This window comes from Aquarana catesbeiana, linkage group LG03, assembly GCF_042186555.1.
Source record: "Aquarana catesbeiana isolate 2022-GZ linkage group LG03, ASM4218655v1, whole genome shotgun sequence".
Lineage (NCBI taxonomy): Eukaryota > Metazoa > Chordata > Amphibia > Anura > Ranidae > Aquarana > Aquarana catesbeiana.
The window spans coordinates 274404894-274549072 of NC_133326.1; the positions used below are offsets into that span (position 1 = coordinate 274404894).

The 144179-nt window shown below is 42.2% G+C and overlaps 1 protein-coding gene across 1 annotated transcript; it reads right to left on the reverse strand.

Annotated features, from left to right (window-relative positions):
- Positions 1–10004: 10004 nt before the first annotated feature.
- Positions 10005–114202, reverse strand: LOC141134520 (uncharacterized). The gene is made up of 6 exons (XM_073624031.1): positions 114092–114202; positions 110446–110653; positions 71793–71925; positions 71176–71348; positions 51611–51729; positions 10005–10195 (listed from the first exon to the last, which is right to left on the reverse strand). Exons 2-6 carry the CDS (start codon positions 110625–110627, stop codon positions 10182–10184), a joined length of 621 nt encoding a protein of 206 aa, XP_073480132.1. The 5' UTR covers positions 110628–110653; positions 114092–114202; the 3' UTR covers positions 10005–10181.
- Between the last annotated feature and the right edge of the window lie 29977 nt (positions 114203–144179).

The window sequence follows — 144179 nt, forward strand, 5'->3', positions numbered from 1 at the left end:
ACAAATTCCCCCCTACTCTTCACAAATTCCCCTATTCGCAAATTTCTCCCCACACACACACATTCTTCACAGCTCTCACCTCTCTTCACAAATCCCCCCCCCCACTCTTCACAAATTCTCCTATTCGCAAATCCATACACACACACACACACACACACACACACTTTACAGCTCTCACCTCTCTGCACAAATTCCCCCCTACTCTTCAAAAATTCCCCTATTTGCAACCCCCCACACACACACACACACACTTCACAGCTCTCACCTCTCTTCACAAATTCCCCCCTACTCTTCACAAATTCCCCTATTTGCAAATCCCCCCACAAACACACATTCTGCACAGCTCTCACCTCTCTTCACAAATCCCCCCCCCCCCCACTCTTCACAAATTCCCCTATTTGCAAATCACCCCCCCACACACACACACACACACACTCTTCACAGCTCTCACCTCTCTTCACAAATTCCCCCCTACTCTTCACAAATTCCCCTATTTGCAAATCACCCCCCCCCCACACACACACACACACACACACACTCTTCACAGCTCTCACCTCTCTTCATAAATTCCCCCCTACTCTTCACAAATTCCCCTATTTGCAAATCCCCACACACACACACACACACACACACTCTCACTTCTCTTCACAAATTCCCCCCCCACTCTTCACAAATTCCCCTATTCGCAAATCACCCCCCCACACACACACACACACTTCCAGCTCTCACCTCTCTTCACAAATCCCTCCCCACTCTTCACAAATTCCCCTATTTGCAAATCACCCCCCCCACACACACACAAACACTCTTCACAGCTCTCACCTCTCTTCACAAATTCCCCCCCCCCACTCTTCACAAATTCCCCTATTTGCAACCCACCCCCCCACACACACACACATTCTTCACAGCTCTCACCTTTTCACAAATTCCCCCCTACTCTTCACAAATTCCCCTATTCGCAAATTTCTCCCCACACACACACACACACACATTCTTCACAGCTCTCACCTCTCTTCACAAATCCCCCCCCCACTCTTCACAAATTCTCCTATTCGCAAATCCATACACACACACACACACACTTTACAGCTCTCACCTCTCTGCACAAATTCCCCCCTACTCTTCAAAAATTCCCCTATTTGCAACCCCCCCCCCCCCACACACACACACACACACACACACACACACACTTCACAGCTCTCACCTCTCTTCACACATTCCCCCCCTACTCTTCACAAATTCCCCTATTTGCAAATCCCCCCACAAACACACATTCTTCACAGCTCTCACCTCTCTTCACAAATCCCCCCCCCCCCCACTCTTCACAAATTCCCCTATTTGCAAATCACCCCCCCCCCCCACACACACACACACACTCTTCACAGCTCTCACCTCTCTTCACAAATTCCCCCCTACTCTTCACAAATTCCCCTATTTGCAAATCACCCCCCCCCCCACACACACACACACACACACTCTTCACAGCTCTCACCTCTCTTCATAAATTCCCCCCTACTCTTCACAAATTCCCATATTTGCAAATCCCCACACACACACACACACACACACTCTCACCTCTCTTCACAAATCCCCCCCCCACTCTTCACAAATTCCCCTATTCGCAAATCACCCCCCCACACACACACACACACTTCCAGCTCTCACCTCTCTTCACAAATCCCTCCCCACTCTTCACAAATTCCCCTATTTGCAAATCACCCCCCCACACACACACACACAAACACTCTTCACAGCTCTCACCTCTCTTCACAAATTCCCCCCCCCCACTCTTCACAAATTCCCCTATGCTCCATAGGCATGCGCAGGTGGTGTGCCGGGTGTGCCTGGGCACACCCTAATCACCCCATGTGGCGCAGCTTTCCCCTGCTGATAGTTCACCAAAAGCCCCTAAACAGGGCTCCTAAAAAGAATTGTAAAAAAAATATATAAGAAAATAAAAACCTACTGAAACCAACCTCTGCCCTACTGACAAGTCCCCTGCTCTACTAACACTGTCCATGTTTTATTACATTTGAGGTGCACACCCTAATGCAATAGGCTGCGCACACCTATGCTATGCGCAAATTCCCCCCCCCCACACACACACACACACAATCTTCACAGCTCTCCCCTCTTTCACAAATCCCCCCCCCCCCCACTCTTTACAAATTCCCCTATTCGCAAATCCCCCCCACACACACACTTCACAGCTCTCACCTCTCTTCACAAATTCCCCTATTTGCAAATCCCCCCCACACACACACACACACGCACGCACACTCTCTTCACAGCTCTCACCTCTCTTCACAAATTCCCGTATTCGAAAATCTCCCCGCCCCTACACACACACACACACACACACTCTTCACAGCTCTCACCTCTTCACAAATTCCCCTATATGCAAATCTCCCCCCCCCCCCACCCCACATACACTCTTCACAGCTCTCACCTCTCTTCACAAATCCCCCCCACTCTTCACAAATTTCCCTATTTGCAAATTCCCCCCCCCCCACACACACACACACACACACACACACACACATTCTTCACAGCTCTCACCTCTCTTCACAAATCCCCCCCCCCCCCACTCTTCACAAATTCCAATATTCGCAAATCCACACACACACTTTACAGCTCTCACCTCTCTTCGCAAATTCCCCCCTACTCTTCACAAATTCCCCTATTTGCAAATCCCCCCCCGCACACACACACACTCTTCACAGCTCTCACCTCTCTTCACAAATTCACCCCCCCCACTCTTCACAAATTCCCCTATTTGCAAATCCCCCCCCACACACACACACACACTCTTCACAGCTCTCACCTCTCTTCACAAATTCACTCCCACCCACTCTTCACAAACTCCCCTATTTGCAAATCCCCCCACACACACAAATTCTTCACAGCTCTCACCTCTCTTCACAAATTCCCTCCCCCCCCACTCTTCACAAATTCCCCTATTCGCAAATCCACACACGCACTTTACAGCTCTCACCTCTCTTCACAAATTCCCCCCTACTCTTCACAAATTCCCCTGTTCGCAAATCCCCCCCTACGCACACACACACACTCTTCACAGCTCTCACCTCTCTTCACAAATTTCCCTATTCACAACCCCCCCCCCACACTCTTCACAGCTCTTGCCTCTTCACACACCCCCCCCCCCCACTCTTCACAAATCTCCCCCTCCCTTCACAAATTCCCCCCTCTTCACAACTCTCACCTTTTCACCCCCCACTCTTCACATGCTTGTGTGTATAATTTATGTTGATTTAAAAAAAATAGAATAAAATACTGTGGGATAATTGCACTACGCTGGTACACCCTCTTTTGTTTGTTTTTCCTATACAGTGAATGAGGAAAAGTATCACGCTACAAGCCATTGATGGGTAGCACTGATGGGCACTGAAAAGCCAGCACTGATGGGCACTGAAAAGCCAGCGCTGACTGGCATCACTAATGGCCACTGATTGCTGGCTATGGTGGGCACTGATTGTTGGCACTGGTGGGCACTAATTGCTGGCACTGGTGGCACTCTAATGTAATCAGGGCACTGATCATCAGTGCCCTGATTACATCTCTCACTGTCTCCTGTGAGGAGATGCCACTGATCGGCTCTCCTCACCACATACTTTGTCAGTGTGAGGCGAGGAGCGCCAATTACTGGCACTTCCTTGTTTACATGTGACCGGCTGTGATTGGACACAGCGATCACATGACTAAAGAGCCGCATAAGCGGCTCTTTACAGAGATTGGGGGATTCTGTCCTAGCCAAACGACGTGACCGCCACTCGCCCCTGCGGGCGTGCGGAAGCGCCCCTTCGGGGGCGCCGTCATATGACGTCCACCCAGAATGAGAGCCACAACGCCCCTCTGTCATTTGACGGTGGGCGGGTGGCAAGTGGTTAATTGAGATATTTGTTCCCATTTATTAAAGTGGTATTAAACCTTAAACCAAACACGTACTGTACTATATTGCAGCTTACCAATCATTAGATGTGGTGGCTGCATTAGTTTAATTTTTTTAGGCTTTTTCCCCCTCTGTTTTCTGCTGGTGATCTGGCCAGTAACACACTTCCTGTATTAAAGTGTCCCCACTCTGGATAAATGAGCACAGGGGGCACAGCAGAGGACAATTTAAGTCTGGGGGGAGGGGAGTGTTAAATGTATTAGCAGATTTAAATACACTAACAAAAACATCAGTTACAGCAAACATTTTTTTTTTCTTTTTAGGATAAAGGTTTTACATAAAAGCTTATCACTGTAAGCACCCCTGTCAGTAGTAAATGGTTTGTCTCATCCTTGTAAACTGATACATCTGGAGGAGAGCTTGTTCTTTTGAAAAACAGACTACTGCCTGGATATCCAGATGAAAATAGAGGAAAGAAAGCCTTATAATGAATGCAGTCATCACACAGGTGCGGATCCAGAGTCTAGTCTCGGGAGGGGCACTGCCAGAAAATATATATATTTTTTTTGTGGGCAATTTATCAGGGAAATAGCTGGTGTTAACACTTCAATCATCCCGGCACCATGGTTGTTATGGTGTCAGGATGATTGAAGCACATTATTTCTATTATCACATTGTTATATAAAATGAAATGGTTCAACTCACCATAATGAAGAATCAGTGGGAGCCCTGAGTGTGTCACTTGCCACCGTCACTTGCCACCAGATACAGATTGTCACTTTCCACGCCACCTGCCACACGTTGCGGATTGTCACTTGCCACGCCACACGTTGCGGATTGTCATTTGCCACTGTTGCCTGCCACCAGATGCAGATTGTCACTTGGCTTGCCACCGTCGCCTGCCACCAGATGCGGATTGTCACTTGCCATATCACTTGCCACACGTTGTGGATTGTCACTTGCCTGCCACACGTTGCGGACTGTCATTTGCCAGGTCACCTGCCACATGTTGCGGACTGTCACTTGCCACGTCACCTGCCACAAGTTGCGAACTGTCACTTGCCACGTCACCTTGCCACAAGTTGCGGACTGTCACTTGCCATGTCACCTGCCACAAGTTGCAGATTGTCACTTGCCACAAGTTGCGGATTGTCACTTGCCACGTCACCTGCCACTCGTTGCGGACTGTCACTTGCCACACATTGCGGATTGTCCCTTGCCACGTCACCTGTCACTCCTTGCGGATTGTCACTTGCTGTGTCACTTTCCTGCTAAGGTGGGGATTGTTTCTTGCTGTGTCCCAGAGTCAGGCAGCAAAAAGGGATGCAGGGCAGGTGGTGAGAGATGATGTCATCTCTCTGCTTCCCCGCCTGCCGGCTCGCTGATTGGCCAGCCGCCCTCTCACCCATCTAGCTGCCCAGCCCGCCTGCTCTCTCACCCGCCCAGCCGATTGTGGAGCCTCCAGCTCTCTCACCCACCCGCCCAGCTGCTCGGCCCACCTGCTCTCTCACTCGCCCGCAGAGCGGCCCACGCCCTGACTCCCGCTCACTCTCACCCGCCTGCTCAGCTGAGCAACGGCTCTCTCAGCCGCCCGCTCTCCCTCACCCGCCCACTAACTCACCCGCATCTAATTTCTCGGGGGAGGGGGGCAATTGCCCCATTGCCCCCCCCCCCCTGGATCCGCCTCTGTCATCACATCTAAGAGTTTATAAGCTGTAATATAGTGATTGTCTGCATTTGGATTTAATTCTGCTTTAAATTAGTTTGATTAACCTTTTCTTTTGTCTTTTCATCACATCTGATTAACTGACAATAGTATTGCTCTTATTATAGCAAGTGTTCTTCAGCTGCAAATCAGTGTCGTGTTGCTTCACAAGAAAAAATGGTGTTCAGCTTTCATTAGTTAAATGCAAAAAAACCATGGAACAATCCCCCTAGCAGTCAATCAGATTGCAATTGTAAACAGGGTTTTATGTTTCTTCAAGAAGAAAATAGCACAACATCCCTTTGGTCAAAAGCTGACTATAATAAGTCTTTTTATGCTATCACTGAAGTATCCACAAAACCTTTTGCTTCCAGACCGGCAACAAATCGTTGAGTACAAAACTACATAAAACTTGTCACTGCTAATTACCTGTGACTTCTGGTACTTGTGCTGAATAATGTCTAGGCAAAATCGGCTAGGTTGTATAACCATGCTTAGAATTCTAGATAATATTGCAAGAACAGTACTTTCGCCTGCAGAGAAAGCCATCAGCAGGGTTTTCTGATTTTGTTTTTTGCCTCTCTCTGAAATAAAGGAAAAGTATATACTCACCGGACACTTTATTAGGTACACCTTGCTAGTAACGGGTCGGACCAGCTTTTGCTTTCAGAACTGCCTTAAAGCGGGGGGTCCACCTATCTATCGTTTTTTTTTTTTTGAGTTCATTCACAAACTTTTCTTCTCAGCATTACATACTCACATATTGTGTGTAATATGTCCGCCTGTGTCAGATTTGGTCGGAAAGAATAACTTATATTATTCACTGCAGGCGGTTTCCATCTTCATTGTGGGCATTTGAAGCCCACAAGCATTTATTTCCTGGATGTGGTGAATGCTGTGCTCCCAGTATTCACCGCTCGTTCCCGCACATGCTCAGTGGCATCCTGGGAAGCCTGAGACTAGCTCCCAGGAGTCTGGGAGAGGCTAGAAACACGCCTACTCCCATGGGAGGAGAACCAGGAAGTGCAAAGAAGAATAGAAAAATGAAAGGTAATTACGGCGATTTAAATTTTTTTAAACGGCATGTCAGCATCTAGGCAAGGAAGAGAATACATACAGATATTGTTCAAAATTTGGGTGGAACCCCGTTTTAATTCTTTGTGGCATAGATTCAACAAGGTGTTGGAAACATTCCTCAGAGATTTTGGTCTATATTGACATGATGGCATCACCCAGTTGCTGCAGATTTGTCAGCTGCACATCCATGATGCAAATCTCCCGTTCTACCACATCCCAAAGGTTCTCTATTTGATAGAGACTGTGGAGACCATTGGAGTACATGGACCTCATTGTCATGTTCAAGAAACCAGTGGTGAGATGATTTGAGCTTTGTGACATGGTAAATTATCCTACTAGAAGTAGCCATCAGAAGATGGGTTCACTGTAGTCATAAAGGGATGGACATGGTCAGCAACAATACTCAGGTAGGCCGTGGCATTTAAACAATGCTCAATTGGTACTAAGGGGCCCAAAGTGTGCCAAGACAATATCCCCCACACCATTACACCACCAACACCAGCCTGATCCATTGCTACAAGACAGGATGGAACCAGGCAACGTTTTTCCAATCTTATATTGTCCAATTTTGACGAGGCTGTGCGAATTGTAGCTTCAGTTTCCTGTTCTTAGCTGACAGGAGAGGCACCTGGTGTGGTTTTCTGCTGCTGTAGCCCATCTACTTCAAGGTTTGATGTGTTGTGCATTCAGAGATAGTATTCTGTATACCTGGTTCTAACAAGTGATTATTTGAGTTACTGTTGCCTTTCTATAATCTCGAACCAGTCTGCCCATTCTCCTCTGACCTCTGACATCAACAAGACATTTTCGTCCACACAACTTCCGTTCACTGGATATTTTCTCTTTTTTTTGGCCATTTTCTGTAAACCCTAGAGATTGTTGTGCATGAAAATCACAGCAGATCAGCAGTTTTTGAAATGCTCAGACCAACCCGTCTGGCACCAACAACCATACCACGTTCAAAGTCACTTAAATCCCCTTTCTTCCCCATTCTGATGTTCCGTTTGAACTTCAGTAAGTCATCTTTGCCACGTCTAGATACCTAAATGCATTGAGTTGCTGCCATGTGATTGGCCGATTATCAATTTGTGATACCAGACAATTGAACAGGTGTACCTAATAAAGTGGCCGGTGAGTGTATATTTCATGATCAAGTGTTTGTTCTTTGTGCTGCATTAGATAGGGAAGTACCTATTTAGCCCTGTAATATACTCATGGTAACACTTTTCCAGCTGTTGGATTCCCATGTTTTGTAAATTCCTAATCATTGCTATAGATTAATAGACAAATAGGATTGATCCTGGTAAGATCTATGGATCCCAGAGGCCAAATTACATAAATATTTGGTTTAATTACCCAAGCTAGAGGTTTTTTTTATCACCCTTCAGATATGGATATGCTATCAGTTTGGTGGACCTTTATTGGCATTATTATATTGTCATATTATCTTGTCTTCAATCTTTGATTTAAAATTCAACTTCACATCCAAGGTGTCTCCTATCTCTTGGGTGTTGTTCTAGAGTTTGATTATGTGGGCAGGTCTCTATTTGAGACCATCTCTGGATTGGCTATCAAAACCTGAAGTCCCTATATATACCCATGATCAAACTTTAATCATTCAGCTATGAATAAGCGCCATGATGGGGCGTGAAACATGTTACCTTTTTTTCCTGTTCCTCCCTGTACATGAGGTGACTGCATTTGGATCTTATTTCTTCATATCAATAAAGATGCCTTCTATGGTGTGAGGCCGTCCAGGATCTTTTTCTTTCCTCAAGCTTGTGCAGAGCCAGCACCTGTGAGTTCTATTAGGGCGGGTGTCTGCATACGGATTTGAGAGATTGGAGCGGCAATCTTTTGCTTATGGATATGTTATCAAATGTTTTGTAGATGTTGCCAATCTTTCCTCCCAAAATATTTTTTACTCAATTGTGTTCATAGACATCTAAATTTGCATGGGACCTAAGTAACTTGGATTTAAACACCTATACTGATTTAAGGAAGGGACTTATTCTACCAAAAACGATATAAGGAACATGTCTTTTGGAAGGAGAGTTCACATTTTAACGGGATGGTTATAGTGATCTATATACCTGTAACTAAGAGATGAAGTTGGGAAATTCTTTGCAGTGGAGGTCTGGCAAAAGTCATTTGTACCTTCACCTAAACGAATCATTTTCTGTTATGCACTTCAAAGGCTTTTAAAGGTGGTACTTATGCCCTCTTCCCCTGTGGAAAACATTCAAAGAGGTCCTTGTGTTGGTGGTATAGGTATTCAATGGAAATATCTAGCATTTCTAAGAAAAAGTATTTCCACTTTTGCAGTCAAATTTGAGAAAATACAACCATATGTTTGTTATATGTTCCAATTCTCACAGTATTCCTATAAATATATATTTTTAAATCTTTCCTACCTTTTAGATGTTTCTTTGTAGTAGGCTTTTGGGCAGAGTGCAAGCTACTCTAAACAATATCAAAGCATATCTGTCCCCAGAAAAACACTGGGGACACACTGAGTTCCACCTGATTAACATACAATGCAGAAGACAAGCTTCTTGAGCCTTTTTTAACGCAGACATTGTCTAAATCTGTTTTGGAGCCCTCGAGAATCTCACTTCTCCTAAGCTCTATCTTCCACTGTGAGCACATCGGATGTCGGTCTATGAAGTCTGTTCTCAACCCTCGCAAGCACCATGAGTTAAACAAAGGCCACACATCAACATAATTTTCTCCAAAGATTATTCCACTATATCTGAGTCTCTGCCTTATGTACCTGCTCCTCTAATGCATTTCACCTTGTTGGGTTTGGTGTTCAACTGATACTGCAATCTGCCAGCACAGTACACACTGGGTAAATTATAGTAAGCATAATGCCCAAGCCCTCTCCTTAACATTGCATAGCAGAGGAAAAGTTTTAGTTTTGGAGTTTTCAGAAAAGAGCAAGTAAATTGTAAGCAGCAATTTTTAAATATATTTTTTAAAATTATGCTATGTGAATGAGAAATACCAAGTACGTTTTATCCCAATTTGGCTGCAAACGTGGAAATACACATTAATATAACACTGCTATCTATGATTCCAGACTCTAGAAATACTTCCTTAGGCACCAGCTAAGTGTAGCCAATGTAGTTATTCCCCATTAGAAAATATCAATCTTTTTACCACTGGGGCAGTCTTTGAAGGCAGTTAACTCCATGAAACTCTAAGGTGTTTATTAACACTTGATTTATTTCAGCAACATTTGAAAGTTATCTAAATTGCATTCATTTATCATCAACACATAGGACCTCTCTGTTACATTTTACTCCTCTAGCTATCCAAAATATTCTCTAAGGTACAATAACAGCCATCTACCAAAGACAGTTTGGGCATTATGCGTTTTACTTATATGTATTTTCCTTGATTTTATTATGAGGCTGATGAAATCTAGCATAATAATTTTATTCAGTCTTTTTCTTCACTTTCTCCTATCTCCTTTTTCTTTCTTTATCAAATCTTCTTACCTGTTAGGAAAAATATACAAATATACAAAATAGGGTTATTACAGTTAAATAGCATAGTCATGGTATTGTGCTACCTTTTCATCATTTGTAACTTGGTTGTCATTTTAACCTTAATGCAACCTGGACCTGTCTATGTAGAAAAGCCTCAATAATTGTCTATTATTTTTATGAAATTGGATAGGCTGATATGCTACTGTATCTTTCTGTTGCTGTGCTGCAATTCCATTTAACCAAATTTATTTATTTTTGGGGTGGGGCATGGGCGACTAGACTGGTTAAATGCAGGTAATCTAGTTTGCACATGTTGACCACCTTTAAAAAATTCACTCTGCCCACTACTGATTATATTAAATTCAAATGCTTTTATTCATTATACAAAAAATATTCATACCCCTTGAAATTTTCCACATTTTGTCATGTTGCAACCAAAAAGGTAAATGTATTTTATTGGGATTTCAAATAAATATCTGAAAAGTGTAGCCACAGAGGTCTGGACTTTAACTGGGCCATTTTAACACATGAATATGCTTTGATCTAAACCCTTCCATTGTAGCTCTGGCTGTATGTTTAGGGTCTATGTCCTGCTGGAAGGTGAACCTCTGTCCCAGTCTCAAGTCTTTTGCAGGCTCTTATGCCACGTACACACGGCCAGACTTGCCAATGGGCTAAACTCTGTCGGCATTTCCGACGGAAAGATTTAGAACATGTTCTATATCTGAGTCCGTCAGGAATGCCGACAGAAAAAGTCCAATGGGGTATACACACAGTCGGAATGTCCGACCGAAAGCTCCCATCAGACTTTTTCTGTCGGGAAGTCCGGCCGTGTGTACGCGGCATAACAGGTTTTCTTCTAAGATTGCCCTGTATTTGGCTGTATCCATCTTCCCATCAACTCTGACCAGCTTCCCTGTCCCTGCTGAAGAAAAGCATCCCCACAACATGATACTGCCACCACCATGTTTCACGGTGGGGATGGTGTGTTCAGAGTGATGTGCAGTGTTAGTTTTCCGTCAAACATAGCATTTTGCTTTTAGGCCAAAAAGTTAAATTTTGTTCTCATCTGACCAGAGCACCTTCTTCCCCATGTTTGCTGTGTCTCCCACATGGCTTCTCGCAAACTGCAAATGGAAATTCTTATTACTTTCTTTCAGCAATGGCTTTCTTCTTGCCACTCTTCTATAAAGGCCAGATTTGTGTTGTGTACGACTAATAGTTCTAATCTGAATAGATTTTCCCACCTGAGTTGTGGATCTCCTCAGCTCCTCCAGAGTTACCATGGGCCTCTTGGCTGCTTCTCTGATTAATGCTCTCCTTGCCTGGCCTGTCAGTTTAGGTGGAAAGCCATGTCTTGGTAGGTTTGCAGTTGTACCATACTCTTTCCATTTTCGGATGATGGATTTAACAGTGCTCCGTGAGATGTTCAAAGATTGGGATATTTTTTCTATAAACTAACCCTGCTTTAAACTTCTCCACAATTATATCCCTGACCTGTCTGGTGAGTTCCTTGGCTTTCATGATGCTGTTTGTTCACTAAGGTTCTCTAACAAACCTCTGAGGGCATTTTACAGAACAGCTGTATTTATACTGAGATCACATTACACACAGGTGGACACTATTTACTAATTAGGTGAATTCTGAAGGCAATTGCTTCCACTAGCGTCACCCTTTTTACATATTTATTTGTATAAAATGTTGAAACCATTCATCAACATTTTCCTTCAACTTCACAATTATGTGCCACTTTTTCTTTGGTCTATCACATGAAATCCCATTAAAATACATTTAAGTTTTTGGTTGTAACATGACAAATGTGGAAAATTTCAAGGGGTGGGAATACTTTTTCAAGGCACTGTAAGCTATCTCATACCACTGAAATTCATTTTAGATTAAAGGATAAGTGCACCCTAACACTAAAATCTCTACATCTACAGACATCCACGGTCTAACACTAACCTATCTAATCCTGTAAAGAAGAAATCAGTATCCATACCTTTTTTGAAGCCAATCTGACCCGATCACACGCTGAGCTGTCAGCTGCGACTTTGCTGGGGAGGTGGGTGCAGAGGACACATCGGACAACGGAAACCCCATATTAAGTCTATGGATGATGGCACTCCACATTCATTTCACAGCCGTTGTCGGCTGTGTCATCTGCATAGCTTTGGCCGCTGGAGACTGGACTGGATTGGCTTCAAACAAGGTATGTATACTGATTTCTTCTTTATAGGGCTAGATAGGTTAGGCTTATATCGTGGATGTCTGTAGATGTAGCGATTTTAGTGTTAGGGTGGACCTATTCTTTAATATATTCTCAAACATGTTATTGCTCCAATCAATCCAACATCATATCAATTATAACTCGTGTATATTAAAAAAAATCAGTTATCAGGACAGCTGGCCTATCATTAAGGCCCCCTTCATATCTGCATGTTTTAAGTGTGGTGCTTTTTATGCACATTTTACATTATGCATTACAATTGAACCCTATATAATGCATGTGTAGCTGGAAAATGCATCAAAGATGCAGCAAGCAAATTTTATATATGTATGTTAACCTGCCCTGTTTTATTTTTAAAGGGGTTTTTGCTTTTTATTGCTTGCTTGTTCTGTTGAAGTAACCACTTAACATAAGCGTATTATGACATTTGTACATTGTAGTAAGGACACTACAGCAGGCCAAGTTCTTGGTTTATGTATCTTACAGAAGGTAGAAGAGTTGCACTTGCATATGATGCACCAATAAATTTTAGAGATATTTACAAGTAATTGCATAATATATATTTTTTTAAATAGAATTTTGGGCTATTCCAACTTCGATTGATCAGTATATATAAGCTGTAGACAAACTTGACATGCTTTAGACCCCCATCTTCACATACTTTGGGCCTTTATCACATCTGGACAGTGGAGTGGCGGCTGGTGCTCCATCGGTCGGGCGGGGTTGGTAGTAGACAGACCTGACCACAGACATCACCCCTGTCATGCTGTGGGGGTGTTTTTCAGCTGCAGGGACAGGACTACTGGTTGCAATTGAGGGAAAGATGAATGCGGCCAAGTACAGGGATATCCTGGACGAAAACCTTCTCCAGAGTGCTCAGAACCTCAGACTGGGCCAAAGGTTTACCTTCCAACAAGACAATGACCCTAAGCACACAGCTAAAATAAGGCAGGAGTGGCTTCACAACAACTCCATGACTGTTCTTGAATGGCCCAGCCAGAGCCCTGACATAAACCCAATTGAGCATCTCTGGAGAGACCTAAAAATGGCTGTCCACCAATGTTTACCATCCAACCTGACAGAACTGGAGAGGATCTGCAAGAAGAATTGACAGAGGATCCCCAAATCCAGGTGTGAAAAACTTGTTGCATATTTCCCAAAAAGACTCATGGCTGTATTAGATCAAAAGGGTGCTTCTACTAAATACTGAGCAAAGGGTCTGAATACTTAGGACCATGTGATATTTCAGTTTTTCTTTTTCAATAAATCTGCAAAAATGTCAACAAGTCTGTGTTTTTCTGTCAATATGGGGTGCTGTGTGTACATTAATGAGGAAAAAAATGAACTTAAATGATTTTAGCAAATGGATGCAGTATAACAAAGAGTGAAAAATTTAAGGGGGTCTGAATACTTTCCACCCCACTGTATAAATATAAATATATATCTACATATATAGATATATATAGATATATATGAAAAGCTTCAGATTTTATGGAGAATCCTGATTTTTCTCACTCATTTGTTTCAGCAAATTGTTTCTGGATGAGAAACCGAAACACAGAAAGTTTACTTTTACTGCAATTGGCCCTCATCCTTTGACATTTACATTTTTTATCTTTCAATATGTTTACTGAGTTTTGAAAGAAGAACAAAAACATATGCAAATGGTCATTTCATTGGCCCACATGGCCTGCGACTCCTATGGGTATGTCAATTCTCTGCCTGGCCAAAGATATAAGGACCCCAAACTGAAGGGAGGCTCAGGGGAGACAGACATCTGCCCCGAGAGAGACCCAGCACACCACCCCTATGGGATCTAACTGTGTATGCGCCTTGCCCCTTGCGGGTCCCAAATCCGCCGACCCCAGCTTCCCCGACCCCAACCCTGTGGTGGACTGACTGCAGTTCAGTGCAGGGCCACCACAGCAATGAATAGTTTAGGGGGTTTAATCTGGTATAATAGTACAAAAACTGTAGTTCTTATATACTCTTAACAAATTAGTCAACTTGGTGAGTCTTCTGCTTCCCATGGGAGGGGTGTAAGTGACCCCCCCCCCCACAGAAGTAAACTTTTCGAGTAGGTAGAGCATAGAGAAAGGAATAGGAGCAGGGAGTCCCTGTGAGAGAGAGAGTAAGGGGAGAGTAATGCCCTGTACACACGGTCGGACTTTGTTTGGACATTCCGACAACAAAATCCTAGGATTTTTTCCAACGGATGTTGGCTCAAACTTGTCTTGCATACACACGGTCACACAAAGTTGTCGGAAAATCCGATCGTTCTAAACGCGGTGACGTAAAACACGTACGTCAGGACTATAAACGGGGCAGCGGCCAATAGCTTTCATCTCTTTATTTATTCTGAGCATGCGTAGCACTTTGTCCGTCGGATTTGTGTACACACAATCGGAATTTCCGACAACGGATTTTGTTGTCGGAAAATTTTATATCCTGTTCTCAAACTTTGTGTGTCGGAAAATCCGATGGAAAATGTGTGATGGAGCCTACACACGGTTGGAATTTCCGACAACAAGGTCCTATCACACATTTTCCGTCGGAAAATCCGACCATGTGTACGGGGCATAAGAAGGAAGGAGAGAGTAGAAGACCAGGAGTGTCCTATCCTCTATTTGTGATGCCCGGGCAGAGGAAGATATTGCAGTAAGATGCCCAGGGTTCCCATATAGCTTCAAATTTTTCTAGTTTGTCCTGTAGTTTTGCAACTATGTGCACTTGCGACATGATCCAGGATATTTTCCTCCTGGCTGCCCTAAAAGATATGGTGATAAATGATATGGTGGTCCAAGCCCCTGCAAGCGTAATCTTAGCTCCCAGGAGGATGAAAAAGACAGCGCTTACATGTGTTTTGAGACCATCGGGATTTTGTGATTTAAGAGGGCTATGGTGGGATCTCTTGGGAGATTGTAATGCTTGTTAACTTCCTCAGTGTATAAAAGACCTTGTTCCAGTAAGACCTAATTCGGGGACAGGTCCACCAAATATGGAACATTGTGCCCTCCATCTTGCATCCTCTAAAACATAGGGAGGAAGCCTCTGGGTAGATCATTGCCAATCTGGAGGGGACATAGTACCACCTAGTTAATAGCTTAACATTAGTTTCCTTGTCAAAAGAAGTTTATTGAGTATACAATATTATAAAGATACATAAAGTAAGTTTACAAGGATCTATAAAGTAAGCTCATTGTTTTACAGTAGGGTTTATATAGGTAAATATCATGAAATTTCAAATATTAAGCATTGGGTTCACGTAAACCTAAATTAAAGATATATATCATTTCCTTAGTTACTTTTGTAGGTATTTAAATGATTTATACCTACTATACATATTGTTTACAAGTAGAGTGTATATAGGTCAAATAAATTCTGATAATGAGCTTTAATCGTAAGGTGGAGAAAAGGAAAGAGAAAGAAGAAAAAGGGTTGAAAGGTAGAGGTATGGTCCACAAGGTTGTCCCGCTCGTCAGTTTATTATTCTTTTTAGTTCTCTTTGAAGCCTTAGAATGGGTGTCTCTGTAAGTCATTTAATCTGTTACCATGGCAACAGGACAGAGTCAATGAAGTTTGACAGGAACTGTTGTTTTATCCAAGGATGCCAAAGTTTTTCAAATTTTGGAATTTGATTTTGATCGATGGCTACCATCTTAGCATGGGACATTGTATTATTCATTCTGTGAATTGTTTCTGCTAGTACCAATGTAGGAGATTTCCATGCCTTGGCCACTGTTTGTTTTGCAGCCGTTATTAGTTGGATCATAAGTTTGAATTGAGAGAGTGTTAACCATTCCAGTTTTAGATTAAGTAAAGTTAAATATGGATCTGGTTGTATTATTTTTTTAAATATTTTAGATGCAACCACGAAGACTTCCTTCCAGAAGGTTTGGATTACTGGGCACCTCCACCATATGTGTAAATATGTGCCTATTTCTGGGCATCCTCGAAAACAAAGAGCTGAGGTATTAGGTGAATATTTTGCCACTCTAGCGGGTACAAGGTAACAGCGAGTTAGGACTTTATAATTTGTCTCCAGTGCTAAGATGTTGGGTGAAGATGACTTAGATGTGAGCCATATGTTAGACCAGTCCGTGTCTTCTAAAGTTCGTCCCAGGTCCTCCTCCCACCTCTGAACGTAAGAGGGTCTATTAAGATTTGGTACTCCATATAATTGATTATAAAGTGATGAAATTGTACCTTTAGCAAATGGATCTTTTGTACAGATTGATTCAAAAATGGATAATTGGGATAATGGTGTATCCCCCTTTAGGAATGGTGTATAGAAATTTTTGATTTGGAGATATCTAAATATCTCAGAGTTTGGTAGATCATATTTTTCTCTAAGCGATGGGAATGAAAGGAATGATTTAGATGCTATGAAGTCATTTAGTGTCTGAATGCCTGATGTTGTCCAAGCTTTAAAAGAATTTGGGTAGATCCATGCCGGATAAAAGGCCGGATTTCTGATAAAAGAAAGGAGAGGATTGTGTGGAGATTGTAACTGATATTTGGTTTTTAGTTTATCCCAGAGAGATAAGAAGTGTTTAGTTATGGGATTATGAATTTTAAAGCGGTCTTTAGGATCAAGCCATAATAAATTTGATATTAATAGAGGGTCATTTTCTGAAGCCTCTATAAGTACCCATAATGGGATTTCCTGTTTTGCATGGTATTTGGACAGACTGGCCAAATGTGCTGCTCTGTAGTAGTTAGTAAAATTAGGGTATCCCAGGCCTCCTTTATTTTTGGGAAGATGTAGTGTGTGTATAGGTATACGTGGTTTAGAAGAGCCCCATATAAACGAAGTTGCTCTTTTTTGTACTATTCTCAAAAAATAGGAAGGAATTGGAATAGGGAGGACTCTGAATAGATAAAGCAATTTGGGTAGAATAGTCATTTTGATTGCATCAATCTTCCCTATCCAGGATAAAGGAAGTTGCGACCATTGTTTTATTAGATTTGTGATCTGTCTTAATACAGGAGGATAATTGGTTGATAATTAGTCAGAATGAGATGCTGTTAAATGAATTCCAAGATATGGGATTGATTTTTCTGCCCATGTGAATGGGAGTGCAGCCCTAGCCGGGATCAATTCCATGTTTGTGAGTGAAATATTAAGCACTAGGCATTTCTTAGGATTAATCATAAGGCCGGATAGGGCTGCAAATCCATCAAGAGCTGGTATTAAATTAGGACCAGAGACCTGTGGTGATGATAGAAAAAGTAATATATCGTCTGCAAATATACATAATTTGTGTGTAATACCTTCTACTTCAATGCCAGTTATAGTTTGGTTTGTTCTGATGTATTGGGCCATGGGTTCGAGTATAAGGGCAAATAATAAGGGAGATAATGGGCAACCCTGTCGGGTACCTCTTTCGATATTAAAGGCATCAGATTTGTATCCAGCATATTTTATATAGGCTTTGGGTTTATTATATAATGCTTTGATCCATGTTAAAAAGTGGGGTCCAAAACCCCATTTTTGTAATGAATATTGCATATATTGCCAGGATACTGTGTCAAATGCCCTCTTAATATCGAGAGATAGAAAACATAAAGGGATTTTCCGTTTTTTAGCAATATGTGCCAATAACACTGCCCTGCGTATATTATCGCCTGCCTGTCTATTTGGCATGAAGCCTACTTGATCTCTATGTATTAATTTTCCTATAATGCTATTGAGGCGTTTTGCTATTATTTTTGCTAATAATTTAATATCAAGGTTTAACAGAGAGATAGGCCGATAATTCACACAGGAAGTATCATCAGAAAGGGGTTTTGGGATCATACAAACAATTGCCATTAGTGTTTCTTGCCGAAAAGAATGTCCATCTAGAAGTTTGTTAAAAGTTTCAGTGAGAATGGGAGAGAGTATTTCTGAGAATGTTTTATAGTATAAAGCCGAGTAGCCGTCTGGGCCTGGTCTTTTGTTAAGTTTTAGGTCTTTTATGGCGTTAGCAACTTCATCTATAGTTATAGGCTCATCCAAACTGCTTTTTTGATTCTGAGATAACTCAGGTAAGGTTATTTTTGAGAAGAAGGATTCAGCCTCTGTAGGATTAAATTCATTGTTTGTCTTGTATAAAGTTGCGAGATGTGAGTGAAATTTATGGACTATTTTAACTGGATTACAAGTGTAAACATTTTTTGATGATTTCAAACGTATTGGTTTGAAAGATTTGTTAGTTGAATTTAATGCCCGAGCCAAATATGTACCTGGTTTGTTTGTATTCATGTAGAAATTGTGTTTGGAGCGTTTGAGGGATTTATCAACTGACTCAGTGAGAAATAGATCGTATTCCAATCTAGATTTTTCCAGATGAGATTTTGTACTCTGAGATGGATTATCTTGAAATGATATGTAGGCTGCATTAAAATTGAGTTCTAGTTTTTTTGCTAGATTTTTACGTTCCCGTTTAAATAGTGCCATTTGTCTTTGTATTGTACCACGCAAGACAGGCTTATGAGCTTCCCACAGTGTTATTGGGGAGATGTCTGTTGTATTATTAATTGATATGTATTCCTTTAAAGCTTGTTCAATGGCCATCTGATGTAGTGGGTGTTTGAGCATTATGTCCGGTAAGTACCACGTTGGGTCATGCGCTTTTGGTATGGCTGAGGCTATAGTAGTGTATACTGCATTATGGTCAGACCACGGAATTGGAATTATATCTGATGCAATAATTTCTGGTATCATTCCTATTGTTAGAAAAATATGATCTATTCTGGTGAAGGTTTGATGAGGGTGCGAGAAATAAGTGAATTTCTTTTTCATTGGGTTACTTTCTCTCCACGAATCTACCAGATTGTATTTGGAAAGAAGTTGAGAAAAAGGTAATCTAGAGGTTATTTTGGATGGTGTAAAAGGTGATTTATCTAGAAATGGGAGGAGGACCTGGTTCGAATCCCCACACATTATCACAGTTCCTATTTTGTGTGTATTAATCACTTGTAATACATGTAAGAGGAATGGTGTAGGTTGTTTGTTAGGAGCGTAGTAGGAAATCACCGTGATTGCTGTATCCATTATATAACCCATGAGTATCAGGTATCTACATTCTGGGTCTTTAATTTCTGATGATAAGGTGAAGGGTGTGGATCGGTGAAATGCAATTAGAGTTCCCCTTTGCTTGGTACAGGCAGAAGCCGTGTAAATTTGTTGATAAAAAGGAGAAATATATTTTGGAGTAGAATCTTTGGTGAAGTGTGTTTCTTGGAGGCATACTATGTGAGCCTTCTTGTTATGAAAAGTACGGAAGGCTTTGGTCCTTTTTTGAGGGACATTTATTCCCTGAACATTCAGGGAAAGTATATTCAGTGGTGCCATGGCAACAGATCAAATAGTTTTGACTTACTTTTTGTTATGCAGAGCTGACTACGCAGATCAACCTGTGGGGACTGAAGAGATGAATAGATAGAAAAGAAACCAGTGAATTCTGGAGTAAAGAGTAAACAAAAAACATATGAGATTAGATGATACATTGTATAAATTATTTTTTGCAAGTAATCACAATTTACCCGTGAAAGAGAGTAAATATCTCTCTCAGGGGAATAAGTGCCTTCGTCACACTCCCACATAATATGGTTGGGAGAATGAGGAGGGCTAATGGGGGTACACGGATCTTCCGCTTACAGGAGAGAAGTGCTATGTCAAAAGACATCAAAATGATGTTTCATTAATTGGAGTGCAGAATATAGTTTTTGTTGAAATTATTTATTCCAGGGTGGTTGTATATGGTTAGTCTTGCCCTAGGCTAAATAATTCAGTTAGAAAGGTACTGTTAATAACTTTGGTATTGATGAAGATAGTTTGAATTATTTTGGGATTTTAACCCTTTTAGAGTAAACAATTACATATTTTATTCATATGTAACTGTTTAGATATGTTAACTCATAAAATTGAGGTTGTATTGCTTCAGATTAGAATAAACAAAAACATAATTCTAGGAACTAGTTAGGTAATAATATATTTGTTTTAAGAAAATAAAGAAAAAGCTTCCATTACTTCTGGATTATTGAACATATTTGTCCTAAAAAGTAATAAATCTATTGTTATTACCTGATAATATATAACTGAACAAGAATTTCCTTATTTCACTTATATATTCTAAGGCTAGATGAATCAGAAGTAATAAGAAATATAACTGGAGTGTAACATGATCCCACACAGTGTGTGACTATCAGAATGCAGTTACATTCAGTTATAAATTTAGGTTTTTTATAGAGAACCATCTCTTAGTATAATAAATGAAGAGATATCAGGAATTAGGATGTCAGTCCATTGAATCTTCTTGGTCCATGGATGATGTGGCATAACGGCCTCTTTTGTGAGAATGATGATTCCCATTTTGTTCTGAAATTTTCTGGGTGCTGCCTGAAGGTGAAGATGATGCCATTCTTCTGCGTGTGGGAGTGTTGCTGCTTGTGGGTTCTGTCAGATTTAATTTTAAAAGGGTTTGTTGTAGTTCATCTGCTGATCTGCTTCTGTAAATTGTACCTTGGTAGTTAAATCTGACTGAAAAGGGGAAGCCCCATTGATACATAATGTTGTGGTGTTGCAGTTCCATTAGTTGGGGTTTCATGGATCGTCTTTTAGTAATAGTAAGTTGGGATAGGTCAGCATAAATTTGATAATTGTGTCCTTGAAAATTAAGTTCCTTTTTTTCTCTTGCAGCAATTAGTATTTGTTCTTTCGTTCTGTAATAATGAAATTTTGTGATTATATCACGTGGGGGTCCATCTTTCTTTTTGGCTGTGAGGGCTCTGTGTACTCTGTCCAGTTCTAAACGTTCAATAGGGATATCTGGCTTTAGTTCTTGTAATAGAGCAGTAATAGTAGATTGCAGGTCTGTCACAGTTTCAGGTATTCCCCTTATGCGCAAGTTTGAACGTCTGGCTCTATTTTCGTAATCTTCGAGCTTAGTTTGAAGTATTAAATTCTCTTCTTTTAATTGTTCCAATTCTGTTATATTTACTTGGGTTGTAATTTCAATTTCATCCATTTTTATTTCTAAGGCTGCGGTGCGGTTTCCCAGCTCTCTTATTTCTTTGGTTAGGCTTTTTGTTATTTGGTCTGAGGTTTGTTTTAAAGCCTTATGAAGCATCTTTTCAAATTGTAATAATATTACTGGGGATGTTGAGGAGGCTTGTGGAGAAGTTTGTGAGAGGATTTGTTCTATATCTGACTCAAATGGAGAGTCTTGCTGTGACATTTTCTGTCTGTGAGAGCGCCCTGATGCTGTATCTTGTGAGGTGACTGGAGCTGCTTTAGTTGCAGTGAGTGCCTGTGAGCTCTTTGTGAGGTGATTTTTATTTCTGCCACGGTTTCCTCCCAGTACCATATTTCCTGCCCAAACTTTCACAGTTTGTTCCCTGGGGCAAAAAGGTTCAAATGGATACCTTTTGAGCCTGCAGGCTCCGCTTTGTCCTTCTCTTCTCTCCTCAGCGGTGCGGAGCTCTAACAATGCATGTCTGCTCCGCTAGGCTCCGCCCATCTCCCCCGCTTAACATTAGTTTCAATCAGGGAGATATTCAAGATACCTTTTATAGGAACGTTGGAAGGCTTGAGACCATACATTTTGGTCCCACGAATGCCCTGTGTCCATCTCCCAGGCCCGGATGGGGGGGGGTGTTTTCCTTACATGCCAAGGAGGAGTAGATCAACGAGATACCTCCCCCCTAATCCATAATATTGGAGCACCATTGTTCGTATGGCTTTGGGGGGTTTGTTCCTATCTGTCCAGATAGAGTTGAGAAAGTGCATAATTTGAGAGAATCAGAATATCTCTGAGTTGGGCATTTCTAGTTTATTCGTGCAGTATCCCAGCTTAATGGGGCCTGTCAGGGTGAAGAAATGTCCTATGCGGAATAAGCTTTTGTTTATCCACCAGCAGAATGCTGGTGGAAGGATGGATTGTGGAAGATGTGCAAGAGTGGACGCATGGAAGATATCAGTGAATGTTGTTTATGAAGTGTGTTGCACAGTGCTACTGAGTGAGAAAGAGTAGGGGACATAATGGGCGGTCTGGATTTTGTGTCACTCCACAGGAGGTAGTCCAGTGTGTTAAAGGGGACTGCTTGCCTCTCCATGGAAACCGAGTCTGGTTTAGGTCCCCTAGAGTAAACTATTGAGATTTGGGTTAGTTGGGCCACCTGGTAGTACCACCACAGGTTAGGAAGGCCTAGACCCTCCTGTGATTTTACCCAGTAAAGAATCTCTTTGGCACACCTATAGCCTTTTTTCCCCCAGATGAAGAGTATTATTTGTATTGAAGTCCTAGGAGAAGTTGTTTCTTGATAGGTATCGGGAGGGACCTGAACAAAGATAACATTCGCGGTAGGAGGGTCATTTTTACCGCATTAATTCTGCCCAGCCAGGATAGACCACACTCTGACCCTCCCGCTAAGTCCTCGCCACATTTACAAATCATAGGAGGGTAATTGGCCTGGAAGTGCTTGCTTGTGTTATGTGTAAGTCTAATGCCCAGGTATGGTATTGAGTCAGTGGCCCAAATGAATGCAAAGTTGTGTTTTAGTTGGGCAACCACTTCTGGGAGGACTGACACATTTAGGGCTAGAGATTTGGATAAGTTAACTTTCAGACCCGAGACTAAGCCAAACTCCCAGAGTACTTTGTAGATGTTAGGGGTGGACGTTAAGGGGAGGTAAGAAATTGAAGGAGATCATCCGCAGAGAACTCCTTTTGATATCAGTGTTAGTTCTTATCGTGATAGCCAGAGTTTCGATGGCTATCGAGAACGTCAAAGGGTAAAGTGGGCACCCTTGTCTGGTCCCTTTGCTGATAACAAAGGTCTCAGAGTATCTGCCTAGTAAGCGCACCTGGGCACTAGGTGATGAATAAAGAAAATGGATGATACCTAGAAAGTTTGGTCCGAATCCCTATTTCTCCAAAATTTCATAGATATATTGGCAAGATACTGAGTTAAATGCTTTGTGCAAGTCTATTGAGAGGAGGAAACCCCTCTGGGGAGGGCCGCCATACCATTGGGAGTTGAGCAATGACATAATGTTAACCGCTCTCCTGATCTGGTCCGGGCCCTGTCTCCCGGGAAGGAAGCCCACCTGGTCTTTGTGGATGTATGTAGCGATGAAACTCGCTAGTCTGTTTGCTAGAACTTCTGTCATAAACTTTAGATCGTTATGGATAAGCGAGATCAAACGATAGTTGCTGACTTCACTCGCGTCCTTCCTGGGTTTGGGGATGACAAAGATATATGCAGAATTGAGAGAGGGCTCCATCCCTGAGAGAGTTGAAGAACTGTGTTAGATAGGGTGCTAGATAAGCACCAAACTTTTTGTAGTATCCAGTTGAGAATCTGTCGGACCCTGGGGATGAGCCTAATTTGAGGGACTTAATTGTTTCTAAGACCTCCCCAGAGGAGAAGGGGCCCTCTAGAAGGTCTTTGTGGCATTGGGCTATCGAAGGGATAGGAAGGTCAGTAAAGAAAGCGTTCCTGACTATAGGAGAGGGCAGAGGATCAGCTTTGTTAAGGTTTGAGTAAAACTTTAGGAAGGCGTCCATTATTTTAGTTGAGTTCTGAGTAAGGTCACCTGCTGGGGTTCAAATTTTCGGGAAAGCTAAAGTGCAATTGTTGGGGCCTCAGTTTCATGGCCAGTTTGGAGCCAATTCTATTTTTTTGGGAATAGAATCTAGCTCCAGTCCATCTGAGATGTTTCTCTGCAGCTGTTATGAGGGTTAGATTAAGGTTAGTTTGGGCTATATCAAGCTGGGCTAAGGTTTTAGGGTTTCATTTTTTGGGCCTTGGCTAGGGAGCAAAGTTCCTCTGGGCACCTCTGCAGGTCCGCTTTAGCTTGGAGGAGAACTAAATAAGCTTACCTCTCATAACTGTTTTGTGAGCAGCCCACAGAGTTGAGGGGGAAACTGAGTTATTGTCATTTTCATGAAAGTAGTCCTTCAAGGTTCTAAGATTGTACATTGTATCAGGTCGCTGAGCAATGCTTTGTTGAGTCGCCATTGGGTAACTAATGTTACAATAGAGTGGTCTGAAAGGGGAGTATCTTTAATTTTGGACGTTAGGGTCAGCGGGATGGATGTGGATTGTGTAAATATGTGCTGTATTATGGCATAAGTATTGTGGGGCGCTGAAAAGTGGGTATAATCCTTCGTGTGGGGGTTGAGTTCCCTCCAGATATCTATCAGTCCTCCCTAGTGCAGCAGGTGTGCAATTTTCAAACTCTGTTTAGTGGGGCATTTGGATCTTGACGTCTGTTTAGCTGTTTTGCTCAGGGAGAGGTCAAAGGCCACATTGGAGTCACCCCCAATAATTACCGCGCCCTTGAAGTGTTGTCGCAGGGAGCGTATTAGTGATTCAAAGAACTTTGCTTGGCCCTTGTTTGGGGTGTAGTAAGAGATGAAGGTGTAGGTCTTACCTTCTATAGTGCCTAAGATGTAGTGACCTAGGGGATCTATGATTACCGCCGTCTGAGAAAAGTTTGTGTTTGGAGAAGCATGTGGCTACTCCTTTTTTTGTTTTGTCCGCGTTTGCGAGGAGGAATTGTGGGTAGCGTTGGTTTGGGAAGGTAGGCCTAAATGTAGCAGGAAAGTGCGTCTCTTTTAGGAGTAAGATATCAGAACTTATGGTATGGTACAGTTGGAATAACATCCGACATTTGATTGGCGAGTTGAGTCCCTGTGCGTTATGAGAAATTATTTTTAAGGTGGGTGTTGGGAGTTTTGAGTTAGCCATGGATCAGAGGGCAGGGTATCTCGATGACATTGTATAGCTCACCCATCACAGAGGTGAATCTGGATGGTGTGGCCATTCAGCAATACAATCCATCGCCCGGACCTTGGAGCAGAGAGTATGGAGACTCCTAGGGAACCTAAAGAGAGTCAAAGTAAAAGCAGAAAAGGAGAAAGAGAAGAGAGGAATAAGTAAGAGTAAGCGTATACAAGCAAACATCTGTTGGGGCTGGCCATAAACCCATAGCCCCACCCATGATAGGAATGGACCTGCCAATTCCCACCCCATAACCGGAGAGATCTGAAGCACTTTGTATTATCTCTGGGAGGTGAACACGTTTACCTCAGAGACTTGAGGAGGCGCACTGCGTCCACTTCGGTCCTCCCGCTGGGAAGAAACATTACCAGTGTAAACTAAACAGAACACCCAACAGATAATTCGTTTGGAACTAGAAAACCCATACCGAGACACCCAGTCGGAACTGACTTCCCTTGCCAGGGGTCTCAGAGGCTTACTGAAATCCCCTGAGAGAAGTCAGTCCCGCCAAGGAGACTCCTCCCAAATCTAACAGCAGTGGAGAGCTAAACTATATACGTTTCGGCCACAGGGCGTTTATCACCTAAACATGCGGCTGGGCTCGAGGGCTCCTGAAGTAAGAATAGCAGTTCAACACATAATGGTCGTTTATAGACTCCGTATTGGAGAGTTTATGGCATAATTCAGTAAGAGCGCAGCGGGAGAAAAACAAAGCGGTTAAAGGGTTAGCAACCAGTGGAAAACAGTGAAAAACAATTGGGCTTTGTTCCAAGACCCTTCTCCCTAGCTCACCCCCCAGGAATAAGCCCAACAGATCCACCTCCCCATAACGGTAAAGAAAGAGGAACTTTCACTGTTAGGTCGGGGACCCTGGGGAGATACTACTGGGAGAAAAAACAGGTGAAAAAAATTCAAACCAGGACTCTGACATGAGCAGTCTATTCATGGTGGTAGTGACTCCTTAGACCTCTTGGAGTGTTGAGTCAGCTAGGCGGGTTGTAGAGGGCTTGCTGGAGGTGGATGTTTTGATGATGAGGAGGGTCCCTTGTTGGGTGAAGGTGGTTGAAGCTCTTGCGATATCAGACCCAGGTGAAGATTATGAGCTCCCCCTCCATGAAAAACAAGAATCCAAAACCCTTATTGCAGTAGGAAAAGTTCAGGTGGCGTGGGATATCTCTTTGTGTTGCAGGACTTGGAGGAGCGGTTTACGTGATCTTCGCTTCTGCACTGTATAGGGTGAGGGGTCGGCAAAGACCTGGACTGTATGTCACTTTGTAGTGAGGGTATCAGCTGCTCTAGATCTTCTCATCACTTCCTCTTTGACAGAGTAAAAATTAGGCTTGACTATAATGTCCCTGGGGACATGGACTTCTTTGTCTACACTTTACAGGGCTTCTTCTTTCCTGACCCCAGTGTGTCCTGAGACTCTCCCTACCCCCTTTCTCAGGCCATCCCTCCCTCTGTGGAGGAGGGGGACTTTTGGGTTGGTGGTGAGGTCTCTCCTAGGTTTGACATCTATGAACCTCTACACACATGTGCAACTGTGGGTCTCCAGAGTGTGAACTTAAAGGAACCTGTACCCTCGCATGTTTTTAAGATACAACTATTGTAATGTTGACTACACTGTTATAATATTTGTGTTTCTTTTTTTCTGACAAAAAAACGTTATACACCATATAATGTTATTTATTATTTGTTTATTCATTCATTACTCTATTTTACAAATATGTTTTTTCCTCGCACATACCCTTGAAGAAGGAGGCAACTTAGCACTCTGAAACGCATTGGGCGCGAGAGATTATAAACTGTATTGTATATATATTTTTATATGTATAACAGTGTACAAATCTACAGATATGCTCAAACATTCCCTGTTTTTATACATGAATATTGTTTTTCGTTTATATATTTGCTAAATTTTTGAAACTATCAATACATATTCACTAAAATCCTTTAAAATAGTATAGTGCCTTAAAAGTCCACCACATAGGGGATTTTTTCTTGTTTCTAAATCTTCTCATCACTTCCTCTTTGACAGAGTAAAAATGAGGCTTGACTATAATGTCCCTGGGGAGGCCGTCTAAACGAGGGGGTTGCAAGGCTCCATGGGCCCTGTCAAGTTTCAGGTGGTGTTCGGAAATTTCCGGAATGAGACCTTTGATGAGGGCCCGAATTGCCGGTTGAACATCTTTCACTGATTTAGGGAGTCCCCTTATCCTGAACTTATATCGTCTGGATTTTTTTTCCAGGTCATCAATTTTCTATAATACCCTTTCTATAATACCCTTTCTAGTTGGTCCTGGATATCTTGAATTCTGAGTTTTGATTGATTTTGACTACAGATTGGTCAGCCTTTTTCTCAATGATTTCAATCCTCATGCCCAGTTGCTGCAGGTCCTTGTGAATAGAATACCCTTTCTATAATACCCTTTCTAGTTGGTCCTGGATATCTTGAATTCTGAGTTTTGATTGATTTTGGCTACAGATTGGTCAGCCTTTTTCTCAATGATTTCAATCCTCATGCCCAGTTGCTGCAGGTCCTTGTGAATGGAAGAAGTGATTTGGGCAGCGTTTAGCACCAAACTTCTGGACAGCATCTGGGAGAAGGCTGCCATCATAGAGGGAAGGTCAGTGGGTACAAGAGAGGTGGTGTAGGCCTCCCCCTCACAAGTGTTCAGGCCTGCTACGGGATCATTCATAGGTGTCATAGGGATCCCATCTATCAACCTCCCTATCAGCGATTCTGTGGATCTGGGGGAGGGTGCCACCATGTGTGGGAGACTCACTGTGCTCAGCAGGGATGGAGGAGCTGTGTCCTGGTCAGCTATGGACTCTTCTGCCTCAGTGTCTTTCCCTCGTGGAGCAGCGGCCGCCATCTTGGCATAGCTGAGCAGGCCAGCGGCGGAGTTCAGCTGCAAGAGAGATCCTTCCTGACCAAGCCGGTGGTTATCGGAGAACTCCCGGTATGTTCCCCTCGCGATGAGATGTGGAGCGGGTCTCGGGCGAGTGTCCTGAAGGCTGCAGCGGGTGTTAATGGCCTGGAGCGGCGCTGAGCTTTAGAAGGTCGCGGCCATCTTGGGTGTTGAGCGGGCATGCGCCTAGACATTTTACATTTTTCTTAAGAAAAAATGATTTCCCCTGTTAAGGTATGTGATCTCTCAGATTCCTAAACACTGCATTCCAACTGTTATTCGGATAATGATCAGCTAGACCTCAGTACCACTTTGATAATTATACTTGAGACAAACTACATATATGAAGTAGCTATAATCTTAGATCCACCCTAATTCCAACTTACAAAATTTTGATCAAGTGGTAAAAAAAGAAAACACTCTGTGCCTGGGGGTTCTTCTTAATGCTGACATCACGCTGCTGCATTGATTATATGTGCCCCCAAAGTTAGCTCTGATTTGTGAGCATTTACCCAACATAGTTGCAGTACTTACCTCTTTCCTTTGGATGGTGGTGTCAAAGTCACAGTCTGTGCTGCAGCCAGTGAGGTATCATCTGAAAGGGACCGTGACTGGAGTGGAGCCTTACATGGGATGCAATAAAAGCGTTTCTGCTGCTATCGTCTATGCAGCCATATTAGCTGGTAAGTGCGGAGTGTTGGGGCAGTACTCGCATGGTGAATATCACAAAATGATTTGCTGGTCTGTATACTAGTGGTGAAAAGTTGACACACTTTTTAATCTCTATCCTAATTTTTTTAATTAGCTTTTTTATGATTATTTATGCACAGTGGAATAGACTTTATTTTGTTTTAATTGAGGATTGGGGCTTATTTTTGTAGATTTGTTCATTTTAGTTATCCAAGAGATGGGTTGCACGATGTATTAATTCACTGTACACTTTTTAGTTTATTTATTTTTGAGGTGCTGCACTTTATTCGCTTTCATTTAAACTGAATGGGTTGTTTTACAAACTGAGGGTTCACTTATATTTTAATACTAGTAATTACTTTATCATTTGTAATATACACCAGAGGGCAGTGTCTGCATACTCCTATTTGCTAAGCTTTACCCTAATGCCAATACTGCAAGAGCAATAACATTATTTATATCTTATTTTCTGCTACAATGAGAAAATGAATAATTATGTATTTGAAATATTATTATTAGTAAAATATTAAAAAACACATTAACAAAACAAGGAGAAAACAAGATTATGCCATGTTTCAGCAACTTTTGAAATACCAACAATATTTTGAAAGGTGTTGTTAAATATTTAATACATTTTTAAAAATACAGCGCTGTCTCAAAAATATTTCCAGAAGAGACAAGGTTATAATCACCTGTCTGTTCTAGAAGATATAAGTACTGGGTCTTGCTGCAGTTTAAAATGTGAGATACGCACAATTAGCAAAATGTTAAACGAAGAAACTGCGCTATATGAGATCAAATCTAGGATATAATTTCACGATTGGTGCTACATAACTAAAATAAAAGAATACAATTATCTAAATAAAATCACTATACTTCACAGTATTCTCTCTCTACAATGTTGCAAATAGTCGCATCATAAAAAGAAATCACATCTTGAAGTATTATAGGTACATGTGGGAGTTGTTATTTTCAAAGAGAAGTGAGCTGGTATTGCTGTTGATCGATCACTGGTCATAATATAAGAAAGTCTCTCCTTCATATAAAATAGTGACATCAAACTTGAAAAACACCATAGGAAATAGTGATGTGAAATAGGAAAGTCCTTCCACCTGGGAAATCACAGCCTCTTACCATCTGCCCAGATCTCTTATCAGGAGATCAATTCCGCTTTTTGGCTTATGACCCAGCCACAATCTCTTAATAAACCGATTAGATACCACTTCTCCTTCTCTCCAGTCTTTCTCAAGTATATCTGTTCCTTGAAGTGACTTTTTGAGGACAGCCACAACTTCTTCTTGGTAGGCAACTTCATCCACACATTTAGGTTGGTTGCTCCTCTGCTTCTCTGTCAGACTTCCGCGCCTACAACCAGCGCGCCAAAACCTCTACACAAATCGCTTCCGGGTCGCCCCACACGACGCTGGCTGCACGTGACCGGAGCTGGGACACTGGCACTACACCATGTGACTCAGTATACAGAAGGCGTCGCACGGAGGTGATAGATCGAGCGGAGACATGGCTCGCACACACAGTGGGGAGACATAGCAGGATCCTGGGGAAAAGGTAAGTAACTTTGCCTGGATCCTGCGATGCGATCCCGAGTGTGGCTCGGGGTTACCGCATTTGGTACTGAAAAATCACCCCAAAGCCACACTCGGGAATACCGCCAGGGAGGTTAATTATAGCCTTTAGTCTGTTGGGATATGTGAGCTGTATTGGATTTCCGCCAGACATATCGTTTGGTGTTGAAGCCAAAAAATTCAATTTTAGTATCATCTGACATAACACATTATCGCATGTGACCTCAGAATCTTCAAGGTGCTTTTAAGGTGGTTAGATGAGGCTAAAATGTAACTATTTGGCCTCAACACCAAACGATATGTCTGGTGGAAATCCAATACAGCTCACCATTCAAATAACACCATTCATACAGTAAAGCACAGGAGTGTTTCTCTGCAGCAAGGACTGGAGCTCTTGTCAGAATAAAAGAAAAATGGATGGGGCAAAATACCATCAAATTCTTGAGGAAAATTTGCTGCCCTCTGCCAGACAGTCGTCAATGGGAAAAAGGTTTACCTGTCAAGATGACAATGAACCAAAGCACAGAGCAAAAATGACCACAGTGGTTGAAGGTGAATGTGCTTGCATGGCTTAGTCAGAACCCATTGAAAATCTGTGGAATGACTTGAAGACTGCAGTCCACAAAGGGCCACCATCAAATTTAACTGATCTTGAGCAGTTCTGTAAAGAAGAGTGGGAAAATATTGCAAAGTCTAGATGTGCAAAGTTAGTAGAGACATATCCTAACAGACAAAAGCAAAAGGTGATCTAACAAAATACTGACATAAGGGGGTGATCCTTTTTCCAACTCAGTGATTCTATTTTTTTTTTTTTTTTCTAACATGTTGGTGTTATATCTTTCACTTGGATATTATAAGTTGCACTAGTAAATATAGCTGGATAAAACAAAAATGGTCTGTCTTCATTTCAGGCTGCAAAGCAACAAAATGTGTCTATTTAGAGGGGGGGTGGGAGAGGTTGATTCTTTTCTGTACCCACTGTACAAATGTTATTGATGCACAATTAAAATAATAAAACTTGGTTAATATACTAAACAAAGTAGCATCTTGCACCCTTGTGTGAATTAGAATGGTAGCCCCAAACAAAAATCAAAGTATCCTTATTAGAGGCAAACAATCATAATCCAGTAAAATATACAGTAGATAGCAGGGGGTACCACCACCCATTCACATAAAGCTTGACATGTTTTGCGCCCATCCACTTTTCCAGGAGCAGAAGGTGCAAAGATATAAATAGAAATGCTACAAACAGCGTAAAATATATGAGATATCCCAGCGGCGGAACATCACAAGAAGAGTAGTGAATGAACATAAAGCCTCACATAATATCAGACATTGGGCAGAAATATTATTGGGTCCAATCATTTATAGGTCCCCCTTAATAGACTCTATTTGGTCCACTCCAACTTGCCATCAACAGTATAATACAACCAGCACTCCAAAAGTTATTTATATATATATATATATATATATATATATATATATATATATTAGCCAAACAAGCTCACATCAATTTACAACTGCTTATCCCAATATAAGGGTCAGCCAAAAAAGGTTTGGTATCACGTCGCCTGGGTTATTTAAAACCAATTTTGACACATGGTGGACTCGGGTGGGGTACGCCAGATATAGTGGCGGAGGCATACAGATCTCTATGGATGAAGTGGCTTTGGTGGTTTTTATGTGAGGATATCTTTTTTTGTACTCCCACTAGAATATTCTCTCTAGCCAATGCTGTTTGTAGCATTTCTACCTTTGCACCCTCTGCTGCTGGAGAAGCGGAACAACGCAAAACATGTTGAGTTTTATGGAAATGTGTGGTGGCATACCCTACTATCTATATTGTACAGTATTATGATTGTTTGTCTCTAATAAGGATACTGTGATTTTTGTTCAGGGCTACCATCCTAATCAACATAAGTGTGCAAGATGTTACATTGTTTTGTATTTTAGCCAAGTTTTATCATTTTAATTGTACATTAGTAAAGTTTGTATTTTTATCTACAAGAGATTTTTGTGTTGCCCATAAAGTCCATGGAGTGTAGTGCAATAAACTTTATTTGCATCCCATAAGCAGAAGTCGCCTTTAGTCAAAATCATGTCAACATCATCGGTGGATCCCGATATATAGGTGTGGGTCCTGTACAAATTGTAACTTGAAATTAACATTTGCCCCACCTTATTCAATTACTGAACTTTATTATAGTATCAGTTGTAAAATATTTGACAATAGTAATACACATGGCACATTAAATCACATTAAATTTACAATAGAGGTTATTATGGAAAGTTGCATTATCCATATCTGACAATTCAGGAAGCCTTGGTTTAGTAAACTTTTATACAGATCGGGGGGGACACATAAACTGTCTAGAGATAAAAATCGCAGTGATTCCATTTATCATAACCGTTTTAATTCTCACATGGAAAATAAATATTCAATTACACAATTAATGCCACATTGTGATAATTAGGTATCTTTAGGGGGTCTAAGAGCTGTAGATAATTTTATCAACAAATACAGCAAACCATTAATCAGTCTGGAAAACAACCCAAGTGTTTAAACAAAGTCACTTCTCACAATAATCAGAATGGGTGAACAAATATTTTACTGCAGTGTTTCATTTAGCAATCTTAATTCTAAGTGTTTAAAAGAGCCTCATGAAACTCATTATCTAAAAAATCTATAAACTAATTATCTGCTACCATGCATGAAGTAATACAAATATCAAAGAGAGATTTAGCACAGCAGATTCTAAAGTAATGGTACACTCATAATATATACAAAATGTATGCATGCTTTCTACTATTCTCTGAACAGTTAAGAAAAAAAATCAAAGCTCCAGCCACGATGCCTATTATTCTGACTGTGAAAAACTACAGGGGTTGGACAATATAACAAGAGTATTAAAGTGCATGTAAGGGGATTTTTTTTTAGTTTTGGAGAGAGTAGGAAAGGATTAGACCTTCAAGTTCTTTATTGCTGTCTGCATCCCCACTGGGGAGATTCACTGCTCCATTTGTTCTAGTGACCACTGAAAGCGAGAGAAGGTGAGGTGAAATGCTAAAATTTTGAGAAATCATCAAAGCAAGCAGTGAGGCAAAGTACTGAAAACAAATACACATATTTATGTGACTGCTCTCTAAGATTGTTCCTTTTGGAGAAATCTCTTCTCTTTTATTTCTGCATTCGCAGAGCATGAAGTGAAGGGAAATCTCCTGAGCAAGACACTTTAAGGATCCAATAAACAGGGCCATCCTCAACTTTTGCACCAGTTTCATACCTCCTTGAAATGCTGTCATACAAATTCTGAGTAGAATGGGATATTTATCAAGCAGATAAGCTTCCAGTTTTGTAAGAGATGGAGAAAGTAGACATAGAAATCACCCTTTGGATTCTAACACACTGCTTCGAATGACACAGAGCTCTGCCTTTTTATTTAATACACGCTTGCCACATTTTTTTCACAAATTGGCACTTTGCTTGGATGCCTATTATCCATTAGCTGAATCCGAGCCCTATAAACCAGGAATGTCACACAGTGAAAAATACTTTTTTGTGGAGTCTCTAGCAAAAATTAGCCCATTCCTTAGACCAGTGATTCTCAACTCCTGTCCTCAGGATCCACCAACAGGTCAGGTTTGCAAGATAACCAAAACACATCACAGGTGACATAATTTGCTGCTCAGTGATTGCAGTATTCTGGTCTACATCACCGCAAGGCAATACTTAAAATCTGGCCTGTTAGTGGGTCCTGAGGACAGGAGTTGAGAACCACTGCCTTAGACTCTCGCACCTATATGTGGCACGGAGAATGCAGTCAAATCAGTGATAGTTTTACTTCATCCTGGGATTCATAAGACCATTCTAAATTGTTTTTAACAATTTAGATGAGGCCATTGTCCTCAAATATGGATTCATCATAAATCATGAGTCAACATGAGAGTGTTTAAACAATTTGAGTTATGTTGTTCAGAAAAAGAACATATTTCTTGGCTTCTATGAGTTGACTGTCTTTTGTTGGATGGATCATCCAGCATGTTTAGTAGCTGGGAACAAAGTTGGAGCTTGAAGGCATCCTTTTCTCCAAATGTAAATTCATTCAGATGTATTAAATAGGGTAAAAGATAATGCATCAGCTCATACTACTTAAAGCGGAGTTCCACCCATTTAAAAGTCAGCAGCTACAAAAAGTGTAGCTTCTGACCTTTAATAAACACACTCACCTGTCCAGCGATGCAGCCGCCCGAAGCTTTGCTTCTCTCCCCCTTCTCTCTATGGCGCCGGCATTGCAAGTGTGGGCATCCGGCTGTGGCTTCACAGCCAGGCGCGAGCCGAGCTGCCCATTATGAATGGTCGGGCAATCTTCTGGGACCTGTGATGTGTCCCAGAAGATTGCAGGGAGGGAGGGGGGAGAGGTGAACTTCCTTCCGGCGCCAGGAGAGGAAGTGGGAGCTGGGTACCTGTGAAAACTAGGTACCCGCTCCCCCCCCAAAAAAATGACATGCCAAATGTGGCATGTCAGGGATTCACGAGTACAGCGGAAGTTCCATTTTTGGGTGGAACTCCGCTATAATTACATTGCTCAGAAGCACATGTTTTGTGTCCCTTACAACATATTTTGTGCCTTTGGTCTTGCATACAAGCACTTTCCAAATGGAAGCTCTGCCATAAAATCAAAGTCACAAGTTTTGATTTAGTACCGCAGTAACCTTGGATGTTGGATTTTTTTTCTTCATTTAACAACTAATCAAGTAAAAATCAGTCTGTTCAGTAAGCTTTGACTTGCACTTATTGTTTCTTTTTGCTGATACAAATTATCTATGTCTGCCATGGCATTATTATCGACACTTTCACTTAATATTGTACATTATATAAATTAACATTTTTAATGATGTACCTGCAATTTGGACTCTAATTATTTTGCCTCTTTAAAGTTCTATTATGTGCCTCATGCTGCTTTGAAGGATCAAATATAAGATTTATAATTGACACGCATCTCTAGCAGAAGCACCATGTTAATTGGTAGCTACATTGCTCACCTATGCATCTCTGCTTGTAATTGTAATTTAGTTACTTCAAAGTTAAACTCCTTTTTATGTTTCATTATTTTGTCCACCCATTGTATAGAAACGTCTCCAATTCTGATTCTTTTAAAAGTAATAATTGAAGTTATATGAACATTGGAATATGTTCTCATGTCTGCTCTAAACCAGAACATAGTTACTGGGGGGTTTGTTTACTAAAGGTCAATCCACTTTGCACTACAAGTGCACTGCAAGTGCACTTGGAAGTAAAGTTGTTGTAGATCTTGAAGGGGACATGCAATGAAAATAAAAAAATGCATGTTTGTACATGATTGGATGATAAAATCAGAAGAGCTTCCCCTCATTTTAGATCTTCCCCTTAGATCTAAAGCGACTGCACCTACAGTGCACTTGTAGTGTAAAGTGGTTTTGCCCTTAGTAAATAACCCCCATAGTTACATTGTAGGTGAGGTTGAAAAAAGACACAAGTCCATCAAGTCCAACCTATGTGTGTGATTATATGTCAGTATTACATTGTATATCCCTGTATGTTGCGGTTGTTCAGGTGCTTATCTAATAGTTTCTTGAAACTATCTATGCCCCCCGCTGAAACCACCGCCTGTGGAAGGGAATTCCACATCCTTGCCACTCTTACAGTAAAGAACTCTCTACGCAGTTTAAGGATAAACTTCTTTTCTTCTAATTTTAATGAGTGGCCATGTGTCATATTAAAATCCCTTCCGCAAAAAAGTTTTATCCCTATTGTGGGGTCACCGGTATGGTATTTTTAAATTGAAATCATATCCCCTCTCAAGCGTCTCTTCTTCAATGAGAATAAGTTCAGTGCTTGCAACCTTTCCTCATAACTAATATCCTCTAGACCCTTTATTAGAGTTGTTGCCCTACTCTGTACTAGCTCCATTTCCAGTACATCCTTCCTGAGGACTGGACCAGAGTCTTGTAGAGTGGGAGAATTATCGCTTTATCTCTGGAGTTAATCCCCTTTTTAATGCATGCCAATATTCTGCTTGCTTTGTTAGCAGCAGCTTGGCATTGCATGCCATTGCTGAGCCTATCTACAAGGACCCCCAGGTCCTTTTCCATTCTTGATTCCCCCAGTGGTTCTCCCCCTAGTGAGTAGATTGCATTCATATTTTTGCCACCCAAATGCATTATTTTACATTAAACCTCATTTGCCATGTAGTTGCCCACTCCATTAATTTGTTCAGATCTTCTACATCCTGCGGAGTTGTTATTGCCCTGCTTAGCATCGTCCGCAAATACAGAGCTTGAACTGTTTACCCCATCCTCCAGGTCATTTATGAACAAATTAATTGGTCCCAGCACTGAACCCCGGGGTACCCCACTTCCCACCCCTGACCATTCCCAGTACTCTCCATTTATCACCACCCTCTGAACTTGCCCCTTGTAGCCAGTTTTCAATCCATGTACTCACCCTATGGTCCACACCAATGGACCTTACTTTGTACAGTAAACGTTTATGGGGAACTGTGTCAAATTCTTTTGCAAAATCCAGATACACCACATCTATGGGCCTTCCTTTAACTAGATGGCAGCTCACCTCCTCACAGAAGGTTAATAGATTGCTTTGGCAAGAACGATTCTTCATGAATCGATGCTGATTACTGCTAATGATACCATTTTCATTACTAAAATCCTGTATATAGTCCCTTATCATCCCCTCCAAGAGCTTGCTTACTATTGATGTATAGCTAACTGGTCTGTAATTCCCAGGGATGTATTTTGGCCCTTTTTTAAATATTGGTGCTACATTGGCTTTTATCCAATCAGCTGGTACCATTCCAGTCAGTAGACTGTCAGAAAAAATTAGGAACAATGGTCTGGCAATTACTTGATCGAGTTCCCCAAGTACCCTCAGGTGCAAGCCTTCTGGTCCTGGTGATTTATTAATGTTAAGTTTCCCAAGTATATTCCTAATTCTGTCCTCTGTTAGCCATGAGGGTGCATCCTGTGATGTGTCATCAGGATAAATACTGCAGTTTTGGTTACTGAAGCCCCCCGATTCCCTCATGAGGACTGAGGAGAAGAATAAATTCAATACCTTTGCCATCTCCCCATCCTTTGTAACGAGATATCCTCCCTCATTCTTTATGGGGCCAATATGATCTGCCCTCCCTTTTTTACCGTTTATATACTTAAAGAATTTCTTGGGATTTTTTTTGCTCTCCTCCGCTATGTGTCTTTCGTGTTCTTAGCTGCACTAATTGCACCCTAACATTTCTTGTTGCATTCTTTGTAAAGTCTGAATGCTGATGGTGATCCCTCAGCCTTGTATTTTTTGAAGACCTTCTCCTTTTGCTTTTATATGCATTTTTACATTTGAGTTTAGCCATCCAGGACTTTTGTTCGCTCTTTTAAATGTATTTCCCAATGGGATGCACTGGCTAATGCCCTTATTTATTATGCTCTTAAAGCAAATCCATCTCTCCTCCGTGTTCTTTGTTCCTAAGATTGTATCCCAATTTAAATCTTCTAGCAAGGTTTGTAGTTTAGGAAAGTTGGCTCTTTTGAAATTCAGAGTCTTTGTATTCCCCTTATGTTTCCTATTTGTGCGATTTATACTGAAGCCAATTGACCTGTGATCGCTGTTTCCTAAATTGCCCCGTATTTCCACATCCGTGATCAGGTCTGTATTGTTGGTCTGTAGATCTAGTAATGCTTCTTTTTCTAGTTGGTGCATCTGCCATCTGACCCATGACATTGTCCTGCAAGACATTAAGGAACTGGCGAGCCTTAGGCGAATGCGTGGTGCCCTCCGTCCAGTCTATGTCTGGTTAATTAAAATCCCCCATTATAACACTTCCCATCCTTGCTGCTAATCCAAAATTGTGATATCGCTAATCCAAAATTGTGAATTGTGATTGTCTCCCTCTCCTCCCTCAGGTTAGGGGGCCTATAGTATACTCCCAGTATTATTTTCCCCTCAGCTTCATCCCTTTGGAGCTCTACCCATAAGGACTCCACCTCCTCCCTAGCTCCCTTATTGATGTCATCTCTCTCATTATTATTATTATTATTATTTAAGGTACTTACATAGCGCTGTCAATTTACGCAGTGCTTTACATATACATTGTATATTCACATCGGTCCCTACCCTCAAGGAATTTAGAATCTAAGGTCCCTAACTCACATTCATATACTAGGGCCAATTTAGACAGAAACCAATTAACCTCTCATTCACTTGTACATTATTCCTGATATATAGGCATACCCCTCCCCGTTTTTTACCCCCTCTATCCCTGCAATAAGGGGAATAACCTTGAATGGTTGCCAGCCAATAATGAGAGCTGTTGAACCAGGTCTCTGAAATTCCAACAAAATCGAAATCCTCCTCGTACAACAAGTTCACCCATCTTGTCCACCAGGCTCCTGGCATTGGTGAACATGCCGCGTAGTTTAGACCGATCGCATACTGTCCTCCTATCGGGTGTTTTCCGAGATTGCAAATAGGACTTGTTACTATACTTACCTCGGGCTATTGTGCTTTAGTCAACCTACCACTAGTGCCCCCAATAATACCCTCTGGAATATGTTCCACGCTGACTATCTCTACCTCTGGACCCTACCTCCGTCGCATAGTTTAAAAACCCCTCTAACTTTTCAGCCATCTTCACTCCCAGCACTTCTGCACCCTACTCATTCTCAACATCTCAAGGTAATTTGCAACTTCAAGCAGTAACCCTACATTCAGCAGCCTTTTCACATTAAAGCTGTGTCTTCTTCCCTTCCTACCTGAAAAAAAATGTGTTAACGTTATTGACATTAAATAACCATGTCAACACAGGGTTACTTCCACCACATCATGGCAGCCTATAAAATAAGACAATGCCTATAACATTACGGGAGTTTGTGTCTTGAAAAATCGCTGCCTCTCTGCAATCTTGCCTTTGCCAGCCAGGGTAGCAGGTATTCATCCCACCTGAAAGGTCAAATGCTTGTAGCAGCCATGGAACAACTAAGTGGCAGCTTTTCAACACATAGAACACTATAAAGGTAAGTATATTCACTGTTCTTTAACATGTGCTGAATGGACTGGCTCTTTTTTTTTTTTGCTGTGGGGAACCAGAGCAAGCACATTTCCTCCCCGTCTGGGTTTGCTCACACATACCTGCTTGAGCAGAGATTGAGGCCCTATGCACCGAGGGTTACAGTCTCTTGCTGCATAGGCACTAGAGTATTGTAGTCTGGTGAACTAAGGACTGCACTGGGGAGTTGCACTGGGAGAATACAGAGGACACCTGTTCAGCGCAACTTTTGAGACTGTATCACTGGATTGGTAAAAGGGCCTAGTGGCCATTACCTGCTTGCTGCTTTAACCTCCCTGGCGGTATGATTATTTCAGATTTTTGCGTCTCAAAGCAGTACAATTATTTTGCATAGAAATTTGGCGTTTTATATTGTAGGTCTGTAATTCTTAGCAATAACACACTTATATCTGTCCACCAAGAATCTAGTAGATATCCCGGGTATGATGAAGTTTGAAACACAAAATCATAAATTATAATATAATAAATAAATATAAATAATTAAAAAAAACAATAATATAATAATAATAAAATAAATTTCCCCACGATTCACTATCGCTCAATTCTGCAAGTGTTCTAATTTATTATCGCTGTTTTCTAGCTGGTCTAAAGCCACTTTTGATGTAAAGGGACACTTTTTGGTTGCTATGGACAATCTCAAGTTTCCAGGCAGAAAGAACAGTATATATAATATAAACCTGCATGCAGGGCATGGGCCAAAGCACTGGGGACAAAAGGGAAGTGAAATGATTTCATACAGTACTGTAATCTGTAAGATTACAGTACTGTATGTGTTATGATTTTGTCATTTTTTTTAATTTGCCGCCAGGCTCCGCCCCCATGCGTCGCGACGTTCGCAGGGAACGGAGCCTGGCACAGAGAGGCTTCGGGCAGAGGACGGAGCCTGCAGACAGCGCGGGGGGACATCGCAGGATCCTGGGGACAAGGTAAGTAACCAGCACCAGGATCCTGAGATGTAATCCCGAGTGTGGCTCGGGGTTACCGCTAATGGTGCTGAAATTTAACCCCGAGCCACACTCGGGAATACCGTCAGTGAGGCTACCAGACTGAGCATCTAGGGATTAGCCACTTAACCAGTAGGCCTATACCACTGCATGCAGATACCACTGGGACTTTATTTATGTGCACCATCATAAAGACTGAGCCCTAATGTTCGCTTGTTGAATACACAGGGTATAGGACTGTCCCTTTAAATAAGCTGCTCTACAAAGACTCCAGTCATTGCCTATAGCAAAAGGGGTACTGTTGCAGTAGATCTGGATTATAGTCTAGTCACCCATAGAATGCACCCTAGTAGTATAGTATACTGTTAGCAGGACATTTATGCCAATACTGTTTACCATTACTGTTTATGTGGTTTGTACCTTTGCTTAATACTGATTTGCACCTGGTATAGATATATCTAACTGCTGTGATCAATACTTTTATTTACTACCACGTGATAGCTCTTCTGACTGGAGAGTTGTGTTAGACGTACATTCTACCTGTCTCTGTATGTACACAATGACACCCTCTTCAACTTGTTACAATATAACATACTTCTTTATGCTTAACTAAACTGGTGTTTATCTTATATTATTTTAAGGGTTATGTGTCGGGGGCTCACTTTAGAAGTAGTAGTGTGTTAAGTACATATCCTTATGCTTGCTGGGGTATAGCAGCTGCTACCTGCTTAACCTGGTGTGTCAGGTGGATAAGGTCATTCATAGAGTCAATACAAAGAACAGAGGACTGTATTCTGGAGAGTTTTGAAGCTGCAGATCATTTCTCTTAGGGTGTTATGCGCTAACTGCTGGTTTATAATTTTACCAGCATCAGGCTCTGTTACAGAGTAGTGTATATGGAATTTTCCTCTTGAGTGGTCTTTGAAGTGAGAATTGTGAAGCATTAAATCGTTACTCCCAGAGCGTTATGCGCTAACTGCTGGATTATAATTTTACCAGCATCGGGCTCCGGTAAATTTATTTAGTACTTACGGTGGTGGAGAGCCCTTTATTTTGGTGAATTCCTGAAGAATTCACATAAGATTTTGTGTTTTGACGGGTTTTTTTTTTTGCATGAATTTTTATAGTAATGTTATTAATTTGCAAGAATATTGCAAGAATATTGCACATGAATTGAAATAGTTATAAATCATGGATATATGAATTTTTTGCACACATATTATATATATTTGCTTATTTGTACATTGCACATATCACTTTTATGTATTTTTGATTGTAATAACTGATTTAATTTGTCTTTGCACTTTTTGCACTTTGCAATTTGATATACAGGTATATGGTTTACAGAATAGATATACAGTGCCTTGAAAAAGTATTAATTCCCCTTGAAATTTTCCACATTTTGTCATGTTACAACCAAAAATGTAAATGTATTTTATTGGGATTTTATGTGATAGACCAATACAAAGTGGCCCATAATTGTGAAGTGGAAGGAAAATGATAAATGGTTTTCAACATTTTTTTACAAATAAATATGTGAAAAGTGTGGCGTGCATTTGTATTCAGCCCCCCTGAGGAAATACTTTGTTTTGCCCATTCTTCTTTGCAAAATAGCTCAAGCTCTGTCATATTGGATGGAGAGTGTCTGTGAACAGCAATTTTTAAGTCTTGCCACAGATTTTCAATTGGATTTAGGTCTGGATGTTGACTGCGCCATTCTAACACATGAATATGCTTTGATCTAAACCATTCCATTGTAGCTCTGGCTGTATGTTTAGTGGCGTTCTGCTGGAAGGTGAACCTCCACCTCAGCTTTTAGTGCTGTCACTCTTTGAACGACAATTGCGCGGTCATAAAACACTGTACCCAAATTAAATTTTTATTATTTTTCCCCACAAATAGAGCTTTCTTTTGGTGCTATTTGTTCTCCTTTGGGTTTTTAATATTTTGTTAAAAAAATTTAAAAATACTAAATTAAAAAAAAAAAATACAAAACCATTTTATATTTTGTTAATACATTTTGCAAACAGGTAATTTTTCTCCTTCATTGATGTATGCTGATGAGGCTGCACTGATGGGCACCAACAGGCGGCACTGATGGGCACTAATGAGGTGGCACTGGTGGGCACTGATGAGGTGGCACTGATGGGTGGCATTGATGGGTGGCACTGAAGGGCACTAATTGCTGGCACTGATAGCTGGCACTGATAGCTGGCACTGATGGGTGGCAGTGATGGGCACTGATGGATGGCAGTGATGGGCACTGATCGGCACTGGTAGCTGACACTGATAGGCAGCACTGCTGGGTGGCACTGAATGGCACCACTGAGCATTGACAGGTGGCACTGATTGCTGGCACTTATGCACTGATTCGTGGCACTGTGGGCACTGGCAGGTGGCACTGGTGGGCACAGATGAGGCGACTTCACCTCTTCCTCTTCGGGACAGATGTTCTTTGCATAGAAGCCGGTGATCAGCGTTTTTTTCTCCTCTCGCTGTCAGCGTGAGGAGAAAAAAAAAGAAAGATCACAGATCTTCTTCTGTTTACATCACGTGATCAGCTGATCACGTGGTAAGCTACCAGCTGATCACGTGGTAAGGGTCCGGGATCGGCCCCTTACTTTGATTTGTGATCACCCGAATCTCAATGACTCTGTGATCACAGCTTTATTGACGGCCTCCCGGCAAAGTAGATCCGCTCTGTAACCGTCATTCAGCTATAGCATGGATCTAAAGGGGTTAAGGTTGCCTACCCCTGGTTTAAGTGTCTTGGTAGGTTGGCAGTTGTGTCATACTCTTTTCATTTTCAGATGATGGATTGAACAGTGCTCCGTGAGATGTTCAAAGCTTGGGATATTTTTTTATAACCTAACCCTGCTTTAAACTTCTCCACAACTTTATCCCTGACCTGTCTGGTGTGTTCCTTGGCCTTCATGAGGCTGTTTTTTCACTAAGGTTCTCTAACAAACCTATGATGGCTTCACTGAACAGCTTTATTTATGCTGAGATTAAATTACACACAGGTGGATTCTAATTTACTAATTAGGGGACTTCTGAAGACAATTGGTTCCACTAGTTTTTAGTTAGGGATATCAGTGTAAAGGGGGCTGAATACAAATGCACACCACACTTTTCAGATATTTATTTGTATAAAATGTTGAAAACCATTTATCATTTTCCTTCCACTTCACAATTATGGGCCACTTTGTGTTGTTTTATCACATAAAATCCCAATAAATAACATTTACATTTTTAGTTGTAACATGACAAAATGTGGAAAATTTCAAGGGGGAACATCCCCCTCATTTGGTTGCTGGATGTCGAGACGAGCAGTCATTAACAAACATTTGTTTTCAAGCTGTGGTCCTATGTTACCCTACCCGTTTTTACTGTGTGGAAATAACCTCACCATCAACAGGGCTTCTTTTTTCCCAACCCCAGTGGGTCTTCAGGTTCCCACTGCCCCTTGTTTGGTCACCCCTCCCCTGGCGAAGGAGGGGGTGTTTGGGTTTATGGCGGCTCCCTCCTGGGTCTGACATCTGCATATATTTACACCACTCGGGGTCTCCTGAATGAGAACTTGAAGGCATCTGTACCCTCGTATGTTTTTAAAGATACAACCACTGGAATGTTGACTATACCGTTGTAACATTTAAATATAGTTTCTTCTTGCTTATATCTCTGAAGAAGGAGACAACTTAGTACTCTGAAACGCGTCGGGTGCCAGAAGTCATAAACTGTATTGTATAATATGCATATGATGGTGTATAAGTTTTAGATATGTTTAAACATTCCTTGTTTTTATATATATTTTTTCTATATATTTCCTAAATAAATATTTTTTGAAACTATAAAAACACTCTACTAAAATCCATTGAGAAACTATCGTGCCTTAAAAGTCCACCACATAGAGGATTTTTCTTTTTCCTTTTCAATATTGGATGTGGCACTACTCCTTGCTCAACATTACTGGCCCAACAATTTTCCCTGTCAGTGTTTGCAACACTACCGACTCTCCAGTGAAGTTGTGAGCCCATATGTTGATGAAACATGTAAATTTCACTCACTACAGTTTCACTAGTCTCTGATCTGGCAGGGGGAGCAGTCGATGAAATCCCAGTGGAGAGGTTCTACCCAAAGAATATCCTACGTTCACCTGAATGTAAAGAACGAACCAAAGTCCAATTCTTGAGATGGTGAGAAATGTTTTCCAAAAACAGCTTTGATGTGGGGTTTGAAAAAAGGGCCCAACAAAGAATTTGCCTCCAGAAAGACAAGCCCTCCAGAGAAGGAGCCTGATGGATTCTGTTTGGTGACCTGTAAGACCTCTCTGAACAATTGGCAGGGTTGAAGTGAGCAGGCATCATCAATCATGAAGTCCCTATGCCTTTCCCATAGTGGTGATGAGGAAGAAGAATGCCTTCCTTAAAATGTATTTCAACGACCAAACACTTAATTGGAGAACCATTCCCAATGAGTATAGTACCCCACGGACAGAAGATGCTCTTCAATGTCTGTCTGGGGTGAAGATGTTCAGTGTGCTAGACTTGAAGAGTGGGTACTACTAAATTCTCATGCATCCTGAACATAGAGAAATGACTGCTTTTATATGCCCACTGGGATTCTATAAGTTTGACAGATTGCCTCAAGGTTTATTGTGAGATCCAGCAACTTTTCACTGTCTGATGGAACGTTCAGTGAGAGACGTGAATCTATGTGAAATGTTGGTGTACCTAGAGGACATAATTGTTTTCAGCAGAACTCCTGAAGTGCATCTAGAGAAAGTACTACAAAGACTCCATGATGAGGGGTTGAAGCTGTCTTTAGAGAAATGGCAGCTCTACCAGCCCTCTGTCACTTACTTTGGACACTTTGCTGAGGGAGTGGCCACTGACCCCAAAAAGTTGGAAGCCATTACCTCCTGTCCCAGACCAAATAATGTGACAGAACTGAGGTAATTTATGGAGTTCTGCTTCTATTACCGGGGGTTTGTGGAAAGATTTGCCAAAATAGCCCACCATCTCACTGAGCTACTGAAGAGTGAAGGTGAGGAAGGTGATTCAGACACATCAAAGTTCGTCAAGCAGGTTAAAGGACCCATAAAGCCTTAAGAATCAATTCAAGACCAGTAGAAGAGAAGCCTATCTAATGCCCCTGTACTAGCCTACGCCATTCCAACCAAACAATATGCACTACATATCGATTCCAGTTGAGATGGATTAGGCAGGGTGTTATATCAAGAGCATGATGGACTCTTGAGATCTGTTGTGAATGTGAGCAAAAGCCTCACATCTGCTGAGAACTACGCTACACATAAGTTGGAGTTCTTAGCCTTGAAGTGGGCAGTGGTAAACAAATTGATGATTAATTGTATGGTGCATAACCTGTGGTCAAAACTGACAACCTACTCACATATAAAACTATATATAATAACCAAAGCCAAGTTAGATGCCACCGAGCACAGGTGATTGGCTGTACTACCAGGGGTTTCATCTCAGCTTGAAGTTTCGCCCAGGCAGTTGGAAACATAGATGCTGAAGTCTAGAAGGTCTTACAACCCAGAGACTCCTCTGGAAGAGTGAGCACAACTCACATCAGAAGGTATACAAGCCTTGTCAAAGTTGTGACAGACTGAAGCCATTGGAGTCTCAGTTTCAGGTGTCCCCAAGTACTACTATGATCTTTAACAAGTAATGGATGAAGGCCTGCCCTATATTTCAAAGAAAGACTTCCAAAAAGGAGCAGGTGGAAGACCCACTCTGTGTTTGACAATAAAGGCTCTAAAGGGTCAATACCTAGATTTGCTGCTGAAAGAATCTCTAAAAGAAGGCCTCTCAGATGATCCTGGAGATAAATGGCAACTGTTTCTGCCAGGGAAGCATAGAGAGACTGCATTGGCTGCTTTGCATGATAATCATGGTCACTTAGAGACTGAATGAACTCTCAAACTGGGGAGAGATTTCTATTGGCTCTGTATGCAGGCTGAAATCGAGAGATATGGTCTCGACGCTTGCATATGATGTATACAGAGGAAGACTTTACCCAGTTTCAAAGTCAAGGACTGATGAAGTTGGTGTGCATTGGCTTTCTGTGCCTGCAGCCTGACTCGAGTGCACAAGGGAATGTCCTGGTGGTAATCGATCACTTCACCCAGTATGCCCAGGTGTTTCCAACTAAAGATCAGCAAGCATCTACTGTGGCCAAAGTTCTGGTGGAGAAATTCTTCATCCATTATGGCCTGCCTCAATGCATTCCTTTCCAACCAAGGGAGAGACTTTTAAAGCAAATTCATTAAGAGACTGTTAGATTTATTGGTGATTCAGAAGTCCACAACAACTTCTTACCACCTGCAAGGAGACCCACAGCCTGAATGATGCAATCGCACTCTATTAGATATGCTCAGGACACTCCTTGAAGAGAAGAAACAGCACTTGAGCTGGCACATTTCAGCAGTCATTCATTCCTATAACAGCACAGAGAATAATGCCTCAGGATACTCCCCCTATATGCTCATGTTTGGGAGAGAGGCCCAACTGCCAGTTAGCAAAACATTCAGCACATCGTCAGACCAAACTTCAATGACTTCCCATGGAAGGTATGTAGACTGTTTGAGGGGGAAACTAAAAATGGCATACACTGCTTCAGTCATCCGAGGGCAGTGAAATCAAAGAAACTGATATAAAAAGTAAAGGTGCAGGACCTGCAACCAGGTGACAGAGTACTGCTGAGGAATCTGGATGTCCCCAGGAAGCATAAGTTAGCTGATCAGTGGAAGTCCCAGCCCTATGTCATCTGTCAACAGCTGCCCAGATTTCCGTTAGACCCGTTCTCTCTTCTGAACGAACCTGGTATATTAAAAACTTGGCATCGCAATCACCTTCTACCATTAGCCAAAACGGTTTGTGTGCCTCACCAATCAGGTTCCCAGCTATCAGAGGCAGATGAAGGGGAGAGCAGTGAGGAGAAAGATGTCTACATGGACTGGTTGTCCATCTACACTGTCAGAGACTGCCACCCCTTCTCCTGGCAAAACCAATACTGGAACCCTCAGGCCTGAGGCTTCAGAATTTATACCCCAAAGTCAATTTACCAGAAAGTCAAGAACACCCTCCACTGTCCCTGATGCAGAGGACACTGAGGCTTATCAACCATCCATAGAACCAAAAGAAGAACCAGTTTGAAAAGGATAATCAGAGCCAAAGGAGCAAAAAGCAAAACAAACAATTCTGTCCCCCAGAAGACTGCTACAAATTCAGTGAGAGGTGACTTAAACCCATCCCCTGACACATCTAAGAGGGCCATCCCAATATCAAAGACTTGTGGGCAACCTGTTCTAGCAAATAATGGTTCCCCTGTCAAATGCATACATTAATGGGATTTACCCGGCCGCATGTGTTAGAGTTTTAGAGTTTATTATAATTTTAAATGATAAAAGTCTCTGAAATATATGTAAATGTCATATACTTCTGAAGGACAGAAGTCATTTTGCTGTGTATGTATATCTATTTTAAAGTACATGTCAGTACGTTGGGTGGAGTTATGTTACTTACTATAGACTCAAACCATATAGGCAAGAGTGGGTGTTTTACATTTATGTTCATAAGTACTACCTTTCTTGGAGAGATGCTAAATGTAAAAAGGCTTAGCTCATCTTTACAAACTGTATAATAAAGCACCATAACTGAATACTGCTCAGAGAAGAGAGAGGAAACTCTGCACTCTGAAAGGACATACCACCTGTCGTCTCTTTCTCCATCTGAAGCCAGTACCACATTTTACCATATGCTTATGTAAGTTTTGTTATCTTTGCTATGTAAAAATAAATCACTTTTCTTGAAGTATTGTACAGAGCTGAGGAGTTTACAATTTCTAACAGCATGCAAATGTTGATTTAAGTTGCTTTCAAATATACTGTATACTGTATATAGGTTGACTTAATGCTATGGACATTATGCATTTATTGAACTCTGTCCCTTTTTAGAGGACCAAAGGTTTCTGGCGGGGGGGAGTGTGTAGCCAGATGCTTGGCTATAAGGAGTGAGTTGTGACACAGTCTGCCCCTGCTCTTTAAACTATAAATTAACTGACATGCTGGGTATACTGCCTAACTCCCACCATCAGGTGGAGCCCTATAGACATCTATGCTGGCTGCATTGGAATCTGGGAGTTGAAGTTCAGGAGGGGAGCCATGCAGTGGGTCCCTGTTGACCATTATACTACATTTCCCAGAGGAGAGACAGAGGCTGCTTTCCCAGGTTGCCAAATGGACTGGCACTTTTTTTCTTTTTTACGGGGACCAGGAGTGAGCACATCTCTGTCTGGGTGTATGCCCAGCAGCTTTAGTGGAGATCAAGGCCCTATGCACTGGGGACTGATTTATTGTGGGATACAGTCACTTGCTGCAAAGGCACTAGAGCATTGTAGTCTGGTGAACTTAGGACTAGAGTCGCACTGGGACAATACAGAGGTGAGAGAGATTTGCATCCATAACCTGCTTGCTGCTATCATAGACTGAGTATCTAGTTTTAGACACTTAACCAGCAGCCTACACCACTGTATTAATTTGCAAGATCGTAAAGACTGGGCCTCAACATTAGCCAGCTGAAGATACAGGGTATAGGACTGTCTTTTTATATAAGCTGCTCTACAAGCCTATAGCAAAAGGGGTAGTGTTGCAGTAGATCTGGGTTATGGTCTAGTCACCCCTAGAGTGCACTCTAGTAGTATAGTATAGTATACTGGTAGCAGGAAAGTTATGCCAATACTATTTACCATTTCTATTGATGTGGTTTTCACTATTGCCTAATACTAATTTATAGACTTGTGCACGGAAACTTTACTAATACTAATTTATAGTATTGCTAATAATACTAATACTAATTTATAGACTTGTGCATGGAAACGGAAAATGTTGTTTAGTTTCGGTTTGTTGTCATTCGTAAAATACATAATTTTGTTCTGTTATATTATTATTATATATTCGTTATGTTACGTTAATTTGTTTTTGGACAATTCATTATTTCTGTAATTTTGTTTTGTTATATTCATTATGTTACGTTAATTTGTTTTTGGACAATTCGTTATTTCTGTAGAGTGTTGATATTCGTTATACTGAATCTCGAATCATATCCACTATAATTTCTGTCGTATTAGTTGAACTTCAATATTTATGTATGTATATATATTCGTGATAATGATTCGTAGTTGGAAAGTCGTTTGTTTATTGAATCTATTAACACACACAATGACAATATCTCTTCTCCTCTGCTCAAATACAATACAACATCCTTCTCACTCAGTTCCCAGGAATGCACTTTCCCAGTAATCCAACCTCCAGCACAAAATTATTCAGCTGATTGGACTGTAAGATTTACTTTGAGTTGACCTTTTGTTTCATTAGATCTTTAATGAATTACCAAATCATGTCGAATTCATTTGTTATATTCGCTATAATTTCTTTCGTATTAGTTGAAATTCGTTATTTTTGCATGCGATGCATTCGAATGTCCGAAAGATGCAAAATTCGGCCGAATTTCGATTCGTTACGTAACGAATTGCACATGTCTACTAATTTGCAGTTCACCAAGTATAGATCTATGTAACTGCTGTGATTATTACTTAACTACAACCACATGTTAGCTTTTCTGTCTGGAGAGTTGTGTTAAATGTACTTTCTACCTGTCTCTGTATGTACATAGTGAACCCCCTAAAGTTTGTTACAATATAACATAATTCTTTACACTTAACCAAACTGGTGTTTTATCTTCAGATGAAGAATTACAACTTATTTTAGGGGTTATGTGTTGGGAGCTCACTTTAAGAGTAGTAGTGAGCCAACCCAAATTCCTGGGTTCAGTCCGGGGTAGATTTGTCGAACTGTACGAAATTCTTGATACCAAACCCAAACCCCACTGAAGTCAACTGAAGCAGAATCCTAGAAATGAATAATGACCATTTTCTAGGCAAGGGATTGATAAACAAAGGCATGGGGGGGGGCACTGATTTTAATGCTTAAAAGTAAAATATTTAAAATGATAAATTAATTTAAATACCATGCCTGGGGGATGCCCTTAACCTATCCATTAAATACATACCCAACCCCTATCCTTGAAGAGGAACCCCAGATAAAAAGACATTACACTGATCATCTGATGCAACCTTTCAAGTTGTTTAACAATGTTCTATTAGTTTGCATCAAGTTCTCCACCAATTTGCCAAAAGAACCTATTGGTCCTTGCAGCCAAACCAATGTTCCTTCACTACCTGTCACAGGATAACCAGGCATTGTTGCTGCTATTCTGTTCAGGGCATAGTTCTCAGCCTTATGTCTGCTGTGCCCAATTGGACTACAGTGGATCCCAATGTTATCAGAGAGTGAGTTGCTATTAGCATAGTCACTGCTGAATAACATGTTTTAGTTAGTGTTAGGATTAGTGGAAGGGTTACGTTTTAAGAGCCAGGTCACGGGTTAAAGCAACTTTGAATACTTTTACTTTTAATACTTACCTCTACAGGGGTGGCAAGTCAGACCTGCTCTGTCTTCCAGAACTGCAGTCTCTGACAAAGTCTTCGAACTGCAGTCTCTGACAAAGTCTTCAACATTTTCTTTGCATTTTTCTCAATTGTTTACAAAAAACATACATTGATCTTTCAGAAACCATGTTAAAATAATATAAACAACATGCAAGTCTTCAACATTTGACAATTTTGGAAGTGTCAAATTCTATCACCCCTGCTGCTATGGCCCCACTAGCCCCTATATCATTGCTGTGTCCTGTTAATGATCAGAGAGGGAACCACACCTCAGAGGGTGCAGGCTTTCCACTCTCTGGAAAGTGTTAAAGGACTTTGCTGAAGGCTGCAGCACTAGAAAGCACTGTCACTTCACCCACCATTTTTATCAAGTTGTTTTGGGTAAAGTTTTGCTTTAAGCCCAACTCCAGCTGAAGCTTTTTTTTTCATTTTTGCATAAAATGTGGCAAACCCAGGACATTGCTAAGAGATCAACTTCTTATATCCTCTATATAAAGGGCATGTTCTACACATTTCTTTGTACAGCCCATTAAAAACTGATGACAGGTTCACTGGCTCCATAGCAAAAAAAATCTTCAAAAGGTTTAGTTTAGTTCAAAAATATTTCTTATTTTTTTCTCATTTTCTAGAAGCCCTGTTTTAATACCTGTATGAAGTTGAAAATTCGGCCTATCTTTGTTACTTCTTTTTCCATGTATCTGCTGTGGAACTGTCCATGATGTGGGGCAGCAAATGCCAGTTATTCTCAAATCAATTGTGGTGTTCCTGTAAAGGATAAAATATAAGGTTGCCATAGCAAATTTGCAGCACGTTTGAATGATCTATGATGCTTCCACACATGAAAGATATCTACAGTAATGCAGTTGTAACTGTAAAGTTAGATTATAGAATAAGCATCACTGGTAACACACCAGCGTGTTTATTTCTTAAAAGAAATAAAAAAGAAAGAAAAACCTTATGTTTTCTCCTTAATATTAACAACATAAACATTAAACAGAAATGCAGCAAATTAGATTCTCTAATAAGAAATAGCCAGAAAATTGCCATTTTCCAGATTGGTTATTATGACAATATACAGAAGATCGTTTCATAAAAATATATATATTTATTTTTATGTCTATAGGTACAGTTCCTTGCAAAAGTATTCACCCCCTTTGCTTTTTACCCATTTTGTTACATTACAGCCTTTAGTTCAATGTTTTGTTAATTTGAATTATATGTGATGGATCAGAACACAATAGTCTAAGTTGGTGAAGTAAAATTAGACAAATATATACATAAAACAATTTTTCAGAAATAAAAAAAATGATAATTGGCATGTGTATTCACCCCCTTTGTTATAAAGGCCATAAAAACCTCCGGTGCAACCAATTACCTTCAGAAGTCACATAATTAGTGAAATGATGTCCACCTGTGTGCAATCTAAGTGTCACATGATCTGTCATTACATATACACATCTTTTTGAAAGGCCCCAGAGGCTGCAACACCTAAGCAAGAGGCACCACTAACCAAACACTGCCATGAAGACCAAGGAACTCTCCAAACAAGTAAGGGACAATGTTGCTGAGAAGTACAAGTCAGGGTTAGGTTATAAAAAAAATATCCAAATCTTTGATGATCCCTAGGAGCACCATCAAATCTATCATAAACAAATGGAAAGAACATGGCACAACAGCAAACCTACCAAGAGAGGGCCGCACACCAAGACTCACGGACCAGGCAAGGAGGGCATTAATCAGAGAGGTAGCACAGAGACCTAAGGTAACCCCAGAGGAGCTACAGAGTTTCACAGCAGAGACTGGAGTATCTGTACATAGGACAACAATAAGCCGTACGCTCCATAGAGTTGGGCTTTATGGCAGAGTGGCCAGAAGAAAGCCATTACTTTCAGCAAAAAACAAAATGGCACGTTTTGAGTTTGCGAAAAGGCATGTGGGAGACTCCCAAAATGTATGGAGGAAGGTGCTCTGGTCTGATGAGACTAAAACTGAACTTTTTGGCCATCAAAGAAAACTCTATGTCTGGCGCAAAACCGACACATCACATCACCCAAAGAACACCATCCCCACAGTGAAACATGGTGGTGGCAGCATCATGCTGTGGGGATGTTTTTCAGCAGTCGGGACTGGGAAACTGGTCAGAGTTGAGGGAAAGATGTATGGTGCTAAATACAGGGATATTCTTGAGCAAAATCTGTACCACTCTGTGTGTAATTTCCAGCAGGACAATGACCCCAAATACACTGCTAAAGCAACACTTGAGTGGTTTAAGGGGAAACATGTAAATTTGTTGGAATGGCCTAGTCAAAGCCCAGACCTCAATCCAATTGAAAATCCGTGGTCAGACTTAACGATTGCTGTTCACAAGCGCAAACCATCCAACTTGAAGGGGCTGGAGTAGTTGTGCAAGAAGGAATGGGCAAAAATCCCAGTGGTAAGATGTGGCAAGCTCATAGAGACTTATCTAAAGCGACTTGGAGCTGTGATAGCCGCAAAAGGTGGCGCTACAATTATTAACTTTAGGGGGGTGAATAGTTATGCACATTGACTTTTTCTGTTATTTTGTCCTATTTGTTGTTTGCTTCACAATAAAAAAAAAACACATCTTCAAATTTGTGGGCATGTTATGTAAATTAAATGATGCAAATCCTCAAACAATCCATGTTAATTACAGGTTGTGAGGCAACAAAACACGAAAAATGCCAATTGGGGTGAACTTTTGCAAGGCACTGTAGTTTTACCAAGCATTAACATTGTGACTCATCTGTGCATGTACGTAGGTACATCTATGCTATGAATTTATACCCTTTCAAGCTTTGACACACTGAATCCTTGAATCATCCATAATTTTTTTAAATGTAATGTTAAAGGGGTGGCACAACGCTTCATGGGACTGCGGCCACTCCTCCCCCCTTCTCTAAAGCTGCTGTAGTGGATGTTGCAGGTATATTGTTTATTTTATTGGGTACATGGCTCCTTTAAGAATTTCCTGAGTTTTCCGAGGTGGGCTATGAAAGCCAATGGGAATATTATGGAATGCTGGTCCGGGGCTCAGTACACCCGATGCGCGTTTCGTCATATAATGACGTCGTCTTGGGGCACGGGTGACACACTGATGTATCTCGTTTAAATAGACAACAAGAAGAACCAAGCCTCAGTCTGAGTTGAGGATGGGAGAGCCTGATTGCTTACATGGAGGACCGGCGGAAACCTAGTCTGCCATGTTGTAAATGGGCAAACAATTATAAAAAGGTAGTTAATACTTGTTTAGAGGATGAGAACAGCAAAACAGAGGATATTTTAAAGATAAACCAACGTGTCAGGTTGATAATCATATATAGGCAAACCCATAAGCTAAAATCTGCAATAATAGGTGTCAGTAATCCATATGTGGAATCAGCAAAAATGGCACTAATTAATGCACATTAAAAAACGTGCTAAAAATTACTAAAAGGGGGAACAATAAAGGGCATTAACTAACAAAACTCAGAAATTCTGAATAATGCAAAAAAAAATAATTTATGGGCAGAAAAACAAAATTTAATGAAGATGCCACCATGAAAAATGCATGAAAATGTATTCCTAGTGACTAAGTAGATATGATATCTACAATGACAGGTACTATGATCTTATCGGAAAAAAGTGAACCCATCACCAGATTGTCAATAATAGACCCTAAAGGAAAAAACTATTTTATGGTTTTGTATTTCTTAGAAAAAAAACAAAGAAATTTGATCACTAATAAAAAAAGGGATAAAAAAATAAGAATAAAAAATATTATTAAAAAGCCTAACAACCAATCAATATATTGTTAGTAGTAAGCCACCACAAGGCACCATAAATGTCACAATGGAGGTATCCCAATCATCATCTCACACCAAGTTCACATCAGTAGTGGTTAGAAAATGCAAATATAAGAAAATTTAAAAAAAAAAGGAATTAAGAATTATCTATGAATGCATTAACATCCACGTCCACATTTAAACCAAATGGGGCATAACATTTTAATCTATGGATCCAAGACATTTTGAGTCTAGATATACTCCTCACAAGGGAGCTGCCTCTTCATTGTGGGCGATATTTATCAATTGCTGAAAAAACTGGTTTTTAAGGATCCTTATTATGAACTAAAAGATAATGTTTAGACACTGAGTGTTTCTGGAAACCATTTTTTATGTTGGTAATATGCTCGTTCAAACGCACAGAGAGGGGTCGCTTAGTTCTACCAGCGTATTGTAGCCCACATGGGCACTGGAGTAAATAAACGACCCCCTCCTTAGAACATGTGATGAAAGGCTCTATCACATGTTCTTTGGATGTAGTGGATGAAATGAATTTCTGAGTGCGTCTATGTGTACATCCATTGAACGAGCATCTCCTGCACTGATAAAAGCCTGTCAGGTTCTCAAAGAACCCTCTTCTAATAGCAGGAGGTTCATGACATTAGGCGCCAGCCTGTCTCTATGGGAGGACGCACCCCTATAAATCACCTGAGGCCTTTCTGGTAGAACTATACGCAACACAGGGTCATTATTTAAAATATGCCAGTGTTTCCTAATCAAGTTCTTAATGCTGGTGTGTTGTATTGAATAAGTGGTAATAAAGGGGACAGAAGAGACCTTATCACGACAAGGTGGCTTATCTCTAAGAAGGTCACCTCTGTCCATAAGCTTAATTTCTTCCAAAGTGCTTTTCAAGGTATCACTGGAATCAGGGCTGGTGCAAGGATTTTTGACACCCTAGGCGAAACCTCATTTTGCCGCCCCCTTGGCTCCACCCCCTTTGCCCTGCCCATGTATACCCCTCCTTTTTAATGAGCAGCAAATGCAGCCCTACCAGCGCCCATCAAATGCAGCTCACCAGCGCCCATCAAATGCAACTTTACCAATGCCCATTAATGCAGCCTTACCAGTGCCCAACAAATGCAGCCTCACCAGCGCCCATCAATTCAGCCTCACCAGCGCCCATCAATGCAGCCCCACCAGCACCCATCAAAAACAGCCTACTAGCGCCCATCAAATGCAGCCTACCAGCGCCCATCAATGGAGCCTACCAGCGCCTATCAATGCAGCCTCACCAGCGCCCATCAAAAACAGCCTACCAGCACCCATCAAATGCAGCCTACCAGCGTCCATCAATGGAGCCTACCAGCGCACATCAATGAATGTTTGTTGCTTTCATTCATTCGGGAGTCACAACACAGACACAGTCCTCTTTCACCGCTGCACCTCTGACACTACGTGCAAACGGAGCAGCGGCTGCCTGCTGATTCTGAAACTTAGTTGCTTGCTGCAGAGAGAAGAAAGTAGGAACACCAGTGGCTGGGTGCCCTAGGCAGCAGTGCACCCTAGGTGGCTGCCTAGTTTGCCTAGTGGTAGCACTGGCCCTGACTGGCATAACCCTTGTCTAAAGAACACTTTGTTAGAACATCTGCTTGCATTAAGAACTGGACAGTATTGGTACAGTTGCATTTATTATGCATAAATTGGCTTTTCGGTACTGACCTGAGCCATGGCTTGTGATGACAACTGTCAATAGGGATATAAGAGTTCCTATCGGTGTCCTTAAAAAATGTGGAGGTAGTGAATTGGTCATTGGATCTTGAGATGGTGAAATCTAAAAAATTTATGCTAGATTGACTAGCCTCAAAGTTCAGACAGATACTCCTGGTATTGCTATTGAGATCCTCCATAAAGAGCTCCAAGTCATCACGACCAACATCCCAAAGGAGGAGGATGTCGTCGATGTACCTGGCCCACAGCTTGAGCTGGTGTTTTACGGCAAACATAGACAACATCCTCTTCCCACATGGCCATAAATAAGTTGGCCAAACTCCGGGCATATTTAGCCCCCATTGCAACTCCTCTATTCTGGCGAAAAAATTGTTTTTCAAACCAGAAATAGTTGTGCATTGCCGCAAATTCAAGGAGCTCCATAATAAAACAAATCTGTTCATCTAACAAGCCTGAGTCCCGTCTGAGGCAAAACTCAACAGTCAACAAGCCCAGATCGTGGGGTATTATAGTGTAAAGTGACGTCACGTCAGCAGTTACCAACCACATATTGTCAGCTGGAGTATAATTGGACAAAAGGTTTATCACCTGACGTGAATCTTTAAGATAGGAAGACATCCTAGAGACAAGAGGTTGAAGGTAAAAATCAATATACTTGCCCACCTGGGACGTAATGGAATCAATCGCACTCACAATGGGATGTCCCGGGGGCAAGTAAGGTGCTTGTGGATCTTAGGTAAATAATATATTATAGGAGTATGTGGTGCCTTGGGAATAAGAAATAATTTCTCTTTTTTGTTAAGAATACCCTGCTCAAATCCTCTCTAACGATAACCTCTAATTCCTTAAGGTATGAAGATTTGGGATTTGAACTAAATAGAGTTTATGTCTCCTGGTCACCCAAGATTCTATACATCTCAGATATATAGTCACATCTATTGAGGATCACTATGCCTCCCCCCTTGTCGGCTGGTCTAATAACTAGCTCCCTATTGTTACATAGAGAGTCTAGGTCAGCCGTAAGATCTTGATTTGAGCACAGTTGTTCTGAATGAATCTGAAAAACTTGTGTTCGACAAGGGCCTCAAATTTGCACCTCCACACAGGCTCAATAAGTTTGAAACATGCATGGACGTGCACAAATTCATACGGAAGTTGAATATCAAACACTATATGCTTTCAAATCTCATTAAGGATAATAGGATAATACCTACTGATTATCAACATTCAGGGCTGTCAAATGCCTCCTTGTTCAACCCCCCGGAGCCTTAGCCCCTTCCGTCAGGGTCTTCAGGGATGTCCTTCTTAGAGATCTTGATGGAATACCTATTAAAAAAGTTAGATCAAATAAAGATCTTACGGCTGACCTAGACTCTCTATGTGACAATAGGGAGCTAGTTATTAGACCAGCCAACAAGGGGGCAGGCATAGTGATCCTCAATAGATGTGACTATATGTCTGAGATGTATAGAATCTTGAGTGACCAGGAGACATACACTCTATTGAGTTCAGATCCCAAATCTTCATACCTTAAGAAATTGGAGGTTATTGTTCAGAGAGGATTTGAGCAGGGTATTCTCAACAAAATAGAGAAATTATTTCTCATTCCCAAGGCACCACATACCCCTATAATATATTATTTACCTAAGAGCCACAAGCACCTTACTTGCCCCCCCGGGACGTCCCATTGTGAGTGGGATTGATTCCATTATGTCCCGGGTGGGCAAGTATAATAATTTTTACCTTCAACCTCTTATCTCTAGGATGTCTTCCTATCTTAAAGATTCATGTCAGGTGATAAACCTTTTGTCCAATTATACTCCAGCTGACAATATGTGGTTGGTAACTGCTGATGTGACGTCACTTTACACTATAATACCCCACGATCTGGGCTTGTTGGCTGTTGAGTCTTACCTCAGACGGGACTCAGGCTTGTTAGACGAACAGATTTGTTTTATTATGGAGCTCCTCGAATTTGCAGCAACGCACAACTATTTCTGGTTTGAAAAACAATTTTTTCGCCAGGATAGAGGAGTTGCAATGGGGGCTAAATATGCCCCGAGTTGGGCCAACTTATTCATGGCCATGTGGGAGGAGGATGTTGTCTATGTTTGCCGTAAACCCCAGCTCAAGCTGTGGCCAGGTACATCGACGACATCCTCCTCCTTTGGGATGGTGGTCGTGATGACTTGGAGTTCTTTATGGAGGATCTCAATAGCAATACCAGGGATAAACTTTGAGGCTAGTCAATCTAGCATACATTTTTTAGATTTAACCATCTCAAGATCCCATGACCAATTCACTACTTCCACATTTTTTAAGGACACTGATAGGAACTCTTATATTCCTATTGACAGTTGTCATCGCGAGCTATGGCTCAGGTCAGTACCAAAAAGCCAATTTATGCGTGTTAAATGCAACTGTAACAATACTGACCAGTTTTTAATGCAAGCAGATGTTCTAACAAAGCATTTTTTAGACAAGCATTATGCTATTGATACCTTGATAAGCACTTTAGAAGAAATTAAGGTTATGGACAGAGGTGACCTTTTTAGAGATAAGCCACCTTGTCGTGATAAGGTCTCTTCTGTCCCCTTTATTACCACTTATTCAATACAACACACCAGCATTAAGAACTTGATTAGGAAACACTGGCATATTTTGAATAATGACCCTGTGTTGCGTACAGTTCTATCAGAAAGGCCTCAGGTGATTTATAGGGGTGCATCCTCCCTTAGAGATAGGCTAGCGCCTAATGTCATGAACCCCTGCTATTAGAAGAGGGTTCTTTGAGAACCTGACAGGCTTTTATCAGTGCAGGAGAAGTCGAGTTTGCTTGTTCAATGGATGTACACATAGACGCACCCAGAAATTCACTTCATGCACTACAGCCAAAGAATATGTGATAGAGCCTTTCATCACATGTTCTACGGAAGGGGTCGTTTGTTTACTCCAGTGCCCATGTGGGCTACAATACGTTGGTAGAACTAAGCGACCCCTCTCTGTGCGTTTGAGGAGCATATTACTAACATAAAAAATGATTTCCAGAAACACTCAGTGTCTAAACATTATCTTTTAGTTCATAATAAAGATCCTTCAAAAACAGTTTTTTTGGGAATCAATAAATATCGCCCACAATGGAGAGGCAGCTCCCTTGTGACGTGTATATCGAGACTCAAAATGTCTTGGATCCATAGATTAAAATGTTATGCCCCATTTGGTTTAAATGTGGACGCGGATGTTAATGCATTCATAGATAATTCTTAATAAATATATTTTTTTATATTTTCTTATATTTGCATTTTCTAACCACTACTGATGTGAATTTGGTGTGAGATGATGATTGGGATACTTCTATTGTGACATTTATGGTGCCTTGTGGTGGCCTACCACTAACAATATTTTGATTGGTTGTTAGGCTTTTTAATAATATTATTTATTCTTATTTTTTATCCCTTTTTTTTTTTAGTGATCAAATTTTTTTGTTGTTTTTCCCTAAGAAATTCAAAACCATAAAATAGTTTTTCCTTTAGGGTCTATTATTGACATTCTGGTGATGGGTTAACTTTTTCCGATAAGATCATAGAACCTGTCATTGTATATATCATATCTACTTAGTCACTAGGAATACATTTTCATGCATTTTTAATAGTGGCATCTTCATTAAATTTTGTTTTTGTATTATTCAGAATTTCTGAGTTTTGTTAGGTAATGTCCTTTATTGTTTCCCTTTTTAGTAATTTTTGGCACATTTTTTAATGTGCATTAATTAGTGCCTTTTTTGCTGATTCCACATATGCATTACTGATACCTATTATTGTGGATTTTAGCTTATGGGTTTGCCTATATATGATCAACCGGACACGTTGGTTTATCTTTAAAATATCATGTTTTGCTGTTCTCATCCTCTAAACAAGTATTAACTACCTTTTTATAACTGTTTGCCCATTTACAACATGGCGCACTAGGTTTCCACCGGTCCTCCATGTAAGCAATCAGGCGCTTCCTTCCTCAATTCAGACTGAGGCTTGGCTCTTCTGGTTGTCTATTTAAACACTATATGTCAGTGCATCGCCCGTGCCCCAAGACGACATCATTATATGATGAAATGCGTGTCGGGTGGACTAGACGTGCTGACGTCACCGTGTTTGGTGCTTCTGAGAGAATGGGCGTTCACAAACCGGCCGGCTACCTTTGCTGATTTTAACGATGTTTTGTGTAAGTGTGTTCTTCCATTTTATTAAATGATAATACCAGATTTACACTATGGAGAGTTTCCTTTTCTCATTTTTTGGGTGACTATTGGTATCCATCCGTGTATTTTGCTTGATCAAGCTATTTGTTCATTGGCTGCCCATCTCTCCTCTGCTGTGCTGACGCCATTGGAGTGGTTGTCCTGATTCCCCAGAAAAAGGCTCTGGCTGAGCATGCAGCCGCAAGCTCCATCGGCTTGCCTTTTGGTAAGCGTGCATTTCATTTGGTGTTTGCCACTTGGTGGTGGAAGATTATGTCTTATTTACTCACCTATTTGAGCACCATTTCCAGAATCACAGACTATTTATTTTGATTCATCCAATTTGATTTAATCTCAGCCTTGGACTTTTTCACTATTCACATTTACTCTGTAATTAGAGTTTTAGTTTTGTTTTCCACATATTGTTTAATTTTTCATTTTATCACCATTTTCAGCGCAGCTATCTCTGCTGGTTATTAATGGCTGTGTGTTGAGTTATTTTGAGGGGACAGCAAATGTACACTGTAATACAAGCTGTACACTCACTACTTTACATTGTAGCAAAGTGTCATTTCTTCAGTGTTGTCACATGAAAAGATATAATAAAATATTTACAAAAATGTGAGGGGTGTACTCACTTTTGTGAGATACTGTATGTGTATATGTATATATATATATATATATATATATATATATATATATAGATATAATCTATCAAATACACTTCCACTAACTGAATAACCTGCCTGCTTTCTTCTAAATCAAGCTCTCTGTCCATGCCAACAACACTACACATGGCCGCTGTGTAAGCCGCCTTATATAGTGTGGGCATGGACTTAATCCCCCTGAGCCATGATTGGCCAAAGAAAGGCACCCTGCCTTTGGCTAATTATGGCTCTCTTAGCAGAGCGCGCTGTGATTGGCCAAAGCATGCAGGTCAGGTGCATGCTTTGACTAATCATCATACAGCAATGCACTGCAATCTTGCAGTTCATTATGGGGCGTTCTGTGGCATTCGAGTTTTCCGCGATTGCCCCAAAATGTTTGCTGTTCCGCAAACGGGCGATCACCCGATGTTCGACCCAAACATCGAGCTCATCCCTACCTGGCCACGAGTCTTGTGAAACTCCCTTCCGTGAAAAAGTTTTATCCCTATTGTGGGGTCACCAGTATGGTATTTGTATATTGAAGCCATATCCCCTCTCAAGCGTCTCTTCTCCAGAGAGAATAAGTTCAGTGCTCGCAACCTTTCCTCATAACCAATATCCTCCAGACCCTTTATTAGCTTTGTTGTGCTTCTTTGTACTCACTCCATTTCCAGTACATGCTTCCTGAGGACTGGTGCCCAGAACTGGAAAGCATACTCTAGGTGCGGCCGGACCAGAATCTTGTAGAGCGGGAGAATTATTGTTTTATCTCTAGAATTAATTCCCTTTTCAATCCATGCCAATAATCTGTTTGCTTTGTTAGCCACAGTTTGGCATTGCATGCCATTGCTGAGCTTATCATCTACTAGGACCCCAGGTCCTTTTGCATCCTAGATTCCCCCAGAGGTTCTCCCCCCAGTGTAAAGATTGCATTCATATTTTTGCCACCCAAATGCATTATTTTTTCTACATTGAACCTCATTTGCCATGTAGTTGCCCACCCCATTAATTTGTTCAGATCTTTTTGCAAGGTTTCCACATCCTGCGGAGAAGTTATTGCCCTGCTTAGCTTAGTATTGTCCGCAAATACAGAGATTGAACTGTTTACCCCATCCTCCAGGTCATTTATGAACAAATTAAACAGGATTGGTCCCAGCACAGAACCCTGGGGGACCCCAGTACCCACCTCTGACCATTCCGAGTACTCCCCATTTATCACCACCCTCTGAACTCGCCCTTGTAGCCAGTTTTCAATCCATGTTTATGCAGCGCTTTACAATGTAGAGGGTGGACAGCACAATTACAGTACAATACAGAAGGGACAGGAGGGCCCTGCTCATAGAGCTTACATTCTAAAGGGAGGGGGTGGTGGTACAAAAGGTAATAGATGCGGGGAATGATTTGATGGTGGTGGCTCGGGGACAGTTGTTGGTCCATGTCAACGGACCTTATTTTGTACAGTAAATGTTTATGGGGAACTGTGTCAAATGCTTTTGCAAAATCCAGATACACCACGTCTACAGGCAAACAGGTTAATATAGAGAGATATCAATGGGGTAATAAATCTGGGAAATGGTTGGCAAGAGCAGTAAGGGAAAAAAATGTATCTTTCATCCCTAAAATCAAAAATGATAAAGAGCAAATGGTGTATTCTTCCCCTGAAATAGCTAAGGTATTTCATTCATATCATAGTCGGCTCTATAACGTGAGACAAAAAGAGGAAAGTCGAGGGGGTAGGGAGAAGAATCTGGAAGTTAAAGAGTACCTATGGGGACTAAGCCTCCAAACAGTGCCTCCCAACAGAGGAGTTGGATCAACTAGAGGCCCCAATCACTCAGGAGGAAGTACTAAGAGCAATAAAGAACATGGCCCTGGGGAAGAGTCCGGGCCCTGATGGGTACTCTATTTTATATTACAAAAGGTTCCAAAAACTCTTGATCTCTAAATTATGTGACTACCTGAATGTGTTAGCAGAAGGCTAAAATCTACGGGAGGAGTCACTACTGGCCTATTTAACTCTTTTTTTGAAGGAGTGGAAGAATCCAGTAGCTCCTGCGAGCTATAGACCAATAATGCTGTTAAACACAAAGATCTTCGCCAAAATAATTTCAGAAAGATTAAAACCACTATTGCCAAGATGGATCCATAATGATCAGGTAGGGTTTGTGACAGGGTGGGAGGGGAGGGACAATTGCCTTAAAGCAGAGTTGCACCCAAAAGTGGAACTTCCGCTCATCTGATTCCTCCCCCCCTCCGGTGCCACAATTGGCACCTTTCAGGGGGAGGGAGTGCAGACAGAGGCAGCTCTCTAATTAGGCAAAATAGGCGGTCGCCTAAGGCCTCGCACTCACAGGGGCCTCGCGGCCGCCTAATTTGCCTGTTCTCAATCACTGAAGTTGACGCCGGCGGCTCCGCCTACCCCCACTGGGACTCTGTGGCTTAGGAGCTGACGGACAAATCAGATACTGCCCGCAGCCTGAGGAATAGCGGCCTCATCACGGAGCGTCCCAGTCCGTGGGGCCTCATGTGTAAGTTTTGCCTAAGGCCTCACAAAGCCTAGAGCCGCCTCTGAGTGCAGATACCTGTCTACTACAGGTATTTGCACCCACTTCCTCCCCGCCGGAGTCACGCCCCTTCCCGCACATCGTGGGGACCACTTAGGACGAGCAGCGCCACTCGCGTATGCGCAGTAGGGAACCAGGAAGTGAAGCCGCAAAGCTTCACTTCCTAAATCCCTCACAGAGAATGGCAGGCGGCAGCAGCTGAGAGCCTAGCGATTGATCGGCTTCGGCTGCCGACATCGCTGGACTCCAGGACAGGTAAGTGTCCATTTATTAAAAGTCAGCAGCTGCAGTATTTGTAGCTGCTGGCTTTTAATAATTTTTTTTTAGGTGGACTCCCTCTTTAAGTCTCTGTTTTTGATACATGAAGTGAGAAAGAGGAAGGCTCCAGTCGTACTACTGTCAACAGATGCCGAAAAGACTTTTGACAGAGTGGACTGGGGCTTTATGCTAGGAACCCTAAGACATTTAGGCATTGGGGAAAGGATGATGCGATGGATATCCACATTCTACCATCACCCAACAGCTAAAATAAGAATAAATGGAAGTCTACCCTCCTTACTCAAATTATTTAATGGTACAAGGCAGGGATGCCACCTCTCACCAATGCTATTTGTAATAGCAATGGAACCCCTGTTAGCTGAGATTCGCAAAAATGCAGATATCAGAGAGGTGAGAATAGGGGATATGGAGTATAGGGTAGCTGCATACCCAGATGATGTGCTATTCTATATCTCCAACCCCAGGATAAAAATACCAAATGTACTGGAGGAACTGGGCCTATATGGGAAACCGACAAATTTCTAAATCAACATATCCAAATCTGAGATCTTGAATATAACCACCCCAAGGGAGGAACAGCAGGCAATTCAACCTGAATTCAACTAAGAAGGGTGCAGAGAGGAACTTGAATATTTACTGATAAAGCTATCCACATCTTTAGCGACTCTATATAAGGCTAATTATATGCCAATGCTCAACAAGGTTAAGGAACAATCTGATCCGATTACAGGGAGCGGTGATCAGTGGCAGTGTCACTAGGCAGAACGGGGAAATGCTTGTTTACATCAGCACAAATCCATTGACTAGGAACACTTTTAGGATATGGGATGGCTTGGATAGATTATATCACTGGGAACATAATGCCCGTTAATTTCTTTATTAGACACAAATTATTTTAAGCCAGGGAAAGAGGACTAGGTATATTTTACTAGATGGGCAAAAAAAGAGGAAATATTATTACAGGATGTGATGAAAGGGAACAGAATATGCACGTTCACTGAAATTACACAAAAGTGGGGAAGGATAGATGGAGGTATACACAATTACAGCCCTTTACACAAATACTACCACAGCCACTGTGGGGAAAAGGAAATATAAGGTTAATAGAGAAGTAAAATGGTGGTTGTTGCAATACTTCCTGTCAAAATCTGTCAAACCTCCATAGGCGTCGTTTAAAAATTTCTAAAGGTTACCAGTTTTGAGTTACAGATGAGGTCTAGGGATAGAATTATTGCTCTCGCTCTAATGATCTTGGTGATACCTCACATGGGAAGAAGTGATGGTTGACGTCGCTTCCACCAGTCAATGCTACGGAGCTGAGCGGGGGATCTTCCCCTCACTCAGCAGCCATCCAAACAGAGGGAAGGACGCAATCGTCTCCGCCGCTACTGGTAGATACTGTTGGAGACCACCGAAGCGCGGCGGGAGGGGGGCCCTCTCCCGCCACCGATAAAATTCCGCCGAATCCGCCGCACAGATCACTTTTATCTGAAAGCCAACTGCCCGCTGAAGAAGAGGATACCGGGGTTATGGCAGCTAAATGCTGCCATAACAAAGATATTCCTCTTCAAACAGCTGACATACAACGATGGCGCGTGATCGGCTAGTGGTTAAAGCAAAGTATATCAAAAATATAGAAAATACTGGTAAAGGAAGCAGAACTTAAATATCCATCTTACTTGGGAAAATGGGAGGAGGAAATAGGAGCCATCCGAGATGAGGAACATAGGAGGAAGATGTTAAGATTAGCCTGTTTCTCTTCAAGCTACGCAAAGACAACAGAGATGTGCTATAAATTATTAGCAAGATGGTGTGTGACCCCACAGAGGGCGTGGAGGTTCAAAGCAGATGTTCCCCCAACATGTTGGAGGGGATGCGATGCTCGGGGAACTGTGCGCATCTGTGGTGGAATGCATAAAGATCCAGCCTTATTGGGAGGGAATTATTAGGGTGATCCACCAAATATCAGGAGAACACATTCAGACCCTTGGAAATGCTTGTTTCACAACACGAAAAAAACTGTCGCTCAGTATAAGAATACCCTAGTCCCACACTTACTAAATGCAGCCAAAAGTCTGATACCGGCATTATGGAGAACCTCAGAAGCTCCGACTATGAAGGAATGGGTAGTAAATGTGGACTGGCTGAGATCAATAGAGGAAACAGTACATACAGCAGAGGACTCCCTAGGACAGTGGTTCTCAAATCCTGTCCTCAAGACCCACTAACAGGCCAGGTTTGCAAGATAACTGAAATACATCACAGGTGATATAATTTGCTGCTTAGTAATTGCAGTATTCTAGTCTGCATCTCCCCAAGGTAATACTTAAAATCTGGCCTGTTAGTGGGTCCCGAGGGCCGGAGTTGAGAACCACTGCCCTAGGAGCATATTTCATCATATGGCTGAAGTTCAAAAAATCTATAGAATATATGACTATGATAGATATCTAAGGGGAACAAGTGAAATAGGGAATGGCAGAGCTTAAGGAGAGATATGACTATTTAATACCTGAACAATAGTAGATATGCCCCAGAAGGGCAGAGGTGGCTGAGGAGGGAAAGAGGCCCTGTAGGGGCTTAGAGGAGAGAGGGGGAGGGATTCGATTGAGTTTTTTTTTTGGGGGGGGGGGGTTGGAGGGGGGTGGGATATGGGAAATATATATGTACTAATGAAATGATGTAAGGATGAAGCTGAAGCTTAGATATGCTTATTTGCTATGTAACTGATGTTTTCTTGAATTTTATAACAATAAAAAGATAAAATATAAAAACAACCACCTATAAGTAAAAATGAAAAGAGAGAAAAGATCCCACAAATAAATTAAAATCTGAACTGATTGGGTCAAAAAAAGGGACTAAAAGCAACATTTTGAATAACAAAAGAAGCAAAATATCTGATTTCACATACCCCTAAAATGCCAGTGATACAGTGCCTTGCAAAAATATTCACCCCCCTTGGCCTTTTTCGTGTTTTGTTGCCTCACAACCTGGAATTAACATGGAGTGTTTGAGGATTTGCATCATTTAATTTACAGAACATGCCCACAAATTTGAAGATTTTTTTTATTATTATTGTGAAACAAATAACAAACAGGACAAAATAACAAAAAAAGTCAATGTGCCTAACTATTCACCCCCCTAAAGTCAATACTTTGTAGAGCCACCTTTTGTGCCTATCACAGCTTCAAGTCGCTTTGGATAAGTCTCTATGAGCTTGCCACATCTTACCACTGGGATTTTTGCCCATTCCTCCTTGCAAAACTGCTCCAGCTCCTTCAAGTTGGATGGTTTGCGCTTGTGAACAGCAATCTTTAAGTCTGACCATAGATTCTCTATTGGATTGAGGTCTGGGCTTTGACTAGGCCATTCCAGCACATTTACATGTTTCCCCTTAAACCACTTAAGTTTTGCTTTAGCAGTGTGTTTGGGGTCATTGTCCTGCTGGAAGGTGAACCTCCATCCTAGCATCAACTCATAAACAGAGTGGTACAGGTTTTGCTCAAGAATATCCCTGTAATTAGCACCATCCATCTTCCCCTCAACTCTGACCAGTTTCCCAGTCCCGACTGCTGAAAAACATCCACACAACATGATGCTGCCACCACCATGTTTCACTGTAGGGATGGATTTCTTTGGGTGATGTGATGTGTTGCGTTTGCATCAAACATAGCGTTTTCTTTGATGGCCAAAAAGTTAAATTTTAGTCTCATCAGACCAGGCACCTTCTTCCATACATTTTGGGAGTCTCCCACATGCCTTTTCGCAAACTCAAAATGTGCCATTTTGTTTTTTGCTGAAAGTAATGGCTTTCTCGCCTCTCTGCCATGAAGCCCAACTCTATGGAGCATACGGCTTATTGTCGTCCCATGTACAGATACTCCAGTCTCTGCTGTGGAACAGCTCCTCCAGGGTTACCTTAGGTTTCTGTGCTGCCTCTTTGACTAATGCCCTCCTTGCCCAGTCCGTGAGTCTTGGTGTGCGGCTGTCTCTTGGCAGGTTTGCTGTTGTTCCATGTTCTTTCCAATTGGTTATGATAGATTTGATGGTGCTTCTAGGGATCATCAAAGATTTGGATTTATTTTATAACCAAACCCCGACTTCTCAACAACATTGTCCCTTACTTGTTTGGAGAGTTCCTTGGTCTTCATGGCAGTGTTTGGTTAGTGGTGCATTTTGCTTAGGTGTTTTAGCCTCTGGAGCCTTTCAAAAAGGTGTGTATATGTAATGACAGATCATGTGACACTTAGATTGCACACAGGTGGACATCATTTCACTAATTATGTGACTTCTGAAGGTAATTGGTTGCACCAGAGCTTTTTATGGGCTTCATAACAAAGGGGGTGAATACATACGCACATGCCAATTATCAGTTTTTTATTTCTGAAAAATAGTTTTATGTATATATTTTTCTAATTTTAATTCACCAACTTAAACTGTCGTATTCTGATCTATCACATATAATTCAGATTAAAAAAACATTGAACTAAAGGCTGTAATGTAACAAAATAGGTAAAAAGCCAAGGGGGGTGAATACTTTTGCAAGGCACTGTACATTGCCCCTAAAATACACAAATCTAAGGACCCCCCCCCCGGGACAGCCTATTTTATAAGTGGGATTTTCTCCATTTATTCCAGGGTGGGTGAGTAATTAAATATTTATCTACAACCCTTAGTAATTCAAGGGAAGTCATAGTTAAAAGACAGTAGGGAATTGATCAAATTACTCCAAGCAATTGAAGTTAATGATAACACAAAATTTGTTTTCAGTAGACGTTGAGTCTCAGAATGTCATACTGCCCCCCCTGCTGTCACACTGCCTTTCCTGCTGTCACACTGCCCCCTTTGCGGTCATACTGCCTCCCTTGCTGTCATACTGCCCCCCTGCTGTCACACTGTCCCCTTCTCCTGTAAAACTGCCCCCTTGTCATACTGCCCCCCTCTCCTGTCACTAGCCCCTCCCATCACATGGCCCCCCTCCTGTCATACTGCCCCCGTTCTTCATACTGCCCCCCCTCCTGCCATACTGCCCCCCTCCTAACCCATGCCCCCCTCCTGTCATACTGCTCCCCCTCCTGTCACACAGCCCCTGCCATGTCAGGGGGTGGGGGCCCTTAACGGTTTCTTGCACCGGGGCCATGAAGGTTCTAGTTACGCCTCTGATTTCAAGACTTAAAGAGACCCTGGTGCAGCATCCTGCTTTACCCTCTAAATTCCAGGCTATTTGACAGGCAAAGCTCTCTGGCATTTAGGTAGTATTGGAACTTCCTGTTACTGTTCACTCTGCATGCAATTCTATTGGTCTGCCACTATGTTGGGCTGCCTCATTGGCTACAAGGTATGCTCCAGAGTCAGACAGGACAAACTTTGTCACTATCAAGAAATGCTGAAGCTTTGTCTGTCAGAATGGCCTAGTATTCAGCCATAAAATTACATCTCATTAAGTCCCTCATTGAGCCTGCCCTAGTACCTTGGTCAACCCCACCTGCCCAATTTCTGCAGAACTGTCTCAATTCTTGAATTTTAAAGTTGTTCTAAAGTTTAAGTCAATTTTTTTTACTGTAATGCATTCCCTTCCCACTAACTGTTCCCACCCCCATCCCTAAACACTTACCTGGCACCTCTCATTACTCCAGCGCTGTCCCATCTGCAGCACCATTCCTTCACTTCCTGGACTCTCAGAAGACTCTGAGACACAGGAGATTCTGTCAGTCGAACTCCAATGAGGAAGGAACAGGGGTATGGCTTACCAGCACTGTGTGTGTCTGAGGACACACACAGCCCAGCTCAGGATTGCGTCTGCACAGTTGCCCCTATGGCACATGGCTTACAAAGGGTGCTCCTGCAGGAAGGAGAAGTAGATAATGTCAATGGGGGACCACCAAAGAAGCCACAGAGCAGGTAAGTATAACCTCATTTTTACTTTAACTTTTTTTTTATTGTCTTTAAAATCACTTTAACCACTTCAATACAGAGCACTTTCATTCCCTTTCTGCCCAGGCCAATTTTAGCACTGTTGCACTTTGAATGACAATTGCACGGTCATGCAATACTGCACACAAATTTAAACAATGCTAAACAAACGAAAAAAGACCGAAATTTTGAAAAAAAAAATGTTTTCTTTGTTTCTGTTGTAAAATTCTGCAAATAATTATTTTTTCTTCTTCACTAATGTGCGCTGATGAGGCTGCACTGATTAGGCTGTACTAATGGGCACTGATGAGTCTGTACTGATGAGGCAGCACTGATGGGCACTGATGAGTCAACACTAATAGGCACTGATGAGCTGCACTGATGGGCACTGATGAGGTTGCACTGATAAGATAGCACTGATGGCATTGTTTTTTTAGCACTGATGTGCACTGATATGCAGCACTGATAAGCACAAATATGCAGCACTGATGAGCACTAATATGCTGCACTGATGGACACAGCTGATCACATGGTAAAAAGCCTACATCATCAGCTCTTTACCACGATGCTGTGTCACTATGCCTTGTGAGTAAGCACTGCTGTGGCACACATTTCACAGCACCTGCCTTCTAAATTACAGATGTGCTAAGAGGAGGAGTTTCAGAAGGTGGAGTCAGTACATGAATCACTGCTTGCAAGCGACAAGGTGCCATGGGATATGTAGTCCTTAGAAATGGAAAGTAAACAGCATAGATAATGCTGCAAAGCTTGCAGGGGGTCCAGGAAGTTGAAGAGATGGCCAGCAGGCAGCCAGAACTCACAACATAAAAGGAGATTTTTTCAAGTATCGTTATACTGGATTGCCAAAAATAATGATTAATTGTATTGTTATTACAATTCTGATGTTATACAAGGAACGTGTTACCATAGAACGCCTTTAATATTAAATCTAGGTTGATTCTTTCTAAAAAATATATATTTTATGAGTACTACTACACAATAATTACTGTAGCAATAGGGGGAAATATTTTTATGTATTCCTTTTTGTTATTGAAAACAATTACCTGTTCTTCTCAGAAGAATGATAAAGTGACTGTTTATTACATTGTTCTTTGAAGCCTTTGACCCATTTCTTGTGGAATTCAGATTCCAGGACACTTCTTGAGCTTCGAGCGCTATGTAAGCTTTTATAACTTTGTTCATCACATCTCTTTTCCTTAACATGGGTAGTTGGAAACTGAAACACAAAAGTTATTAGCCCCACATAAGAATGCAACAGAATGAAGGATTGCCTGTGTTGCACTTAGCAACTATGTAGACTTTTTTCACTGTATAGCCTTCGGCAGGAACATCAAAGGCATACTCTGCTTGGATGCAGTTGGCTACACAAATATTTCCTCTTTCAGACATGTATTAAATAAGGTTCACTGGGGTCTTTCATAAAATATTTGTATTGGTCCATTAAACAGAGCTTTTCCAAATACAATAAACACAGAAAAAGGTGTCGCTACTGCTAAAGATATCATAGAAGAAAATGCTAATTCTTTTCCTAAATCTGATTTTTAAGAGAATTATTTTCTCTGATGGAAGTTGCCTTTGTATTTGACAAGGTTTATTTTGATGTACTATTAATACTAACATAATACATGGAAGACAAAATCATAGTTTGCACTTTATTTACCAATGCTCTCATTGTTGTTGAAGGAGGCAGGAAAACAGTTTGTTGCTCTCTCCATGTTCTTGGGTAGCACTGTGAAACTTCTGTATATTTGGGGTACTTGTCTTCTGTTGCGCCATTACCTACATTTGTTCCCCTAAAGGGAAAACAGAAGGTTTTTTTTCAGCTACTGAAAATTATTTTACATATGGAACTGACATAGTTATATAACAGAATCTGCATGCAAGAGCCTTTTTAATGTTTGTCCCTTGGGCATTTCATATTATTTCCATATTTGTCTGTATTATATTAGCCATAGCTCAATTTCAGACATATATGTTTTGCTTTGTTTTTACTTGTGACCATCACTTTATGTGTTGGCTGCACCTGAGATGATGCTCACCTCTTATTGGATTTCATTGACAACATTTTGTAGCAAAAGAACTTGTGTCTATGGTTTACTTTCAGATTGTTTTTTTAGAACTCATTTACACCTAAGTGTTGTAGAAAGTGTAGTACTGCAAAGCACCATGCATGTATTAGCACATTGCAGTGCTATTATTTTCAATGGCACCCTAATGCACTAAGGAAACCTACCTGTGACACACATGAATCATAGTACACCACAACGCAGGTAAATGCACTACTGTATGTTTTGGTGCGCTGCACTGGAAAAAATACTGCGTGTCTGTTTGTGCGTTCCTGTGCGCTGGTAGGCTGTTCATTTGAATGGGCTGCCTTAACCTAACACGTTACCACTTAACATAATCCATCTGATTAATAGATAAAAAAATATATAGATAGAAAACCTTTATATACACAATCTTATCAGTTGATCCAGAGGAAGGCAAAAAAAAAACCCAATATAGTCTAATTTGCTCCAGCAGGTGGGGGGGGACAAAAATCCTTCCTGACCCCCACCCAGGAGGCAATTAGATATTCCCTGGTGCATTAACGTAACACAGCAGAATGGCAACATGTGAATTAGCTTTTCAGGTCTCCAGCAACATACCCATGATTTTATATATGCATTTACTCTATAACACCAAACAGTAATATTCACCTGCAAAAGCCAGCACTAAGATACAAAATTATTACCAAAAATGAAGATAACAATACCATATATCACTTTTGTTGTTATGTAACAATGCATGATACAGCTTAAACAGAGCGTGAGTCCTGCAGGAACTCATAGGAACAACGTTCCTGCACTTTTTCCTCAGCAGGAACGTTGTTCTCTTTAGCAGCCCCGTCCTGCAGAACTGGCATTTGGCTGCTTATACACACTTCCCCACTCTCCACACACTCTGCCAATCAGAGGTAAACTTACATCACACTGCAGAGAAAGCCCTGTTGCCGATATCCAATGAGGGCACACAGGTCTCCGGATACCGGTAACTCACAGCACACTGCTGAGGGAACTCCTAGACTCCTCCTCAGCTCTGACACAACCGAAGGGAGACCGGGGACAGGGCCAGATTAAGAAAATCATGGGTCTGGTGCTGAGGATTTTGGTGGGGCTTTTTATAAAAAAAACTTAAATAAATAAATAAATAAAAATGCAAACAATTTTTTGTTATAACAAATTAAATTAAATAGAGAGAGGGAGGATGAGAGAGAGGGGTGAGGGATAAGGGAGGGAGGATGAGAGAGAGAGGGGGGATGAGAGAGAGGATGCGCACGAGCATGCATGGGAGTGATAACAACACAGCCTGGCCAAGGCAAGTGACCGAAGGCACTGAACCCAGAGGGAAGACCGGGTGAAGATGGAGGTGCCCGGGACACGCCGGATTGATCACAGCGCAGCGCTGGAGGGCTCAGTCTGACAGGTAAGTGTAACCTAATGTGCTAATATGCTGTGCATACTTGTACATTATGGCATAACCTACCTCAGGGCCTCTAAAAAGTAGTAATGTTAGCAACATTTACTACCGCTTTAATATCACAGGATCCCAGGAGCCTCTCATGGGGCCCCCTACTGACCTGGTGGCCCTTGGGCAGTGCCCAAGTGCATAGTTGCCAACATTTCAAAAATATTTTCAGGGACACTTTTTTTTACCAGTGGTATATTTAGAGTAGCTGACATCCCCTATGTTCCTCTATACATCACAGTAGTAATCACTAAATTAAATGAGTACTAATAATGGGCAGAACAAATATGAGGACTGAGAAGATTTCCTTTGGTTGAACTAACAAAAGTGTGCCCATTCTAGAGCTGGTAACATTGAGGATATTCAATATCATTTTAAAGAACTGTTTTTGTGGGTAAGAGGCATAGGGGAGGAGTATGTATGGTATAAAAGTGGGAAGTATGTGCAGGTGAGGGAGAGGAATGTGGGGGGTATAACAGTGGGCACTGTGTACAGGAGAGGAGTGTGGAGGGTTGACAGTGTGCACTATGTACAGGAGAGGAGTGTGGAGGGGATGACAGTGGGCACTATGTACAGGAGAGGAGTGTGGAGGGTATGATGGGAGCAGTATGTACAGGAGAGGAGTGTGGAGGGTATGATAGGGGCAGTATGTACAGGAGAGGAGTGTAGAAGGTATTATGGGGGGCAGTATATACAGGAGAGGAGTGTGGAAGGTATTATGGGGACAGTAGGTACAGGAGAGGAGTGTGGGAAAAAAGACAGTTGGCAATATGTACAGGAGAGGAGTGTGGAGGGTATGATAGTTGGCAGTATGTACAGGAGAGGAATGTGGAGGGTATAATAGTAGGCAGTATGCACAGGAGAGGTGTGTTGAGGGTATGACAGTCGGAACTATGTACATTAGAGGAGTTTATGAAAGTGGGCAGTATGTACAGGAGAGGAGTGTGAAGGGTATGACAGTGGGCAGTATGTACAGGAGAGCAAAGGGGTTCCTAAAAGGGTAACCCCGGGTCGGGCTTTAAGAGCACAGCAAACCAAAGGGATATCAAAAAATATAAACTTTGATTAGAATACAAAAATAGATATACATATACACAATGCAAAAAGGACATGAAAAAGACACATAAAAATCATATATATAAAATATACATGATGTGAGCCCTAATGCGTCTACGCGTTTCATTGTCAAAAACTTCTTCAGGACTACTCGGGATTCAAATAGTTGCAAGAAAGAGAAAAGGTCTCACTATCTACAAATAAAAACACATGGTTACAAAAATGTATAAAAATGAAAAGCACTATCAAAATCCAGATGAAAATTTATGACACATACGAGAGTAGATACACACTCATACCTTACAGAGGAGTAAGCGCCAATCAATCAATATTCAAACTATAGAAGTTCCCAACATTGGAGCAGATGACTTGTGGTAGGAACAAATCAAAGTATGAGGACAGATGAAAGCCAACTGGAAACCAATATAAAATCAAAGCCTCAGTTTAGTTGTATAGTAAATAATTTGAATAAGAACAAAAATATATAGAGAGCAGAATCCTATGTATGTATATAGCTGTAGGCAATACAATAGTGGGTATACAGGTGTGGCAGTCCCTGGGGAAGGGGGTTACCATGTAGGGTAGAGGATAACGTAGAACCTTATGGAGTTGGTATAAACAAGAAAGTCCTACACACCAAGATAACCAGAGTGGGGGCTTGGTTGTGCCCCAAGTCCATGGGGGGGTTGGAAAAGAAACTTACTATGGATGTGGTGGTAAAACGCAAATCCCCTGGGAAGAAGCAGAAGCGCTCTTGGGCTGGTGATGAAAGATTGGAGCAATATATAGCTCCATTTGGTGCCAAAAAGTGTTCCCGCCAATGGTTTGGCGCCAGAACAGACGAGCGGGCAGATAAAGTAGTCTGCTATGGGACGCGTCATCGGGCTTCTTCCTGCCGTTGCAAACAAACGTGCTAGAGCGCGGTGACGTCACCGCAGAAGTGTGAGCATCAGGAATAGCTGCCGTGGTGGTGGACACTGACACGTTGTTACTTTCTCTAGATGAGTTTCTAAATATTATTTATATCGTTATCCCTTTTTATTGTAGGTTTTAGCTTTAAACTACAATAGTTCGATCTGGACCGCTATTTGTGGACTACACTTGGGGCACAACCAAGCCCCCGCTCTGGCTATCTTGGTGTGTAGGACTTTCTTGCTTATACCAACACCATATGGTTCTACGTTATCCTCTACCCTACATGGTAACCCCCTTTCCCTGGGACTGCCACACCTGTATACCCACTATTGTATTGCCTACAGGTATATACATACATAGGATTCTGCTCTATATATATTTTTATTCTTATTCAAATTATTTACTATACAACTAAACTGAGGCTTTGATTTTATATTGGTTTCCAGTTGGCTTTCATCTGTCCTCGTACTTTGATTTATTCCTACCACGAGTCATCTGCTCCAATGTTGAGAACTTCTATCTTTTTAATATTGGTTGATTGGCGCTTACTCCTCTGTAAGGTAACGGTATGAGTGTGTATCTACTCCCGCATGTGTCATAAATTTTTATCTGGATTTTGATAGTGCTTTTCATTTTTATACATTTTTGTAACCATGTGTTTTTATTTGTAGATAGTGAGACCATTTCTCTTTCTTGCAACTATTTGAACCCCAAGTGTGTCTTGAAGAAGTTTCTGACAACGAAACGCGTAGACACATTAGGGCTTACATCATGTATATTTTATATATATGATTTTTATGTGTCTTTTTCATGTCCTTTTTGCATTGTGTATATGTAAATCTATTTTTGTATTCTAATAAAAGTTTATATTTTTTGATATTCCTTTGGTTTGCTGTGCCCTGGCAGTCCGACCCTTTTAGGAACCCCTTTTTTTCTTTTGCAACTTCATAATGATTTATGGATGAGGCAATTGGAGTGTCCTTCTTTTCTTTATGCACAGGAGAGGAGTGTGGATGGTATGATACTGAGCAGTATGTACAGGAGACGAGTGTGGAGGGTAAGACAGTGAGCAGTATGTACAGGAGATGAGTGTGGAGGGTAAGACAGTGGGCAGTATGTACAGGAGAAGAGTGTGGAGGATATGACAGTGGACAATATGTACAGGAGAGGAGTGTGGAGGGTATGACAGTGAGCAGTAAGTACAGGAGAGGCGTATGGAGAGTATGACAGTGGGCAGTATGTACAGGAGAAGAATGTGGAGGGTATGACAGTGAGCAGTATGTACAGGAGAAGAGTGAGGAGGGTATGAAAATGGGCAGTATGTACAGGAAAGGAGTGTGGAGGGTATGACAGTGGGCAGTATGCACAGGAGAGGAATGTGGGGGTATGACAGTGAGCCGTATGTACAGGAGAGGAGTGTGGAGGGTATGACAGCGTGCACTATATATTGGAGAGAAGTGTGGAGGGTATGACAGTGGGCACTATGTATAGGAGAGTAGTGTGGAGGGTATGACAGAGGGCAATATGTACAGGAGAGGAATGTGGAGGGTATGACAGAGGGCAGTGTGTACAGGAGAGGAGTGTGGAGGGTATGACAGTGAGCAGTATGTACAGGAGAGGAGTGTGGAGGGTATGACAATGGGCACTATGTACAGGTGAGGAGGATGAAGGAATCTGGGAAGGAAAAATTGAAAGGTTTGTGGAAGGATGTTTAGGGACTGCGTAGTAGTTAAGCGGGCCATACATGGATTGAAATTAACCCAATTAAGCAGAGACCAGCAATAGTCGATCTATGTATGGGCTAGCTGCTTGTACACAAGTTTATTAATCTTGGAAAGAAGAAAGAAATGGCTGCACATCCAGAACTTCCGATTGCCTTTTATTTTGTTTCACAAAAAAACAGACGCGTTTCACACATACATCTTGTGCTTAATCATTAGGTACAAGATGTATGTGTGAAACGCGTATACATGACCACAGTTTGGTGTCTTTGGTGTTATCTTTATGAAACAAAATAAAAGGCAATCGGAAGTTCTGGATGTGCAGCCATTTCTTTCTTCTTTCCAAGTTTCCCATGGAGGCGGGCCAGAACTAGCACTCTGCAAGATACTCCAATCAGCCTTATTTTTATACACCTGGAGCAGCGGTTCTTTTTCTTGTAATCTATTAATCTACTTGAGTACAACCAGCCCGTCAGGTTTTTCCCAAAACAATCTGTGCTGCCAGCTATAGTTAGCAATACTGATTATTGTATTCGGTGGGTAGGGAAGGCTCCCCACTGGCAGAACACAATAACACTGCGGGAGTGATTCCCCCATCCACAGATCAGCAGGTGAGAGGGTTTGTGGGGACAGGCTGGGGCAGGGGTGGATCCAGAGTGTAGTCTCGGGAGGGGCACTGCCAGAAAATACCTTTTTTTTGGGGGCAATTTTTTGGGGAAATGGCTGGTGTTGGAGCTTCAATCATCACGGCACCATGGTTGATATGGTGTCAGGATGATTGAAGCGCATTATTTTCATTATTATATTGTTATATAAAATGAAATAGTTCAACTCACCATAATGCAGAATCGTGGGAGCCCTGAGCGTGTCACTTGCCACTGTCGCCTGCCACCAGATGCAGATTGTCACTTGCCATGTCACCTGTCACCAGATGCAGCTTGTCACTTGCCATGTCGCCTGTCATCAGATGCAGATTGTCACTTGCCACGTCACCTGCCACACGTTGTGGATTGTCCCTTGCCGCATCACCTGCCTTACGTTGCGGAATTGTAACTTGCCACGTCACCTGCCACACGTTGCGGATTGTCACTTGCCACAACATGGGAAGAGGCTGGGGAGTGACCTGATTGGTGGCGAGTGTGAAATGGATGATGTGTTTCAAGTTTCTTTCACATTTGCAGTAATGCTTACTGCCCTCTGAAAAGTGATCTGTGGTGGATAGCTTTTCAACGAGTGGTATAGCAGCAGCTGACAGGCATTCATGAGGTGCTACTGGCACCTCCTTATTTTTTTTTTTTACATTGCTGAATCGTATTTTTACATTGTTGGACTATGCTGCTACTGTGAGCGAGTTTGGCTTGCAATTGCAGAGTGGCCCCATTGAAATCAATAGGTGAGTTTGACAGGCGGTGTTGCCTATCAAACTCTGCAGGCTCCAAGCTGTCCATTGAGCTCAGTGCTTCTGACAAGAAGTGAGAGGCACTGTGAGCTCATCCTCTGTCTGCTGCAAACAGAGTGTGCCAGCTTGTATTTAAACTGGCAGCTCTGTATGTAGCTTCTGACGGGCTGTGCAAGGTGCACCATATCTCCGGAACCATAGATAAGAGCTTCATTTTGACCAGTGGTTGGGTAGGCCTTCAGCTATCTACCCCCCAAATTTGATTGTTTTTTGTTTTGTTTTGTTTTTTGTATTTTTTTGGCAAATGGGCCTATCTTAAACACTTCAGCCCAGGAAGGTATAAAACCTGAGCACTTTTTACAATTTGGCACTGCGCTGCTTTAACTGGTAATTGTGTAGTCATGCAATGCTGTACCCAAACTAAATTTGCGCCCTTTCTTTCCCACAAATAGAGCTTTCTTTTGGTGATATTAGATCACCTCTGCGTTTTCTATTTTTAGCGATATAAACGGAAAAAGACCGATAATTTTGAAAAAAAATTCTATTTTCTACTTTTTTTTTATAAAATAAATACAATAAACTCAATTTTAGTCATACATTTAGGCCAAAAAGCATTCAGCCTAAATCGGCTTAAAAAAATTCAATAAGCATACATTTATTGGTTTGCGCAAAAGTTATAGCGTCTACAAACTAGGGTACATTTTCTGGAATTTACGCAACTTTTATATTTTTTGACTGCCTTTCTCATTTATTTTACATGAGAGCAAACCCTGTTGCTGTCAAGATAAATAAATCAGTGCTGCAGCTGAATGGCATACCTGAAAAGCAAACAATGGTAGCAAAAACATTAACTCAATAAAACAACTTTTTTTTTATTGCAATCTGTGCCTAAAAAATATATTCCGAAGCATGGGGGCAATCCGCCCCTAATGTTAGGAGCAAATCACCCCTCCATCCCTGCCCCCATGCTTTGGCATATATGCTCTTTTTTAAACTGTGGTGGTGAAATCACCTCCTACAGCGCTGGAGTCGCTGATTTACGTATCGTGAGAGCAAACGCTGTTGCTGTCAAGATAAATAAATCAGTGCTGCAGCTGAATGGCATACTTACAAAGAAAATAATGGTTAACAATAAAACACAGTAAACAGTAAAGCATTAAAGAATTACATACCTGCAAAGTAAACACGATAAAACATAGTAACATCAAAATATTGCAGTTAGAAAAAAAGGGTGAAACAGAGCAGAACAATAGAGAGAGAACAATAGAGAGAGAAGAACAATAAAATGACAACTGTTTTTGGCCTTTTTATTTAATAATTTTTTTTTAACTTTTTTTTTTTTTTACACTTTTAGTTGTAACTGTAAAGGTTCCAGGTTCGGGTCTCTAAAAATGCAATGTCATCTTTGGAGACCTTGTGAAAGTGTGCCCTTTGACTGTGCAGTGCTGTACCCTATGCTAATACTCCACTAGTGTGTGTGTGGTAGCGTTGGAAACATTCACAGATGCAGAGACCAGGTTGGTTAGGACAGGAGGGACAATAAAAGCGGGTGTCATGACTGTATCCGCATTTCCTACAGACATGACATCTTTTTTGGGGTGTTCTTTGGCTTGGGGTACCACAGAGGACTTCTGGGAAGTGCCTCTCATGCAGCTGGCCCACTGCATTTGGATTGGGAAGTTGGGACACAGCACCATCTGGAAACAGAAGGGCTGTGATGATCTCTTCTTGGAATTTAAGGAAGGATCCAGTTCATCCTGATGCTTTGTATAGCACATAAGCGTTCACCAGAGCCAATTGAAAAAGGTATACAGACACTTTTTTGTACCAGCGTCTGGCCTTAAGGGCAATTAGGTAGGGCGCCAACAACTGGTTGTTGAAGTCCACCCTTCCCATATTAAGGTTGTATTCGTGGACACAGAGGGGCTTCTCAACAACACCAGTTGCCGTTTGAATTTGGACAGTCGTATCTGCGTGAAGGGAGGACAGAACAAAAACATTACAATTATCCCTCCACATCACTTCAAGCAAATTATTACACTTCAAACAGGCTCTCTCCCACAGTCTAAGTCGGGATTCTACAAGCCGCTGGGGTAAGCCCCGGCAATTGGATCGCACGGTGCCACATGCACCAGTTCCACGATCAAACAAGTGACTAAAAAGTGACACACTTGTGTAATAATTGTCCACGTACAACTAGTACCCCTTTCCGAATAAGGGTGACACCAAGTCCCACACAATCTTACCAGCGCTCCCTATGTAGTTTGGGCAGTTCTCGGGCTCCACGTGACTATTTTTTCCCTCGTAAACCATAAAACTATATGTATAGCCTGTTGCCCTGTCACAGAGCTTATAAAACTTGACCCCATATCTGGCACAGTTGCTGGGAAGATACTGTTTGAAAGAGAAGCGGGCAGAAAATTTAATCAGGGACTCATCAACGCAGACAACTTGTTTGGGAGTAAACAAGGCTGCAAACTGTTGGTTGAAGTGGTTTACAAGGGGCCGAATTCACACACTGTCGCTCAAAAGAAGCTCCTGCTCCTTTTGCCAGAAATAGGATCCACCCCAGGTGCCAAATGCCCTAGGTACGCCCCTGCTGTACAGCATTGTCTATGGGAGCTGTATAGTATGTGCAGGGGGCAGACATTAATGGCTGTGTGCTGAGTTATTTTGAGGGGACAGCAAATTTACACTGTTATACAAGCTGTACACTCAGTAAACAGTAAAGCATTAAAGAATTACATACCTGCAAAGTAAACACGATAAAACATAGTAACATCAAAATATTGCAGTTAGAAAAAAAGGGTGAAACAGAGCAGAACAATAGAGAGAGAACAATAGAGAGAGAAGAACAATAAAATGACAACTGTTTTTGGCCTTTTTATTTAATAATTTTTTTTTTACTTTTTTTTTTTTTTACACTTTTAGTTGTAACTGTAAAGGTTCCAGGTTCGGGTCTCTAAAAATGCAATGTCATCTTTGGAGACCTTGTGAAAGTGTGCCCTTTGACTGTGCAGTGCTGTACCCTATGCTAATACTCCACTAGTGTGTGTGTGGTAGCGTTGGAAACATTCACAGATGCAGAGACCAGGTTGGTTAGGACAGGAGGGACAATAAAAGCGGGTGTCATGACTGTATCCGCATTTCCTACAGACATGACATCTTTTTTGGGGTGTTCTTTGGCTTGGGGTACCACAGAGGACTTCTGGGAAGTGCCTCTCATGCAGCTGGCCCACTGCATTTGGATTGGGAAGTTGGGACACAGCACCATCTGGAAACAGAAGGGCTGTGATGATCTCTTCTTGGAATTTAAGGAAGGATCCAGTTCATCCTGATGCTTTGTATAGCACATAAGCGTTCACCAGAGCCAATTGAAAAAGGTATACAGACACTTTTTTGTACCAGCGTCTGGCCTTAAGGGCAATTAGGTAGGGCGCCAACAACTGGTTGTTGAAGTCCACCCTTCCCATATTAAGGTTGTATTCGTGGACACAGAGGGGCTTCTCAACAACACCAGTTGCCGTTTGAATTTGGACAGTCGTATCTGCGTGAAGGGAGGACAGAACAAAAACATTACAATTATCCCTCCACATCACTTCAAGCAAATTATTACACTTCAAACAGGCTCTCTCCCACAGTCTAAGTCGGGATTCTACAAGCCGCTGGGGTAAGCCCCGGCAATTGGATCGCACGGTGCCACATGCACCAGTTCCACGATCAAACAAGTGACTAAAAAGTGACACACTTGTGTAATAATTGTCCACGTACAACTAGTACCCCTTTCCGAATAAGGGTGACACCAAGTCCCACACAATCTTACCAGCGCTCCCTATGTAGTTTGGGCAGTTCTCGGGCTCCACGTGACTATTTTTTCCCTCGTAAACCATAAAACTATATGTATAGCCTGTTGCCCTGTCACAGAGCTTATAAAACTTGACCCCATATCTGGCACAGTTGCTGGGAAGATACTGTTTGAAAGAGAAGCGGGCAGAAAATTTAATCAGGGACTCATCAACGCAGACAACTTGTTTGGGAGTAAACAAGGCTGCAAACTGTTGGTTGAAGTGGTTTACAAGGGGCCGAATTCACACACTGTCGCTCAAAAGAAGCTCCTGCTCCTTTTGCCAGAAATAGGATCCACCCCAGGTGCCAAATGCCCTAGGTACGCCCCTGCTGTACAGCATTGTCTATGGGAGCTGTATAGTATGTGCAGGGGGCAGACATTAATGGCTGTGTGCTGAGTTATTTTGAGGGGACAGCAAATTTACACTGTTATACAAGCTGTACACTCACTACTTTACATTGTAGAAAAGTGTAATTTCTTCAGTGTTGTCACATGAAAAGGTATAATGAATTATTTACAAAAATGTGAGGGGTGTACTCACTTTTGTGAGATACTGAAAGCACAGTGGGAGAGTTATGGCTGCACAGTCTCTGAAAATCTTCTATATCATGTCCGCACAGTCTGAACATCTCTTGTATCATGGCCGCACAGTCTCTGACCATCTCCTTTATCATGGTCGCACAGTCTCTGACCATCTCCTATATTTACATCTCCTGTATCATGGCCGCATTGTTTTTGACCATCTCTTGTATCATGTCCGCACAGTTTTTGACCATCCCTTGTATCATGTCCGCACAGTCTCTGACCATCTCTTGTATCATGTCTGCACAGTCTGACCATCTGACCATCTCCTGTATCATGACCTCACAGTCTCTGACCATTTCCTGTATCATGTCTGCAGTCTCTGACCATCTCTTGTATCATGTGTGCACAGTCTCTGACCATTTCCTGTATCACAGCCGCACAGTCTCTGACCATCCCATGTTTTATGGCCGCACAGTTTCCGACCATCACCTGTATCATGTCTGCAGTCTCTGACCATCTCTTGTATAGTGTGCTCACAGTCTCTGACCATCTCCTGTATCATGTCTGCAGTCTCGGGGGGGGGGAGCCTACAGGGGTGTCAAGATCGGGAGCGCTGCCAGGACAGGGGTCACAGGAGGAGTCGGACGTGTGTGGACTGTTGAGAGGATAATATGGGATGAAACCAATTGCCAAGCTGAAGCCCAGAGAGGACCGTCTAACTGAGCCCTGCACAGTGCACCTGAGAGGAGGTCAGCAATAGTGTAGCAAGGCCAGTTTGAGGGGGGGTCACTGATGTAAGGGGGAGTGAATACAGTAAGGTAAGGGAGCACTGATATGAAGGTTCCCCCTTCTATCAGTAACCCTAGGGAACCATTATCACACATTGTGGTGTTTTTTATTTTTGTTAGTATGACATACAGGTTAAATAATTTTGTTGTTACATCTGTTCTATGTTTATTTGTATAATGCATGTTTAACCACTTCACCCCCTGGAAGATTTTACCCCCTTCCTGACCAGAGCGTTTTTTGCGATTCGGCACTGCGTCGCTTTAACTGACAATTGCGCGGTCGTGCGACATGGCTCCCAAACAAAATTGACGTCCTTTTTTTCCCACAAATAGAGCTTTCTTTTGGTGGTATTTGATCACCTCTGCGATTTTTATTTTTTGCGCTATAAACAAAATAACAGCGACAATTTTGAAAAAAATGCATTATTTTTTACATTTTGCTATAATAAATATCCCCCAAAAATATATAAAAAAACATTTTTTTTCCTCAGTTTAGGCCGATCATATTCTTCTACATATTTTTGGTAAAAAAAAATCGCAATAAGCGTTTAATAATTGGTTTGCGCAAACGTTATAGCGTTTACTAAATAGGGGATAGTTTTATGGCATTTTTATTAATAATTTTTTTTTTACTAGTAATGGCGGTGATCAGCGATTTTTATTGTGACTGCGACGTTATGGCGGACATGTCGGACATTTTTGACACATTTTTGGGACCATTGTCATTTATACAGCGATCAGTGCAATTAAAAATGCACTGATTACTGTGTAAATGGCACTGGCAGTGAAGGGGTTAACCACTAGGGGGTGGGGAGGGGTTAAGTGTGTCCTAGGGAGTGATTACTAACTGTAGGGGGATGGGCTGTATGTGTGATGTCACTGATCTCTGCTCCGATGACAGGGAGCAGAGATCGAGTGACACTTGTCACTAGGCAGAACGGGGAGATGCTGTTTACAACGGCATCTCCCCGTTCATCCGCTCCGTGAGGCGATCGCGGGTATCCCTGCGGCGATGGAGTCCGCGGGACCCGTGACCCGACTCACGGAGCTCCAGGCCGGCGCGCGCGCCGCCGGCGGCGTGCACGCAATGGCACGGCGGGGAATTCAAATGGACGTACAGGTACGCCCATTTGCCCAGCCGTGCCATTCTGCCGACGTACATCGGCGTGCGCCGGTCGGGAACCGGTTAATGCATGTGAATTTTTGAGGTGTCCCTGTAAACTGGCACTTTACAATAAATGCACTTTATTTGTTAAAAAAGCAGTACGTAATATATATATATATATATATATATATATATATATATATATATATATACAGTAAAACCTTGGTTTGAGAGCGTTTTGCAAGACAAGCAAAATGTTTTAATAAATTTTGCCTTGATATACAAGCGATGTCTTGATATAAGAGTAGCGTCATGTCACAACTGAGTATAAAAAAGAAGAGAGGAGCCTCTTAGTGTAGCAATATGGTTACATTTAATGAAGGTACAACATTTAGTAACTTATTGCTACACTTAAAGGTGCCTCTCTTCTCTTTTATACCCTGTAAAAAAAATGCTTTGATATACAAGTGCTTTGGATTACAAGCATGTTTCTGGAACGAATTATGCTCGCAAACCAAGGTTTTACTGTATATGTATATATATATATATATATATATATATATATATATATATATACAGTGGAACCTCGGATTACAAGCATAATCCATTCCAGGAGTATGCTCTTAATCCAAAGTACTCGCATATCAAAAAGAGTTTTCCCATTGAAGTCAATGGAAACGAAAATAATAAGTTCCGCATTGACTTCAATGGGATGTAATACCACATACAGCCAGAGACAGGGGGGCGCCAGAGAGCCTTGGAAACGTCCGAAAAGGCCCGAGCACACGTCGGCTGACCTTGGCAAACCTCGGAAAGACTCCGTTCTGAGGTTTGCCGAGGTCAGCCGAACTGTCCTCGGGCCTTTCTGTGCATTTCCAAACGGCGACGATCGGCTCCGGCGCCCCCCACCTCAGGCCAAAAGCAAGCGGTACTGCACACCGCTTTGGCCTGAATCCTCCTTGTTTTGCGAGACAACACTCGCAAACCGAGTTAGGATTTTTAGAAATACAGTGCTCGTATTGCGAAACGCTCGTTAACCGCGTTACTCACAATCCGAGGTTCCACTGTATATATATATATATATATATATATAGACAGTTGTGCTCAAAAGTTTGCATACCCTGGCAGAAATTTTGGCATTAATATTGAAAATATGACTGATCATGCCAAAAAAACTGTTGTTTATTTAAGGATAGTGATCACATGAAGCCATTTATTATCACATAGTTTTTTGGATCTTTTTTAAATCATAATGATAACAGAAATCACCCAAATGGCCCAGATCAAAAATTTACATACCCTGTAATGCCTGGCCTTGGTACGGACACAGAAGGTGGCACACACAGGTTAAAATGGCAATTAAAGGTTCATTTTCCACATTTGTGGCTTTTTAAATCACAATTAATGTCTGTGTATAAATAGTCAGTCAGTTTGTTAGCTTTCACATGGATGCACTAAGCAGGCTAGACACTGAGCCATGAGGAGGTAGAAATGAACAGTCAAAAGACCTGCGTAACAAGGTAATGAAACTTTACAAAGATAGAAAAGGATATAAAAAGATATCCAAAGCCTTGAATATGCCAGTCAGTACTGTTCAATCACTTAATAAGAAGTGGAAAATTTGGGGATCTCTTGATACCAAGCCAAGGTCAGGTAGATCAAGAAAGATTTCAGCCACAACTGCCACGGGATCTGTTCGGGATACAAAGAAAAACCCTCAGGTAACCTCAGGAGAAATACAGGCTGCTCTGGAAAAAGATGGCGTGGTTGTTTTTAAGGAGCACAATACGATGATACTTGAACAAAAAAGAGCTGCATGGTCAAGTTGCCAGAAAGAAGCCTTTACTGTACAAGTTCTACAAAAAAAGCCTGGTTACAATATGCCCAACAATACCTTGACATGCCTCATTGGCTTTTTCGTGGCATTGGCGCAGTAAAGGCTTCCTTCTGGCAGCTCAACAATGCAGCTCTTTTTTGTTCAAGTATTGTTGAATTGTGCTCCTTAAAAACAACCACACTGTCTTTTTGGAGAGCAGCCTGTATTTTTCCTGTGGTTACCTGTTGGTATTTTTTTTGTATCCTGAGCAATTCTTCCACCAGTTGTGGCTGCAATCTTTCTTGGTCTACCTGACCTTGGCTTGGTATCAAAAGAGCCCCTAATTTTACAATTCTTAATAAGCGATTAAACAGTACTGACTGGCATATTCAAGGCTTTGAGTATTTTTTTATATTCTTTTCCATCTTTATAAAGTTCCATTACCTTGTTATGCAGGTCTTTTGACTGTTCTTTTAGACTGATTGACTATTTATACACAGACACTAATTATGATTTAAAAAGCCACAAATATGGGAAATTAACCTTTAATTGCCATTTTAACCTGTGGGTGCCACCTTCTGTGTCTCTACCAAGGCCAAACATTCGAGGGTATGTAAACTTTTTATCAGGGCCATTTGGGTGATTTCTGTTATAATTATGATTTAAAAAGGATCCAAAAAACTGTGTGATAATAAATGGCTTCATGTGATTGCTATCCTTAAAGCGGAGGTCCACACTAAAAAAAAAAAAAATTACATAAACAGGCTCTTTAAATTTTTTTAAAAAACATTTGAAAAAAAAAATTTTTACTTACCCGAAACGCCTGTTGCTAGGCAGTCTTCCTAATCTGCCACTTCCTTCTCCAAGGAGCTGTTCCTTCTCTTCATCCCTCGCGTGGTGTTCTGGGAAATTGGGCGCACTGTCTTCTTGTGTGTGTCCCAGAAGACAGCCGCCCATTCACAAAGCGCTGCGCGACTCGCGCATGTGCAGTAGGCTCCACTGCCTGTTTCCCTTAGATAGAATGGTGGTGTCGGCACCTGATCCGATGGACGGATCGGCCTCTGGGGGCCAACGTCGCGGGCTCCCTGGAAAGGTAAGTGTCCTTATTAAAAGTCAGCAACTACAGTGTTTGTAGCTGCTGACTTTTATTTTTTTTTTTCAGCTGGAACACCGCTTTAAATAAAAGACAGTTTTTTTGCATGATCAGTCATATTTTCAATATTAATGGCAAAGTTTCACAATTTCTACCAGGGTATAGAAACTTTTGAGCACAACTGTGTATATATATATATATATATATATATATATATATATATATATATATTCATACACACACACACGTTTTAAGGTGGGGGGGAGAAATCCTGAGTGAGTTCTCACTTATTTTTCTAGGACTTGACCCCTGAGCATAAATATATATATAAATTAATAGTGCCGTGCAATATGACAAATAATCTATTACTGTGTATGCCCTAGTGCATTTTGTTAAGAAATAACTAGTAGTGCTTCAATTCATATACAGTATATATATATATATATATATATATATATATATATTCCAGTATAAATTGCATTCACCCTTGTGTATATTAAAATTAACACCAAAATAAAATTCCATTTAAATTACATACAATCAATAAAGTGCTATTTATGTGCCATTTAGGAGTCCAAAATAAATTACTCCTATCAGATAGTATGTCACTTAATGCCTAGTTATTACACACGTTTCATTAACCTTATACACTGCTCAAAAAAATTTAAGGAACGCTTTTTAATCAGAGTATACAGTGCCTTGATAAAGTATTCACACCCCTTGAAATTTTCCACATTTTCCACGTTACAACCAAAAACATAAATGTATTTTATTGGGATTTAACATCCAACACAAAGTGGCAAATAATTGTGACGTGGAAGGTAAATAATAAATGGTTTTCACAATTTTTTTACAAATAAAGATGTGAAAAGTGGTGCCCTGGGCTTTTAACAGATGAGAGCAGGTTCACTCTGAGCACATGTGACAGATGTGAAAGGGAGAACGTTATGCTGCCTGTAACCTCATTCAGCATGACCGGTTTGGTGGTGCGTCAGTGATGGTCTGGGGAGGCATATCCATGGAGGGATGTACAGACCTCAACAGGCTAGACAATGGCACCCTGACTGCCATTAGGTTCGTGGAGGATGAAGGATTTGATACCATTGAATGGCCCCCACGCTCGTCTGACCTAAATCCAATAGAACACCTCTGGGACATTATGTTGTCAGGCATGCATACAAGCACGTGGAAGCCATAAAAACTACTGAGTACCATTTTGAGTTGCTGCAATGAAATTTCAGCAAAATGGACTAGTGTGCTGCATCATTTTTTCACTTTGATTTTCGGGCTGTCTTTGAATTCAGCCCTCTGTAGCTTGATCATTTTCATTTCCAGCAAACGATGTGGCATCGTTTTGTTCCTAACACATTACCCAGTCCATATGAGTATAGATATCCAGCATATTTTTCTCCATTGAGATTTCTGATGTGTTTTCAAAGTGTTCCTTTAATTTTTTTTGAGCGGTGTATATAAAAATGATATTTTGTGCCAGAGAAAGAAAAGTCCAATCTTATTATGTATAAAATGTTGTATATACAGGGAGTAAAATAAGTATTGAAGATGTCACCATTTTCCTAGGTAAATATATTTCTAGAGGTGCCTTTGTCATTTACTTTTTACCACATGTCAGTAACAACCCATGCAATCCATATAGACAAATAAACCAAAACAAATAAGTTCAGAAATTAAATAATGTGTAATAAAATGGAATAACACAGGGAAAAAGTATTGAACACATGAAGAAAGGGAGGTGCAAAAAGGCATGGAAAGCCAAGACAACAGCTGAAATCTATCAGTTATTACAAAGCAATCCTGCCCTTTGTCAGTGCAAATTAATATCAGCTGGTTCAGTCTCAACTGATGGCCTATAAAAAGGTGTTTCATTACCAAGGTGTCACACAAGAAACATCTCATGATGGGTAAAAGCAAAGAGCTCTCTCAAAACCTTCACTACCTTATTGTTGCAAAACATACTGATGGCATTGGTGACAGAAGGATTTCTAAACTTCTAAATGTTCCAGTGAGCACTGTTGGGGCCATAATCCGGAATTGGAAAGAACATCATTTCACAATACATTGTTCTCGATCAGGTGCTCGTTGCGAGATTTCTGACAGAGGAGTGAAAAGAATTATCAGAAGGGTTTTCCAAGAGCCAAGGACTACTTGTGGAGAGCTTCAGAAAGACCTGGAATTAGCAGGCACAATTGTTTCAAAGAAAACAGTAATGCAATCAACCGCCATGGCCTGTATGCACGCTCACTACGCAAGACACCATTGCTGGAGAAAGAGCATGTTGAAGCTTGTTTAAAGTTTGCTGTGCAACATTTAGAAAAGCCTGTCTGGTCAGATGAGACAAAAATGTAATTCTTTGAATGCCATAACACACACCATGTTTGGAGGTCAAATGCACTGCACATCACCCCAAAAACACCATACCAACAGTGCAGCTTGATGGTGGGAACATCACCGTGTGGAGCTATTTTTCAGCATACAGTGCTGGCAAACGAAGAAACGATGAATAGAAAAATGTACCAAGACATTCTTGATAAAAATATGCTGCCAGAATGCGCATGCACGAGAGCTTCGTGATGGCCTCCTGAGCCCAGAGCTCCGCATTACCCTGGACCCACAAGCCACACAGATGGCACTGCAACCCCCCAGGACAGCCACCAGCGCACCGCCCAGCTTCAGGAGCCCCCAGAGAGTACCCCTGGATGTCCGGACCCGCCCGTCAGACGTGATCTCGGGCCGCTGTCTAATATAGCAGGGGAGGACGGGTGTACCAAGATGGCCGCTGTCACAGCTGCAACCCAGCCACATGCGGCCTACGCAGAGAGGACACCAGAACAAAGGCAAGTCCTTGCCCCTGCAACCCTCACCTACTCCCAGGTGGCCCAAGGCAGCCCACAGCCCCCCTTGGCTCCCTCTCCAGCATCCACAGAATCCCTCCTGGGACACGCTTTAGAGGAATACACCATGTCAACGATCGGGCCTTCCCTGCACCACCTCCATGCAACCCCATCCCCAGGCATGCCATCCCACGACCCAACCACGCCGCAGGCAGACCTATTCCTTAAACTCTCGGACCTTCTAGAGAGGGGACTGGCTAATACAACAGCCCAAATAACAAGAAACATCAAATCTGATTTCGCAAACCTAGGATCCAGAATGGAAGCCATAGAAAATAAATTGGACATTACAGTATCCAGAACCAGAACACAGCGCATATACAGGTCCTACAGGACCAGTTAGATACTGTCCTTTCCAGGATTGATGACCTCGAGAACAGGTCCAGAAGATATAACTTCAGAATCCGTGGCCTACTCGAAACCATCATAGATATTCCCCAAACTGTGGGGGTCCTTATCACGGAGCTGATACCTAGCACACCCCCTCACCACCTGGAGCTAGACAGGGCACATAAGGCCCTAGGACCCCCCAGAAAAGATGGCTCCCTGAGAGATGTCATTGTTAAACCTCACTTTTACGCCATAAAGGAAGAGGTCATGAGACAATCACGCACCAAGTCAAAAGTGATATACCAGGGGCACCAAATACAAATTTTTGCAGACCTCTCCCAGTCCACCATCCAAAAATGGAGAACTCTTAAACCACTTTAAAGAGTCCTCACTCAACAGGACATTAAGTATCTCTGGGCCTTCCCGTTCGCTGTGAAATTCCAGGGTAAGGCACACTCCTTCTCAAGCTTACCGGACAGCGAGAAACTCTTTCTACACCTCAAGCTAATTTTGCAGAAAGCGCCCATGGATTTCTCCATGGCATCAGCATCATCCAAGCGACCCCCCCCCCCCCCCAGCAAGTCCAGTCTCTCCTCTCTGGAACAAAGGGAGGATCAAGAAATACAAAGATGGAAGACCTCCATAAGACAGCTGACCGAGTCTATCACTACCCAGCCCTCACTAGGGCGCACTTTACCAGGGACAGCAGTCCTTTCTGTTGATGGGGCTATTTGCTCCTAATCCAAGTTGCCGAATTGTTGGCCCCCAGTTGCTCAACCTCCAAGCTCTTTAGCAGTCCTTGCTCGCAGGTTTACTGGTAGGTGTCTGACGGAAGCATTCCCTGCCAGTCACCATTGGTCTTCTAGGAAGACGCCTTATTATGTTTTGTTTACCCCCCCTTCCCTTCTGTAACCCTTTCTCTTTCTCAAGCCAATCAACAGGTGATGCTCTGTATCGGGTTCCAGACTCGCAGTGATACTCACCACACACCCAACCTTTTTTCCAACCGAAAGAAGACGGCAAAAGGGTAAGTGGCTTAGACCTCAGTAGCTTTCCACCCCTCTGTGCTCATGGCTAACACAAACCCAACAGGTACGGATCTCAGGGTGGCTTCACACAACGTTCAGGGACTAAATTCCCCCAGGAAATGGGGGAATAGCATTTGAAAACTACGGCTCCCTCAAAATAGACATAGTGTTGCTCCAAGAGACGCACTTTCCAGTTCGACACAACCCCAAATTCCTCCACTCACGTTACCCGACATTTTACCTCGCGAACGCAGCTAACAAGACTAAGGGGGTAGCAATACTATTCTCGAAGAACAGTAAATTTTCCCACATTTCAGACTACAGGGACCCGGAGGGTAGATTCATCCTTGTCAAAGGTTCTATAGAGGGGAGACTATAATCTATAGTCTCTTACTATGCCCCCAATAAGGGACAAACTAAATTTTTCCAAGCCATCCTCAAAACCCTGAACCCCCTCCTGGAGGGCAAGGTTATCTTTGGGGGGACTCCAATGTTGCATTTGACCAGGGGATTGACAAGACAAAATCCCTCAAGGCCCAGCTGACCTGTCCCACTAAGGCGAGTCTCAGCTTAGCAAGACTCCTCCACTCTAACGGCCTAATCGACATTTGGAGGGAACTGAACCCCACGAAAAGGGACTACGCGCACTACTCCCCCCCCCCCCCCCCCACCAGTCTTATACCAGAATCAATCATATCCAGATACCCCCCAACCTCATACCCTTGACACATAAAGTGACCATCATAGACACGGTCTGGTCGGACCACTCGCTGGTCCTCCTCTCCCTACGAAACACCCTCACCAAGACGCACTAAATGAATCGCTCCTTAGCGACCCCGTCAAAACCAAGAAAAGAGATGACTCCCTTAAGGACTACTTCAGTCTAAACAATGTAGATGGCATCTCCCCTGAAGTCCTGTGGGCAGGTCACAAAGTAACCATCAGAGATACAATAATACGTCTAGCGACCCAGATCAAGAAAGAGCGACAGATGGACAATAAACGCCCCTCTAAGACTTTAGCGGAACAATTGGACGCTGCAAGATTGGAGCTCAATTTGGCACTAACAGCGAAAGCGGAGAAACACATTTGCTGGAGTGAAGCAAAATTCTATTCACAGAAAGATAAGATAGGCCCTATGTTAGCCTCCAAGCTCTCACCGTGGTACCGCACACACACACTTCCCAAAATCAGAGTAGCAGGTCAACCCCCAACAGCCAACCCTAACAAAATACTGGACATCTTTCACGAATTTTACGCCAAGCTCTACAGCACGACCCCCACAGACAAGGGCCCAATGATCTCCAGATTCATCCGTGACCTTCCAATTCCTAACCTGTCTATTGAACATATAATGGAGGCAGCCTTCTCAGTTGAGGAGATAACAGAGGTCATTAAAAGCCTTAAGAAAGGTTCAGCCCCTGGGCCCAATGGACTTTCAGTGCCTTATTATCAGGCCTTTGCTGACACTCTGGCCCCTTACATGGCAACATTTTTTAATACCAAAGCCCTTGGATCTCCCTTAGACCCTCAACTTAATACTGCCTACATAACAGTGATCCCCAAACCGAACAAAAACCAGGAAGACGTTGAAACTATAGACCTATCTCCCTCATAAATAATTATCTAAAGATACTGACAAAAATCCTCGCCAACCACCTTGCCTCCTTTATTAACCGTTATGTCCATAAAGACCAAGTAGGATTTATTCCAGGTAGACAGGGGCCAGACCAAATCAGAAGGGCAGTGAACATTGTCTCCCTTCTACAATCCAACTTGGACAAAGGCCCCAAACAAGAGGGGATTCTCCTATCCCTCAATCTACACAGGGCCTTCAACTCGAATGGCCTTACATTTTCACCCTCATGAGGCAGTAGGGATTTGGCCAGCACTTCATGGGGATTCTCCACTCCCTATAATCTACCCAAAAGCTATGACTCACCTACAAAGCCATTATTCAAAACCCCTCAGTATCGCTAGAGGCACCAGACAGGGTTGCCCTCTGTCCCCCCTAATCTTCGCCATCGCAATTGAAACATTGGCGATAGCCATACGTTCCAAACCCAACATCCAGGGAGTGACCTGTGGGTCTCAAATCCACAACTGCGGACTGTTCGCAGATGACATGCTGCTATTCATAACTTCGCCAATCACCTCCCTTCCAAACCTATGCAAAATACTGAACGACTTTACAGCATCCTCATGCCTACGGTTAAACTATACCAAGTCCCACGCTCTCAACATTTCCCTCAAGCCGGACACGGTAGTGACACTACAAAGCGCCTTTGAATTCAAGTGGAGTAATTCCTCCATAGAATACTTAGGAATTAATCTCACTGCTAAAATAGAACACTTTTACTCTTCAAATTTCTCACCCACATACCACAAACTTGAGGCTGACCTGAGGAATTGGGCTAGGGGGGAACTTTCCTCGCATGTTATGGTACTTCCAAGCAGCAAGACTAGCACAGCTCTCCACAGTGTACTTCAGACTTGAAAAACCAGACTGGATTCAAATAGAGAGGCAGGCAGCCCCTACCTTCACCCTAGACTACCTACTATGGGTCTCCTCCAGGGAATGACCCCCAGTACTCTCTCCTATCCTCTCGCAATCCCTAACTCTATGGGACAGGGTGAGAACCGAGACCTTGCTGACCTCGGAGAGTCGACCCCTAGCCCATATCTTTAATAACCCAGACTTCATCCCTGGCCAAGACATCAAAGCTTTTAAATGGTGGTTGGATAAGGTGTTGTATCGAATCGGACACTTCTTCACTTCCTCGGGACCAATTTCCCTGAAAATTTGTACGCAGCAGCTGGAGATCCCGACCTCGGAACACTTCAGATTTCATCAGATACAACATTTTCTTCACAAAATCTGTAAGGGGAAACCCGTACTGCCCAGCTTCACGCCCTACGAAATATGGTGTGGACAGACCACAGAACAGAGAGGTGGAATCTCGTTTATCTACCAGTCACTTGCCTACCAGTCGTGCAAAACCCTGTATAAGGCCGCATCGGAAAATGACTTGCAAATTAATTGGGACGTGGAGAAGTGGCGGGCAACCTTTTCTAGAGCCTTTCAGGGAAAAAGGAATGTATCCCTAATAGAATCTAGCCTTAAGGTAATGACCAGATGGTACCTCACCCCTGTCAAATTCGCTGCCATGTATCCCACAGCAAACCCTCAATGCTTCAGAGGGTGTCAACGGCCAATGGCCCATATCTGGTAGGAGTGTCCCAGAATAAGGTCATTCTGGAACAGGATGTTTGCCCTGATCCAAAAAGTGATGGACCTCCAGGTCCCAAGAACCCCTGCCAATGCCCTCCTCAACGCAAATCTCCCCAAGACTTCCAAAACCAACCACAAATTAATCCACTTTATTTTACTAGGTGCCAAGCTTAGAATAGCCAAAGCATGGAAGCAACCTAGGGTCTCCTTCTCAGCTGCCAAACGTAAAATATCGTGAAGTATGTCCCAAGAGATATTGACCAGCATCTTACTAGACTCCACAGCTCAGTTCGAATCGATCTGGGAACCCTGGGCACTACACATGGGTATTTCCCTCGTTCCTGGGGTACAGACATGACTACCGTCCATCATCGCTGCACCTTCAGATCACCTCCTATTGATCGGCTTTTCTTCCTCTCTCCTTCTATTCCCCCTCTATCCTGCCCCTCCTCTTCTCCTTTCCCCTTTTCACTATGGCCCTCTAAGCCAACCGGAGAGACCCTCCGGACTAAGAACCTCTAGGTCTACTGGATAAAGGGCCCTCCCTTTGGGGCGTAAAAGCTAGGCACCTGAAACCCTTATCTATATGCAAGGCTCAATGCTCGATCATACTGAATGTTAACCAATAAAATAGATAAAAGAAGTAAAACACCATGTGTGGTATGGAGTAAATGTCTCTGCAAACATATATAAATGTCCCAATGGTGGAGTTTTGTCAGAAAAAACAAGAGTCTATGACAAATACAGTGCAATCAGTGTAGAAATTCCATCAGCTTTCCAAATATCCGCTCGGATGTCATCAAAGCAATAGGTGGATGTAGGTACGCTTACCGGAACTGTTGGACTCTACTGCCGTCAGCATAGAGTCAATCAAGCTGTATGCCACCAAGGGCAGATGTATGAAGTGGTCAAGGACCGATGGAACGTCTGCGAGCCAAGATGTCACCGCTGGATCACCAGGAAGGAAGCCCGGACCGGTTCCAAGGTTCAAACATTCTCTCAAATCCCGGAAGTATGTGGAAAAAAAGGGGAATGCCTCCACCTGTCCACAATCTAGTGGTGTCTTCACCCCAGCCAGCCCATAGTGAATGTTAATCTCTGGTTATTTGGGGGAGCTCTCCAGGCACAGTGTGATCCCTTTAGGGGTGTCGGGAGAATCTCGCCAAGTTCCCAGATACTGATACCAAAAGCTGGTTTGTAACACTGAGAATACAGTGCTGACTCAGAGATAACAGCCCTTCCCCACCTCAACAGTTGCTTTTACCTGTAATCACAGTGGTTCTTATTATGCCTCTTTGGAAGTAGTGTTGTTTCATGTATTCTTGTGTTGAACAAATAAAAATCTTTGAAAGCAAAAAAAATATGCTGCCATCTACCAGGATGATGAAGATGAAATGAGGGTGGACATTTCAGCAAGACAATGATCCCAAACACAATGTCAAGGAAACACTCAATTGGTTTCAAAGAAAGAATACAAAGCTGTTAGAATGGCCCAGCCAATCACCTGACTTGAATTTAATAGAAAATCTATGGAAAGAACTGCACTGGTCCAAATCATTTGGTGGAGGGGGGATTATGGTGTGGAGTTGTTATTCAGGGGTTGGGCTCGGCCCCTTAGTTCCAGTGAAGGGAGCTCTTAAGGCATCAGTATACCAAGACATTTTGGACAATTTCATGCTCCCAATTTTGTGGGAACAGTTTGGCCCCTTCCTGTTCCAACATGACTGCACACCAGTGCACAAAGCAAGGTCCATAAAGACATGGATGGGCGAGTTTGGGGTGGAGAAACTTGATTGGCCTGTACAGAGTCCTGACCTCAACCCTATAGAACACCTTTGGGATGAATTAGAGTGCAAACTGCGAGCCAGGCCTTCTTGTCCAACATCAGTGCCTGACCTCACAAATGTGCTCCTGGAAGAATGGTCAAACATTCCTATAGACACACTCCTAAACCTGGGACAGCCCAGAAGAGTTGAAGCTGTTATAGCTGCAATGGGTGGGCCAACTCTAAGACTGGGATGCCATTAAAGTTCATGTGCGTGTAAAGGCAGGCGTATCAATACTTTTCATAATATAGTGTATATGAATTGAAGCACTACTAGTTTTTTTTTTTTAACCACTTCAGACCCGCAAGGATTTGCCCCCTTAATGACCAGGCCATTTTTTGCGATACGGGACTGCATCGCTTTAACTGACAATTGCGCGGTTATGCGACGTTGTACCCAAACAAAATTGACGTCCTTTTTTTCCCATAAATAGAGCTTTCTTTTGGTGGTATTTGCTCATCGCTGCGGTTTTTATTTTTTGCGCTAAAAACAAAAAAAGGGCAACAATTTTGAAAAAAAGCCCCAATATTTTTTACTTTTTGCTATAATAAATATCCAGAAAATAATTTTAAAAAACACATTTCTTCACCCATTTAGGCCAATATGTATTCTTCTACATATTTTTAGTAAAAAAAAAATCACAAGCGTATATTGATTGGTTTGCGCAAACGTTATAGCATCTACAAAAGAGGGGATAGAGTTATGGCATTTTTATTATTATTATTTTTTTACTAGTAATGGCAATCTGCAATTTTTAGTGGGACTGCGACATTGCGGCGGACCGTACACTTTTGACACATTTTAGGGAACAATGACATTTATACAGCGATCAGTGCTATAAAAATGCACTGATTACTGTGTAAATGTCACTGGCAGGGAAGGGGTTAGCACTAGGGGGAGATCAAGGGGTTAAATGTGTCCCCTAGTTAGTGTTTCTAACTGTGGGGGGATGAGCCTGACTGGGGAAGAAGACATATCATGGTTTGGAATTACTGCAAACAGCAGATCTGTCTCTACTCCCCTGTCAGAATGAGGATTTGTGTGTTTACACACACAAATCCCCATTCTGGCTCTCGTGCCCACGAGTGCAGGTGGCCAGCAGCGATTGCGCCCGCCAGCCATGCGCATCTGGTCCCCCGGCGTGCAGCGGGCACGCGGGCGCCTGCTATGGCTCTTAAAGGAGCCAACGTATATATACGGCGCTTTGCGCAGGAGAGCCAACCTGCCACTGTATATGTACAGGAGCTGGTCGGCAAGTGGTCAACTGCTATGCCCAAGTTGAATTCCATTTTGGACGAAATGTGTCGGGTTCGCTACGCTTGCTCCCCATATTGCTCTTTGTTCTATTTTAAATTTATACTCGTGATCACCATTTTTATGTACTCATTCCATTTGATGTACCGCAATTTTAAATAAACCACTCCAGTTTTTGAACTGCACCATATGGAGTTTTTTCCCTTGTTTCCATTTTCTTCTGGTTGAGCCTCTTCATATACACTCTAACCTTCTGAGGGTCAGCTCACAGAGTAGAGGTTTTTGTCACATATTGGAGAATTACAAGGATTCAGGAGCCTCGCCTGGACTATCATCATTGAAGCGTGGTCATATCCTGTTTGGAGTGATCCTTCTTCTGCCTAAAATCCATACCGTGAGGCATTCCACCCACATAAGCCTGATTGACCCACTACCGCTGGTAAGTGGGTCCACCGCATCCGGTAAGAGTACCCATCCATATCCTTGTTACAGAGGATCTTTTTCATCTTTACAGCTTCACTGGTAATTGTATGTTGTCTACACTTTGGTGTCCGTTTATGAAGAAATGAACAGCGGTGATCCCCAGGATCGCCGCTGATCACAGTCCATAAACAGTTTATGAAACAGAGATAATCGGGGGAGAAGTGTTTGAACATGTTCTCCCGCCGATGATCTCCGCACACAGAGAATCCTCATTGACTGACACAGTAACGGTCAGTTTATGAAGCTGCAATCTCAGCACTTCACTGGCGATCTGTGTCAGAATTCACACTCTCAGAGGTGGTGAATCGGGGAGTGAAGAGGGAATCCCAGGGGATCTGAGGGGGAAGGAGGAAGATTTTTAACTTTCTTCTACTTTGTTCAGACCCCCCAACACTGTAACCATGTCCCCCTGTCATATTTATGTGTATACATATTTATACATATATATAAATAATGTGTATATGTGTATATACATGTATATATAATGTGTATGTATATACATGTATATATAATGTGTGTGTGTGTGTATACATATATATATATATATATATATATATATACATATAATGTAGGGGACTAGTTATTTTATTAACATTAACCAGGCCGCCTGTCAGTGTACTGAGTGGTGATTTATCGCTGCTTAATAAACTGACATCTCGGTGCTTCTGTGAATTTCTGGTGCTGTAATCTCGTAAAGTCTCACGAGATTCCAGTATCAGGGGCCATTCTCCACTGTTGGAAGCGTTTGTAGAACGCTTCACTCCTCCAAAGGTGAAACGATCTACTCTGCTTCATAAACAGGCACACAGAGGAGAAAGATCTCTTCTGTGAATGCCGGAGAATAAAGCAGTGAATAGATTTCACTACTTCATAAACAGATACCTATATCTTTTTAAATGAAGATTTACTACTGCGTATTTGATGGACACTCTTTGTTGAACTTAATTTTTCTTTTCATTAGTTCACTACAGTGAACATTGGATTTTTTTTGTTTGATTATCACATTGGTTATATGTTAAGCATACAATTGTCTTAGTTCTTTATTGTTTTTAGCGCTACACTGTATTTCTCTATTCTGTTTGGACTTTGAGTGTTAGCAGCTTTTTCACATATTTTTGGTTTAGCGCAGTAATTTCCCACAATTTTCCCATAAGTGGTTAAATGCACTAGATCAAACACAGTAATAGATTATTTGTCATATTGTGTGGCACTATTGTTTTAAATATATATATTTTTACAAAGTAAAGATGTGAATACTTGGTTGGTGCCAGAAGCAATATCTTTTCACATATATGTGTATATTATTTTTACACATATTTGTATATTATGCACACATATTTGTATATTATGCACACATATTTGCGCTGAAGTAAACTCACAGTTAAATACTCTGATAATACAGCACAAGGCATTACATTTTATTATGTATTCACAGGACATCAAGTGAAGGATTATGGTCCAGGCATTTAGCTGTATGGTTAATGTTGTGTTAAGAATGCAACAGTAAAGTCCCACATTAAGTCAGACACTGCATAAGTGGTATAAATTACATTCCCTACTTAAAGAAAAGCTTGATCAGTACAATTTGAGCAATTGATTGCAGTTAATTTATTTAGGATAGTAAACTGGCACAGGAAAGACTTTGTTATCTATTCCCGTGGCTGATCAATGGCAGTAACTGGTCAATCCATTAGGTGATACAGCAGATTTTCCTTGATAGCTATTTCTTTTAAAGCAAAAGCATTAATTGCAGTAATAGTACCGTATTATTTCCCATAAAATAGTCTTACAAGCTGCTGCATGCTTACAGTCTTGATAAGCAGAGCTTGCTGAAGCAGCTCTTATTAAAATAGAAGGTATTTATACTGTATATCACTGTGTTCTCCCCAAATCCAGAGAGACAGATTCCTCCAGACTTATTCCTCCCTTTAGTAACATGAAGTGGAAACATGCAAATCTGCTGCTTATATGCCCCCAAGACCACTTCAGACTACATTTTTTTTCTGCTCTGATGCATGAGTACTAGACCATAGGAGAAACTGTTACATTTAGTGCCGAGGGAATTAATAGGTTCAAAACAGCCACATGTAATATAGTTTTATAATAAAGAAAAGTCACACTGACAAGTGTAACAGATTAAGTTATTGACAAAATATACTAGTAGCTCTGGTTCACCAGTGGTATGTCTATTGGCTACAGGGGCAAAATGAATGATTGATATGTATGTCTCATCACTTGCGATTAAAGAATAGGCATCATAACCTGCCAGAATGTGGACAATGAGCACATACTATAGTAAGGGCTTTTGTACGTAGGCAATTGTATTTACATTTCTCCCTATACAAGACAACTGGAATACAAAGTAGCTTTGAAGGAGCTTCAGAAGGATCTCAGAAGTGCCTCCAATAGATCTCAAGTGCAAGCTGAGCATGCTGCATTTGGCCATCTACATAAGCCCTAAAGCAGGCCCTTGGTACCAGTGAATGGCTGCCAATGAAACATTAATGTAACTTACAACAATAAATATTTCTTTTTTTTTTAATGATTCTTATTAACACTATGTAATGGGTTAATATAAATGGACGAGAATGCACTACCAGGTCTTAACCCTTCACGTCCCTATAACAATTAACTCAGGTTTGAACTGCACTCTTAAATTTAATTCAACTATAAAAAGTGAACCTCTAACACTTAGGGGTGTATTTATAAAAGGTTTTCAGAGCTATTTGCCCTTGGAAACTGCATGTACATTCATTCTTTGCAAATGGAGCAAAATGTTATAAGGCTATTTTCTCTCTCCATGGAATGCATGTTTCAGGAAAATACTGCATTATGGCCACTAGTTGGAGTTGATAATCATGAGAAATAAACGTTTACTATAATTATCAGCTCCATCTAATGGCCATAATGCAGTATTTTCCTGATTTACACATTGAATCTGGAGACAAATAGCCTAATAATACGAAAGAAATTATAACGAAAATAACAAATTTATTCAGCATGATTCGTTAAAGGTCTAATGAAACAGCAGGTTAACTCGGAGTAAATCTTACAGCCCAATCAACTGATTCATTTTGTGCTGGAGGTTGGATTAATAATACTCGCAAAGTGCATTCCTGAGAACTGAGTGAGAAGAGTGTTGTAATCGAGCAGAGGAGACGAGTTTTGAGAAGCAGCAGAAGAGACATTGTTATTTTGTGTGTGTGTGTTAATGGATTCAATAAACAAACGACTTTCATAATTAAGATTCGTTATCACCATTTTATATACATAAATCATGAATTATCTGAAAACAAAACAATTAAACAATAAAAGGAATCGATTCATTAAAGTAATTATCCAAAACTGAATTAACGTAACATAACCAGTATAACAGAATGAAATTCTGTATTTTACGAATGAAAACAAAACGAAACAAAATTTTCCGCCATACACAAGTCTACTAATAATATTTGATCTTCGCACAATTTCACAGTAAGAATATTTAAGTGAGAATTTTTATTTTTGTTTTATATATACACCCCTTAACAAGTATTTGTTCCAAAATATTAGCTTTGGATACGGTAACAGGTTGGTAAAACCTCTGTCAGTTTTGATTTTTTGTTTGGTTCTTACAATCTGAAAAAAATTAAAACCTCTATTAGACACTTGGGATCTGAATCCCTGAACCCCAGCACCCAAGATTTGGGCAAAATGATTAACTAAGCAATCGGTATCGTATGTCATTATAGTCCTGCTATACTGTATAACTCAAGTAAGAAGCAGCATGACATGATTTTTTTTTTATAAATGAATACTGCAACATAGTTATTACTCCATGTCCAGTATTATAGAGAAGCCATTCCTTACTGTATATTGATTTGGGGAACCCATTTTTTTATGTCTTTGGAAATACTAGTAGTAGTTAATTGGACTTGTTATGTAATGTAGTAATATAATGTAATATTGAAGATGTTTCATAGCTCATCCAAGCCACTGACAGTATTTGGAAACATTTCTCACCATGCTAAATTTCCAACAGCATAAAAATTGGATTTTTATAATAGCTTACCTGTAAAATCCTTTTCTTGGAGTACATCACGGGACACAGAGCCACAGTAATAACTTTATGTGTTATATGGCACCTTCAGGTGATGGACACTGGCACATCCTAAACAGGAAGTTCAATTCCCCATATAACCCCTCCCCTTACCGGGAGTACCTCAGTTTTGTAGCAAAGCAATACACGTGTAACCAGAAAGAGGGGAGGGACCTCTGTGTCCCGTGATGTACTCCAAGAAAAGGATTTTACAGGTAAGCCGTTATGAAAATCCTATTTTCTTTATTGTACATCACGGGACACAGAGCCACAGTAATAACTGTATGGGATGTCCCAGAGCAATCTCACCTGAGGGGAGGGGACACAACAAAAGTAGGGTGCTATCAGACCTGAGGACCTATACTGCTGCCTGCAGCACACTATGCCCAAAGGCAATATCCTCATGCCTTCTTATATCCACCTGATAGAATCTGGTGAATGTATGGACTGAAGACCAGGTTGCGGCCTTGCAGATTTGAGCCATGGAGGCTTGGTGACCCACGAAGCACTAACAGCCCTGGTGGAGTGCACTTTGACCTAAAAAGGTGGGACCTTCTTCTTCAAGCCATAATATAAAAGATGGTGCAGCGCTAAATGAAATAAACATCAAGGGATACTATAAACGGTTAAATGAGAGGATACCCATACAACATAAGATAACCTTATAATAGATGTTAAAACAAAACGTTATTTTTAAAACTATGTATCAAAGTCCAGAAAAGTCCACGAAAAATCCGAAAAATCCAAAAAATCTTAAGAGATTCCACCAAGTGAACGTGATATCATGCTGGTATAGGTGATTGATGTGCCCTTCACCGATATCTGAAATAGCCTCTCACCTGACGACCAGGACCCTTTAATTACAGAGGGTCATGTAAGCCTTCCCTTACGGGTCATATAAATGGATGGTATTCAGAATCAGGAACCAAGAGCTCCGTCACACACCGGGTGGGATAATTCAGGATGTTCCAATGGTATCTATGGACTCTATACATTCTCTGCTTGGGCTGCCTTTTTTGGGTATCTCCAAATCTTCAAAAAGATTAACTGCATATATTCTGACAGCTGCTAGGAGACTCATTCCACTTCATTGGAAGCCTGCAGCAGTCCCATCTCAGACACTCCTTTTGGACACCATAATGGAAATTAAGAGAATGGAGAACCTGATTACAACAGATGTATCGCGAAATGTACAATCTGAACTTTGGTCCACTGTTTATGTATCTTTGTATTTTGTTACAACTTGTAAACTCTTAAAATCTGACCCCTGTTTTACCAGCAGGTCAGACAAAGCAGATCCCCTATGGGGGTAATCAATGAATCGGCTGATTCATTGGACCAGAATTACCCGAGGGAGGTCTGAGACTGGTGAATGCCAGTGAGGAGAAAGAGGCTGACACAGAGGGATTATCAGCCGATTCATTGATTACCCCCATAGGGGATCTGCTTTGTCTGACCTGCTGGTAAAACAGGGGTCAGATTTTAAGAGTTTACAAGTTGTAACAAAATACAAAGATACATAAACAGTGGACCAAAGTTCAGATTGTACATTTCGCGATACATCTGTTGTAATCAGGTTCTCCATTCTCTTAATTTCCATTATGGTGTCCAAAAGGAGTGTCTGAGATGGGACTGCTGCAGTGGAATGAGTCTCCTAGCAGCTGTCAGAATATATGCAGTTAATCTTTTTGAAGATTTGGAGATACCCAAAAAAGGCAGCCCAAGCAGAGAATGTATAGAGTCCATAGATACCATTGGAACATCCTGAATTATCCCACCCGGTGTGTGACGGAGCTCTTGGTTCCTGATTCTGAATACCATCCATTTATATGACCCGTAAGGGAAGGCTTACATGACCCTCTGTAATTAAAAGGTCCTGGTCGTCAGGTGAGAGGCTATTTCAGATATCGGTGAAGGGCACATCAATCACCTATACCAGCATGATATCACGTTCACTTGGTGGAATCTCTTAAGATTTTTTGGATTTTTCATGGACTTTTCTGGACTTTGATACATAGTTTTAAAAATAACGTTTTGTTTTAACATCTATTATAAGGTTATCTTATGTTGTATGGGTATCCTCTCATTTAACCGTTTATAGTATCCCTTGATGTTTATTTCATTTAGCGCTGCACCATCTTTTATATTTTGACTTAAGGGATTTGATTGATTGACCCTGGTGTCCAGCTGCTTATAGGCATACACGCGCAGATTTATATTTTACTCAGTTTCTTCTTCAAGCCATAAGCTTGAATAATTACCAATAGTGGATTTTGATGCTGCCTGTCTTTTCCTAGGACCTTCAGGCAACATGAACAAAATATCTGTTTTTCGAATGTGAGCAGTCGCCTTCAAACAGATCTTGACTGCTCTCACTACATCCAAAGAGTGTAGTGACTTTCTTCCTTAGAACAGGGTTCTGGAAAAAAAGAAGGTAAAACAATATCCTGGTTTAGGTGAAAACCTGAAACCACCTTTGGCAGAAGGTAGGATGAGGGTGCAATACCACTTTATCCTTGTGAACGATTAAATATGGCTCTTTACAAGAGCGAGCCGCTAACTCTGATACCCTTCTTGCAGAAGAAATGGCTGCGAGAAAAACTAGCTTCCTTGTCAAAAGGACCAAAGGAACATGTCGTATTGGCTCAAAAGGCTGTTTTTGTAATGCCGACAGAACTAAATTCATGTCCCAAGGGTTCAGGGGTGCTTTAACCGGTGGATTTAGCCGCGTTACCCCCTATATAAAGCTTCGGATCAAAGAATGCGAAGCCAGCGGACGTGGAAACAATACTGATAAGGCCGAGACCTGGCCCTTGATAGTATTCAAGGCCAGCTTCATCTCTAGCTCCATTTGCAGAAAGGCAAGAATTCTACCTATGACATACTTCCTAGGATGCCAACCCCTGGATTCACATCAAGAAACATATGCCTTCCAGACTCTATAATAAATGACTCTGGGAGCTGGCTTCCTTGCATTAATCAAGGTAGATATCACTGAGCCTGAAAGCCCACGATTCTTTAGAATGTGGGTTTCAATAGGCAAACCGTTAAATTTAGCATTTGTAAAATAGGATGGAACACTGGTCCCTACGATAGCAGGTCTGGATGTGGTGGTAGGGTCCATGGGTCCCCTACCGCCATTTCTGCATACCCAGATCTCCTGGGCCATGCTGGGGCCACAAGAACTACTGACTTCTTTTCTCGCTTGATCCTGCAAAGAAGTCGAGGTAACAGCAAAATAGGAGGGAATGCATAAATCAGTGAGAACTGATTCCATGGGGTCACCAACGCATGTGTTACGCATTTGAGTGGATCCCTTGTTCTTGACACAAAGTTGTCGACTTTGTTGTTGAACCTGGAGGCAAACAGATCTACATCTGGGATCCCCCATCTTTGGCATATAGCCAGGAAGATGTCGGGGTGAAGGGTCCATTCCCCCGGGAACAACTGCTGGCAAATTAATTAGTCTGTCTGCCAGTTCTCTACCCCTGAAGTGAAGATTGCCAAAATGTATGGCACATGTTCTTCTGCCCAGGTTAGAATATGGTTTACCTCTCCCTGGGCTGCCTGACTTCTGGTGACCCCTTGGTGATTGATATAAGCCACTACTGTGACATTGTCGGATTGAATCCTGACAGGAGAATTCTGCAACCTGAACGTCCAGGCCCTTAGGGCTAGACGGGCTGCCTGAATCTCTAGAATGTTGAGGGCAAGGTCCTTTCGGTTCTGGACCATTTCCCTTGGACAGACGCTTCTTCCAGGACTGCTCCCCAACCTGAAAGGCTGGCATCTGTTGTTACCACCTTCCAGGTAACCGGTAAGAAAGATTTCCCCTTCTGCAGATTCTCGGAAATCCTCCACCAACTGAGGCTCTGGCGCACCTTTGGCGACAACCGCATTGGAAAATCTAGTGCCTGAATCTTTTTTGTTCCAGGCCGATAGGATACTGTTTTGCAGCAGTTTCAAATGAAACTGAGCATAGGGAACTGCTTTGAATGAAGCCATCATCTTCCCCAATAACCTCATACAAAGGCGAATGGAAGGACCTTTCTTTGCCCTGACCCCTTGGACCAGCTCCTTTATGGCGCTGATCTTTGCCTGGGGTAAAAACACCTTCTTCTGAGCTGTATATATGACCAGACCCAAGTGCTCTAATCTTCTTACTGGCGTTAAAGAAGATTTCTCTAGGTTGATGACCCAACCTAGGAATTCCAGGTAGTTGATTGTGGTGACTACGCTTTGATCCAAACGGACTACCGATCGGTCTATTAAGAGCAGGTTGTCCATGTATGCTATTATTGTTATACCTTGAGTCCTTTATCTGGCCAGAGAAAAGGGCCAGAAGTTTTGTAAACACCCGAGGTGCAGTAACTAGACCGAAAGGCAAGGCTACAAACTGAAAATGAAGTTTTTTGATGCCAGAAGCTCTCCCCCTGTAGGATGGAGACTACTGATCTGATTGATTCCATGCGAAAAGAGCGAATCTTCAGGAATCGGTTTAGATCTTTGAGATCTAGAATGGGTCTGACATCCCTATTTGGCTTTGGTACCGTGAAAAGGTTTGAATAAAACCCTGACCCCCTGCTCTTCCACGGGGACCATCAAGATCACTTTTTGTGACAAAAGTCGGTCTAACGCTAGAAAGAGAGACTTCTTTTTCTCTGGATCTTTGGGGACATTTGACCTGAGGAGACGGGAGTTCTCGGAACTCTAGTCTGTAAAGTAGAGCTTTTTTGAAGACCACCCATCTGTCCCGAAATTCTTTCCTGCCAGACCTTAGAGAGCTGCAGAAGTCTCCCCCCCCCACTTGAGCTAGCGGGGGTGCCCCCTCATAAAGAGGCTTTAGAGTTCTGTCTTGTGGGTTTCCTCCCCCAGGACTTCTTTTGTCACTGGGGTTGACCCTGAGGTTTACCTCTTAAACCTGACGGTGGAGGCTGCCGCGACACTGGAAAAAAAGAGCCCGTTTAAATGAGGGACGTTTACTCTTTTTCTTAACTGGCAAAAAGGGTACTTTTCCCACTTTTTGGACATTATTTTTTGGATATATTTGTCCAGATCCTCCCAAAACAGCTTTTCACAGCGGAAGGAAAACCAGCCAGGAGCTTTTGCATGGTGCTTCAGCAGACCAACTTTTTCAACCATAAGATTCTACGCATATGTACCAACCCAAGCGTAAGGCGAGAGATTTGAAGAATAGAATCTCTGATTGCGTCTTTTGTAAAACACTAAGCCGCTGGCAGCTCGGCTAGTTCCTGGGCCTGCTGTTCAGGAAACACCTTGAGTACCTGTTTCAAATGGTCTCTCAAAGACCGACATACCCCAATTGCTGCTCCTGTAGGTTGAGCCACTGAACCTGCCAATAAAAAAATGAAACAGAAATTCCAATCTTTTATCAGTTGGATCCCTAAGCATTTGTACATTGTCAACCAGACAAGTCAAACTTTTATTCACAAAGGATATCGCAGCGTCAATTGCTGGTATACTCCACACCTTAGTAAAATTTTTTCCCCCATAGGATAAAATGTTAAGCACTTTTTTTCCTTCCAAAAAGTTTTTTATCTGGGTGATCCCACTCAGAATACATAAGCTTTTTTAGTAATTAACGGACAGGAAAGGCACGCAAGGCTTGCTGAGGCTTTAGTGAACCCAAACAGGAAGTGAGCTCTTTAACCGACCCCGTTAAGGGTAGCTTAAATGTGGAGTGGACCCAATTTCTCAGCGTGTGAAGCTGAAGAAGGTCCTTCCCCACTTGATCCCACGGAAGAGAAATCATCAGCCTGTTCAAGTTCCCCTGAGGGGGATTCATCTTCCCCCTCCCACAGTTCCTCTGTTTGAGGACCCTGGGTGGTAGAGGGGGACCCAATGCGTTTTCTTCCACTTTGTGAAGATGCGAATAAATCCACTAATCTTTCCTCTAAGCCACTCATAACTGAGGAGAGGATCTGCTCAGTTATATAGACAGGGGCTGAAGTGTCGGAAGCAATTGCAGCCCCTGATGACCCTGATGGCTTACTCTGACCAACCTCCTTAGATCGGGATGGTGTTGCAGAGGAAGGGTCCCTAGGACCTGAGGGCAACCCCTTTGTGTCCTTGGTCTTTGTGGTATTTGAACCACCTCCTCTGGTCATAGTACTGAGCACAAACGCAGAGGTACCGCCAAAAAAATTTACCCACTGCTGAGCAATAGTCCAGCAACTGCCGCTGCTATTAAGCCCTGCCTGATGCTTAAAATAAATGTGCCTGGGAATGCCTGTGTCACCCACTCACATGCCACCCGTCCGCTCTGTGTCCCTCTTAGGTGTATGCACCTGAAAAAGGTGCATTTTATAACTATGCAGCCCGCGTTGTGGATGCTCAATTCGCACCAACGCTGCTAAGCCCCGCCCCCTTCCTCCGACCACCCACCGCACCCCCCTCCTTCATCTATTTTAAATTAAATTGTTTCCTGCTCCAGCGGGCTCCGATCCAGACCGGACCGCATGGAGGAGGACTGGGGGAGGATGAGAGCTACCGCTAAAGGAACCGCCATAATGGCAGACTGAGCGGCGAGGTACACCGCCATCTAGCATCATGCTCCCTCTCCCTGGAGGAAGCTATCTAGGTGGAGGGACATTCCTGGGAGAAGAAAACCCCCCTTTCCCACGACTTTACCTGGAGCCTGGGCCAGAGGAAGCGTGCAGCTTGAAACACAGAGGCGAGACTGACAAGCACGGGATCAGGTACGTGCTCTTGACAGCCCCCAGTGGTGACTATAGGCATAGCAACATTTACTTACTACTTACTAGAAGAAAGCCCACAAGAATTAGAAAAATTCCTCAGGAATCTCCCTTACCTTATCCAGCTGCAGGGTTCTGTGGTAACAGACCCAATCTTCACCTCTCACTGTGGGCTCCATTAGAAAACCTTCAGGGACTGGGGCCCCCTTTTTATCAGTAGATCCACAGACCTGGGCCTGTAAAAAGCACCCCGCCAGGAAAAACCAAATACTGGATCTCAGGGTCCAGCTCTCTTAAAAGAGAAGCGTTACAGGTAAAACCTTGTTTCTACGGACACAAGGCCCGGGTACCATTCAATTCGCCCTGGAAAAGACACTTTGAATGGATCCGGTTGCATGGTTTGCTCCAGTAAGGAATATTCCAGCGGAGCTCAGCACAGCACATCTTTACTCGTGACCAACACCCAAGACACTGGCGAAAAAACTGAGGTACTCCCGGTAAGGGGAGGGGTGCCAGTGTCCACCACCTGAAGGTGCCATATAACCTATATAGTTATTACTGTTGCTCTCTGTTCCGTGATGTACGATAAAGAAACATACGTTTAAGGAAATAGTGGTTACCAAGAATATGAAAGATGGGCTAGGATTATTATTTCTTAATCACATGCTATAAGGTTGTACAGTACCTTAATGTTGTTGGCAGATTTTTAAGTTGGCCGTTTTGTATATTGTGACCTTGCATTTTGTTCTTGTGAATGTTAATATTCTTTACATTGAAAAAATCAACAAGACCTGGGAGGGTCATAGTTTTGTCTGTGCTGTTTCCAGTCTTATTGATTGCAGGTAGATGGAGATCCGATAGTGGCATTATGCAGTATTACTGGCAGCCAGTTTCTAAAATAAAGGTTTGGATGTATGATGAAATTTACACAAAAATAAAACACAAACCTGATTGTTAAAGCCTTACTAAACCCACAACAGTAAAATCAGTGTGTATATGCAGTAAAGCATGCTCGTTATACTCACTGTGGAACCTAAGGGGTTAATCCCCCACATTGTGTAAAAGGGCTGTTTAATCCTGTATGCACAGATCCTCCCCTCCTTCCACTGGTCCCCTGATAATTTCCTGATAACACAGAGTCTATGGAGTCAGGCTGCACATGCTCAGTTTGGTGTGTATTGCTAGAGGGCTTTTTTTGCTTAGGAGAGTGCATGTGATCAGCACAGGGCCAATCAGCACTGTCCAGACAAAGAGTCAGGGGTCTTGCAGTCTCATAGACCAGTCAGAAAACTCCTCCTACAAGCTTTAACGAGTGCTTGGCTGGACACTGCTAGAAGTCACAAGACTTCTATACACTGCTGATGAGAAAAAGTATTTAGCAGTTTATATTTACTAAAATAGCATTTCCATGGTTTGTGTACTGTGGGAGTCCAGATATAGTGAATGCAGGCTCCTGGGTTTAGTAATACTTTAACTGCCTTCTTTCTCTTCACGAAAATGTGAAAAGGTAGATAGGCAGAAGCATGACATTGCAATCTCCAGCTCGGCCAAGCAGAGGAAGCCTTATTCATTGGTAAAAGCTCCAGCGGCCAGACCATTCTGGCATGGAAATAATTTGTTAATTTCCAAATTAAATATTTAAAGTTAACGTAATCCTGGAATTCTCTATTCAGGTTGATCTGCAGTGCTACAAATGTAAATACATCATCTGCAGATCTGATCCTTCCAAAAGATGCAAGCTGGCATATGTCTTTATATGCATATGATGTGCAAATAAGACTGTTTAGAGGCATCCATATATTTCAGGTCAGGAAAAAAAAAATCACAGCTTATTCACTATTGCAGAAGTATATTTATCTAGAGCAGCCTTTCTCAACTTTTTTTTTTACCCCAAAGGAACCCTTTGAAAAAAATTTTAGCTCTTAGGGAACCCCCTGTAAAAACAAATTTCCTGGCGTTAGTGGGAAGAATACCCTTTAAATTGGAGGTGGGTAGGAAGAATACCTACCCCCTTTAAAGTGGTGATCAGAACATCCCTTACAGACAGTTTAAAAAATCATTGCTGCTGGTTGTACAAAGTCTGGCCCCAAAACGTTACAGGTCCACATTAGACACTCCTTCCTCGGTGCACCCACTCCAGCCCTCCCTCCCTGGGCACTGCACCCACCACACTGACAAGCGCATTGTTGTTACAAGTAAACAAAAGTGCCAAACAAGGCCTGGTCTGGGAGTGGCTATTTGGTGTGCCTGTGACTTGGAATTCACAGGACAATATGGGTTTTCTGACAAGGGTTCAGTTCTAAAAAAAGTGTATAGTTAATAGTTTATAAACTGGTATTCAAGGGGTTAAAGCAAGCTCACACCCTGTGTAAACACGTCTGTGCTTGATTAGCTTAATTGGAGTGCAGGGGAGACATAGGCGGTCTAAAAGACCCCTGGTGTCTCCATAAAGGGGACCTGTTACCTGCCCATGTTTTTACACAGGAGGCTTTTAGTTCCCTTGTGATAGCAGCAAAGTTAAATAATAAAAAAACATTTAAATAAAACATTTTTTTAAAATGCTTTCACTGGCCACTTTATGATGTACACCTGTTCAATTTCTTAGTAGCACAAATTGCTAATCAGCCAATCACGTGGCAGAAACTCAACTCACTTAGGCATCTAGATGTGGTGAAGGCGATTTGCTTAAGTTCAAACTGAGCATCAGAATTGGGAAGAAAGGGGATTTATGTGACTTTGAACGTGGTATAGTTGTTGGTGTCAGGCAGGCTGGTCTGAGTACTGTATTTAAAAAACTGCTTATCTACTGGGATTTTCACGCATGATCATCTCTAGGGTTTACAGAGAATGATCCGAAAAAGAGAAAATATCCAGTGAACGGTAGTTGTGTGGACCAAAATGCCTTGTTGATGTCAGAGGAGAATGGGCAGACTGGTTCCAGATAATAGAAAGGCAACAGTAACTCAAATAATCACTCGTTAGAACCAAGGTATGCAGAATACCATCTCTAAATGCACAACACATCAAACCTTAAAGCAGATGGGCTACAGCAGCAGAAGACCACACCGAGTGTGACTCCTGCCAACTAAAAACAGGAAACTGAGGCTACAATTCGCGCAGGCTCACCAAAAGTGGAAAATAGAAGATTAGAAAAACGTTGCCTGGTCTGATGAGTCTGGATTTCAGCTTTCAACATTCATATGGTAGGGTCAGAATTTGAGGTAAACAAGCACATAGAGCAGGATAATGCACCATGTCACAAAGCTCAAATCTTCTCAAACTGCTTTCTTGAACATGACAATGAGATCATTGTACTCCAATGGTCTCCACAGTCATCAGATCTCAATCCAATAGAGCACATTTGGCACGTGGTGGAACAGGAGATTCACATCATGGATGTGCAGCCGACAACTGCATATTGCTATCATGTCAATATGGACCAAAATCTCTGAGGAATGTTTCCAACCGCTTGTTATATCTATGCCACGAGTAATTAAGGAAGTTCTGAAAGCAAAAGGGGGTCCGACCCGGGATTAGCAAGGTGTACCTAATAAAGTGGCCGGTGAGTGTAAATTATAATAAAATAAATACAAAATATTAAAAGCACCCCCGTCACCCCATACATACCCCAAAGCAAACACACAGCATAGGGTAAGCATACGTATGTAAAAATAAATTACACCACACGTGAACTATCTACATGACTGCCAGAGTTAGAGCAAAAATTCTGGGGCCATAATTTGTGGTTAACTCTAAAAGCTTTTACAGCATCTACTTTTTTTTTTTTTTTTGCTAGTTTACAGGCGCATGCAATTTCAAGGCTTGATATGTTTGTTATCCACTTAGCAATGCAATTCCATCTTTTATATTTTACCTTAAACCTGGGGTCTCTGCTTTCAGAAAATATGTAATTGTTTGGGGGGTTTAAAGTAATTTCTAGCAAAAAATGCAGATTGTACCATGTGTAGGAAAAATTGCAAAATTGCCCAGTTCCAGGCGAGTGACTCACAGTTCTAAGATCAGTGATTGCCAGGCAAGTAGCATATTCAGATGTAGACAAGTGATAGCCGTCCTCAAAAAATATTTTTTCTTTTAGGACTGGTTTCCCCTTTTCACAAAAATGATACCACACCAGGAACGTGTTTTCTTAAGTGAACATCAATTCCTGACATGTAGCTGGCAATAAACACATAATACAGGTATCTAACATGCACCAAACTAATATCTACTATTAGCTGCATGTATTGTGAAGATTAGATAAAAAAAATTTTATACTGCATCCTACAGTTAAATCTCTTCCTCCAAATAAAATAGATATAAATGTACAGTACCTTAAACACAGTCAGTTCACGTATCATACTGTGGTTAAAATAAACACAGGTCTTTCACAGAAGTCCTCCAAAGGGCATCATAAAATGTATGTTTACTATGATCCCACCTTCTATTCCAACTGGAATATTGAAACATTAACTACCCCCCGCAGCTTGGAAGAGAATCAGAGATCTCCTAGGACACCTCTTACAAAACAGTGTGCTTTACTAAACCTTTACAGCACTGGAGTTTTATTATTTGTTTATTTATTTCAGGCACTTATATAGCGCCATCAATTTACGCAGCGCTTTACATATACATTGTACATCCACATTTGCAGATAAAAAACAAAACAAAAAATAGTACACATTTAAAAAAAAATGATGGTGTATTTTTGTAGGTGTACATTTATTATTAATATATGACATTCATTTGAAAGTAAATTTGCATGTGATTTTTACATTACACGTGCTCGTTGCTACTTAAAGTGTCAGTAACCCCCCCCCCCCCAAAAAAAAAAAAAAAATATTATAGTTGTCAAAATAAAATTTAATAACAGTGAGTGTTTCTTTCTTTTTTGTTAATTCATTTAAATTGAAAAGGTGGTTATTCAAGTGTGTTTTGGCTGCTTTGTGTAAAGGATTTTTATCTGTCAAAGGCGGTGGTGTATGTGTGTATATGTATGTGTGTAATATATATATATATATATATATATATATATATATATATATATCCCCCACTGGCACTGGGCAGTTTATAGGCAGGTGCCTACTTGGGGGTACATACCTCCCCAGGTTCTACCTCATGTTGTAATTCTGCACTGGTTTTACTAAGTAAAATACACTTATTGCCAAAAGTATTAGGACACCTGCCTTTACACGCACATGAGCTTTAATGGCATTTCAGTCTTAGTCCACAGGGTTCAATATTGTGTTGGCCCAGCCTTTGCAGCTATAACAGCTTCAACTCTTTTGGGAAGGCTGTCTACAAGGTTTAGGAGTGTGTCTATGGGAATGTTTGACCATTCTTCCACATGCGCATTTGTGAGGTCAGGCACTCATGTTGGAGAGAGGGCCTGGCTCGCTGTCTACACTCTAATTCATCCCAAAGGTGTTCGATCGAGTTGAGGTCAGGACTCTATGTAGGCCAGTCAAGTTCCACCACCCCAAACTCGCTCATCCACATCTTTATGGACCTTGCTTTGTGCACTGGTGCGCAGTCATGTTGGAACAGGAAGGGCCAACCCCAAATTGTTCCCACACAGTTGGGAGCATGGAATTTGCCAAAATGTCTTGGTATGTTGACGCCTTAAGGGTTCCCTTCACTGGAACTAAGGGGCCAAGCCCAACCCCTGAAAAAAACTCCACACCATAATCCCTTCTCCACCAAGCAAATATGGGATAAAGGGAGGGGGAAGGAAAGGGGATAGGGGGACAGTTGGGACTTTATATGAAGCACACAGTCTCGGGAAAAACATCTATCAATAAAAATATAAATATTTATTGGCACAGATAAACCATAATTACATGAAACAGACAATAATTGATAGTGTTTTGTATATACCCCATAGAGTTACATACATGTACACATGCCCATATAATGTAAACATATTGTAAACATCCATATTTATCCCATATTTGCTTACTAGTTAGGGATGGAGATACATGGTCCCATTTTGATCATGACCTCACACAAAGTCCCTTCTTGCCGCTCTCTTTCCTTCACCCTTCTCCACCAAATGATTTGGACCAGTGCACAAAGCAAGGTCCATAAAGACATCGATGAGCAAGTTTTGGGTGGAGAAACTTAACTGGCCTGTACCTCAACCTGGTAGACCACCTTTGAGATGAATTAGAGTGCAGACTGCCAGGCCTTCTCTCCAACATCAGTGCCTGACCTACCAAATGCGCTTCTAAAAGAATGTTTAAACATTCCCATAGACACACTCCTAAACCTTGTGGACAGCCTTCCCAGAAGAGTTGAAGCTGTTATAGCTGCATAGGGTGGAGCAACTCAATATTGAACCCTACGGACTAAGACTGGGATGCAATTAAAGGTCATGTGTGTGTAAAGGCGGGTGTCCCAATACATTTGGTATTAGAGTGCAGCAGTAGGGATGGGCCGAACACCCCCCCGGCTTATATGCAAGTTATTGCCATAAAAAATGTATGGGGACCCGGGTACTGACTAGTGGACATGTATCAATGCAAAAAAAAGTTTGTAAAACAACTTTCTTTTCAGGAACAGTGATTTTAATAATGATTAACCACTTCAAAAGTGGGCACTTTCGCCCCTTCCTGCATAGGACAATTTTCAGCTGTCAGTGCTGTCACACTTTGAATGACAATTGCGCGGTCATACAACACTGCACCCAAGCTAAATTTTTATAAGCTTCTTCCCAAAAATACAGCTTTTTTTGGTGGTATTTGATCACCACTGGGGTTTTTATTTTTTGCTAAACAAACTAAAAATACCAAAATTTTTGGGACAAAAAAACGCTTTTCTTTGCTTTGGATATAAAATTTAGTTTTCTCCTTCACTGATGGGCACTGATGAGGCAGCATTGATGAGTTGGCAGTGATGGACACTGATGAGGAGGCACTGATATGCAGAATTGATGAGCACTGATATGCAGCACTAATGGGCACCAATAGGCGCCACTGATATGCAGCACTGATGGGCACTGATAGGCGGCACTGATAGGCGTAATTGATGGGCACTGACAGGTGGCTGTGATGGGCACTGACAGGTGGTACTGATTGGCACTGACAGGTGGCAATGATGGGCAGCACTGATGATGAGGTATGACAGGGCACTGATTGACACTGTGATGGGTACCGTTTGGCACTGTGGTGGGCACTGATATGGACAATTACATCAGTTTCTGATGGGGCACTGACTGGCAGCTGATTGGCACTTATTGACAGCTGTGGTGGCGCATCTGATGAGACTGTGCTGATAATCAATGTGCTAATTATCAGCACAGACCCCCCTCTGACAGGGAGAGCCGCCGATCGGCTCTCCCTGTCAGCGCGAACCGAGGAATGCCGTTTACTGGCACTTCCTGGTTCACGCGATAATCAGCTGTGATTGCTGTGACAGAGGCTCCATCCCATGATTGGAGATGCAGTGTGTCAGCTGCATGCCCCCACGGGGGCACGTTGGCATGTTATCCTGCTGGACGTCATATGACGCCCAGTCAGGATAACAGAACCACCGCCTGGCCGTCATTCTGCTATAGGCGGGAAGTGGTTAAAGCAGGGGTAGGCAACCTATTGAGCATGGTGTGCCAAAAAATGTTTTCAAAGAAATTGAGAGTGCGGGCTACATAAAAATAAATGTCAACTTTACACCCTCATTCACAAAAAGGTATTTTTATAAAGTAAATGCTGTAAACTACTTCAATAATAGGAAATGAACACACATATAAATAGATCCAAATGCAGATAGCATTGCCAAAGCTACCCTCACCAATTTTTTTCACCTTCACACCTCGGATCAGTGCAAATCCTGTACCTTAAGCTCTCATGTGAACCTCATTTCTGCACCTTCTGCACCTTCATACCTCAGATCAGCCCCAGTTTTTTGCACCATCACACTTTAGATCAGCCCCAATTCCTGCACTTTCACACCTCAGATCAGGCCCAAATTCTGCAACTTCACACCTCAGATCAGCCGCAATTTCTGTACCTTCACACTTCAGATCAGGCTCAACTTCTGCACCTTCACACCTCAGATCAGACCCAATTTCTGCAACTTCACACCTCAGATCAGCCCCAACTTCACACCTTAAATGAGCCCCAGCGTCCTCACCTTTACACCTCAGATGAGCCCCATTTGCTGCACCAGCACACCTCAGATCAGCCCCAATTCCTGCACTTTCACACCTCAGATCAGGCCTTATTTCTGCACCTTCACACTTCAGATTAGGCCCAAATTCTGCACCTTCCCACCTCAGATCAGGCCCAAATTCTGCACCTTCCCACCTCAGATCAGGCACAAATTCTGCACCTTCACACCAGAGATCAGGCCCAATTTCTGTTCCTTCACATCTCACATCAGACCTATTTTCTGCATCTTCAGTTCTCATGCGAGACCCAGTGCATGTATACCTTCACACTTCAGATCAGGCCCAACTTCTGCGCCTTCACACCTCAGATCAGGCCTAACTTCTGCACCTTCACAGCTCAGATCAGGCCCAATTTCTGCACCTTTACACCTCAGATCAGGCCCAACTTCTGCACCTTTACAACTCAGATCAGGCCCAACTTCTTCACCTTCACACCAGAAAATAGACCCAATTTCTGCATCTTCAGAACTCAGATCAGGCCCAATTTCTGCACTTTCACACCTCAGATCAGGCCCAACTTCTGCACCTTCACACCTCAGATCAGCCCCAATTTCTGCACCTTCATATCCCAGATCAGGCTCAACTTCTGCACCTTCACACCAGACATTAGACCTAGTTTCTGCACCTTCAGAACTCAAATCAGGCCCAATTTCTGCACCTTCAGATCTTAGATCAGGCCCAATTTCTGCATTTTCACACCTCAGATCAGCCCTAATTTCTGCATCTTCATATCTAATAGTAGTCCACATTTCTGCACCTTCAGAGCTCAGATCAGCTCCAGTACATGCACCTTCACACCTCTGATCAGGCCCAGCTTTTGTACCTTAACACCTCAGATCAGACCCAATTTCTGTGCCTTCAAAACTCAGATCAGGCTCAAAATTCTGCACCTATAGATCTCAGATTAGGCCCAATTTCTGCACCTTCACACCTCAGATCAGACCCAATCTGATCTGGCCTAACAACTTCTGCCCGCAGCTCCTCAGGACCGGCGCGGTGAAAAAAATAAAAATAAAAAAAAATCGATTTGCTTAAATTTTTAATCAATTTGACCTCTCAACTCAATTCAAGATTTAAATCAATTTTTCCCCAGCCCTAACAGTTACTGATGAATGAATGTACTGGTCATGGTCACTGATGAATGAATTTACTGGTCTCGGTCTCTGATGAATTACTGTACTGCCACTGCTGATCATGGTCACTGATGGTGATGATTATGAACTGTGACTGTGATTTTTCTAATATGTAGTATGGCGGGGGAGGGGGGTAAATGTCCTGCACTGGTCATAGTAACTGCTGTATTAATGTATTGCCACTGGTCACAGTCACTGATGAATGAATTTACTAGTCACGGTCACTGATGAATGCTTTTACTGGTCACGGTCACTAAGGAATGATTTTACTGGTCACGATCACTGAGGAATGATTTTACTGGTCACGGTCACTGATGAATGATTTTACTGGTCAAGGTCACTGATGAATGATTTTACTGGTCACGGTCACTGATGAATGAATTTTATTGGCAGTGTTTTTGTTTTGTTGTTAACTATGTAATTGAGGAGTAAGGGTCTTTCTTTGTACTGTATTTTTCAGTTTCAACCATAATGTCCAGTTACCATTATCAAAGTGGCGTTCACAAGCGTAAAAAAAAAGGGAAGACACCTACAAAATGGAGAAACTTCCAAAAATCTCTAGAGCTCTACAGCAGACCATGATGCAGAAAAAGTTGCTGAGGCAAGCCCTGAAAGCCTTGACCCCACAATTACTGACATGCCAGTACAGGAGCAATTGCTACTTAGCCAGTTTCCCCTGAATGAACCAAGTACAAGCCAGGAGTTAGGTGGTGTTACTGAGGGCAATATTGAAACAGATTATCCTGAAACTGAGCCATTTGCAGCAGCCGATGTTCACTTGACTGGTAGTGACATAGCTGTGTTAACTGACATTGCATCTACAAAATATGTCACAGACAGGGCCAACTTTCCAATTACAATTACAGATGCACATGTGAAGAGATTTATAATCACAAATGGTCCTTGCAGACCTACAGGGCCCTTTAAGAGAGACGATGATGAGGAACAGAGGTGTTTTTCAGTAAAATATTATGAAAAAACAACAAAAACAGGACTTAAACTACCCATTACCTGGTTCTGTTATTCTCCTAAATTGAATGTTGCATACTGTGAACCATGCTGGTTATTTGGTGACCGTAAAAAACTAGGCTCTGAACCAGCATGGGCAAAGGGGATACAAAAATGGAACAGGGAAATGGGAAACAAAAATACAGGTTCATGAAACATCTCAAACTCATATAGATTCTTGCATAATATATGATCAGTGGCGTAAAAACGGAACAATTGATGAGGAAAGCGAAAAACAATTAAGAAAAGAAAAAAACTTTTGGAGAGATGTTTTAAATAGAATAGTGAATGTCACCTTGACTATGGCTATGAATAACATGGCCTTCCGTGGCCACAGAGAAAAAATAGGAGAAGTCAACAGTGGAAACTTCCTGGCAATAATTGAACTGCTAACTGAGTATGATCCCATATTAAAGCAATTGCTACAGTTACCACAGGGAAAAGTCAAATACCTTAGTCCACAAATTCAAAATGAAGTCATAGATATTTTGTCAAAGCAAGTTCTGAATGACATTTTGTCTGAAGTGCAAAACGCAGTTTTACTTGTTGATTATAGATACTACTCAGGATATCTCTAAATGTGATCAAATGAGCCAGGTGCTCCGATATGTTTCTATTGAAAGAGATACAAATACGAGAGCAAAACAAATTAACATACATGAGGCATTTCTTGGATTTAATGCTATTCATGACCAAAGTGCTGCAGGTATAGAAAAATAAATACTTGCATTTATTGATGATAAAGGAATTTCTCTGTATATGTGCCGTGGTCAGGGCTATGATGGTGCTGCCACAATGAGTGGAATCTATTCTGGCGTGCAGACTCAAATTTTGCAGAGAGAGGAAAATGCACTTTATGTTCATTGTGCAGCACACAATTTTAATTTGGTCCTCTAAGATGCTGTGGCAGAGATTACGGAGGTCTCAAACTTCATGGGTGTGGTTCAACATTTACACAATTTTTTTGGGGGCAGTGGAAAGCGTGGGAGTTCCTGTTTTCATTTACCAGTGAATCCTCCGTTACACTGAAAAAATTGTGTCCCACACGCTGGTCATCTCGCTATGAGTCGCTGCTTGCCTTGCGTTTTTGTTTTGTAGATGTACTTAAAGCACTATCAAAAATAAGCCTTGTAGCTACCAAAAAAAGTGAAAGAGAAGAGGCAATGGGGCTGAAAAAAAATTAGAGTCCTTCCAAACTATATTTCTAATTGTTCTACAAACCAAAATATTCTCAAGCATAAATTCTCTGTCTAAACTCTTCCAGTCAGAGAGAATGGACTTGTCCAAAGCTTCTCTTTTAATTAAGACAGCCTTGGATGAGCTATCCAATTTCAGAAGCAGTTTTGGGGAAGCCAGAAATAATGCTGTATTCTTTGCACAAAAATAGAGTATTACCCCCAGATTTGAAGCAAAACGAATTTGCACTGTCAGAAAGCATTTTGATGAATTGTGTATTGATGAGAGATTAGAGGACTTTGAAGAACGTTTCAAAATCAACGTTTTCTATAGGTGCTTAGACATAATAGTAAACCAGTTGTCAAACAGGTTCCAGGGACTTAATCGGGTTGTTCAGCGGTTTGAAATAATTCAACCTGCAGTTCTAGTATCAGCATCGGATGATGATTTGTTTAAAGCTGCATCAAATCTGCAACAAAAGTATGAAAAGACCTCTCATCAACTTTCGCTGGTCAGCTTCTACGTTTTAGATCAGCACTTACAGAGGACATTCAGAAATTGTCCTCTGTGAAGGATCTTGCACATTTGCTCTTAGTTGAGAATAGTGCTCTTTCATCAAATCTGCCAGATGTGTGCACAGCGTTGCTTTTATTCCTAACACTACCTGTGACTGTGGCCTCAGCAGAAAGATCCTTCTCAAAACTAAAACTAATAAAGAATTATCTCAGAAGCACTATGTCTGAGCAAAGGCTTTCTGGGCTTGCTATCCTAAGCATTGAAAATTCAAGAGCAAAACAGCTGGACCTAAACCACATTGTGGACACTTTTGCGGAATTGAAGGCATGCAGACGTGTTTTCTAAGATGTGGTGTTTTGTGAGTATACAAGTTGGAAGAGTTTTCAAAGTTCATGTTTGGTTTTGTTGCCAGCCATAGCCTTTCTTCTTTGGGTTAAACCATGGGGTTTATTTATAACCTATTCGCAGAGCGATTCACCCTCTGAAAATGTCAAAACATTTCTTTTTTGCCACTTGGCACAAAAAGATATGTTCTTTGTTTTTTGGTTTTTCAGGTCAAACTTATGGAATGTAATATTGTATTTTGACTATTAGATGAAGCTGAGGAGCATGGGAAATATGTTAAAAATAGAACCCTTTGGTTCCACTTTGGCAAATAATAAAGTGGAACTTTAGGCAATAAATACATGGTAGAATTGGCAGCTTATGTTTTTTGTGTGTAGACTTAGAAGGGGGTAAAGGTACAATGGTGCAAACCTGACTGGCTTTCTAAGATCGCTTTGATGTGTAAAACAGAAAACTGGCTTAACTGAATTATAAGTATTTGGCAAATATTTTTTCTGAATGCTTATATGTATGTCAGCTTTGTACTTTGTTGTGTTGACTAGAGTTCCACTTTACTCGTTTAACTAGCCTCAGTTGTTGAATTGGCTTGTTAACCAATACATTTCTTTTTACATACCTGTCCACAGCTGCCCCACGTGCCCACTTTGTGCAGTGCAAATCAGGCAAAATTTCATCCTATGTGAATCAAATTTTTTTTTTTAATCCAGTCAAAATTAGTTTTCTGCATACACTCTTTTGTAAAGTGTGTGTAGACCTTGCCCATTTACCCATCTAAATCTTCCTTTTTGATGACAAATTACACCTTTCTAGTCAATTAAATTAAAGGATGGCAGGTTTTTGGCTTCTGCACTGCCTGTTTGGCTGGAAAACAGCTTTGGAGAGAAATGGATAAAATCAAATAAAAGAAATATAGTAAGATATTGTTAATTTATCATCATCGTATCTTCATATTTTAGATCAAGATTCACTCTTTTTCAGGTTGACTTTTTCTAATATTCTGTTGCCTTACATTTGGCTTGTTTTTGGCTGTTGGATGTTGAAACCATGGCTTCTTTTCCTTTGGTTATTTTTAAAAGACATGTTGAAAATATGCACGTTAAGCATCAAGGTCTAAATCAAGTAGGTGTAAACTCAAAAATTAAGAATTTTATGCCAAGTTAAAGTACATAGAATGTAAGACCTAATTTCTTCCTTCCCTTACAAGGTTGTCACCCTGTTAATTTTCCTCTTAAACCGGTGCAGTTTGCGTTGTTTGCCCTTTAAAAAACGTAAGTATAAAAGAGTAAAAGTAGGACACACAATGCTTTAAATTTTGCAATTTATTATATGGTTATTTACATTTTTGTTTTGTTGTTCGAAATTAATATAAGCTGTTGCCTGGGTACTGTGCCAAATGAGTGTGGTAATCTGTTGTTCAATGGAATTAGTTTTTTTTGGGGGGGGGGGCTGTTTGCAGGGGGGGCCCCATACAACATTTTGCTATGGGGCCCTGTGATTTCTAGTTACGCCCCTGACCAAAACCATATAACATGAGGTCAAACTTAAACACTTTTAATTTGTATGCAATCAGGCAGGCCCTTGTACTACATTGCTGAAGGTAAATCTAATGGAAATCGAGCAAGAAAAGTTTTTATAGTGTGTATCCAGCTTAACACCTCAGATCAGGTGTCAAATGAGCCCCAAATTCTGCACATTTAGATCTTAGATTAGTTCCAATGCATGCAGCTTTAGAACGCAGATCACCCCCAATTCCTGCAGCTTCGGAACCCAGATCAGCCCCAATTCATAAAAGTTTGGATTTTTGGCACACTAATTTTTTTTTAATTAAAGCTTAACTCCAGAAAAATTTTTTATTGTAACAGCTATTGGTAACTACTACAGTAACTTAGCCCTATTAAATCAGAGTTCCACTGGTTTTTGAGTTTATTAACCCCTTCCCGCTGACCGTACGCACATCTGCGTACTCGGCTTTCCGGGGTTATACCGGGATGATGCCTGCAGCTGCAGGCATCATCCCGGTACCGTTGTTTCGAGCCGGCGATCAGCTACTCGTATATAACAACCGATGCGGCTAAAAGCCACTCGGCTGTTATACCGGAGGAGCGGGAGGGGAGGTTCCCCCTCCCGCCGCCTCCCGCCGCTCTTACCGGGCCTCCCGTGGGATCGGGAAGCCCGGTGTCCAATCGGCCGCCTTCGGCGGCTGGGGGCGGGCTGGAACGAAGCTGTGGGCGGCTTCGTTCCAGTCTTCTCAATGTAAACGCGGAAGCGACGTCATGACGTCACTTCCTGTTTACTCGGCTGCCAATGGTGCCGGTTTTAAAAAAATATACAGTGTTCAGAATCGCCGTTTTCGGTGATCTGAATACTGTGCAGTGCAAAGGAGGGAAAATTGTGATTGATATGCAGAGATATATCTGTCACCACCTATTACTGTCACAAGGGATGTTTACATTCCTTGTGACAGGAATAAAATGAAAAAAAAAAAAAAAGTTTTTTTTAACACAATTTACAAGTATAAAAAAAATAAAATAATTAAAAAAAAAATTTTTTATAAAGCGCCCCCGACCCCGCGAGCTCGCGCAGCGAAGAAAACGCATACGGAAGTCGCGCCCGCATATGTAAACGGTGTTCAAATCACACATGTGCGATATCGCCGTGATCGTCACAGCAAGAGCAATAATTCTAGCCCTAGACCTCCTCTGTAACTCAAACCTGGTAACCGTAAAAAAAATTTAAAGCGTCGCCTATGGAAATTCATAGGTACCGTAGTTTGTCGCCATTCCACGAGTGCGTGCAATTATAAAGGGTGACATGTTTGGTATCTATTTACTTGGCGTAACATCATCTTTCACACTATACAAAAAAATTGGGGTAACTTTACTGTTTGGATTTTTTAAAATTCATGAAAGTGTCCCTTTTCCAAAAATTTGAGTTTAAAACACTGCTGCATAAATGCCGTGTGATATAAAATATTGCAACAATCGCCATTTTATTCTCTAGATTCTCTGCTAAAAAAATATATATAATGTTTGGGAACTCTAAGTAATTTTCTAGCAAAAAATACGGATTTTAACTTGTAAACACCACATTTCAAAAATAGGCTTAGTCATGAAAGGGTTCAAAAGTCAGCAGCTACAAAAAGTATAGCTGTTGAGTTTTAATAAACATCCACTCACCTGTCCCACAGTCCAGCGATGCGGCCGCCGGAAGCCTCCGTTCTCTCCCCCTCCTCTTCACGGCGCCGACATTGTAAGTGTGGGCGCCCACCCGGCTGTGACAGTTTACGGCTTCACAGCCGGGTGTGCACTGCGCATGCGCGAGCCCCGCCGCGCTCTGTCAATGGCCAGGCAATGTTCTGGGACCTGTCACGTGTCCCAGAACATTGCCGGGAGGGAGGGGCTGCTTAGGAATCGCCTAGGCGGCCAGAAGTTGGAAGAAGCAAGTGGGACAGAAAGTCCCACTCCAAACCAGGTACCCAGCCCCCCCCAAAAAAATGACATGCCAATTGTGGCATGTCAGGGGGCTAGGAGTACTTAAAGCGGAAGTTCCATTTTTGGGTGTAACTCCGCTTTAATAAGTAAAAGAGGTGTGTATTGCTGCTGCTTAATGCAAAATTCATACCTAGCTAAAAAGTTGGCTACTAAAAAAAGGAGTATATTTTCAGGTGCTGTTGGTAAATAAAGCATCAGCTGTGACAGTGGCATCCCCTCCACCACCTTTCTTGAACTTATTAATAGGGCTAAGTTACTGCAATTTTTTAAAATAGATTTTCACAGGCTCAAAAAAAAATCCTTAATATCACCACTAAAAATGTAGTTAGGACCAGGGGTGGACCGTCCATTAGGGGCGCAGGGGCGCCGCCCCCCTATCCATGTGTCCGGCCCCCTAATCTACATTCGGGGCACCGAATGCATTAATTCCAATGGGGGAGGTTTAAAGCACCATGCCAATCAGGAAGCAGGTCGTGAGACCCGTTTCCCAATTGGCCAAAATGACAAGCAATCCTATTGTACCACGACGAGGAAAGAGGAGGAGGGGGAGGAGCCGTGGACGCCGCCGGAGGAGACTCAGACTCAGGGGATGAAGCCGCTGCCTGGAGGGAAGTGCAGCCTGCGGGTAAGAGCGGGGCTCATCGACTGACTTATGGTTGTGGTGATTGTGTGTGGACCCGACTGACCCACGGGGGTGGGGGCTGGCTGTGGGTGCATTGTTTGCCGCCCCCTGAGCCCCCCCCCCCCCCCCCGAAATATACCACCATCTGGTTAGGACTTCTATTAATGCAAAACTGGTATGTGTGGGTTCCTGTGCGATTCTTGCACGTTCCCATGCAGGGTGTTTTGAGTAGTGCACTGGACCACACAAAAACGTACTACACCTAAACTACATGGTAATGTGTTTGCAATCTGTGTTGCAATCTGGGGTGCCATTAATAATACACTAGCTCAGTGGCGTACTCCCAGGAGGAACACCATGTTGTCCTGCCGCTGCTCCTAGCACAAATCCCCTTACTCGCACAAATCTCCAAATCCCCTCTCCTAGCATAAATCCCCCCTCCTCGCACAAATCCCCCCCAATCCCCTCTCCTAGCATAAATCCATCCATCCTCACACAAATCCCCCAACCCCCTCTCTTCACACAAATCCCCCCAACCCCCTCTCCTAGAACAAACCCCCCATCCCCCCCGTTTAGCACAAATCCCCCCTCCCTCCTAGCATATATCCCCCATTCCTTCTCCTATTACAATCCCCCCCCCAAATCCCTATTACCCTTCACAGCACAAATAGCCCCTATTCCACCTCCTGCACAAACCTTTAATCTCAGCAGGAATGATTATAACCCTCCCTCCTCCCTCATTCTGTACATACAGCTACCATAGGTGCTCTTTAATGCTGCTTCTGAGGAAGTGGAATGGCCCTCAGGGTGTAAGAAGGCATACTGACAGGAAGGCTCAGGCTAAAAATGTGCTGCAGTCCTGTAATTACCTGTTCTAAGCCAGAGCACAAGAGCAGGCAGCTGGGGCATCGGTCTCCACATTGCTTCAGGCTCAATTCGAGTGCAGAGTGAGGTGAGCGAGCTGGAACTGAAGTGGGCCAGTAGAGACTGTGACCACAGAAGCCAACCCGCTGCCGCCGGCCAGCTTTGTTGTGCGGGAGATGTGTCTGCTCCTAGGTTTCCCTTTGCGTGCCATCATGAATGCCGCTGCGTGCCACCTGTGGCACGTGTGCTGGGGGTTGCTGACCCCTGGGTTAAAGTGAAACGATAAAAAGGAAATATTCCTTTAAATATCATGCCTGGGGGTCCCCTTAGTCTGCTTGTAAAGTGGCGAATCTGTGTGATGTGTAGAACAGTGCCACAGCAAAATGACATTTCTAAAGGAAAAAATGTAATTTAAACTTGCTCGCGGATGTTTTTCCGGCTCCCGGTAATATAGATGAAAAATCAAGCAATCTCACCCGACCGGCGCATCCAAACACATGGAACGTCACTTCCCAGGGACATGGCTGTACGGCAACCGGAAGTGACACTTGCACATTGCTAGAAGTGATGTTCTGTGTGTTTGGATGTGCTGGTCGAGTGAGATTCGGTGTTTAACCTATGTCCGCCGTGACTAGGTATCTCTGGCATCTGCACACCATACCAATGCGATTTTATATTTGCCTTGTAAGTGCATTACCATTAGGCCACATGATTTTAATAAATTCAATCTTTTATGTTATCCACACTATTTGGAGCTTTATTTCTTTCCACATATTGCGGATTCCTCTGGGTCTCTGGATACTTGGAACGCTTGTGATGGGACATACTTGACCCTAAGTGGTCTACTGCTTTATACGCCAAACACGAGAGTGTAAGGCAATTAATGCTGGTGAGTTTAAATCTAATTGGGGAGTGGAGACACGGTAGTGATCACGTGGTGCAGTGTTGGATCAGTCTATCAACTGAACTTTTCATCACGAAGATACCACTTCGCCTACAGTATATCGTTTTTTATTATATGGACTTTTCTCATATTCAGTTTATATTAGTTTCTTTTCCATATTAACACAACACTGCTCATTGGTAGGTGTAAATTGGTGTAAATACGCATTGATATTTAGATCTGTTTTATCACATAAACAGTGCCTTGAAAAACTATTCATACCCCTTGAAATTCTCCACATTTTGTCATGTTACAACCAAAAACATAAATGTATTTGATTGGGATTTTATGTGATAGATAAAGTGACACATAATTGTAAAGTGGAAGGAAAATGATAAATGGTTTTCAACATTTTTTACAAATAAATATCTGATAAGTGTGGCATGCATTTTTATTCAGCCCCCTTAACTCTGATACCCCTAACTAAAATCTAGGGGAGCCAAATGTATTCAGAAGTCACCTAATTAGTAAATAGAGTCCACCTGTGTGTAATTTAATCTCAGTATAAATACAGCTGTTCTGTGAAGCCCTCAGAGGTTTCTTAGAGAACCTTAGTGAACAAACAGCATCATGAAGGCCAAGGAACACACCAGACAGGTCAGGCATAAAGTTGTGGAGAAGTTTAAAGCAGGGTTAGGTTATAAAAAATATCCCAAGCTTTAAACATCTCACGGAGCACTGTTCAATCCATTTTCCAAAAATGGAAAGAGTATGGCAAAACTGCAAACCGACCAATACATGGCTGTCCATCTAAACTGACAGACTGGGCAAGAAGAGCATTAATCAGAGAATCAGCCAAGAGGCCCACGGTAACTCTGGAGTAGCTGCAGAGATCCACAGTTCAGGCTCGTGCGTATCGACGCCACGCATTCCGCACCAGTGACGTCCTTAGTTGGCGCCGTCTGGTTTCGCGGTTTCTCCATCTGGCTGACACATTGGCGGGATTAGGTCTGGCGCCATTGGCGGGCAGATGCTTCCCGCCCGTCATCATGCTTGCGTGACGTTGGTATTGTCTGCCCTATTTGACCGGCCCACCTGGGAGTCCCCATTTACAACTGACCAGATGACCGGCTTGCACTGCTTGATTTACTGCACATGTACAACCTATACCTGGTACTACAGGGTAATTCTATATGTCACGGCTTGTTTATATTCTATTTTTTCACCTTTTTTTTCACTCTACACTTGTATCGTTGTCTCATGAACATCACCTAATAGGTTTCTTCTCTGTAAGCACGCTCCCAGTGTTTGCTTACTTACTCTTTCAGAATTCTCACTGGTCCCTTTTACATCCCACCTTTATCTCTGCTTTGCACACTATCCAGCAGGCATATCACTACCTACACCCCATCCTGCACTTTTGTCACCCTATTTTCACCTTTTTTCCTCCATGTATCCCTATTTTCTCTGTGCTTGACAGTGCTGCCGGGTGTATCATATACAATACTTTTAATTATCTTACAGATTTACTGGCCATTATTGGCACAATACCCAATATACTACATTTGTTCCCTGGTTGGGGACGTTTTCGGTGTGGGCCTGTTACTTATGGGCGGACTTCTATACCTCAGCTCCCGGGGAGGCTTGATATGGTGACCCCTGCACACCGGGATTATTCGGAGTTCAGTGTTCCAATGGGATGTAAGTTTGTGGATTTGACCATCTCTATGCTCTATATATATCTTTTTACATATAATATTTTCCATATCATGGGCCCCATTTTTTGATTTAGAACATCTCCATTATTTACAGATATTCAATATCCGCTCCTGATGAGTCGGCTTACCGACGAAACGCTTCGAGCTTTTGAGGATGTAACCCCTCACATTTCCACCAAGATTTTTATGAATTTTACTGTATATTACAAGTTATACTCATGAAATATGTATTATTGTCCCCTTGTTATGGCAATTATGTTTTACATTCTGTTTATATGTATGCAATTTACTTCCCAAGATGTCTGCATATGCACTGAGCAATTTTTTGTTATATATAACGTTACGCAACTTGATACTCATGTACATTAAAAATATTTATTTTTACTCTCAAATTTGTGTTTGAACCTGCCTCATTTAAAGTCCCATACTCTTTTATTATTTTTTGAATTTATAATTAGGGATGGAGGCGCACTACCCCCCTTTCCTTGTGCGCTTCATTTAAAGTCCCAGTATATGGAGATATACATTCCCCCCTCTGTTGTATGTTGAAACCGGGATGGAGGCAGAGTTCCTACACAATGGGTAGCATGTAGCTACCCCTTTTATACTCATATATCTACCCGAGGGTTTGATGGGACCTTATAATCCCCAACCTCTGGATGTTATGTACTATTTTTTATGCACTTGCGATACGTGGGGTTTTAGATATTTCCCCCCCTTTTTTGTACCGACTTATGCTCCACAGTCTTTTCATCCCTAGTGGATATTGTTCATCGTGCCTGCTTTGCTTTGGTTGCCTTTGTCTTCCATTTCCCGGGAGCTGCGATTCGCATCAGGCGCCGCCCTTTGCCGCCCTTGCTATTCACGGGTGTCATGGGGACGGCTAGCCTCGTGCGTATCGACGCCACGCATTCCGCACCAGTGACGTCCTTAGTTGGCGCCGTCTGGTTTCGCGGTTTCTCCATCTGGCTGACACATTGGCGGGATTAGGTCTGGCGCCATTGGCGGGCAGATGCTTCCCGCCCGTCATCATGCTTGCGTGACGTTGGTATTGTCTGCCCTATTTGACCGGCCCACCTGGGAGTCCCCATTTACAACTGACCAGATGACCGGCTTGCACTGCTTGATTTACTGCACATGTACAACCTATACCTGGTACTACAGGGTAATTCCATATGTCACGGCTTGTTTATATTCTATTTTTTCACCTTTTTTTTCACTCTACACTTGTATCGTTGTCTCATGAACATCACCTAATAGGTTTCTTCTCTGTAAGCACGCTCCCAGTGTTTGCTTACTTACTCTTTCAGAATTCTCACTGGTCCCTTTTACATCCCACCTTTATCTCTGCTTTGCACACTATCCAGCAGGCATATCACTACCTACACCCCATCCTGCACTTTTGTCACCCTATTTTCACCTTTTTTCCTCCATGTATCCCTATTTTCTCTGTGCTTGACAGTGCTGCCGGGTGTATCATATACAATACTTTTAATTATCTTACAGATTTACTGGCCATTATTGGCACAATACCCAATATACTACATTTGTTCCCTGGTTGGGGACGTTTTCGGTGTGGGCCTGTTACTTATGGGCGGACTTCTATACCTCAGCTCCCGGGGAGGCTTGATATGGTGACCCCTGCACACCGGGATTATTCGGAGTTCAGTGTTCCAATGGGATGTAAGTTTGTGGATTTGACCATCTCTATGCTCCATATATATCTTTTTACATATAATATTTTCCATATCATGGGCCCCATTTTTTGATTTAGAACATCTCCATTATTTACAGATATTCAATATCCGCTCCTGATGAGTCGGCTTACCGACGAAACGCTTCGAGCTTTTGAGGATGTAACCCCTCACATTTCCACCAAGATTTTTATGAATTTTACTGTATATTACAAGTTATACTCATGAAATATGTATTATTGTCCCCTTGTTATGGCAATTATGTTTTACACTCTGTTTATATGTATGCAATTTACTTCCCAAGATGTCTGCATATGCACTGAGCAATTTTTTGTTATATATAACGTTACGCAACTTGATACTCATGTACATTAAAAATATTTATTTTTACTCTCAAATTTGTGTTTGAACCTGCCTCATTTAAAGTCCCATACTCTTTTATTATTTTTTGAATTTATAATTAGGGATGGAGGCGCACTACCCTCCTTTCCTTGTGCGCTTCATTTAAAGTCCCAGTATATGGAGATATACATTCCCCCCTCTGTTGTATACGGCAACCGGAAGTGACACTTGCACATTGCTAGAAGTGACGTTCTGTGTGTTTGGATGTGCTGGTCGGGTGAGATTCGGTGTTTAACCTATGTCCGCCGTGACTAGGTATCTCTGGCATCTGCACACCATACCAATGCGATTTTATATTTGCCTTGTAAGTGCATTACCATTAGGCCACATGATTTTAATAAATTCAATCTTTTATGTTATCCACACTATTTGGAGCTTTATTTCTTTCCACATATTGCGGATTCCTCTGGGTCTCTGGATACTTGGAACGCTTGTGATGGGACATACTTGACCCTAAGTGGTCTACTGCTTTATACGCCAACACGAGAGTGTAAGGCAATTAATGCTGGTGAGTTTAAATCTAATTGGGGAGTGGAGACACGGTAGTGATCACGTGGTGCAGTGTTGGATCAGTCTATCAACTGAACTTTTCATCACGAAGATACCACTTCGCCTACAGTATATCGTTTTTTATTATATGGACTTTTCTCATATTCAGTTTATATTAGTTTCTTTTCCATATTAACACAACACTACTCATTGGTAGGTGTAAATTGGTGTAAATACGTATTGATATTTAGATCTGTTTTATCACATAAACAGTGCCTTGAAAAACTATTCATACCCCTTGAAATTCTCCACATTTTGTCATGTTACAACCAAAAACATAAATGTATTTGATTGGGATTTTATGTGATAGATAAAGTGACACATAATTGTAAAGTGGAAGGAAAATGATAAATGGTTTTCAACATTTTTTACAAATAAATATCTGATAAGTGTGGCATGCATTTTTATTCAGCCCCCTTAACTCTGATACCCCTAACTAAAATCTAGGGGAGCCAAATGTATTCAGAAGTCACCTAATTAGTAAATAGAGTCCACCTGTGTGTAATTTAATCTCAGTATAAATACAGCTGTTCTGTGAAGCCCTCAGAGGTTTCTTAGAGAACCTTAGTGAACAAACAGCATCATGAAGGCCAAGGAACACACCAGACAGGTCAGGCATAAAGTTGTGGAGAAGTTTAAAGCAGGGTTAGGTTATAAAAAATATCCCAAGCTTTAAACATCTCACGGAGCACTGTTCAAACCATTTTCCAAAAATGGAAAGAGTATGGCAAAACTGCAAACCGACCAATACATGGCTGTCCATCTAAACTGACAGACTGGGCAAGAAGAGCATTAATCAGAGAATCAGCCAAGAGGCCCACGGTAACTCTGGAGTAGCTGCAGAGATCCACAGCTCAGGTGGGAGAATCTGTCCACAGGACAACTATTAGTCGTGCACTCCACAAATCTGGCCTTTATGGAAGAGTGTCAAGAAGAAAGCCATTGTTGAAAGAAAGCCATAAGAAGTCCAATTTGCAGTTTGCAAGAAACCATGCGGAGGACACAGCAAACATGTGAAAGAAGGTGTTCTGGTCTGAAGAGACCAAAATTGAACTTTTTGGCTCAAAAGCAAAATGCTATGTGTGCCGGAAAATAAACACTGCACATCACTATGAACACACCATCCTCACCGTGAAACATGATGGTGGTGGCAGCATCATGTTGTGGGGATGCTTTTCTTCAGCAGGGACCGGGAAGCAGGTCATAGTTGATGGCAAGATGGATGGAGCCAAATACACCCTTGAGAGCCATGATTGGCCAAAGCCACCCTGCCTTTGGCCAATCATGGTTCTCACAGCAGATCGTGCTGTGATTGGCCAAAGCATGCAGGTCAGGTGCATGCTTTGGCCAATCAGCAGCCATCAATGCACTGCGCCGTCAATGCACTGTGCATCTCACAGTGCATTACGGGGAGCTCCGTGGTGCTCGAATTTGCTGCAAACACCTCATATGTTCGGTTTGTTTGCGAACAAACGAACACTCAATGTTCGATTCGAACTTATGTTCGATTCGAACATCGGGACCATCCCTATGCAGCAGTAAAGATTAGAGAGAACCTACAAAAGAAAGATGAAAAACAACCTAGCTGGGTCCTTTGATGGGGAATTTTAAGAAGGACTGCAGCCACATGTAACTCTGCCTTAATTTTGGGGGGCTCCTCCATGGTGGGTACCCAGTCGAGGTATTGGAGAAGGATTCATGGACTTTACTGCTCTATTTGAAGGTGTGAACTGGAGCAGCCTGAAGTTAGGATGAACTAGAGTCATGCATGGAGGGAATTTGTGAGAGGCTGTTTTATATAAATATGTATCTGCACAAGTTTCAAGTAAAAGTTCCAGATTCCTAAGAAAGTGGCTCGTCTGAAGTTCCTTGGAAAGGGGAGCATGCACGGCATATCAAAAGAACAGGGTTTAGAATGGGGATGAAGAAGAGTCAGTGTGAAGAAGCATTATAATCGGCAAGTGCAGTGAAGTAGAAGAGACTATATTGTAGTTGCTACAGGTAACTGGAGTAATGTTGGGTGCTAAAGCAACCAGCCAGCGCAAAGTGGTGATGACTTGGCACGGGTGATAGAAGGTTCTGGTAGTGGGGGGGTTTGCAAGCCTAACCCCCTCCCTAGTGACCAGTACCCCACATAGAGGGACTGATATTGCGGCACAGGGTATCTTATGTACCTAACCTGGAGGTCACAGAAGAGTAGAGGAGATAAAGGGTCCTCAGGAGTTGAGAAGCTTGGGAACAAGTGAAGAGGTGATTCCTGTATGTGTAAGGAGAAGTCTCATAGTGTCACTGGGAGTGAGTGTGGTGACACATCGTGCTGTGCTAGTGAGTGTGGTACAGGCTCCACAGCACCCACTCAGCATTGCTGCATTTATAGGGAGAAGTCAAAGTACAGTTCAAGTAAAGCGTGAATCACTGAGAACTGTAATGTACACAAAGGGTTAACTATGCAAGTCAAATATGCTCGCTTCTAAATTGGAGTGCCGTCCTAATGCTAAGTTAACATTACCACAGCCTCCTGCTGTGAGAACAAGTTTTAGTGAGTACAAGGAGTTAGTCGGATGGGACAAGTTAGAGTGTTGTGTGTCGGATGGGACTGGAATCACTGAATCATAAAAGGTGTGTCACCTTGGGTTCACACCCATATAGTGTGAGAGGTTCAGAAATGTGTTGTATTTGAAATAAAACAATCTTGTCAGTTTTCTCATGGCTTAGTAAATTCTAAACTGGGCCTTGGAGCTTGGAGGCTTCTTAGAGACTTGGTAGTGATTAAATGTGTGCACAAACCCTTTTTAATCCGGCAGTCACTGTTGCTCAGGGCTCTATCTGGGAAGCAGGATGCCCTGCACTGGAGACAGGGTGTGGGTCAGTACAGCTGGGAGCAGCTGGAGTCATTGGCAAATGGCGTCCCTAGGGGGGCCCTGACCCCCCCAACATTATGCTGTGCCCCCCCCCCCCCCCCCCCCATTAAAAAAAAAACTTTTTTTTTTTTTTTTTACAAAAAAAGGCAATGTCTAAGAGGGAGAGCGTCCCCAGTCAGCTCCTGCTGGTGATTCCTCCCCCCTCCCTCTGCTCGCTGACACTGCATAATGCGAGCGCTCACACAACCACGGCCGCCCGATCTGCTCCTTCCCCTGCATCCTCATTGGCAGGGAGAAGAGCGAGTTGCAGGAAGGACTCCACCAGGACTCTTAGTTACTGAAAAAACAGACTGATTTCTCCCATCCTTAGGGCAGGAGAACCAGCCTGTAAATTCCAAGGGATGCCAGACCAGCGCTGTCAACAGCAGGGGCAGGACAGCAGGAGGAGGCTGGAGAACCCCACAGTGGCAGAACACCAGGGCCTGGTGGCAAGACAACCTTTGCAACCCTGGTAGTTCTCCCACTGCTTTGGACCCTTATATTTTCTTAGTATGCTGGTGACATATATCTCTTGTTTTCTGTGCCACCCTGGGGGGGCCCCAATACAGTAGGAAGGGAGCTCACTGCAGAAAATGTGAAAGGGCCATTGTGGGATCGTAGTAAAGGGCCCCAGGATATATATATATATATATATATATATATATATATATATAATTGCATTTTATAGTTGCCCCCCTACTTTTGTCCCTGTCCCCCCATGTGCCCCCCCTAAATATGAAAGCTGGAGACGCCACTGGTCATTGGAGAGTCAGCGTGAGTACTGTGTGGAGGATCAGGATGTGTCTGTGGCACTACTGTTACCTAATTTTCCCACAATATATATATATATATATATATAATATATATATATATATATAAAATTTCCAATAACGGGAATGATAAGAAATGCAGTGAGAAAACCACGCTGGGAGAGGGAGACTGTGTTATGGCAGTCTTGTAACTAATTTTATTTTTTGTGGAGCTAGAGACAGAGTAGTATAGTGTTTGGCTGCTGGCTGCCTGAAATACTAGCAGAGCCTGGAAGAGGAAAAAAAAAACTGCTAACAGTTCCACCCTGCCAATAAAGTGGTGTGGCAAAAGTTAATTTAATCAAGTAAAACTTCTGTCTAAATTGAAACTACTCTGCATACGGATTCCAATGATAAATTACTAATTCTTGTATTTACTTTATGGAACCAAAGATACAGTAAGTCTACTGCCAAACAAAACTAAAGTAAATTCCCAGCTCAACTCACCAGCCAATCTGCAACCAACCAAATTATCCTGTCTAATGCCCTGTACACACGAGCGGATTTTCCATAAGAAAAAACTTGAATGGTTTTTCCGACAGAATTCCCCTCAAGCTTGGCTTGCATACACACGGTCAGACAAAAGTTCTCTGAACTTTCGACCGTCAAGAACGCGGTAACGTACAACACTACAATGAGCCGAGAAAATTAAGTTCAATGCTTCCAAGCATGCGTAGGAATTTTGGGCGTAGGAATTGCTACAGACGATCGGAATTTCCAATCGGAACTTTTTCCGACCAAAAAATAGAGAACCTGCTTTCAATCTTATGCTGGCGGGAATTCCGCCAGCAAAAGTCCGATGGAGCATACACACAGTCGGAATTTCCGACCAAAAGCTCTCATCAGTCTTTTGCTGGCCGAATTTCCAATCGTGTGTACGCAGCATAACAGTTTGCGTTAAAGACAGGGGTTTAATTAGCACACATTTGCAAATACATAAATAAGCTGCAGAGCCACTCCAAGACACCCCAATATTTCTGGCGTCCTATTTCTTGTAAATTTATGATAGTAGAAGCACATGCATTTTAATGGATATCTAGAGGACAGGTGAGCCTGGAGGTAGCCCACCCCTTCTTAAAGGCACAGGGCCACAGTGGCCAGTTGGGGGCAGTGGCCCAGTGTGGCATCTTTGGTGAGCGGACACACTGGACATCATTGCTGCCATTGTTCTATGTGCTGGGTGTCCAGTGTGCTCCTGTGCCTTTAACCACTTAAAGCAGAACTCCGGGCAAAATGTATTTTCTCCATGTCCTTGTTGCTGATCTGCTACCTTCACCAAGTTTGCCATCCATGTTCTTCTGAGCTCTGTAGTTCCTCTGTAATAGGCGTCTGAACTTGCTGAAAAACAGTTATTGCCTGGTGACATCCTGTTTGTAAGACCGCTGGCTTCTATCCCTCTCCTAAGCTCAGCCAGCGGTCTGACATGCCCCGTTGTAGTCCTCTGAAAGAGCAAGGAGGAAGCAGACATGTTGTGGGTGGAAGGGGTCTCACAGTCCCCGGTCTGTACCGCCCTCTCCTCCCTCCTCCTCCCTGCCAGCAATCTGCCCCTCTGGCTCTGGTGGTCCCTGACATTCAGCTCTGGTGGTGGTCCCTGACATTCAGCTCTGGTGGTGGTCCCTGACAATCAGCTCTGGTGGTGGTCCCTGACATTCGGCACTGGTGGTGGCCCCTGACATTTGGCTCTAGTGGTCCCTGACATTCGGCACTGGTGGTGGTCCCTGACATTTGGCTCTGGTGGTCCCTGACATTCCGCTCTGGTGGTCCCTGACATATGGCTCTGGTGGACACTGACACATTGCACTGGTTTGCATTTATATTAAAATGCTTTATATTTATAAGGCTGTAACCTATCATACCGTGTGTTACGTATGGCTTGCTGGCTGCAGAATGAGGGGTGTGATTTATGTTGAAGTGGGCGAGTTCACATTTACATGTACAAGCCCAGTGTACCTCCCGCATTCATTCCCACCCCAAGTATTCATGGGAAATGTAGTCTGATTAAGGTTAGAGAGGAGGATATGATGCAATCACTGTTCTAAGAGATCCTCCCTGCCAGAAAAGATGATGCATTTTTTAAATCAAAGCTGACTTCCTGAAAATTAAATCACTCATATCTCTTAAATGGTAAGACATTTCACAAATGTAATAACTGTTTTGTGTTTTGTGTGGGGGGTGTACCAATAGGGGATTTTTTGAAAATACCGAAGTTCTGCTTTAACCACTTCAGCCCCGGAAGATTTGCTGCTCAATGACCAGGCCATTTTTTGCAATACGGCACTGCGTCACTTTAACTGACAATTGCGCGGCCGTGCGATGCTGTACCCAAATAAAATTGGCATTCTTTTTTCCCACAAATAGAGCTTTCTCATGGCGGCATTTGATCACCTCTGCCATTTTTATTTTTTGCGCTATAAACAAAAGAATAGCAACAATTTTGAAAAAAACTATCTTACTTTTTGCTATAATAAATATCCTACATTTAAAAAAAATTAAATTAAATTAAAAAAATCACAATAAGTGTATATTGATTGGTTTGCGCAAAAGTTATAGCGTCTAAAAAATAGGGGATAGATTTATGGCATTTTTATTATTATAATTTTTTTTACTAGTAATGGCAGCGATCTGCGATTTTTATCAGGACTGCAATTTGGCGGCGGACAAATTGGACACTTTTGACACATTTTTGGGACCATTGACAATTATACAGCAATCAGTGCTATAAAAATGCACTGTTTAATGTATAAATGTCACTGGCAGGGAAGGGGTTAACACTAGGGGGCGACCAAGGGGTTAACAGTGTTCCCTAGGTGTGTTCTAACTGGGAGGGGGATGGGACTGACTAGGGAAAGAGAGAGATCAGTGTTCCTACTTAGTAGGAACACATGATCTGTCTCCTCTCCCCTGAAAAAAATGGGATTTGTGTGTTTACACACACAGATCCCGGTTCTTGCTCTGTCACAATCGATCGTGGGTGGCCGGCGGTGATTGCGCCCGCCGGGCACTTGCATCGGCTCTGGGCATAGGCTGCGTGCGCGCCCCTAGTGGCCAAAAAGCAAAGCGACGTAAGGTAACGTCGTTTCACCTAGCCGTGCCATTCCGCCGCAATAAATCTGCGGCAGGTAATGGGTAAACAGTTAGAGCCCTTTCACATTGGGGCGGTTTGCAGGCGCTATTGCGCTAATAATAGCGCCTGCAAACCGACCCGAAAGTGCCGCTACTTTCATTCCAGTGTGAAAGCCCCGAGGGCTTTCACACTGGAGCGATGCGCTGGCAGGACGGTAAAAAAAAGTCCTGCCAGCAGCATCTTCGGAGCGGTGAAGGAGCGGTCTGTATACCGCTCCTTTACCGCTCCTGCCCATTGAAATCAATGGGACGGTGCGGCTATACCGCCGGCAAAGCGCCTCTGCAGAGGCGCTTTGCGATGGTATTTAACCCTTTCTCGGCCGCTAGCGGGGGGGTAAAACTGCCCCGTTAGCGGCCGCATACCGACGGTAAAACGCCGCTAGTAATAGCAGCGTTTTACCGCCGACGCCGCCCCCGCCCCAGTGTGAAAGGGCTCGGCAGGACCAGAAGATTTTCCCCCTTAACCACTTCAGCCCCGGAAGGATTTGCCCCCTTTCTGACCAGGCCATTTTTTGCGATACGGCACTGTGTCACTTTAACTGACAATTGCGCGGTCATGCGACATTGTACCCAACAATAATTTATGTCCTTTTTTCCCCACAAATAGAGCTTTCTTTTGGTGGTATTTGATCACCTCTGCAGTTAATACTTTTTGCGCTATAAACAAAAAACTTATTAGTACGGTATTTTTTTTACTAGTAATGGTGGCAATCTGCGATTTTCATCGGGACTGTGACATTGCAACGGACACTTTTTTGGGACTGTTGACAATACAGTGATCAGAGCTAAAAATAGCCACTGATTACTGTATAAATGTCACTGGCAGGGAAGGGGTTAACACTAGGGGGCGATCAAGGGGTTAAATGTGTTCCCTCACTGTGTGTTCTAACTCTGGGGGGATGGGAGTGACTAGAGGAGGAGACATATCGTTGTTCCTACTTAATAGGAACACACAATCTGTCTCCTCTTCCCTGACAGAACCAGGATTTGTGTGTTTACACACACACATCCCCGTTCTCATTCTATCAGGAGTGATCACGGGTGCCCGGCGGACATCGCGCCCACCAGGCACGTGCATTGGCTCCAGGGACACGCTGCGGGCGTTTTAAAGCGCCGACATATACCTACAGCGATTTGTGCAGCTGTGCCAACCTGCTGCAGTACAACTGCGGTGGCTGGTCGGCTAGCGGTTTAACTGACAATTGCGCCAGTCGTCCTTTTTTTTTTCCCACAAAGAGCTTTCTTTTGGTGGTATTTGACCACCTCTGCAGTTTTTATTTTTGCTCTTTAAACAAAAAAAGAGTGACAATTTTGAAAAAAAAAAAAAAATTTTTTTTACTTTTTGCTATAATAAATATCCAAAAAAAACAAATAAAAAAAATTCTTTATCAGTTTAGGCCAATATGTATTCTTCTACATATTTTTGGTAAAAATCGCAATAAGCATATATTGATTGGTTTGCACAAAAGTTATCTACAAAATCCCCTGCATTCTGGAGGCTTCCCGAACAGAGAGGGCTAGAAAAGTCAAATGGACAGCCTGAATATTTATTGTGCTTCAGCCAATCCCTGGAGAGATGTGCCCAGTAGGTGGCTAGGGAAGAACATAAATAGTATGAGGTCTGGAGCAGCCTTGTTCTTGTCCTGCTGGAGAAGTTCCAAGCCTCAGGGGCTGCTGCCCCTTTGACGCAGTTCTGCTGGAATCTGCTGGCATCCATTACTCCTGGAGCTAAGGATTTGGTTTGGAGGACCCACTGAGAAGTGCCTGGCAGGAGCTGGGAGGTGTGCAGCTGCCATGGGACAATATGAGTACTGATCCAAGCTCAAGAATCCAGCAACTGTATGCTCTTCTACTTTGGCGGTAGCTCTTTCTCTGAGACTGCTCCTACAGGGTCTCAGTTCTGGCTTTCTGTTGGGGTTACTTGTTTAAAGACTGCTCAAAGAAGTTGCCACCAATGAAGTGTGTCATCCTGTTACAAGTCAACATTTTGGAATATCCCATACCACCCCAACCCCTCTCCTGTTACAGGTTCTACAAGCAATAAATCATAAAAAGACATCCTCTAGACTGGGGTTCCCTAACCAGGGAATAACATAAATAGTATGAGGTCTGGAACAGCCTTGTTCTTGTCCTGCTGGAGAAGTTCCAAGCCTCTTTCTCTGAGACTGCTCCTACAGGGTCTCAGTTCTGTCTTTCTGTTGGGGTTACTTGTTTAAAGACTGCTCAAAGAAGTTGCCACCAATGAAGTGTGTCATCCTGTTACAAGTCAACATTTTGGAGTATCCCATACCACCCCAACCCCTCTCCTGTTACAGGTTCTACAAATACATCATAAAAAGACATCCCCTAGACTGGGGGTCCCTAACCACTGGGCCATGGCCTTTCTGCAGCCAGGCCACGAGTATGGCGGGCCACGAGCGGTGCAGAAGTCGGCAAGCGCGGCAGGTCAGCGAGCGGGGCAGGCCGGTGAGCAGTGAGGGTTAGCAAGCAGAGAGATGACATCATCTCTCACCTCCCGCCCTGCATCACCGCAGTTCCGCACTTACTGTGCAGCTGCAGGCAGCAGAGAGATTACATCATCTCTCACTGCCTGCCCTCACTCTGGGAGCCATGTGCTGAAAAGCTGGGGAGAGACTGCCAAATCTGCGGTCACTGTTGCCTGCCACTAAATTGCCTTTACATTTAAAAATGACAAGCTGCATCTGGTATTTTTTGGTGGCAGGCAGCAGTGGGAAGAATAAGCTGGTGGCATGATAGTGACAATCCACATTGCATGCCATTGCTGAGCCTATCATCTACTAGGACCCCCAGGTCCTTTTCCATCCTAGATTCCCCCAGAGGTTCTCCCTCCAGTGTATAGATTACATTCATATTTTTGCCACCCAAATGCTTTATTTTACATTTTTCTACATTAAACCTCATTTGCCATGTAGTTGCTTAGTATCATTGGCAAATAAAGAGATTGAACTATTTACCCCATCCTCCAGGTCGTTTATGAACAAAAAAAATAGGATTGGTCCCAGCACAGAATCCTGGGGGACCCCACTACCCACCTCTGACCATTGTGAGTTCTCCCCATTTATCACCACCCTCTAAACTCGCCCTTGTAACCAGTTTTCAATCGATGTACTCACCCTATGGTCCATGCCAACTGACCTTATTTTGTACAGTAAATGTTTATGAGGAACTGTGTCAAATTCTTTTGCAAAATCCAGATACACCACGTCTACGGGCCTTCCTTTATCTAGATGGCAACTCACTTCCTCATAGAAGGTTAATAAATTGGCTTGGCAAGAACGATTCTTCATGAATCCATGCTGATTACTGCTAATGATACCGTTCTCCTTACTAAAATCTTGTATATAGTCTCTTATCATCCCCTCAAAGAGCTTGCATACTATTGATGTTGGGATAACTGGTCTTTAATTCCCAGGGATGTATATTGGGCCCTTTTTAAATATTGGTGCTACATTGGCTTTTCTCCAATCACCTGGTACCATTCCAGTCAGTAGACTGTCAGTAAAAATTAGGAACAATGGTCTGGCAATTACTTGACTTGAGTTTCCTAAGTACTCTTGGATGCAAGCCATCTGGTCCCGGTGATTTATTAATGTTACGTTTCCCAAGTCTAATTTTAATTCTGTCCTCTGTTAACCATGGAGGTGCTTCCTGTGATGTGTCATAAGGATAAACACTGCCATTTCGGTTACTGAAGCCCCCTGATTCCCTCGTGAAGACTGAGGAGAAGAATAAATTCAATACCTTCACCATCTACCCATCCTTTGCAACCAGATGTCCTTCCTCATTCTTTATGGGGCCAATATGGTCTGTCCTCCCTTTTTTACTGTTTACATACTTAAAGAATTTCTTGGGATTTTTTTCGCTCTCCTCTGCTATGTGTTTTTTGTGTTCTATCTTAGCCGCCCTAATTGCACCCTTACATTTCTTGTTGCATTCTTTATAAAGTCTGAATGCTGATGATGATCCCTCAACCTTGAATTTTTTGAAGGCCTTCTCCTTTGCTTTTATATGCAGTTTTACATTGGAGTTAAGCCATCCAGGACTTTTGTTTGCTCTTTTAAATTTATCACCCAATGGGATGCATTGGCTAATGCCCTTATTTAATATCCTCTTAAAGCAAATCCATCTCTCCTCCATGTTCTTTGTTCCTAAGATTTTATCCCAAATCATGCCTTCTAACAAGGTTCGTGGTTTAGGGAAGTTGGCTCTTCTGAAACTCAGTGTCTTTGTGTTCCCCTTATGTTTCCTATTTGTGTTATTTATACTGAATTCAATTGACCTGTGATCGCTGTTTCCTAAATTGCCCCATAATTCCACATCCGTGATCAGGTCTGTTTTGTTGGTAATCAGTAGATCCAGTAACGCTTTATTTCTAGTTGGTGCATCTACCATCTGAACCATGAAATTGCCCTGCAAGACATTTAGGAACTAGCGAAACTTAGACGAATGCGTGGTTCCTTCCGCCCAGTCTATGTCTGGATAATTAAAATCCCCCATTATAACACTTCCCATCCTTGCTGCTAATCCAACTTGTGATAGGAGATCCATCTCCCCCTCCTCCCTCAGGTTAGGGGGCCTATAGCATACTCCCAGTAATATTTTCGCCTTAGCATCATCCCTTTGGAGCTCTACCCCAGCCAGGCTGGGGAGACTACCGGGATCTATGATATCCAGCAGTTGATTGGAGATGCAGCTCATAACTAATAAGAACAAAATAATAAAAAATAAAAATAAAAACTAAAGGAACCACAGGTCCCAGCAGGGAGCCCGGTCCTTCTAGACTAGGGGGAAAAAAACTGAGCTGCCTGTAGCAGAGTGGGGGGTTACTACCCCAGTGAGTGCTGTATCCATCAATGAACGAAAGAGAAAAGGTGAATGTCCTAAGTCAGAGCCCAGACTTAAATCCCATTGAAAATCTATTTGAGGACTGCAGTCCACAAACTGTCACCATCAAATTTAATTACATTTTTTTTTTTAATTTATTTTAGTAAATACAGCTGGATA

Bases quoted from the DNA above. Each gene is read 5' to 3' on its own strand.
- LOC141134520 (XM_073624031.1), bottom strand. From the start codon at position 110,627: ATGCCACTATCGGATCTCCATCTACCTGCAATCAATAAGACTGGAAAC. The intron at 71,926-110,445 runs GTACTGTACAAC...TTTTCCCTTTAG, and splicing joins AATCTGCCAACAACATTAAG to GGGAACAAATGTAGGTAATG. The intron at 71,349-71,792 runs GTAAATAAAGTG...TTTGTGTTTCAG, and splicing joins CAACAACAATGAGAGCATTG to TTTCCAACTACCCATGTTAA.